We start from the raw sequence: 121,896 nt of genomic DNA on the forward strand, positions 1-121,896 counted from the left end.
GTGGCTGGGCCCGTGATCCATGGCCGCTGAGCCTGAGCATCTGGAGCCTGTGCTCCGCAACGGGAGAGGCCACAACAGTGAGAGGCCCGCGTATGGCAAAAAAAAAAAAAAAAGTTTGCCCCAACTAACTCTCTAGCTCATAGACCATCACTCTCTAAAATTACCATTATTTTATTATATATGTAACTAATAGATACATTTACAATATTTATACCCATCTATTAATGTTTCTGATATTTATATCTATATGTATATGTGATATATGGATATTTGAAAGCACAAAAATGTATCCATGTGGTTCACTGAACACCTAGAGGATCGTCTGTGTGTAATAGGGCTGTATCAATACCTGTTGAATGAACAGATAAACTTTGTGAGTGCAGTAATAGAGCTATGCTCAGATAATCTCTGAACAAAAGCCTTTATTATAAAGCTCTTTCTTCACTGAAGGCCAGGTTATCTCAAATGCAGAATATTTTTCCAATGCTTCATTTAATAAATCTAATTCTTTGAACACTGAACTCAAATTCTGTTCCACTTATTCAAACTCCCAGAGAGATAGAGTGTTATAAAGATATGATTTTGTATCAGTTAAGAGATATGTAATATGTATCAATGTGATTCCTACAGCAAAGGTCTGAATTTGAAACAATAAAAATAATTAATAAAAAATTGAAAAAACAAATTGAATTAAATATATCAAATGTATCAGGTGAGAAAATACAATTAATTTACTTTTAGCTGTCCCCAGCGCTTAAGAACTGAAACAGGAGAGGCCCAAACAACTATGAGTTTTTCCATCACTTGGCAAAAATAAGTTCATTTTTGAATGAGTTTAGGTTTGGCTGCATTGAGTATGGCAGTTCATGCTCTAATTCATCATGTGATCTGCTTAATTTTGTTCTGACATCACTTTCTGTTTCCTAAGTATAAAGCCTTGCAGATGTGTTGAGTATCATAGATGAGTCCTAATGTAGAAAAATCAAGTTTGTTCCAGTGGGCAAAGTTCAGGCTTCAAGACCCAGAACCCTCTGATTTCAATCGCAATGGACCACATAATCACAGGCAAAGAACCCTATTTTCTGAGCATGACATATTGTTTTTCATGGCACTTGTTTTCTTTTAAAGATCATCATCAAAGTAATAGAAGTTTATAACAATGATATAGAAAATACAAAAAAATAGAATACCAAAAATGTAAACCAGTCCCAGTCTTACCAGCCTCAGGTAACAACTATTAATATGTTAGTTTATTTTCCTCCAGTTGGTTTTGTGTGTACATATTTATAAAAAAAATATGCACAGAAATACGGCTGTGTTTCTCACAAAATTAAGGACACATGGTATATAATATACAGCTTTTGTATCCTGCTTTCTTTGAAGTCTATATAAATATTGATTTCTTTAATTCACATTCTATGTGAATTTTTTGTGTTTGTGAATATGACTTAAAAATTTGCCCAACATTTAATGACATAAATATGCTATAAATTAACGAGCAGTTTATTGCTGAAAATTTAACCTATTGCTAATTTATAAATGATGCTTCTGTAAAGATTGCTGTCCATAAACCTTTGTGTCCAGGTCTTTGGAACTCGGTCTTTCCCTGAGTTTTTCACACCACAGCAACTCCTTTCTAAGAGAAAGTATTCCAAATGCTCTAAGAGATCCAGACAGAAACTGCAAGGCTGCTTGTGAGTTAAAATGTCATTTCTCCCGCATTCTCCCAGCTAAGTGAGTCACTAAGATGAGCACAGATTCAAGGGAAGGAGAATTCAAGAAAATGAGAAGCTGAAATAAAGTTGTGTGTCTGTTTTTAAGAAGGATTTTGGAAAAATATAAAGAAGTCAGGTCCTGCTGGATTTGAAACTAAAACTTTCTTATTCCTAGCTTCTCTCCACCTTTCAGTGGAGGAGTGGCAAGGTCACATTCCAGAAGACTGAATGGGATGAGAGAGTCTGTCGTGGCTCTTCTAGGTAACAGTCACATGCAAAATACACTTAGACTTCTTCCAAGACCTCTAAAATTTGATCCACTTACAGTATCATCACGAAGTCCAGGGTCTCTCCATCCAAATGAAGTACAGGTACAGAGGAGTTTTCTTGGACAGTAACTCAAGAACATCCCCTCTAAATCTGTAAACCTATAAATATGTTAGCCAGCCTCCCCACCACCAATGTACGCACTCAACCTACAACAGTGATACAGGGATAGAATAGTGATGGGTTGAATCCTGTCTCCTGTAAATTCTCATGTTGATGTTCTAACCACCAGTGCCTCAGAATGGGTCCCTATTTGGAAACAGGGCCATTGCATATAAAATTAGTTCAGGTGAGGTCATACTGGAGGAGGATGGACCCTTAATCTAATATAACTGGAATTTCTTTTTTTAAAAAGGGGAAATTTGGACACAGGCATGCAGAGAGGGAAGGTAATATGAAGAACATATAGAGAGAGGGCTTCCCTGGTGGCGCAGTGGTTGAGAGTCCGCCTGCCGATGCAGGGGATGCGGGTTCGTGCCCCGGTCCAGGAAGATCCCACATGCCGCAGAGCGGCTGGGCCGGTGAGCCATGGCCGCTGAGCCTGCGCGTCCGGAGCCTGTGCTCTGCAGTGGGAGAGGCCACAACAGCGAGAGGCCCCTGTACCGCAAAAAAAAAAAAACAAAAAAAAACAAAAAAAAACATAGAGAGAAGACAGCCATCTATAAGCCAAGGAGATTGCCCTGCAACAAACCCTTCTCCCAATTCTCAGAAGAAACCAACACTGCTGTCATCTTGATCTTGGACTTCTAGCTTCCAGCACCACGAGACAATAAATTTCTATTGTTTAAGCCACGCATTGTGGGGTACTTTGTTATGACATGCCAGCAAACTAATGCAAGAATGACTGAAATAGACATTCTCATTTAATAAGAACAGAAAGGGGAGGCCTACAACATACATTGGTCCATAGCAATACTGAAACTGATCTGGACACATAGCACCAGTTTCTTAATTAGATTCTCCTTGGGTATGATTTTTTTTTTTTTTTTTTTTTTTGGCCATCTTAGCTCTGCTCTTAGGACTATGAGCTCTTCACTCTGGAACACCCTTCCTTTGCCATAAGATGTGACTCATTTTTTCCACTTTAGTAGCTTTCTCATCCTGCTTCCTGAAGCCCTGTCTCTATTGCTTCTAATCCAAGTATACAATGCTTCGGGTAGTGTAATTATATTACAGCGTTTTCTAGATTTTCTATAAATCTTATTAGGGTTTATTGCATTAGACAAAATCCATGCCCACAATTCCCCAGCTTGGATTCAGAGTCTGGATTCTGTGAGCTAACACCCTTCTGTTGGTTGAAACACTTTTGGTCTAGTTGAGAGAGTTTACAAGACATATCCTTAAATCATTTTGAAGTTTAACAAAGGGTCTTACAGACACACTCCTGGATTTGTTCTTTATGCCAAGGCTATTTCTTTCTTTGAGAGTCTTTTGCCATCTAGAGAAGGTAGAAATCAGAACTGGTTTTATTTTCAAATCCAGCAAGGCCTGACTCTTTTATATTGTTTCAAAATTCTGCTTACAAACAGACCTGCTACTTTATTTTAGCTTATCTCTCTATTGATACCTTATCGTATGTGACTAAAAGAAATTAATTGGCATTTTCAAAGTTCTGCTTAGAAATTCCCTTAGCCAACCACTCTACTTAATTAGGTATACTTTCTATTTTCCACGTTAGTATAGACCATAGTGCTGTCAAAATTTCTGCCATTACATAACACAATTTTTTTTTTCCTTAGCAGCCAATAACAATTTTCTCACTGTCTTTAAGGCTTATAGTCATCAACATCCTAGATTTTGCCCACCATATAGTCTGGAAGAGAATGTCACACGTTTTAGGCTTCCGTTTTGACAGTACCCCAATTCCAGGCATCAAATAGTTAACAGGTAAAGTTTGATCAGGCAAAACAGAACTAAAAATGATATGGACTAAGGGATTTATTATGGGAATTAGACCTTATTTATTTATGGAAGCACGTGAAGAAGTCTACAGAAGACTTTTCTCTGACTCTAGTGGTGGGAATAATGTCCCCATGGGTCAGTAAGACCCACAGTCAGGAAATAAAACCAGAAGTGAACTGGGGAAGGGTGAGGGCACACTGGAACCTGTAGGGACAAATCCAGAACGATAAAGTCCAACCCACCTCTCTTACCACTTCTGACTTTGACGACACCAGTGACCTGTGACTAAAACTATTGTCCTTTGCCACAGAACTACACACACACACTCAAATTAGGACTTGAAGCTGAAACAAGATCCAGCAGAAACCAGAGGAGCTGGAGGAGATGCAGACCCAGCTGCTGCCCCAGCACACAAGGTAAGTCCTCAGACAGAGGTGAGGTGTGTGAGATGCCATCACACTGGCACGCCACACCTTTGGAGAGTAAGGGCCACTGTGTCCCTTCCACCTTCCATTAAAACAGTGCTTGAACGGAAGGTGATTGTGCCCTGCCCATATAGCTGAAGGCAATAGGCGGACACACATGGATTTAAATCTGGTTCCTGTAATGATTCACACGATGCACTTTTTTTTTTAATTGCAGCATAAGTTGAGATACAATGTTGCGCTAATTTCTGTTGTACGACAGAGTGGCTCAGTTATACACATGTATACATTCTTTTTTTATATTCTTTTCCACTATGCTTTATCCCAGGCGATTGGATATAGTTCTCTGTGCTGTACAGTAGGACCTTGTTGTTTATCCATTCTGTATATAATAGTTTGCATCTACTAACCCCAAACTCCCAGTCTGTCCCTCTCCCTCCCCCTCCCCCTTGGCAACCACAAGTCTGTTCTCTATGTCTGTGAGTCTGTTTCTGTTTTATAGATAAATTCATTCACACAATGCACTTTTTATTAGGACATCAAACTCCAAGAGGAAGTAGGATCTCCTAATACAATGTTTTCTTTCCATTAATAAGATAATGAAGGATTTGTTTTTATGTATTTTCAACTTTTGCTTTAGTTGCAGGAAGCTCAGAGTTACATTGTGGTGTTCAGTTTTTGTAATTGTCTTTGCTCAGTGTTTTCTTCATAACTGCTTCCCTTCTTTATTGCTTTTTTTAAAAAAAATTTGATCATTATTTTAATTACTTAATATTTAATTTTGTAGGCCATCTCAATTAACTTCTGAAAGGAGGTTGAGTGTACATGTAATGTATCATTGTGGTAGCTGTACAGCTACTGCCAAGCTTTTTTTTTCTTTTCTCTCTCTCTCTCTCTCTCTCTTTCTGTTTTCTGTCTGTGTGCACATCTCACTTTTTAGAATTGAGAAGGAGATCTTGGGTTAAATTCAGGTTCTGTTATATGATTTTTCAAGGGGATACGGTCTAAGGGCTCATTTTCATTCAACAGGATTTCATATACAATGAGGAAAATAGTAGAAAATCCCAGAAGAAGCATGAGCCTTCCACGGACATCATAAGCCAGAGGCTTTGGATTTGTCAACTAGTCTTCAGCTTTTCTTTATCTTATACAAAGGTAAGTTAATCACGTTATGCAAAAACCAGGAAGAAAGAATATGATAAATGTTACATTCTCTTTGAGACTTAAAAGTCTGATACTTCCCATAAATTCCATGTCATCTCTGGGGTTCCTGACAGCGCAGGACATGACAAGATAAATTGCTAGTGACTTTAAGTAAATTATAGAGTTTCACTAATCTTAAAAATCAAAGCTGAAACTTGTGACATTTTAAAAGTGTTCACAAGGCCACATGAAAGAGCTCCCAATCAAAGCTGAAGAAACGGGCCGTTGTGAACCTACACCCAGCTCTTGCTTCATATTCTTTTGAAAAGATCTCCTTGCCTAGAACGATATTGTACCTGCCACAGAAGTGGGAGGCTGAGGACACATACGCACACAGACACAGATGCAAACACACACACCCTCTCTTTTGTCATTTTGCACGCATTTCTGCTTATAGGCATCTAGCTTTATCTAGCCAAGACTCAATAATGTCAAGGGGGTGGGGAATAAGCACACACCACTGCTCCGCCCTCCTTTGTCTTAATATTTCCCAATCTCTCTTAGTTACTGCTCCACTGGATCCTGAGTTCCCTGAGGACTTCATCTGAATCTTAGCCATCAGTCCATCTCCCACAAAGATTTACATATTCCACCACAGATACTAGATACATGGTCATGAATGATGTTGAATAGAAATTGTCTTAAGCATGCAAGACAATTGTGTGTGTTTCTGTGAGTGCTGCGTGTGTGACTGTGTGTGTGTGCGTGTGCGTTAGAGAGAAAGAGAGGGAGGAGAAAATTTAGCACAGTATCTGCTTCGAGCGAGACCACCAGCTAGAACCACTGGGCATCCTTGGCCGCCGCAGTGCATCTATGCATGCTTTTAGGAAATGAGTTGGTTTTTCTCTGAAAATCAGCTCCATGTAGATAAAGTCTGGAAAACTGAAGCGATTAAATACAGACTCTAAGACTCAATCGTAGAGTACAAAATTACATACTCCCATTTATTTTTCTTATTATTCATAAAAGAGAGATTGGAAAATCTCTTTCTGTTGTTTTTTTTTTTTTTTTTTTCCCTCATCTCTCTGTAGCAGAGAATAATGACTCTGGGTTCAACAACATAGGCAGTTAGACCATGGAGGCAGGATATCAAGAATAATAAAGGCTTAAATACTCTGGTTGGTCTGCCCAGAGAAAGGGCTGATTGGAACAGAATACGATTGATTCTCATTATTCACAGCAGTTATGGTCTATGAAGTCCCCGTGGACACCGAATGAGTCAATACTGAACCGCCGCTTCTAGGGGAAATATCCTGTTAGGTTCCTGAAAGCCTCTGGTCACATTTTCATCAATCAATCAACGTATACCTGATTTTATGGTGCATTTCTGCTTAAAGGCATTTAATATGCATTGTTGATTAATTAACCTTGAACTCACAGCCAACAGCCCTCTAACTCATGTGCCAAAGAAGGTTATTTAGCGTATGTTTTCTCCCTAATGGAGATCGCACTGGACAGCACAGCACTACATCTGGGGACTATTTTAAAACAGCAAAATCACCAATAAAAAGCACAAACATGTGGCACTAAAGGGACCACAAAAAAAAAAGATACCTGTTTACTGTATGAGCATTGCAACAAAAAGGCACAGTATCTCCTTGGTCGACCTCAGCTGGGCACGTGTGTATTGGACTATGCACCTTTTTTTTGCCACTTTCACGTCTGCAAATGACTGTGAAAATGCCACGCATATTGATTTGGGGTTGCAGATACATTTTAGTGAGTCTGTGAACTTAACAATACAGAACCCGTGAACAAGGAGGATTAACTCTATATACATTAGTGGGCAAACTGAGATGACTGAAGTTGAATCCAATTCAGGGCTCCACATTTATAATCATGATTATTTTGCATCAGCCTGGGTTCAGGAGGAAGCAGAAACAGATGGTTCCCAGGACATGTTTCCTAGTAGATGTGTTTTCCTATTAAATGTGAGAGGGGTGAGAAGCTTAACCCCTTGACGTAGCAATGGGAATTCTGGAAAAGAAAAAAAAAAAACCTAAACCGTTTAAACCCAATGGCATAAATGGAGAATATAAAATGCTGAGTTGGCAAGTGAAAAGAGCAATTAAGTCCCTTAAGGGAAGTTGTGCCCCCTGCTATTTCTGTGATGTCTGAGGTATCCCTGGGCTGGTGTGAAGTACTAGACACCATTTCTGAAGGAGAAGTAATGATCCTCTAATTGGGCAAAACTACAAGGAATCTGGATCTTGCTTTTGGGTAAGGCCAAAAAAAAAAAAAATCCAAAGAAATAGAACTGTCTCTAGATTAACCTCTTAAAGAGTCCTAGTAAGTCTCGGTGCAGAACCTTATTTGAAAGAGCTCATCAACGCTTGGCCAAACGGTCTGTAAAGAAACATTGCTAAAATCCTAAGCAAATGCAACAGAAAGCAATGAACATAAAACCTAGAAACGCCCTGCAATGCAGGTCTTTTTACACCCATTGGATACTAAATAGTGATATTTTGTTGTTTTGAGGGCTGTTAAAGGTGTTGTAGAAATGAAGAAGTATTGCAAACATTAAGAAAAGGACACACAAAGTAGTACGTGATGTTTAATCCATGGCAGTTACTCATATTTTCACCCTAGTTGTGAACTAAGCATTAATACATGGGGAGACAGAGGGTCTCTCGAGGCTACTTTGCTTGGCAGACTTCTGACCATGAACAGCCATTGCAGTGGGCTTCTCTGCTGTAGTGGAGACCGTTACCTGCACAATAACTGTTCTTCCTCTTTTCCTTTCTAACAGACCCTGGATAAAATACTACACTCCAAGCTTTGCCAGCAGTAGAATGTGGCCCCATGACTGAGTTCTGGGGAGTGGGGCTCCCCAGAAAGCTCTTTAAAGGGAACTAGCACAGTTGCCATACTGTTTTCCTTCCCCCTTCCCCTACACGATGGCTCTTGTGGACGTTTTGAAAATGTGAGGACAAGGGTTACACCCTAAGGACGGAGAAGGACGGAGAAGCACGGAGGTCAGAGGAGACTGCCTCCCAGTTGGAATTGAGAAGCTCCCATACCAACTCTGGACTGTCTACTTCCAACGGGAAAAATAAATAACCCCTAAGTTGGTTTAAGTCAGTGAGTTTGGAGTTTCTGTTACTAGCAGCCAAATGCGATTCCTAACTGATAGACCCAGGGACAGTCTAGTGGGTCCCAGTGTGGAATATACTCAAGGCTTTAGACCTTTTCTAAGAAATGAAAGTGACAGTTTACAGCACAGAACGTGGGCCTTTACACTGCCCTGGTGTGTGGATTTATGTGATCATTTTGGGGTCGTAATGGATAATGGCATTGAATCAATAAAAGTATGAATTTAAGAAACAATGTTCTTTTTTTCATATCTTGGGTTTAAAATAGAACAATCCTTGCTGAACACTGGGCACACATATTTTTTTTCAGGAGGTGAGTTTCTAGGTTTTAGGGTCATACCTTTGATTCTGGGTAATCCTATCTAAAGTGGCCTTTGTAAATAGATATTAAGCTTCACTTAAACTGAGTTAAAACGTTTTGCTTCTTTGCCTTCATTTTGGTTGACAGCAGACCTCGTCCCCATTCCTGGAAAGAATGTTGCCAATTTCCTGTTTAACAAACGATGGTGAAGAGAGGCAGTGGGTGAGGCGTCAGACGTCCTACCTATGAAAATAGGGCACATGCTTTGCTAAAAAAGGATAAAGATGAAAGGTCTCTAAGTGGCGGTGTCTTCCTCCGTTGTTTAGGGCAGGCGACACTGACTCACTGTCCTGATGGCCAGGGGAAATCCTGTATTTCCCTCTCTGGGGCTTTCAGTTTAATCTTGCTTAAGAGAGGCAGGCATTTTATTGTTCTTCTGGAGCCTTGGTGTCACTCTTCCAGACTTGCTTGTGCCAAGTTTCAGGTGGCCTCTGTAAATCATGTCATTGGAAATTGGGGACATAACTTTTTCTTCTTCTATTGTTTGGACACCGGGTAGCATTGTGTTCCTAGGCACACGTACATCTGTCTACTGACCTGGGACATTTCAGATGGTCTTCATGGGAACCTCCTCCCATGTTCACCTGTCATTCTCAAGTAGATCTGACCCTAGTCTTTTCATCATTTTAGGAAAACTTTATGTCTATTGTCAATTATTTATTTCATCATATAAAGGAAGTACTCTATAAATTGTCAGTCTTTTGCAATATCATGCACACAATGCTATTCTCATTAATTTATTGGAAAGAAACCAAAAAAGTTTCAGACATGATGTGTGCCTTAAATGGATGAAAAGAGTAAGACAACCAACTTGAGAATCATACGGCCTGGCACTTACCTAATTTCTCAGTCATACAACTGCAACTGAAAACTGTGAAGGATTCAGTGTGAAGCTGCATGGATCATAGTCAGGGAAGAATTCACCAAGAAGGTGATGAGTGATTTGAGGGGTTAAAATTTATGTAAGTTCTAAAGTAGGCGGGAAAACAAAAAACAATTCCAGCAAGAAACAGGGTATGCAAAAGCTTGGAATCAAAACTGAATACATGCTGGCAGAAAACAGTAAATAAAAACCCTGCCAAAAAGGAGGATTTGCAAAAGAGAACTAGTAACGTTTTAAATCCTTTGGGTGAGGCTACGTTATGGAAAGCGTTGGACTCAGTCTACTAGGAAACAGAGAAACTTTAGTGATGCTCAGAGACAAGGTGAAACAATGTTTAAGAAGAGAAATTTAGCAAGTGTTCGTTCATTATTAATATGCTTACAAAGCAAATGAATCGTCAAATTAAAATAAAGTAGAGATGTTTGAAATTACTTAAAAGGATAAGCAACTTACTTACATTAAAGAATTTATTTTTGGACTATTAAGCTGCTCTGTCCACATTACAGAATGATGAAACTGGTTGGATACAAAAATAAATTGTTCATTGTAATACTCTAACATTTCTGATGAAGAATTTCCTCTTGGCTATTCACTATAGTTCACTCCCTGTCATCTCCAAAAAAAATGCACCCTGGCAAAAACAGTCTGATGCAGGTCACACAATTTAATTTTTTTTAAAAAATGTTCTGTAATTTAAACTTGGTAACTTCCACTAGTTCTTCTGAATTAGTGAGTCAGTGTAAGCAAACTCTGGTTTATGCTCTAGATTGTAGCTCGTTGACAAAGCTTTACGTACCGGGATGTCATTTAAAGGTCCATATAATAAACTGAGCTTGTTGCTATGTCCACTGCATAATTTGCTTTCCAGTCCAGCTGCTTCACACAACAATTCACACTTGGCAGTCATTTCTGTCCCAAGTTCAGTTATTTGATAACTTTTAATTCATTGTATTTAAGTTGCTGTTTCTCTCTCTCTTCCCAGTTTATTTTTTATATTGCTATTCCTTTCATCTAATTATTTTATTATTATTTTTATTGACGTATAGTTGATTTACAATGTTGTGTTAGTTTCTGCTGTACAGCAAACTTTCTTTTCTTTCTTTCTGACTGCGTTGGGTCTTCACTGCTGCACGCGGGCTTTCTCTAGTTGCAGTGAGCGGGGGCTACTCTTTGTTGTGTTGCACGGGCTTCTCATTGAGGTGGCTTCTCTTTGTTGCGGAGCATGGGTTCTAGGGCATGGGGGCTTCAATAGTTGTGGTGCATAGGCTCAGTAGCTGTGGCTCATGGTCTCTAGAGCACAGGCTCAGTAGTTGTGGCACACGGGCTTAGTTGCTCTGTGGCATGTGGGATCTCCCCGGACCAGGGCTCGAACCTGTGTCCCCTGCATTGGCAGGCAGATTCTTAACCACTGTGCCACCAGGGAAGTCCCAATACATAAGTATACATTCTTTTTTGTATTCTTTTCCATTATGGCTTATCACAGGACATTGAATATAGTTCCCTGTGCTGTTTCTACCCAGTTTATTTTTGTTTACTATAATATTGCTTATTTCTTCAGGTTCAATGAGCTATTCTTTAAATCCTGTAAAATCAATGGAGTTAATCTTGCTTATTTGGTATCTTGGTTATTTCCCACAGTGCTACTCCTGAGTGAAATCTCTCTGTCATTCTGAGAACAATTTAATATTACAAAATTTTCCAATATCTATCTTGTGATTGCTACTCACGGCTGTCAGAATTCCTGGCACGCAAAGCAATGGCCAGTAGGTTCAAGTACAATAATTTTCAATTATATTCCTTATTACTATACAAAATACCTTTACTCAAGGACTTAAAATGTAAAACCCAGTCATCTGAGGAATAACCTGGTCAAATCTTTGGATATACCGTCTCTCAACTGGGAAAAGAAATGGTGATTTCATTCTTAATTTAGAGAATGTTTTGGCTATATGTGACCTTTTAGTTTTGAAATTTTTCAATTTGCATGTTCTCTTTATCATTTGCATACAATTTGTATATTGCAGAGTCTTGTTCTCACATCAAAGTCAGTTTTAATATGAAAAGGTTTTGGCGTCATTAAATGTCTCACTGACATGGTTTGAACTGCCAATGTTAAGACAGAGAAGGTCTCAGCTCAGTAAAAATGGTCTGGGAAACACAGACAAGAATGACCTCTTCACTGATGAAAAAAAATACAGCTTCTTTCAAGCCTTTCAATATACCTTTTTATCCCCTTGAATTAGAAGAGCAATGTCTCTGTTGCAATTCACCCTGTGTTCTGATTTGTTCACCCATCAGGAAAATCCAGGAAGTTTCAGTGTCCAAAGTTTTATTGGGTTTCATCTGGAAATCAAGCAGGACCCTGAGGGGCCTCCCCGGGTACAAAAGTCCCTTTATGTCCCCCACTTCTTGTTTATAGAATAAAAGGCTTTAGCCTCCTGGGCCTTCCCCAAGTTCCAAAGAGCAGGCTCAAGCAGTTAGAGATTAGGACAGTAGAGCCACAGGACCCATAGTTCCCCCTGAAGGGTTATGAATAACAATCTGATACATATCTCTGAGTTGTTCAGTAGAAACTAATCCCCTCCCCCAGGTGGACTACATGAGGGCCACAAGCATGGAGACCCTAGAATGGCTGGGACCAGAAGTTTGAGATTCCTGAAACATCACCTTGTTACCTCACCACCAACCAATGAGAAGAAGGTCCACAAGCTGATCACCCATCCTACAACCCTCTCCCCTAACACTGTCTTTAAAACCCTTGCCTGAAAGCTGTCAGGGAGTTCGGGTCTTTTGAGCATGTGCAACCCCTTCTCCTTGTTTGGTGGCCTGCAAATAAGCCCTGACTTTGCTGCAAACACCTACTGTCGGAGTTTGGCTCTCTGACTTCTTTCGCACAAGCTCTTGCTCTGTAGCAATTACGTAGAGACAATTGACTGAATCACTGGCCATATGTTTCATGGTTCATAATCCAAGGTTGATCTTTCCAGCATGAACAGCCCTCATGCTGGTTAGATCATGAAACTAACCAGGGTCCTCCCACGAGTCACCCATGTCTAATCCCAGGGTTTCTACCAAGAGTAACAAACACACTCTTATCACTTAAAAACTTCCAAGAATTTGGAATCTCCCTCCCAGGAACCAGGGACAAAGACCAGTCAGATTCTTTGTTATACAACAAGGTTCAATAAATGTAACTACTTTTATTAATGTTATTATTCCCTGAGTATCATAATAACTTTGTGAGGTAGGGACAGCTTTTCATATAAATTTTCACACTCTGATTTTTAAAGATGAGAAAAGAGTAGAGATGGGAGGGCGTGTTCTACTCAAGACAAAATTTTAAGACCCTTTGGGAATGCAAACACTTTAAAAACGTAAAGAGAATGCTAGGCACTTTACACATTTTCAGTTTTCAGATTTGTAAGCAAAAGTGTAAACATGTATCACCTTTCTATAAATTAAGTCAAATAAAAAATGTGTAGTTGAATTCTGGGCTAATTATTTATAACAACTATTAAAAAATAACTTCCATGGGAAAGCTGAATAACTCAGTTTTGGAATTAAAAATAGACACAAAAGTAAGCCAGATCCTCCAAATACAAGATACAGATGTTTTCCATATGCTGTTTACAACTATTATCGCTGTTGGCAACCAAGGAGAGTGAACTTCTGTCAAAATGCCTTGGATTTCGCTGTATCACTATAGGTTTGATTTACCTCGTATTACTGCCAGAGAAACAATAACAGACTTACAAAGATTACATTAGCATTTTTATACCTTTGTAACCTTGGGCGAGATCACGGCTTTGCATCCTATTAAGGAAAAATAAAGATACTTTAAAAGCGTTCTGCTACAATTATAAGATGTAAGGCGTCTCCTGGTTCACTTACTTACACCAGCTGGATCCTGACTCAGCACATGAGCCATAGTAGAACCGGGATTTGCTTCATCACAAGAGGACGCAAAGAGAGGGTCACTTTAACAGGCTTTTGAGAAGAGATCTGGCCTCCTTCCTTCAGACGGTTAGACAATTCAACAACATTTTACATTTGAGACAATTGAGGCCAAAAGCTAGGTAATTTGATCACTGCTCTACGGTAGATCTTGTTTAAATCAGAATGCTACAAAAACGACTTAGTTAGGTCCTGCTGTATAGCACAGGAAACTATACTCAATTTCTTGTAATAACCTATAATGGAAAAGAATCAGATGAATCACTTTGATGTACACCTGAAACTAACACAACACTGTAAATCAACTATGTTAATACCTCAATACAAAATTTTTAAAAATCAATTTAAGCCCCAAAGTCCATGAGTTTAAAACATTTCTCAGCAATCCCTCCACTTTACATGAAAGCGTAAGTGATAAAAACTGTTAAGAGACTATTTATTAGGAAGCCATGATTTCTCGGAAAGGAAATCATTGTTTTACACATTTTGAGTTTCCTATTTTGCATCAGATTTAAGTAGACACTTGGCTTGTCAGGTTGCTTGTGTTCGATTAGCATGATTTATTTAGATGATTATCTTCAAGTTTTAAGAGAAACTGGTCCTTCTGTGGTGTTGGAAACTCTTTGTTAATATAATGCTTCAGAATCATAAATCATCAAAGGGGACTGTTTGGTTACTATGGAACTCCAGAAGGAATTATTTTCTTCTGTTTTTTTTTCTGCAAGAAAAGACTGTAGAGAGAGGTTGGATCTAAGGACAGAGACAGATGCAAAGAGCACAAAAGCACCAGAATGTTTCCACTTCTGGGTAAAGGGGAAGATAAGGTGAAGTCCAACCGTGAGCAATGCAATTGGTCATCTTTGTGGTATAGAGTCCCTAAAAAACCCCCTCATTGGTAAGAACTGGTTTCTGCAGAATTCTTCACTAACACTAACTCATTATTTTACCATGAACTCTCTGTTATTTAATCTTCAGACTAGGATTGTGAGGTAGAAAGATTCATCCTTTATTTCAGCTATTCTTAGGAGTGTGGAAAAGTGGTGTATGTTAGCTGGCGCTCTTCTAGGAAACAATTTAACCAGAAAAAAGAATTGGGAAAGATTGCCCAGACTGTGGTACTTCACTTTGCAAAACATCCTTATTTGCCACCTCAAATCAATTTTGGGGCCAGGAGTGTTTTTAATAAGTAATTATTATCTTCTAAATAAAAAGAGTCTTTAATCACTAACAGGAAATTTTATAGTTCAATGAATGCAAACTCAAAACTATTGCCAACTTGTAAAATAACCTTAAGATATCTAACTTGAGAATATTTACCATACCTTCATCTCCCTGGCTTTCAAAAGCAAAGAAAATTTGGAAATCTTCTCAGTTCTCAGAACAATGTAGAATGCTTATAAAAAACCCAAGGTGGATGAAGTTTTGCCTTCTATTTAGTTTCTAAACAGAAAGTACCCCCTACATATGTGTATAAAGACCTCTTGAGATTGGCCTACAATGGAGAATAGTTTCAAGGATAAAAACAGAAATGTGTTTATTATACACATTTCCTACTGAGAATATAAATGAGTAGAGACCTTATTATTAAATCCCTTCGAATTGGATTCTTTTCTCCAACAACTCACATTTACTACTGTTAGTTCCAGTTTAAAGTCAATATGAATTCAGATGTGAGGAAGGAAATGCTCTATTCATATGAAATTTCAGCAGCGATTTATACACGGATGCTTCGGGCAAAAAGTAAGATGAAAGTACTTTATTCCCCATTTAGAATCCTTTTCCACAATTCATAAGTAAAATTCCTTCTCACTGTGGTTATTGAGTTTAAAGCCACTTAAAACCCTGAAAAATATCATGGAAGGGGTGTTCTCTACTTGGACTCAGTCCCATCCGACCATAGAAAATGCTTAGGCAGAAAGTTTGGAGTCTCAGAGGCAAAAGGAGATGTAAGAAATTAGCTAAGATGAATAGACCAAAGACCCAGTAGATAGTCTTACTTGATTTCTGTGGTGGGGTAGTGTGTTAAAAGATGGGAACAATTGGACAGGTTGGATTTTGGAGAGCCTTGAAAACTAGACTGAAAATTTATTGTTTTTCACTTACCAATGGTAAATCATTTTATGTTCTTGAGGAATGAAATAATCCAATACATGCAGTATTTCGAGAGAATTAGCTTGGTAATGGTGTACTGGTTGAATTGTGTACAGAGAGGACAAATTTTGGATTCACCAGAATTGCAACCATAAAGATCTGTGTAATTAGGAGGAGGAATGGACAGGGAGGTAAACTCGAATAGTAATTCAAACTTTCAAAGAAATGAGAAAAGACTTTGGTGAAAATACGGACATGTCAGGAGATGGAAGAATAGAGCATAACTGCAAAGCTTCCAGCCTTCAAAATTGAGATGGTGGACAGAGTAAGACCTTTGTAAATGTTTGTGATTTACATTTAGATTTAGGTTAGGAGGACCAGTTTGATTTGGGCGTGTGGAGTTTGCGACGACCATAGGACATCCAACTGGATGTGTTTAGTAGGCTGTGTGAGTGGTATGGTAGTCAACTATGTAAAAATATCAGTAGTGGCTAATTCTCCAACGGAATTAGAATGAGAGAGAAGGGATAAGAAAGACCTTTAATGAAAGAAAACAAAATATGTGCCATGAAAGCAGGGTGAAGGAAAAGGAAGAGAAGTAGGGGGAGGAATAGAATGGTGTGAATCTATGGAAACAGAGATAGAAGAGAGTGAGGAAGAGATGGATACCAGGTTCAAACCTTTCACCAATGTCAAGGACATGAAATTTGAGAATTGGTCACCTTGGATGGAGCAGTCAATGGAATGGTTAGAGTACAAGTCAGAACATAGCAGTTGAAGGTGGAGTAGGATGTTGTAAATTACAGGAAGAAATGAAGAAACTGGAAGGTGTAAAGGAGATTGCAACTACAGAAACAGCAGGGGCAGCTGAAAGGGTTTATTTTAGGACTTGAGATTCTTGGGGCTCGGGAAAGCTTTTGAACCTGGAGTTGGGAGTCTACTTATTTTGAAATACAGTATTACAAGGTGCCATGAGGAGCCTGGTAATGGGTCCATTTCTGTAACCTGATTTTTGGTTTTATGTTTATGGCTTGAAATGATGAGTTTCAAGGATCAGCTCACATAGATAAGAGGGAGAAAGAAGGGATGGTAAACTACTCTTTGTACTCAACTTCATTGCAAAAGGCAGCCTCACAACCCCCTTCGAACTGGTTGGAAGCCAGCATCTTCAGAGCCTACTTACTTCCTGCTCAAACCATGAGGATAGACTAAAACCAGATGTGTTGTGACCTCCTCAAAACCTATACACAGGCAGGACGCCATAATATACTGTTTAAATACAGCCCATGTGTCACTAATGCAGGCCCTCATTTTCCATGATGTACCAACAGAGCGGGGGCCCAGCCAACTGCAAAAGCTCCAGGCTAGAATTTTACAAAGAACAAGTTCCCCTGTGCGTGAACAGCTAAGTCACAAGTGGTCCCTCTTCAGCACTGAGATGTTTCACCTTAAAGCTTCAGCCACCTAGGAGAAACCCAACATATAATCATGACCCTTTTCAATTTTCTTATAATGAAAAGAAGAAATGAAGCGTCTCTTAAAGGTCAACTTTCAGAAACAGGAAAAGACAAACAAATGAGTGGTTTTTGTTGTTTTGTGTTTTTTTTGTTTTTCAACATGACTCAAGTAATAGAGTCCTACCCTTGTGGTTCTGGTTCACCATCCAGTGCATCTCTCATTAGGAATTCTATTTTTTTTTTAAATTCAACTTTGACATTTTTTCTTTATTTGTTTTCATTGCTTCTTTTAGACCACCCAGAAAGTATTTTTCTTTCATTTTTTGTCTTCACACACACATACCTCTTTCTCTCTCTCTCTCTCTCTGATTTTAAAAGACTTAGGCAGTGTTTCATTTTTTACCTTGAAGTTTCAAATCAGCAAACATGTACTGAATACCAACTATGCACCAATCAGCCATTTATTCTTATTTTATGTTCGAAATATCTATATTGCTTTGGGAGAAAATGATAAAGTGTCCCTGTTGAAAGATCTAAAGAACAAAAATATTAAAAATCTTTCAGATCCTACCATCCAAATACAACCAATATTAAACACTCATTTGCTATATATTCATGCATATTTAGAAATTTATACGTTTATAATTTTGCTAACTGGGATCATATATATTTTCTGTAAGCAGCTTCTTTTACTCAGTATGCCATGGATATCTTTCCTGGTCAAAATGCATAACAAGGTCATCATTGTCAATAGTTATATTACCTGATATACACACACTGTAATTTTCTTAACTAATCTCCCAGTGCCGATAATCCAAGTTATGATTATTTTTCTATTCAAATTTCAAGAAGCAACCTTATACATACATAATTTTTTTCCTCTAAGCCCTTGCTGTTTGTCAGTGGGTCAATAACTCTTTTCCCTTGGGGCTTTCTCTACATGCTCCAGATGGTCCTACAGTTGGCTTGAGAGTGATCTTTAATATTACAAGATTTGGGCTTCCCTGGTGGCGCAGTGGTTGAGAGTCCGCCTGCCCATGCAGGGGATACGGGTTCGTGCCCCGGTCCGGGAAGATCCCACATGCCGCAGAGCGGCTGGGCCCGTGAGCCATGGCCGCTGAGCCTGCGCGTCCGGAGCCTGTGCTCCGCAACGGGAGAGGCCACAGCAGTGAGAAGCCCGCGTACCGCAAAAAAAAAAAAATTACAAGCTGTCATGAAAGCCACATTTTATGTGCTGTTCTGGGCAGATGAGATCAAACGATGGAAGCTTCATGAAGGCAGATTACGGGTCAATACTCAGAAGCATGTCTCAAAATAACTATGTTAAATAAATGAGATAATACAGGCAAGAAGTAGGCTGCAAGTTGTATAGCCCAATACTTGTTAAAACAAATACCGTTATTCTGATGTAATTAAGGAAGGAATTACTTCTTTAAGTGGTGAATTCCTAGGTCTTTGCGACATTTGTATTGAAGCTGGGTGAATAATTTCAGCAATTATAAGACATGTTGTTCTTAAGTGGAAGTTTGAGCAGACTGACCTCTTATATATGTATCACCCTCCCAGAAGTTTCTAAGATTCTAAAGAGGAGCACATATTGAATTGGGCTTTAATCTCACCACCACCTCCTTAAATCTTTCCTCCCCAAAACGTATTTATGCTTCAACAAGGGATTTTTTTGAACACCTTAATATTGGCAGAGTCTTGGCCGGTAGGCAGAGGGAGATATTTGGAGTTAGGTAAGCATTTCAGACTGCCTATTTAAATCACAACTTTTCTATTATCTCTTTGGAAGTTTCCAACTCAGATTTCATGGGTCTCAAATAGGATCAGCTTCCATCCTAAACACACACACAGAGTTTCAGCCTATAAAATTTTCTGGTTTGAAGGTCATTGGGTGAATGAAGAAGAAATAGCAGCAAGAATGTAGGCTGAAAAAACTTGCACAACCTAAAAGTTGAGAATTATGTTTTATTCAGCAGACATTCTGAGGACTTCAAGCCTGGGACACAGCATGTCAGATAACTCTGAGAGGCTGCTCCCAAGAGGCAAGGGGGGCGAGCCAGAACATACAGGAGTTTTTGCAACAAAAAGCAGGAAGTCGGAATATCAAAAGATTACTGTTAATTAAAGAAAACCAGACATCTCAAGTTAATGAAATTAGCACTGTTTTTCTATACATGGGAAGATGCAAAGTCTGGGCTCACTGGAACCATTCCTTTGAAAGGCACCTCAGCTATCTGGGGCCAGTATCCTGTGCTTCTCATCCTAAGACTCTTCAGGTGCACAGTTGGGGCAGCTGTAATGTGATGGCCTGATGGCTGCAACATCCTTTGTTTACTGATATGGCAGCAACATTCTTCATTCACAAGGAGAAACATGCACATTCCAATATCCTATTATATCCACAGTTATGAATCATGAAAAGGTAGCACACACCAGACATCAAGGCACATGTAAATGAAGGTTGTCAGTCACAACCCTGGAGGTGGGGGGCGCCGTGTTTTGGTAGTGAATTCCTCACAACAGCCCCAAGAACAGCTGTCCTTCTAGGAAAGGACAGTCCATCTCTGTCCATCTCTGCCCAACTCCTAAGAACCAGAACCAGACGGCATGCATAGAATCTCAACAACAATGTGCTTAACCTTGTTCATACAAATAAATTAATGGAAAATAGTCTCACCCCACCAAGCAGGAAAGGCCTCATTATTGTGGAGTGAAGATTTGTACTTGGAAATTTAATATTTCTCAATGTGGAAACTTTTTCAGAGTTTCACTTTCTTTTTTTTTAATTAATTAACTATTTAGTTACTTTTGGCTGTGTTGGGTCTTCGCTGCTGTGCAGGCTTTCTCTAATTGCGGTGCGCAGGCTTCTCATTGCAGTGGCTTCTCTTGCTGCGGAGCACAGGCTGTAGGCACGCGGGCTTCAGTAGTTGCGGCACACGGGATCAGTCGTTGTGGCTCGCGGGCTCTAGAACGCAGGCTCAGTAGTTGTGGCCCGCGGGCTTAGGTGCTCCACGGCATGTGGGATCTTCCCGGACCAGGGCTCGAACCCGTGTCCCTTGCATTGGCAGGCGGATTCTTAACCACTGAGCCACCAGGGAAGTCCCCAGAGTTTGACTTTTTAATAAAAGAGTGTCCTCAAATAAAGGGCAAAATCCGTATATTTTGCTAGTGGCTAGCTCTTCGTATCCCGTTACTGGCCTCTGAGCCATTCTTCGAAGAATATGGTGAAATAAAAACGAAATAATGTATGTGCAAGTTCTTTGAAGAGGTAAAGACTACCTGATGTTTAGTAAAGATAGCGATAGTCTTCACTCTCTCTGAAAAGTCCTGCAAAGTGCTCAGGGTGTGAGGAAAAGTCCAGAAAAAGGAAGGGCCTCCTAGAACAGAAGGAGTTTGCATTCGCCTGCAGCTCTTATTTCTTTTTAAATTATGCCACACCCTGAAATAGTGTGTGATTCTCTTTTCAAAATATTTGCGATGGTTTTCCATAGCGTAAAGCTTATGCTTTTTAGTTGGAGTAGTCTTACCTAAAGGGTTATTCGGCTATACGTATGTACAGGGGTATTGAAAGCTGTAAGGTAAAATATTTGCCTACAGGTTGGATTTTCTAGAGGTTTTGGTAAAAGAATGCTAAAATTATTATCATAAAATGAAAATAGATAGAATGGAGTTATTTTATTTTATTTTGAAAATTATCCATACAAATTGTTATCATAAAACTTCGAAACTTTTCCCTTTACAGTCAGAAGAGAATAGCAGTGTGAATGAAAAGTGTTGCCTGTCATATCAGCAAACAAAGATGCTGAGGCCATCAAGCTATCAGCCACTGCTGCCGCCAACAGTGAGCCTGAGGGCACTCAGGACGAGAAACACAGGATACTGGCCCCAGTAGCCGAGGTGCATTTCAAAGGAATGATTTCAGTAAGCCCGGACTCTTGCATCTCCTCATACATAGAAAAACTCTAAATTCCTTAACTTGAGATGTCTGGTTTTCTTTAATTAACAGTAATCTTTTGATGCTCTGACTACCTGCTTTTTGTTGCAAAAACTCCTGTATATCCCGGCTCCCCCCTTGCCTCTTGGGAGCAGCCCCTCAGAGCTATCTGACATGCTGTGTCCCAGGCTTGAAGTCTTCAGAATGTCTGCTGAATAGAACATAATTCTCAACGTTTAGGTTGTGCATTTTTTTTCTTCAGTCAATAGAAGCATTCCTATATTCTCACCAGCCTTGGGCATACTTCTGTGGAAAATTTCGAGAGGCATGAACCTAAGAGTAGAGGACAGACTCTCAGCCTGGTATTCAAGCCCCTTCATAATGCGTTCTCAATATTCCTTTTTGAACTTTTTCCACTACCTTTCTCTCTGAAATCTGAACAGCAGTTGGCAAGTTCACCCCTGGACTGGATAATGAGCCATGCCAAGCTCTACACATGCCTCACCCAGTTTCCCTCCCAGGAAACTTCCCTTCTGTCACGTCTGATTCTCCAAATTCAGCTCCAGTAAACTCTTCTGTAACCCCCAATCCCTTGGTGGTTATTCCCTCCTCTGCACCACATCTTTACTTTTTTTCACCTTGTTTGTCATTAGTGGCAAAATACATTACCTGGTTACAAAGCATATAGCTTCTCATTTTCATTGTATGTACTGTCTACCCAATTTAGACTGAATATTCCCAGAGGGGAGGACTTTTATTATTCTTCCTAACTCTTGATACAGTGTCAAGCACTTTGGAAAATCGATGACAATACATGGACAGCATTTTAGAAACCATTGAATCCGAGTTCCTCCTTTTATAGATAGAAAATAGAGACCAAAAGTAGAGAAAAATGAGAAAACCTGGAGGATAATACAGAAGAGGGATGTTCATTTACTCTTTCGCCTTTACTTCTGTTAGAGATTAGTTTTACATGAAGCCGCGTAGCAACTGAGAGAGAGAGGCTGTTACTATAGCCTGTGGCACATAGGTTAAGTCAGAAATATGGAATTTTGTCCAATAGAAAAGATTGTTTCCTTCTGGCCTCTGAGGATCTTTCATGTAGATCTGAAATAAGTCTGGTATTTCCTGAAAGCAGGAGGCATGCATTCTTGTAATTTTGCTCATCTCTCCCCAGCATTAGTGTGGCCTTCATTTTTGGCATGGATTTGTGCTTGGAGTTTTACCCATCCCTATACAAAACCATAAATCTCACACCAGTCCTCTGAAAATTTCTCTACAGTCTTTTCTGAGATTCTTACATCACCACTAAATGTGTTTGTTTAGGTGTGTCAAGTCTCCTAACTTAGGGTGATGTCGTTTGAGAAGTTGGTGGAGGGTGAAAGTTGAGAGAAGTGAAGATGTTGGAGATTGGAAATGAGACTTGTGGATACTGGTGCACAACTTGAGAGAGAGGGCAGGCAAAGTAAGAGGAAATCAGTCATTTCTTATTTTCTTTAGAAGAATAACATTGGTATATGCACCCTGTATTTATTAGCTCATTGAATCCTCATAACTAACCTATGAGGCAGGTACCATTAGAGTGAGAAACTGGGTTCCAGAAAGCTTAGAACCCAAGTAGGCCAGCTGAATAGGTGTCAGCACCCATATTTGAGCCCAGGAAGTCCAGGTCCAGAGCTACATATGCTTCTATCTATGATACTACAGTGCCTCTCAAAGGAGATAAGGTATACACACACACACACACACACACACACACACACACACACACACACGCAGGAATATTACTCAGCCATAAAAAAGAATGAAATGCTAATTCTTAATCAACTATACTCCGATATAAAATAAAAATGAAATAAAGAATGAAATCATGCCAGTTGCAGCAACATGGATGGACCCAGAGATGATCATACCAAGAGATGTAAGTCAGACAGAGAAAGACAAATACCATATGATATCACTTATATGTGGAATCCAAAAAAAAGGATACACATGCACTTACTTACAAAACAGAAATAGACTCACAGACATAGAAAACAAACTTATGGTTACCAAAGGGGAAAGGGGGGTGGAAAGAGATAAATTGGGAATTGGGGATTAACAGATACACACTACCATATATAAAATAGATAAAAAAACAAGGACCTACTGTATAGCACAGGGAATTATATTTGATATCTCTAATAACCAAGTGAGATGGATAGGAGGTGAGTGAGGCAAAGAACTGGAAAAGGAGAAGCCCACTAGAAGATGATGCCTGTAATCCAGGGATTAATTGGCACTCAGATTAAATGGGAAAAAACACGGCCATGAAAGACTGGAAATCTAGGACTGACCAGAATGAAAGTTAAAAAAAGGAAAATGACTCAAAGTTTGCAATCAGAGAGTTGAAATAATGGAAGTGTTAGCGACAGGAATGAGCCTGTGTGGGATGTATGGAATGTGAGAGCTCTGAGCGGGAACTGTGACCGAGTCACATTTGTACCCCAACTCCCATCACTTGTGACTTCTCAGTAAACAATGAATGTGAGAATGAAAGAATGAGCTTGAAATTTTCTTTTCTGAGAAAGAGGAATCACTTTTAGAGGAAAGGGATGTGCTCAGTTTTGTAAAATGACTTTGCTTGGGCTGCCATAACGTAGTACCACAGACTAGCTGGCTTAAACAATAGACCTCTATTTTCTTGTAATTCTGGAGAGCAGAAGTCCACGAGCAAGGTGTCACAGGTTTGGTTTCTTCTGACGCCTCTCCTTGGCTTACAGATGGTCGTCCTCTCCCTGTGTCCTCACAAGATCTTCCCTCTGTGTTAGTCTGTGTCCTAATTTCCTCTTGTTTCGTTTGGTTGTTTGTTTGTTTTGCAGTACGCGGGCCTTTCACTGCTGTGGCCTCTCCCGTCGCGGAGCGCAGGCTCCGGACGCGCAGGCTCAGCATCCATGGCTTATGGGCCCAGCCGCTCCACGGCATGTGGGATCTTCCCAGACCGGGGCACGAACCCGTGTCCCCTGCATCGGCAGGCAGACTCTCAACCACTGCGCCACCAGGGAAGTCCCCTAATTTCCTCTTTTTGCAAGAACACACTCATATATGGTAGTAGAACACCAGTCATATTTTTAACACCAGCCATAGGACTTCCTTTTACCTTAATTACCACTTTAAATGCCCATCTCTAAATGCAGTCACATTCTGAAGGTACTGGAGGTTAAGACTTTAACATATAAATTTAGAGGGAGACACAATTCTGCCTATAACAGATGGTTACCCAAATGCATATTCCACAAGAAGCAGGATATTCAAGATTATAACCTGGGGAAGAGTACCACACTGAAGAGAGTGATTTGAAGAACTTAAAAGTGGATGAATATGTACAATGGAATATTACTCAGCCATAAAAAAGAATGAAACCATGCCATTTGCAGCAACATGGATGGATCTAGAGATGATCCTACTAAGTGAAGTAAGACAGAAAGAGAAAGACAAATACCATATGACATCACTTATGTGTAGAATCTTAAAAAAGATACAAATGATTCCATTACATGATTAAAAGTGTTTTACAGTATTAATAAAAATTAATAAAGTTTATTTTACCTTTTAAAAAACTGCCTATGATATGTGGACTTTAAAAGCATCTTTAAACTGATTTCTAGCTGCATTTTACTGTAACCAGAAAAAAGATTCCGCATGGTATTCTTTGAAATTTGTTGAGATTTGTCTTATGGATAAGAACATAATCTTATTTTGCAAATAATCGATGTACTCTATAATGATATACCCTATAGTTTTGGCTTATAGGATTATAACCACAACAATTTCATCAGGTTTGCTAGTCATGTTATTCAAATCTTCCATATGCTTACTGATTTTTTTTTGTATACTAGTTTAATCAATTACTGATAAATTTGTGTTGAACTTTCTCACTATATAAAAAAAAGGGATAATGAAGCCATGAGACTTATAGTCTTGCATGCCAAATTGCTTCTAATAGAAAAAATATATATATATATTTATGCATACATATATAAACAAACATGGGAGTTTCTCAGATAAGATTTGGGATTGACTGAAGCTAGGCGGGTCCAGGAAATAATGCAGAGAATGGAGCTAAGTCATTAGTACACTCACAGTCCAAACAGTGCCTATCAGAGGAGTTCCCAACCTCTGCCCCAGCTGTGTGGGTTTCAGGACCATCACTCAGCTGAGCTGCACCATTGTCCCTAGGCAAAGACTCATGTGGCAAACAGATTTGGTGAGTTCCCCGTCTACAAGAGAAATGTTAGGTGTGTGACTGTCACCCTAACTATTACTGAAACAAGATTAACACTGTTTTCTCAAAAGAAAAATTTGTGGGTTTGCTGCATCTTAAAATCAAAGGCACTGTCTCTTCCATCCTGGTATCTTTCACTGTCCTCTCTGTTCTAATACTGCGTTTGTATGGTTGGGTCCACCTGGTAGAATTGCGCCAGTAGCGTTCTCCCAGCAACTAGCTCTCAGATTTGTGCCAAATCATGGCTATTATGATGTCAGTGTTACAAAGGTAAGTCCAGTGGTCTCTAAATTGGCTTAGTGAAGAGGAAGAAAGGAAAAAAAATAGTTGCACTTTGCTACCAGGAAAAGCCATAATGTTGATTTTCCTGTTTGAAGCAGTGCTGTTCATTGGTAAGGGTCTCAGGAAGGTGCAGGAATTAAATATAAAATCAATACCTTGTAAAGGCTTCGCCTTACACAGGAGATCTTAAACGAAGACCTACAAACATGGCTTTTTTTTAACATAATCTGGCCCATGTTGACCTCTCCTGGACGTCCCTAGCTTGTCAGCACTCAACAGGGTTTCTCCTATCACCTGTCAGCACTCAACAGGGTTTCTCCTATCATCATCTGTCAGCCCCAACCCAGCCCATCCCATCTCACCGACGGCTGCCACTCTGGAGACTTCTGTTCCAATAGATTCCATCATTGAATTTCATACAAAGTTGGGTCCTTCTGCTTATATCCTTTTAGAACCCCGTGTTACTTTTCCTCCATAGCTCTTGTTAAATACGACTATTTGATTAATATCTAGCAACTTCATAGGACTGGAAGCTCCACAAGGGGCAGACATCATACCTACTTTATTGGCCAGTCGATGCGCAGTGTCTAGATCAGTGAAGAATCTACCAGCTGTGGGATCAACATATAATTAGTGCATATATTTCTATGCCTATAGGTATTTGACTTGTCTTTTCAGGACCTCGGGTTTCTTTGTACGTTTGTTTGACTTTAATAACAAGTAGCAGGGAACGGTGGAAAGATCACAGATTGTGGAATTAGACACACCTAGTTTAAATTGAGCTGTTACATTTTATTTGTCTAGACTCAGATGAGAGAGATACCAGTAACTGATGTTCAATTCTCACCCTCTTTGATCTTTCAATCGAATGTTCACTTTTACTTGAAAGTGTCCCCTTGGCTTTGTGGTCTCACTGTCTTATATTCTCCTCCTAAATCTCTGAACACTTCCTAGGTTTTCTTTCCTTCTCCCCAGAGTTGCATTCTGTGTCTCCTTCACATTGGGCACCCTTTATACAGAGCACTCATTTTTCTCTTGTAGCTTTAGCAGTCCCCATCTGAATTTTTCAGCTGCCTCACTGATACCTTCATGAGAACACAATAGGAAAGTATTGTAGTTAACCCCAGAACCATGCTGTAGTGATGTTTGCCCATCACTTGCAATTCTGTATAGTTTGAAGCTTTAGGTAATATTTTAGTGAATCACTTATAGTTTATTCTTAATTGCTGTGGAAAATGTATTTTGCACAGTACTAGTTCAGGTTCACTTACTTTGTAATAAGGACAATTCCTGTGTGTGTAATATATAATATACAGCTGCATCTATCATCTATTACAAAAAGAATCATCTAATATTTCACTGAATTACCTCAGAGACCACAGATCTCTTCTAATCCATCCATAGGACTCTCTGAGTGTAAATACTCTTCAATCAGATATTTAGACAACTTTTCAGGGCACTCAAACCTATAGCGAGGGAGATATGTATTCTAAAAATAATTCCAATAGAAGCAGGTATTAGGATAAGAAATATATCTTGGACATATTTCTGTGTTATGGAAGACATCCCCAAACTTACTAAAACTATCTGAAATGGAATAGCCTTCCTTGATGAGGAGAATAAAGATTTGACTGATAATGATCCAGCAAAAATCAAACCTGCCATTCAGCAAGAGAAATGATTTTTTTGTGTGTTTGAATAACTTCTCATAAGTCAAGGCATTTTCTTTTGATAAAAAATGTATTAGTTACATTTTGAGCTTCACATTACGAGCTTCGGAGTGAGCCACATATGCTTTTAAGTTACTCTGCAGCCCTAGAGAGCAAGAAAGACAAAAAATAATCAGGTCCTGGCTGTGGAAGGTACAATTGGACACCTTAGACATTGAGGCTTACTCTCCAAGGTACTTTTGCCCAACTACTTTCTCATGTCATCTCTAAAATCAGTTGCTGCTTGGAGACACGTGGAGACCAGGTAAGTAAGAAGATAAAAATTTTGCTATGAGGGCTTCCCTGGTGGCGCAGTGGTTGAGAGTCCGCCTGCCGATGCAGGGGACGCAGGTTCGTGCCCCGGTCCGGGAAGATCCCACATGCCGCGGAGCGGCTGGGCCCGTGAGCCATGGCCGCTGAGCCTGCGCGTCCGGAGCCTGTGCTCCGCAGTGGGAGAGGCCACAACAGCGAGAGGCCCGCGTACCGGAAAAAAAAAAAAATGCTATGGCTCTTCTAAATACCTACCCACCTAAAGTAATAAGACAACCATACACTAGAAAAACAGCTGTCTTCAAAGTTAAAGCCAAACTTCTTTTCCTAAACAGAAAAAAGAAGGAATAGAGGAGAAAAGAGAGAAATACTGAAAACATTCTATACTTAATACTACCCGAAATCAGAAATCAGGTGTTCAACAGGCTTACATATCCAGAACTTAGAAGCAAAGCCTCTAGGTAACTATAAAGGATGATGGTGCCTCCAATGAGATTTAGCCATTTGACTTGTACACAAACCTTTCGGGAATTTATTCAAGCCCATTTATGGTTATTTTATGCCATACTAAATACATTTTCACATTTGAGAGCTAAGTCAGTATCAGTTTAAAATAAAGACATTAGAATAAAGAAATAGGCAGGCTTCAGTTTCTGCAATGATGTAATTCGTTTGAACCTATTCAACAGACAGAAGAAAAAAACTAAACAATCAGTAGTATCTCAAAGAATACAGAACATGTGATATTGGGGGAGGGACATGGAATCTTATCCAGCAAAATAGGTCCTGAGGAAACAATATATGATAAACAGCAAAAAACCCTGCTGATCATAAGACACCAAGAAAAATTAAGTTTAGACTCTTCTGTGAAAAAGAGTGCAATTTTTAATTTTTATTTAAAATGGATACAATTCGGGACTTCCCTGGTGGTGCAGTGGTTAAGAATCCACCTGCCAATGCAAGGGACATGGGTTCCATCCCTGATCCGGGAAGATCACACATACCATGGAGCGACTAAGCCCACGAGCCACAACTACCGAGCCCACACGCCACAACTACTGAAGCTGGTGCGGCTAGAGCCCGTGTCCGCAACAAGAGTAGCTCCCTCTCACTGCAACTAGAGAAAGCCCGTGCGCAGCAACAAAGACCCAACGCAGCCAAAAAATTAATTTAAAAAAAATGGATACAATTCAAGGTTTGGTGTTCAAATAAGTCTTCAGCAATTCATAATTTTTCCTGTGCTATTTACTTACTCTCATTCCCAAGCCCATTCTTTGTCCTCTGCATGTGATGCTGGGGCTTGCCATTTTGCTTCTGATGAGCATCTGACAATGAGGGGCAGTGGGAGACAGAACGGAAGAAGGAAGGAAGAAGGCACTTCCTCCTGCTTTCCAGCACCCTTTAGCTCTTCTCAAGCAGCAACAGACAGTTGGTGCCAGCCTATCAACGCTCTTGGCACTCCCGACACCTGCCTCTGCTGAGTTCTTCCTCAATAACCAATTCGCAAAAGAGTGAGCACAATTAGAAGGCTGCTGTTTTGTACCACTACATTTTGGGATAACTTCCTGTGCAGCAATAGTAACCAGAACATCAGACTTTTAAAATTTGTCCTCCACAGGAGGTGCTCAAGTAATATTTTATTGAGTAAAAGAATAAATGCTGAGAAACTAGATGGCAGAAGGTGGTGGCAGTATACCAATGGTATTCTCCATTTAGTCCCTAAGTTGGCATTACATTGGTCCTAGAATGAACAAACTATCCCAGAAACAGTTCAGAAAGCAAATTCCACTATACAAAGTGAGTAGGCTGTTTTCCTTTTCTTTTTAATGAAGAGGAAGGTATTTTTCTTACCTTACAATTGAGGAGGCCTACTTGTGAAATATTGAACAGGAATTCCCACATTTCCCATACTACCACCTCAAATTCCCTTTTATTCTCATCCTTTCCTGAGACTGGACTCGATTTTCATGGTATTTGAAGAATTTCTAGGATTTGGTGTTAATGAAGTGCTTATACTACCTCATCATCCTAGAATTTAATTGATTAGCATCAACATTCCAGATGAAACTCAGATTTTAAATATTTACATGAATGACAGTAGCAAGGGGCACACCTAGCACCCAGATCTTGGTTTCTAATATCATTCTCCAGTCAAATAAACCAAGGCTCCCTGGAGAAATGGCTGATTGTTGGATTAGGACCGGAAATGTACAAGATGAGCCTGGGTCTCTTATAGTTCCAGAAAGTAAAAAACTGCTCAAAATTTAAAAAGCCCAAACTGATGGGGGTATGTAGAAGGAACATGGGCACCAAAGAAAAGAAGTCCCAATAGTCAAAGCTAGAAAAATTTGAGCAACAGAATAAATAAAGTAGTATTGGATTATAAGCCAAAGTATAAAATTAGTATCCATTAATCCATACTTATACAAATAAATGATTGAATAAATAAATAAGTGGAGAGAATAGATAAATTCCTCAGGCAGAAAAATTCCAAATAATTTATACACACACTCCACTTTTAAGGAAATGTACTATAACTTCCCACTCCTTAAGTGTGGGCTCCACAGAGCAATTTCTTTCCAAGGAGTACAGTATAGAAAAAGACAGGGGAAAAAGAGTAACTTGACATTGGTGAAAGATATCAAGGAAGAAACAAATAAATGGAAAAATAGCCTATGCTCTTGGATTGGAAGAATTAATACCATTAAAATGTCAATACTACCAGAAGCCATCTGTAGATTCAGTGCAATCACTATCAATATTCCAATGGCATTATTTAACAGAAATAGAAAAAAGTACTCCTAAGATATATATGGGACCCCAAAAGACCCTGAGCAGCTAAAGAAATCCTGAGAAAGAAGAACAAATGAGGAGGCATCACATTTCCTGATTTCAAGCTATACTATAAAGCTAACTTAATTAAAACAGTGTGGTACTGGCATAAAAACAGACAAATAGACCAATAGAACAGAACTGAGAGCCTGTAAATAAACCCAAGTATATACAGTCAACTAATATTTGATGAGAGAGCCAAGAATACTCAGTGGAGAAATGACAGTCCCTTTAATAAATGGTGCTGGTAAAATTGGATATCCACATGTAAAAGAATGAAACTTAAAATCTATCTTACACCACTCACAAAAATTAACTTAAATGAACTGAAGGAAAAAACCTACTTACTTTGTATAGTGGAACTTGCTTTCTGAACTGTTTCTGGATTGTTTATTCATTCTAGGGCCAATGTAATGTAAACTTTCTTTCCAAGTTAGTGTTTTTGGATATATTCCCAGAAGTGAAATTGCTGGATCATATGGTAGTTCTATTTTTAATTTGTTGAGGAACATCCATGCTGTTTTCCATAGTAGCTGCACCAATTTACATTCCCAACAGTGCGCAAGTGTTCCCTTTTCTCCACATCCACTCCAGCATTTGTTATCTCTTGTCTTTTTGATGACAGCTGTGCTAATAGTCATGAGGTGATATCTTATTGTGGTTTTAATTTGTATTTTCCTAATAACTAGTGATGTTGAGCATCCTTTCATCTACCTATTAGTCTTTTATATATCTTCTTTGGAAAAAATGTCTATTGAAGTCCTTCGCTTATTTTTTAATTAGGTTATTTGGGTTTTTGTTTTTGCTATTGAGTTGTATGAGATCTTTATATGTTATGGGTATTAACCCCTTATCAGATATACGGTTTGCAAATATTTTTTCCCATTCTGTAATTTGTCTTTTCACATTGTCAGTGTCTTCTTTTGCTGTGCAGGTGCTTTTCTTAGTTTGATACAGTACCCCTTGTTTATTTTTTATTTGTTGCTTGTGCTTCAGGTGTAATTTCCAAAAAATTGTTACTAAGGCCCACGTCAAGGAGCTTTTTCCCTTTAATTAATAATAATGTATTAATATTGGTTCATTAATTGTGACAAATGTACCATACTAATAAAATATTATAATCAAAATGGAAAACAGGTTGGAGTATATGGGATCTGTCTGTACTACCACCACAATAATTTTGTACCTCTAAAACCATTCTAAAATAAAAAGTTTATTTAAAAAAATGTTCACATGTGCTGAGTTTTGTCAGCATAAAAAAATATTCACAAAACTCAATAAAGTAACTTCACCATGTGTACAACTGCCCTGTTGACTGTCGTCTCAATGACCAGGCTTACAAGTTAAAAGCCTATACAAGTGTCCACTCATAAAGGGCAACATTAAAATTCTGCCAAGTTTGCTGATTGATAGTCTGGGTGCTGCCATAGCCAGGCTGTTCCAAGTACTTAGAAAAAGGAGCTTAGTCATCTGCCTACTCTCTCCTTTATTAAGTTTAATTTATGGACTGTGAGTTTCACTGGAGCGGAATCTTGAGCGCAACAGCAAACTGTTGAACAGAAAAGGGAAGGCATGGAGGCTGAGGCCCACGCTTCTCAGAAACAAAGGGGAGATACAATTGTTGAAAGACATTAAGGGCTCCACATTGTTGAGATGGTCCCAGAACAGAATAACTACACCGAACTTTGTCCCCACCCCTTTCCACTTAGCCCGGCCCGAAGAGTCACTTTGAAGGTCCTAGATTTTCACTGTTGCCTTAAATTTTGTGAAACAAATAAAATAGCACTTAAAAAAAAAGGTTAACGCAGCAACATATCTTAATTGTATTCATACATTTGCAAGAATTTAAATAATTTTTCATCTGTAATATTTAAAATAAACTCCTAAAAATATGTGGTACTAACAGGAAAAGTCTAGGCACCCTTCCAGAAGTGACCTTGAAGACCATCTTTGTACCACCTGGGCCACATGTCTCTATTAGAGGACAGGAAAAATAAATCAAGACCTAATAACTGAGGAGGGGTGAAAGCCATCATTCAGGGTGTTGCATTCATCGTGGAGCTTTGTGGCTTTCCACTGGCTTCAGGTCAATTTGCTTTAAGAGCAGGGTCCTGTGAATCCAATTGAATGATCAATTTATTCAACTATTGTATTTCATAAATTTAATAAATTATTTAATTGTCGAAGTGTCTTTCAAAGTTTTCTTTTCAGTTTCAACCCTTACCCCTGCTCCTCCTACCTTTTCCAGCAACCCTGCCCCTGCATTTTCTTCTACTCCAGCCTGTTAATTTTTTACGAATGTAGTTGGCCATTCCTTTAATCACTGGCACAGAAAGAGTCATGGCATAGTGCCAGACCCTGTAGAAGTGTAAAATTTCTCATAACGTCTCGGGCTAAAGTAAGTACAGAATCAAGACCCAAATCTACAAAAATAAAGAGACTAAAAATCGTAAAAGGAAAGGCTCTCCATCGACATATAAGATGGCAAGAATAGGAACAAGAAAAGATGTAGGTGCAAGGGCTGAATAGGGGCTGAAACAATATCAAAACTTTGAAATATCCTCACTACTTGGCAAATAGGATTTTAAAAAAACCTGATCTATTGGCAAAATGGCTTTCTGCAAATTGACCAATTCTCTTTTGACAGTACTATACAGCCTCATCATCAAACCAAATTGGACTCCTCTTGGCTTTACCAAGGACACATAAGAAATTAATTGAGAAACAAATGTTCAAACAGCCATGCACATAATCCCATTTCTGGTTTTCCTTTCCACCTTACTGTGTGCCTTGAGTAAAAGCCCAGAGCTGGCTGAATTTCAACATTTCTATTGATTTAAGAAAAGGGAGAAGAAGGAGAGAGAAACTTCTTTCATTTTCCTAACTTCTAAACAAAATCACCTGACATATAATTTGTGCCTGCTTTTGTTGCTTGAAATGAACCCACTGTGACGCCAGAAACCTCTTGAAAAGAATAATAGGACTTATTAGTTGTCTGTTTTATATGCAGTAGTGTGTATATGTCAATCCCAATCTCCCAATTTCTCCCACCCCTCTAAACCCCAGTAACCATAAGTTTGGTTTTCTTCATCTGTAACTCTACTTCTGTTTTGTAGATAAGTTCATTTGTACTCTTTTTTTTATATTCCACATATAAGCAATATCATATGGTATTTGTCTTTCTCTGTCTGACTTACTTCACTCAGTATGACAATCTCTAGGTCCATCCATGTTGCTGCAAATTATTTTGTTCTTTTTTATGGCTGAGGAATATTCCATTGTATATATGTACCACATCTTCTTTATCCATTCCTCTGCTGATGGGCATTTAGGTTGTTTCCATGTCCTGGCTATTTTCCATGTAAATAGTGCTGCAATGAACATTGGGGTACATGTATCTTTTCGAATTATGGAGAAAACTAATAAGGACCTACTGTAGGGCACAGGGAACTCTACTACTCAATAATGGCCTATATGGGAAAAGAATCTAAAAAAAGAGTGGGTATATGTGTATGTATAACTGATTCACTTTACTGTACGCCTGAAACTAACACGACATTGTAAATCAACTATACTCCAATAAAAATTAAAAAGAAAAAAAGGAATAATGGGATTCTCCAGTTATAAAATCATTTAGGAACTGGTAAAGACAGTGGAAGAGGGGACTTCCCTGGCGGTCCAGTGGTTAAGACCCCTCACTGCTTTCACTGCAGGGGGTATGAGTTCGATTCCTGGTCAGGGAACTAAGATCCCATATGCCACGTGGCCAAAAAAAAAAAAAAAAAAAAAAGACAGTGGAGGAGGGTACGCTAGGAATTTAAGGCAGCACAACCCCCAACGTTTCATAGGCTAAATTCCCACATCCTTAGAATAATAATATGAAGTCATGAATAATAGAGTCTTGTTCTACCCAGCAATCTGTTGGAAGGAAGAAAAGACTGGAAGGAGGAAGAGAGAGGAAAAAAGAGGACATGGAAGGACGTTGTGTTACATTCTTGATACGGCCACCAGGGAGCCCAGCGTTGTGGCCACGACAAGATAAACATTTTCCCACTTTTTTCACACTAGTCACCCCCAGGAACAACCTCGTCACTGTTCCCTGAGCACACTGTCATTAATCAGACCTCTCACCCGTGATTACCTTTTCATTCTGACTTTCTGAATCCCACCTATTTTCAGGGTCCAGTGGAATGGTCCCTTTTCCAAGCCTTTCCCAGCCATCCTGCTATCTTACCTTACCACCCTGGTATCTTCACCCCTGCCATAAATTGGCAGTGAGTTTAGGAAAGAAACTCATCTGAATTTTGACCCCTTTTAGTTTGTATAACTTACTTAGAAATGAAGGAGCAACAAATGCCCTGGACATGATTATTTCCTGTGTGTATTGTCTAAGAGGTCACTAAAGTACAAGACTTTTTTCTTTCAGCAGTGCTGGACCCATTGCAGGGGCTCTGTGAACACCTGCTGGGTGAACATACAGATTAATGAATAAATGAACAAGTGAATGGGTGCCCTGAGCTAACAGTTGCAGACAAATGGAAGAAGCATGAGGACGTAGAGCAAAGAGTCAGGTCAGGGCCCTTTCACTGGCTCAGCGGGCTCTTTCCCACAGAACTCTCAGCTTTCTTTAGAGATCAAAACTCAGTTGTTTTGAAATAGTCATGGCAAAGAAAGTGAGAAGACTTCAAAAGAAATATGAATGATTTCAGAAACATGGATCCCTACATTAACAGCCCTTTATGGGCAATAAAAAGTCATAGGAGGCAAATTTAAAATAAGTCTCCTTTCCAGAGCCCAATGGAAAAATAACCCTTGAACATCTTTCTTCTATTAAGTCTACATTTCCAGTAATGAGGAAGCTCAAACAACTCCATTTCCTGTTTATGTAAAATTTTTTACCACTGGATGCAGGGAAAAATATTCATTTTGTTGGCCTTCTCATGAAGGTATCACCCACTTACCAACGCCCTATTCTTTCAAAGTACAACTCATTAATGTCACCACCGGTCACCCAAAGACCAGATTGCGGCAAGCCTCGTGTTTTCTTTGTGTCCTGCAGTTTCACAAGGGAAGAGATTGCACTTGCCTAATATTTCATCTTCTTCCATGTCTAGGGGTTTTGGAAAGCATACTGTAAAGTTCCACCTGGGGTCTGTGTGCGTGATTCCTAGATTTGGACTGGTTTCATTTTCTAAAGCAAGTCGGCCTGCCTTGGTGCCCTTTTAGTGATGGTCTTTGCTGTAAACTGAGCCAAGATTGATAACTATTTATGTGGCATTCACTCATCGCCTGCTTTCAGCAGGCAAATGCCAAAACTCTGCATTTGTTCAAACTATATTCTTGTTCTGCCAACACACTGTAGAGATAGCATCGTCTAGAGCTGGCCGCGGTTCCTGCTAACTCCCTCATTCAAGAGGGCAGGGAAGCATGTGATTCTGGTAATTTGCCTGTGATGGAACTTTCATAGCCTGCATCCTTTTGCCTGTTGTGCCCAGATGTTACATGATACTTTACCAATAATGCATATTTGAAGGAATTTGTCTTATGTGTTTGTTTTGAAAAAATTTTATGCTTACTCCATGTTTTATCATTCCCTCTCTCTTTCTCTCTCTGTCTCTCTCTCTCTCTCTCTTAATGTATGTATGTAAATTCTTTTCTCAACCATTTGAGAGTAATTTGCAAAGACAATGCCCCTTTCCCTCCGTGTGTATTTCCTAAAAAACAAGAACATTCTCTTACAAATCCAGAGTGTGTACAGTTTTCCAAATCAGGAAATTTGCATCCGTACAGCACTGTTATGTAATCTACAGGCCTTAGTCAAGTTTTGTCATTTGTCCTACTAACTACTTTATAGCACAGGGATTTTATACTTTTTTCTGGTCCAGGATCCAAGCCAGGATTAATGTTGCATTTGGTTTACTTGTGTCTTTATTCTCTAATAATTCAAAATAGTTCTTCAGCCTTTCTTGGTCTTTCATGGTCTTCTAATATTTTTGAAGAGTAGTGGCCATTTATTTTGTAGAATAACCCTCAGTTGGGAATTTTCTGAAGCCTCTTTATGGTTAGATTGACGGAACTGCCATCAGGAGGTATCTGTTTTTCTCATTAATGGTGATGCTAACTTCGTTCACTTTGTTAAGGTTTCTCATCAAATTTTCACCCACCTGTTTTCATATCTGTTGATGATTCTTGACTAAAACAATTATTACTACGGTGGGTTTCAAATTGTGGTTTTCTGAATATATTATGCCATCTGCACTTGTTATTTGCCTTTCTACTGTAAAAAAGGACTTTTCCCTCTTGTGTATTTATTACTAATGTGCTTATTAATATTAATATGCATATTCAATATGGATTCATGAATTCACATTTTATATGTCAAAACCCAATTATTGTTTATTTTGATGCCCAAATTACCTCAAATTTGGCCGGAGGGGGTCTGTTCAAGCTGGCTCCTGTGTGTTTTGATGCATCCCATTATTCTGTGAGCACTTCCTTACTTTTTGGTATAAAAATATATTCCAAAATTATCTTGAACTTTTCCAGCCCCAGCTTTAGAATTGGTGATTTCTATAAGGGACCTTTTTTTTTTTTTTTTAATTGGAAAACGGTACTTAAAATCCAAGATCTGGGGCTAGGTATGCTAATTGGCAGTGTCACTGTTCTAAGAAACTCCCAGTGGGCAGAGTTCAGAAAAGTATGCATGTATGTGTGTGCGCGCGTGTGTGTGTATGTATACACAAACTTACATTTACATTTATTTAAAAATCTATGTATTTTATATCAAAAACTGAGTTCTAACTGATAACCTCATTTCCAATCTAAGATATAAGTTCTCAAAATGAAAGGTCTAAAGAATCCCAAGCAAGATAAATGAAACAAACATTTTTTTAAAAATCCCATTCAGGGCTTCCCTGGTGGCGCAGTGGTTGAGAGTCCGCCTGCCGATGCAGGGGACACGGGTCTGGGAAGATCCCACATGCCGCGGAGCGGCTGGGCCCGTGAGCCATGGCCGCTGAACCTGCGCGTCCGGAGCCTGTGCTCCGCAATGGGAGAGGCCACAGCAGTGAGAGGCCCACGTACCAAAAAAAAAAAAAAAAAAAAATCCCATTCAATTCATATCAATTAGAATGTTTCAGCACATCAATTAGAAAGAGAAACTCAAAATGGGATTTGATAGAATACCTGGAAAAAATGAGAATCTAATTAGATTTAAAAAAAGAAAAAAAGAAGCTATTTGGGTTTGTAGTTCTCTACCCAGAAAAATCTGTATTTTTTAAGGTTAATAATATGAATAAATCTTTGGCAACTGTGGTCAAAAGAGAGAGGAAAAAATCATGAACAAAGGGGGGATTTTCATGGAACTTGGTAAGCTATTTCTAATATTCAAGCAAAAGAGAAATGTGTAAGAATAACTAAGACAGCTTTAAAAAAAAAAAAAGAGGGAAGTCTTGTCCTAACAAATACCATGACATACTATAAACTTTTCAATAGCAAAGCGGTGTGCTAATAGAAAAAATAAATACAAACAAGCCAATAGAAAAAATCAGGGAATCCAGAAGCAGAAATTATGTATACAAGGGAATTTCTTACATGATAAATGTTGTCTTCATATTGAAGAGAAATTCTAATACATTAAATGGTATTAGAAAAACTAGCTACACATTTGGGAAAATATTAAATTAATCCATAGTTTTCAACATTCACAGAAATACATTTTATTTTTTATTTTTTTTAACATCTTTATTGGAGTATAATTGCTTTACAATGTTGTGTTAGTTTCTGCTGTATAACAAAGTGAATCAGCTATATGTATACATATATCCCCATGAAATACATTTTACATGGGTTTTAGACCTACAGGTAAAAAAGTATACAAAATACAAGAAGAAATATGAGATAATATATTTATCAACATAGGGCATGGTGTACATAAAGCAATTGATATAATGAAAAATATTGAGGTCAATAAACTTTCAAATTTTGTAAGGTGAAACAAAAGCCAAAAAAACTGTAAATCATAGACTGTAGGAAATATTGATTGTAGTACTGTAACAAAAATTATTTTCTCATGAATTAATAAAAAAATCAAATAAACAATGAGCAGTTCATAAGAAAACTGGCAATATATATTAAGAAGAAATTCAAGAGGAAAAAATATAAATGACCATTAAACATATAAAAACTAAAAGAAAAAAATGTTAACCTCTCTAGTGATCAAGAAAAATGCAAATGAAAATAGAAATGAACCTTTTCTACCCAACAGTCTAACAACACATGAAGTTTGATAATAGAAAATACTGGCAGATCCATGGAAACTGGTTGCCATAGATGGGACATTGGTATGGCCCTTTTTTGTTGAAAATTTAACAGTATCTATTAAAAGAAAAATTGCATATCTTAAGTCTCGACAATTCCACTTTCAAGACCTACTCTGGAGAATTATTTCAATGTTCAAGACAATGTATACAATGATATTAATTGCAGATTTATTTGTTGTAAGGAAATATTGGAAAAATCCTGTGTCTATCAATGTGGGAATTACTATCAAATACTATAAAAACAGTTAACATGTATCTGTAAGGTATATTGTTTAGTAAAAAAAAAAACAAATTTCAGAGTGAAATACACAATATTCTGTGTCAAGAAAAAAATCCAACCAATACAAATTCAGTGGAACAAACAGATGCATTGTGAACATACAAAACATTATTTAGAATACATCTCACACAATGGTAAAACCTGGGAATGGATTAAGGTATCTCAGAGTAAAAGTTCATTTATGGTTGTAGCAGATCTTAGTAAAGATCTGCATTCAAGAAGAAATGAGGGATGAAGTTACCAGTAAGAAGCTGAGCGACCATCATACCTCAGTGCTAATGTATCAGTTTTACAGGCTCTCTTGTAGCTATGATCACGTCCAACATTAAGATTCACCTCCACCCCTACCAACTTTCCAGGAATTGTTTTGGAATCCATAAGGTTTTTAAAAAGTAAAAACAACAACAAACAATATAAATTTGCATATGATTTATTTTCCTTCTCTAGAGGTTGACTGCTTGCCTTCTCCCATCAGAGCATAAACTCCAAATGAAGACAGAGGCTTTTTGTTCTCACCAATCTATTCCCGAAGCCTAGAACGGAGACGTACTCTCATAGAAGTTTGACTCCCATTTATGAATTTAAAGAGAGGGAAACTTGATGATTGATGATTATATTATTGTGATGTTCCACATTATTAGTGACATTACATTTCTGAGGGATGACAAAATTTCTTTTGTACCCATGTTTCAGATCATCTGGCTTCCCAAGAACACTAGGAAATGCCGCTTCTCTCAAGAAATCAATGATAAATCTGTGTCATGGGAAAAAAAGTCCCTTCACCTGTGTTTCAGCCACTGTTACTGCCCCATGGTGGTGGTGGTGAGGTGTTTGCAGAAGGACCAGATAAGGCCTATCAGGGGTTATTGGTGGAACAGGAAGGACAGATAATATATATTTGAAACCAATTCAAGCACACATTTTGAAAAAGGGAAGTGATAATAAAGGAAACCAGATATACAATTTGAAAGCAAGGGGAGTCAGAGTGAATAAGGTAAAAAATATACATAAAGATGAATTTAGATAAACGTTTGAAAAAGAAAATGGTCCCATTATAATATTCATTCAGAAAGACATACAAGAGTATGGTATTTAATGTAGGTAAAAGCATCATGACAGTTGTTCGAGGGATAAAAGTTGCATTTTCTTATTAGTGTCTTATCTATCGATTCCAATCAGGTCCACGTGGCGGCAGGCACACTTAAAGGCAACCAGACACTCCGTATTTAATGGAGCTTTGCACCAAATATTCTGAAAGTTAAAAGCTCAATTAACAAAACTCTAAAAGAATTTTTGTTTGAATTTTATTGTCAAAAGTCTCACCTGCTTGCACTAAAGGAGACTGTCTGTCGTGTTTTATAAATTTTTATTTTATATTGGAGTAGAGTTGATTTACAATGTTGTGTTAGTTTCAGGTGTACTGCAAAGTGATTCAGTTATACATACATCCATCCTTTTTCAGATTCTTTTCCCATATAGGTTATTACAGAATATTGAGTGTAGTTCCCTGTGCTATGCAGGAGGTCCTTGTTGATTATCTATTTTACATATAGTAGTGTGTATATGTGAATCTCAAACTGTCTGTTTCTTTGAAATTAACCCTTGTACCAGCCCGCAGTTTCTGGGCAAGAAGTGGAATGAAGAAAAGCCTCTTAGTTCCTAAGGAGGGCAATATTCCCCAATGCACTTTCCATCATTAGTGAAGGAGGATAATCAAAAAAGTACTTTCAGAGGACCACGGAGAACAAAGGACAAGTGAGCCCAAGCTACTCCCAGGGCACTGACTGAGGACCTCATCAGGGAACATTCCAAACATTCCACACTCCCCAGATAGGGGGCCTCTGAATATATTCTCCCCGTGGAATTTAGGAATTGCTGCAGACCTTTGCCAACTGTGTGTCTCCCATTCTTCTTTCGGAAAAGCAGGGCTTGGTGTGTTGGGAGGAGCCAGGTAGGTTTGCTATCTATCTCCTAAGTCTCAAGAGGTCCCAGATTTCGACCAGAGCTGGAGACGACCGCACACTCTCCCTGGTGATGAGATGATTCAGCATCCTCCAGAGATGCTGGACCTTGAGCTCGATGTGACTTCAGGACTTCAGCTGGTTACCTGTGGAAGAGGTACGAGTATTTGCACGTGGAAAGGAGAAGGGACAGAAAGTTTGGTTTTCAGGAGAGAAAACCTCGATTCCTCATTAAAGTTGTTGAGAAATATTCAATTTCTCCACCTTCCAGGCGTATGGTAGGAACGAATTCTATATTTTATTCCCACCCTTGTAGTGAAATGTGGCCACGTGCCCTGTGCTGACCAATGGAATGTAAAGCAGGAGTCTATGTCCCTCAACGTGTAAACTTTCAGGGCAGTTGTGCTTATCACTAAATACTTCTCTCTGCCCTGGCACTGCCTGTGCTCTGGATCCTCCAGATGGTGGATCGTGGCTGCTCCAGTAGCCTGTGTCCTGAAGTGAAGGACAGGGCAAAATAGAACCCAAGATGGCCCTCAGGGCCTGTATCAGGAGGAAGAAATCAACCTCACAGCTCTGCCACTGAGATTTTAATATTTTTTATTAATGCAGCATTTCCTAATCGATGCTGACTAGTTCACTGATGATCATTTTTTTACATAAAAATGCAATTAAATATTACCTATATAGTTATCTTTTTTTTAAAGGAAGATCAGAGCAATGTCTAGAAGAAGTGAATTAGGAGAAAAGGCAGGTGATTTCTGTCTGTGAGGGGCTTGTCTAGGAAGGAAACTGGCAATACAGGGTTGAGCCCAAGCAGCTTTGTGATTACCCTCGTGGTCATCCAAAAATAACTAATTTAGCCCTCAGTACAGGAGGTCATGTGCAAGGGGACTTCCTACAACCCACTGAGCTGGGAAGATGGGAAAGCAAAACACCAGTCAAATCTCAAAATAACAAGGGTTAACTTCTTGGACTTTTTCTGACTTTAAAAGCTGTCTGTGGTTAAACATTAGAACAAAGAAAAATGGAATTTCTCTCTTTTCTCATTATCAGCAAAAACTTCTGGGAGATAGGCGTGAGCAAGTCTTGTTTACCTTTACATTCCTCTGTCAGGCAATAAATTATTAGTAAATCGATAAATAATCAATAAATTATTATTAAATGGGAAAGTAAATGTGAAAGAAAGGATAATTGAATGAAATGTATATCAATGGTTTGGGCTAAAGGCGTAACATTTGGGGTATGTATAACTCATTTTTTGGTAACCAGGTGGAGGATATAATGTAACAGCTCATTGTATACACACTTAACACGTACGCATTTAGCTCTTTTTGAAGGCTATGGATTCCATCGCTTAAATACGCCATACCTACCTGTTCTCCAACTCCAGTGGCTTAATTTGGAAACTCATTATCTCTTGCTTAGACTACGGCCATTGCTTGCTAATTGGACTACAAATCTTTACCCTGCGATGCATCTCTCGCAGTCCTCTGAATGTAAAGCAGGCTAAGCTTCTTTCCTAATAAAAAATATTTTAAGTTTCAGCTACAACAGAATCAACTTCAACTCCTTAGCAGGCTAAAGGAAGCTTCATCTGGGTCTACTTACATTCTTCAGTAAAATTTTGACTCATTCTGGGTCGAGCACTAAATTTACTGCATCACTTAGTTTATTGCTTTTTCTTCAACATGCTGTAAGTGTGCATGAACTGTGCCACAGGGCATACTATTCCTTTAGCAAAGACCTATCCTGAAGGTGCCCTCCATATAACAAAACATAACATCCGCTGACTACTGCTGTTTATTGAGTGCCTACAGTGTCCCGGGCAGTGTGCTATACATTATATGCATCCTATTATTTAATTCCCACAACCTTCTGAGACGAGTGTCATTAGGGGCGTTGCACAGTGAGGAAACTGATGCTTAGAGATAAAGAATAACCTCACCTAACTTCACACAGCTAATAGATTTGAGAGGTCGAGTAGACCCTGGGCTGACTCCAAGTCCATTAACTGCTATGTGATACTGCTTCAGACCAAGCTCAGACGTTAACTCCTACCTCTATACTGCCTTTCCTGGCACCTTGAGGCAAAGTTAGCCATAAATTTTGCCCAGAATTACCTTACGGAACATAATATATTATAGTTATTTGTTACACATCTCTCTCTTTAAGTAGACTATGAGTCCTTGAAAATAGGTAATATATCTTATTCGACTTTGAATTTTCTTTTTGGACATCACTGTTGAGCATAGTGGTTGGGCAAGAGAACGTAACGAGTGTTTGGGAAAAGAAAAGTGGAGAAAGTATGAGAGCAGAAGTTTGTTTACGGTGCAGAGAAAGAGAGAGGGATATGTACAATTTCAAAAAAAAATGGTATAAACACTGGAACCCTCTATGGGTGTGAAGATACTGTTTTATAGAGAGGCTCTGCATTCTCAAAGGAAGGAAGGAGATGTAACAGAGATTAGAAATGACAATATAAGACATTATAGAGTTAATGGATTTGGGCATTTTTTGACTTGGACTTTTTTTTATAAATACAGCTTTAGAAATATCACAGCCTTTACGGTTGCCATTGTAATGGGTGGTCAAAGTGGCAAGTAGATTCAAAATAGGTATAAATGGAAGAGATTTCCAATGCAGCAAGCCAAAAAGAAGAACATAAGATTAAGATTGAGAATTAAGGGTGCCAAAGACTTGCAGAGGGAAATAATAATAACATATTGACTTTGAGCAAAGATAATTTGGATAAATCACTAATCAAGAGAACAATTCAAAGAACTTAAGGATGACATTAGACACTTCAGGAATGTCAACCAAGGAATATTATCACAACTGGAAAAGTCTTCCAAACATCGAGGATTGAATTAATTAATTCAATTAATTAATTGAATCGAGGATTGAATTAATTAATTCAATTAATTAATTGAATATTAATTAATATTAATGGACATCCTAACAGTGCAAATATGGACCAAAGCACACCTGATTTGGAAAGCTAGGGCAGAGGTATTCTCTACACAATTTGCTGAAAAACAAACCAACATCAACAACAGGCTAGAATCATCTGACACATCCACAAGATCTGGTTCTAGGACATTAACTAAACGTGATAGAAACAGTTAAAATCAGGAAGCATCTCCAATCCAAGTATTTTCAACCCAGGTCAATTGCAGATAAGCATGAATAAAAAGTAAAAGAAGGCAAGTAGGAAGAAGACGTATTTGTTCTGTGCAGACTGGATTCAGGGGCCGTGGAATACCCCCGAGGAAGGCAAGTGGAATCACCGTGAGGACCAGGTAACTACTGTAAGTGGTGGGAACCGTTTCGGAAGCCCTAGGCTGTACTTGAAATGCAAATTTCACTTTGTGCCATTCTCAGCATGGGGGAAGGGTGTCCAAGGTTAGCCAGAGCCGGAGCCGGCTGAAGAGAGATATCAGATGAGTGTGTGAGCGGAGAGTGAAACGCTTAGAGTCAGCAAACATCCCAGACTTTTCAAAGGAATCTTTTTTTAAAAAATTTATTTATTTATTTTGTATATTTTTTATTTTTGGCTGTGTTGGGTCTTCTTTTCTGTGCGAGGGCTTTCTCCAGTTGCGGTGCGCGGGCCTCTCACTGTTGTGGCCTCTCCCGTTGCGGAGCACAGCCTCCAGACGCGCAGCCTCAGTAGTTGTGGCTCACGGGCCTAGCCGCTCCGCGGCACGTGGGATCCTCCCGGACCGGGGCATGAACCCGTGTCCCCTGCACTGGCAGGCGGACTCCCAACCACTGCGCCACCAGGGAAGCCCGAAAGGGATCTTTTTAAAAACACAATTTGTGCAAACTTTCTCATCTGTTTTGCTACCGAGTGGTGGAGTAAAATCGAGGCCCCCAGCTTTCTTTTCCTAATGCAATGCCCAGGAGATCAATCTTGCAACCAAAGGAACACCTGTTTGGCATTTTCTGAATCAATACAGTTTAATTTGGTTGATTATGGTTTAATACCAATAGTAAATGGCTCGATAAATAAGTATTTACTGAGGACCCACAATGCACAAAGCAGTAGGTGCGGCAGGTGAGAACCAGAGTTTGACATGCATGTTTAAGGATGGATTGTGGTGGGTAATTTTATCACGTTACTGGGCACATTAGTGTTTATTCAAAAGAAAAATGAGAAAGTAAGCTGTAAAGGACCTGATCTAGCTCTCAGCCTCCCGCAGCCTCATTAAAAAATACACAGACTTACTTCTCAAGCATGTTCTTTTCTTTTGACTTTACTTCCTCGTCTCCAACTTATTTTTTTTTTAACTTTTCTTTTTTTTTTAATTTTTATTTTATATTGGAGTAGAGTTGATTTACAATGTTGTGTTAGTTTCAGGTGTACAGCAAAATGATTTAGTTATACATATACATATATCCATTCTTTTCCAGATTCTTTTCCCATATAGATAATTACGGAGTACTGAGTAGAGTTCCCTGGGCTATGCAGTAGGTCCTTGTTGTTAATCTATTTTATATATAGTAGTGTGTATATGTTAATCCCAACCTCCTAATTTGTCCCTCCCCCACCTTTCCCTTTTATTCTTTTTTTTTTTAAAAGTACTTTGCGTCTATTTTTTAAAATGCGAATATATAGGAAATGCTAAATATAGAAAAAGCAGGCATATGCTATCCACCAGATTTAACAAATATCATTTTTTCATATCTGTCATAGATCATTGTTGAAATAAACCAAAATATCACAGAAACGCTTAAAAAGTCCTCCCCTATCCCATCTTTCCTCCCCCCATCTAATACATAACCACTATTTGCCAGCTGTTAAATGACATTCCATGTTCTGTTTATAAATTTATTACATATGAATGTAGAACATTTTTCCTAAGCTAGATCATTTGTCCTAAAATTGCTTCTTGGAGTTTTAAGGTTGGTTTTTCACCCTTAGGACTTTGACCCAGGAGACAGTTCATTTTCATCACAGAGCAATAGTGTGTGGTAGTTAAAAGCTAGCGCTCCGGAGCCAGACTGCTGTGTTCAAAGCAGGGTCTGCTTCTGCCACCCACTCGCTGTGTGACTGTCAGCAAGTTCTGTCTCTCTCTGAGACTCAGTTTGTTCATCTGTAAAATATCTCATTGGCAGGTAGAAAGGATTAAATGAGTTAACACATATACGGCGTTAGTACAGTGCCCGGCATTTAATGAGCACTCAACGAATGTTCATCATCGTTGTTATTGTTGCAGTTATTATTATCATGTGATCTTGAAATGTAATTTAATTTATTATGAATGGTTAATTACTCCAACAGTATTTATCGTACAGTCCTTTTTTTTTTTTTTTTCTGCACTACTGATTTCTAAAGCCACCTTATAACAAGCTTGTGTATATCCACCAGTCTGTTCTGGTTTCTCCCTTATTCATTTGTTTTGTTTTGTTTTTATTACAAATATTCCCAACTCACTAGCTTTTCTCTTCCTTTTTTTTTTTTAATAGATCTTTATTGGAGTATAATTGCTTCACGATACTGTGTTAGTTTCTGTTGTACAACAAAGCAAATGAGTCATATGTATACATATATCCCCATATCTCCTCCTTCTTTTTTTTTTTTTTTTTTTTTTTGCGGTACGCGGGCCTCTCCCTGTTGTGGCCTCTCCCGTTGCGGAGCACAGGCTCCGGACGCGCAGGCTCAGCGGCCATGGTTCACGGGCCCAGCCGCTCTGCGGCATGTGGGATCTTCCCAGACCAGGGCACGAACCCGTGTCCCCTGCATCGGCAGGCGGACTCTCAACCACTGCGCCACCAGGGAAGCCCTATCTCCTCCCTCTTGAGCTTCCCTGCCACCCCTCTAGGTGGACACAAAGCACCGAGCTGATCTCCCTGTGCTATGCAGCTGCTTCCCACTAGTTATCTATTCTACATTAGGTAGTGCATATATGTCGATGCTGCTCTCACTTCATCCCAGCTTACCCTTCCCCCGCCCCGTGTCTTCAAGTCCATTCTCTATGTCTACGTCTTTATTCCTGCCCTGCCACTAGGTTCATCAGTACCATTTTTTTTTTTTTTTAGATTCCATATATATGTGTTAGCATACGGTATCTGTCTTTCTCTTTCTGGCTTACTTGACTCTGTATGACAGACTCTAGGTCCATCCACCTCACTACAAATAACTCAATTTCGTTTCTTTTTATGGCTGAGTAATATTCCATTGTATATATGTGCCACATCTTCTTTATCTATTCCTCTGTTGATGGACATTTAGGTTGCTTCCATGTCCTGGCTATTTTAAATAGTGCTGCAATGAATACTTTGGTACATGTCTCTTTTTGAATTATGGTTTTCTCAGGATATAGGTCCAGTAGTGGGATTGCTGGGTCATATGGTAGTTCTATTTTTAGCTTTTTAAGGAACCTCCATACTGTTCTCCATAGTGTTCATTTGTTTTTATTGCTCATTCCTGCATCTAACCACACTCTCCTGACTAGTAGCCTTATGGTAAATTTCACCTCTTCTCTCTCTTTTGTGTAGTTTGGCAATTCTTGGCCCTTTATTCTTCCATGTTAATTTTAGTATCCATTAGTTAAATTTGTTTGTAAACAACAAACAAAAATCCACTGTGAGAGTGCTGGTCACTATTACAGATATTTAATGCTTCCATTCATAAATATGACTGATATCACCAATTATTTTGATCCTTTGAGAATATCCTTCAATAACATTTTATAACTTTTCCATAAAGTTTATTCTCTACATTTCTAAAATATATCCCTATGTACTCTTGCTGCTATCATGGATTTGTTAAATTATATTTTCTGAATTTTTGCTGTCAACCTTAGACATTATGGTTTTTCGAGTAATGCTGATGCACTTTTATTAATTTTAGTAGTTTGTATTTTCTTATCTTTTCTGTGTAGATAACCATATGGCCTTTGAATTATGTTCATTCTGTTTCTTATAAATTGCACACCTTTTACGTTTTCCTATCTTATTGGTCTGGCTAAGACTGAGGGTTTAATTCTGAAAGGAATTGCTGATAGCAGGCAGCCTTATATTTTTCTTTACTTTGGAGGGAATGTGTTCATGTTTTAACATGAAATACAATATTTGGTTTTGGATATTGATTGACAAGCTTTGTAAAGTTAATGCCATTTTATGCCTTGTTTGTTAAGAGATTTTTAAAAATCATGAATATTGAATTTTAACACATGCTTTTTTGCAGGTGTTAAGATAACCATAGTTTATCTCCTTTAATCATTAATTTGTTAAAGTAGTGAGTGAATTATAGTTGTACGTTTTATAATGTTAAACTGTCTATGAATTACTGGGATGCACCCTGCTCGTTCACTGAAAAAATGGCTGAATTCAGAATCATTTGCTAATATTTTATTTAGGAGTAATGCATCTGTGCTCCTGTATAAGAAAAGACTGTCCTACAATTTTTCCTTTTGATATTTACTTGGTCCAATTTAAGAACTGAGATTATATTAGCTTTATAGAGTGGTTTGGAGAGCTTCTTCTCTTTGCTTGTTTCCTGGAATATATCGTGTACTGTTGCTTCATGTTACTTTCTAGGTAGGATTTTTTGGAGGGGTTTGGGAAAAAGGAGGGATGGGTAGATTTTTGACCATCAATTGAATAACTTTAATGACAATTTCTAACAAGGTCTCTCTCTCTCAGGGTTGTGCCTATATTATTAATCTTTTCAAAGAACTGGCTTTGATTCTTGTTCATCCTCTTTGTTTTTCTTGCTATTGTCTTTCTCCTCTTTATTATTTCCCCTTCCTTTCCTCATGTTCACTCTCTTAGTCTTTGCATGCTTCATGAATTGAACAGAGAGCTCACTAAATTTTTAATTCTGTGTTCATTCTTCATTTGTGCATTTAAAGCTCCAATCTTCTATATTACTTCAGTTGCTACTCATGAGCTTTGATATATGGCTTTTCAGTTCTCTATTTTAATATCCATTCTGAATTCCTCTTTGACTTGTGAAATACTCAAATGTTCAAATTTTTAAAATTTTTCAATGAGTTGTTTGGGTATTTGTGGTCATATTTTTGGTACTTGGATTTTACAAAGTAAAATGTCCATTCCTATCAAATTCTGGCACATTGTGAAACATGGTCAATTTTTATCAGTATTCTATATCTGTTAGGAAACAACAAATATTTTAATTGTTGGGTATAACAATTAAAATTTAATTGTTTAAATTTAATTTAAATTTAATTGTTTTGTACAACAATTTAGGCAAATTTGTTATTGTGCTTTTCTGATGCTTTTTTACTTTTTCCATTTTTCCTGGTTGTACTGTTTGTGACAAGCGAAATCTTCTATGATTTTATTTCATCAATTTTTCTTGTAATTTTGTCTACATTTTGCTTGATATATTTTGAGGTTAGACAATAGTTTTAGAGATGGATGGGTTTAGTATTATTTTATTTTCCTGGGAAATTGCTTATTTTATAATTAAGCTCTATGGTTATCTTTATTGCAAATATTCATTTATATCTTTAAGTCTAATTGGCTGACATTAATATTGTCATACAATTCAACATCTTTATTTAGATTTGTATTTGCCTAATGTATCTTTTCCCATTTTTCATTAGTATCTTTTCTCTGATGCCTGTAAATTGCATATAACTTAATTTTTCTTTATCAACTAGAGGATCTTTATCTTTTAACTGATGAGCATGCTCTATATTTATTGGAATTATGGATATGTTTGGAATTATTTGTATTTTTTGTGTGTTTTCATGCTATTTCTTGATACTTTTTCTTTTTTGAAATCATCCTTCTTTTGGGTTATTAGAATTTCTTTCTGCTTCTTCCCTCTCTACCAACTTAAAAGATATGCTTTGTATTTTTTCTGATATAATGATGTCATGTTAAAATGTTAACAGGCTCTTCTCATGAACAATAAAGGACTTTCATATTATAGTTGTGTAGCACTTTAGCGACATCCTGTGTTACCCCTCCTCCACAAATAGGTGTTATTTTAATTATAATCATTAGTTTTTACAATAAAGTTTATTTAGATGTACTCACGTTTTCCTGATTTATTTTCTAACCATACATTTTTGCTTCCTTTTCCTTTCTTAGGTTCAATTTCCATCTTTATGAGATAAACCCTTTAGTGGTTCTTTCAGCAGGATATCTGAGTGGTAAGGTTAGCATTTGTGTGAAAATATTTCTATTTTACATTTGCTTTTGAAAGAGAAATTTAACTGGGCATAGAAGTCCAAGTTCACATTATATTCCTTAGCAACTTTAAGATATTATTCAATAATCTCTACTTTCCATTTTAGTTGATGGAACATCTAACTGACAACCTAATTATTCCCTATTTTGCAGGTAAAATGTCATTTCTATCTGATTATTTCTGAGTTATTTTGCTTTTCCTTTCCTCTGCAATTCCACTATGAGGCATCTCATTAAATGTTTATTTTTATTTACCCAGTTCAGGAATTCATATCATTTTTATAATGAAGATTCATAGTTTTTAAAATCAAGTCTGAAAATTCTTAGCTGTTTATCATTTTTTTTTCCGCAGCTGTTCCCCTGTTCTTTTCTTCTGGAGCTCTTACTAGACACACGTCAGTTACCTTTATTCTACTTCCCATGACACTCAGTCTTTACTCTTTCCATTCCTCTGTCTCACTGGGTTATTATTTCCTGCAGTAATTGCTATAGACTATTCTTTCAGTTCACTAATTTTTTTGTGTTCAAATTCTTTATTCAATTGTGTTCAGCATGATATTTAAACCTTTGAACATCTAATTTTGATGACTACATTTTCTTTTTCCTTAAAGTTCATTTTGTTTTTCTTTCAAAAACATTATTTCAAAAATGTTGCCTTTTTTGGGCTTCCCTGGTGGCGCAGTGGTTGAGAGTCTGCCTGCCGATTCAGGGGACACGGGTTCGTGCCCCGGTGCAGGAAGATCCCACATGCCGCGGAGTGGCTGGGCCCGTGAGCCATGGCCACTGAGCCTGCGCGTCCAGAGCCTGTGCTCCGCAACGGGAGAAGCCACAACAGTGAGAGGCCCGTGTACCGCAAAAAAAAAAAAAAAAAAAAGTTGCCTTTTATTATAATTTTATTACATCTTTAAATCTTTAATTATAATTTTATTACATCTTTAAATCTTTAACAATTTTAAGCACATTTTATGATTTTTCTATTACTTCTAATTCTTGAAACCTTATTCCTAGTGTTTGCTTTTAACCAGATTCTCCCTCAGGATAGATTATTTTCTTGTGTGGTTTGTAATTTGTGTGTGTGCCTATTTAGCTGAGATGGGTGTGTGTGTGTATTTGAGTGTGTGTGTGTGTGTGTGTATGCTAGGAGAAAAATCCTCCTAAATAATGTTTTGTTTTGTTCTGTTTTGTTTTCCTTAAGGATCCTGTTTCCTTAAATCAGGATCTCAGCACATCTTTATGGGACCAGTATTTATGCCAGCTTTTTCTCCTGCTTTGTCTAGAGCATAGACTGGGGCTTCCATTTCCCACAGAGTATTTTTTCCCAGTTATATTTCCAGGAAGTAATCAGGATTACTTTAGCTAGTGATAGATACAATAGATAGATACATACAATACAATACAATAGATAGATACAATTTAGCTTTCCTTTCAGTCCGTGAGCAACCCTCCCCTGTTCTGGACTTCATGCAGGGGTCTGGATTACATATTGCTTTTTCAAATGTGCCTGAAAAATGCACATTTTTCGGAACCCCTCGGCTACTCAGACACCATTGCCCCAGCCCCCGAGATTGACTCATATCGGGATTCAATTCCCTCCTGGCTACCAGGACATCACTCATGAGCTTTGACTTGGTTGACCTCCCCCAGCTTCATCTCTTCTTCTCTGCCCGGATTTTCTGTGATGCTGCAGTACTCACATCACCCCAACCTTCTTTCAGCTTTCTCCTTCCTGCAGGTCTTCAGTGTATGGGTTCTTGTGTCTGGAATGCTTTTTCCTCTTTCCTTTGCCCAGCTGACTCCCACTTGGTCCTCCGATATCCACTTCACCAGACCTTCCTCAGAGATGCCATCTCGGACATGATGAACTAACTATAAAACCCGTATCTTAACTGCATGTCACACAATGGGCAACTGTGTGTACGTTTTATTTTTAAAATGTCTATCCCGTTCACTAGGGGGAAAGTCTACTTTATGCATCATTATATATGCAGAGCCCGACTTACATTAGGTACTTCATAATTTCATATGGCCAGATGAATGTCAAAATAATGTAATACACAAAGATGCTGACTTCAAAAGTCAATGACTGCATGCCTCAACTAGTAAGTCCTCGAGCTGCAACTAAGACCCGGCACAGGCAAAATAAATAAATATTTGAAAGTCAAGTTGAGCCTCAAACTACTGATTATCTAACTCTCCTTTCCTGGAAAGCATGCTTCCTCATGGTTACTTTCGAATCTGCCACCTTGACCTTTAATGATGGTCTGGGATGTGTACACCAGAAATAATTCTTCATCTTGTGTAATCCTGCCACATTTTATCCTAGAGACAGCCCCCAGAGGAGCCTGTTAGATAACTTCCTGATTCTGGGACTCTACTGCTGACAAGGTGTAAATCACATTCCAAAACGGAGAACAATCTCTTTATGGCAAGATCACAATGAACTATGCTTTAGATCAGCAAGCCAGGTAGACTGTGTTGCTACCACTACTACGAATAATAACGTTGTCATGTATTGAGTAATGCCTGCGTATCAGTCATTTTACATATAATTTCATTCATTTATTTCATTCGTTCACTTATTTCAGCGAACTGTGAGTTAAATACTGTGGTGGATGTTACTGTTTTCAGTGTTCATACCTGAAAAATGAGGAAAATAATACCATACTATTTGCTTCCAGATGAGTCGACTGAGCGACAGAACAGTTGATTGCACGGCGGGCTTTGAAGCCAGAGGGGTCTGACTCAAAACTTCCTAACTCTTGACTTTAGGACGCTCTCTATTATTCTAAGGCAGGTTCTGTCCGAACTGCCTACACATTCATACAATGTATACATACAACAAACGTCTAAAAGGGCTTGTGAAGTAAAATTCGTATTTTATGGCAAGACAAGAGAAACTTAAACATACAAATTTTTCTCTGCCCTTTGGCCTCCTCTCTCCCCGCACTGTGCACTGTGTATCTGCATTAGGCATCGACCAAACCTCCCCCATCGGCAGAAATACCTGCTCAACCATGAAGAGCAGCATTCTCCTAGCATCAGTAAGACAACTCCTTAAAAGGTAACATTCCTTCCTGATCTTGTAAGGGGTCACATGACCCACCACGATGATACTTAGATCTGGATTATGTGAACTGTCAATCATACAGCATTTGATGTACAGCTCTCTGTCTCAAAAAACTTATATAATGAACGGAACAGTTCTCAGAGCTTTCTGAGAAGCTCTTTCTGGGTCATAATCTTCAAATTTGGCTGGAATAAAATTTTCCATTTCTTTCTTAGATAGACTGATTAATTTTTCATCGACAGGCTAAAACACAAGGAGAAATCATAAGCCCTCTAACGTATGATTTGCCGCATCTGTTGCTAAAAGAAGCCTCTTCCGGAATTGTGTGTGTCGGGGGGAGGATCTTTTCTAAATCTCATCACCCTTTACACTTCCTCACCTGGCCCTTTCTCAGAGTAGGGAACTACATGCCTCACTGCAGCTACATCTCCATCCTGGGCTCAAAAGAGGGAACCTTGAGGGAACGGGGCATTTGCCTGTTTCAGACGCTTGGGGAAGATCTCTGACATTCATTTTCCCTTTCTAAGTGCTTCTACTGAGGTCTGGGAGTGAAAAGCCCCAGGCTTCCCTGAAGTGTCACAGAGTTAGCCCTTCCTGAAAGCAAAAGGTACTCCCATTGACGAGTCACCAGGCTGAATCACCTGCTATTAGCACTTTCTAAAAGGAAGTGCCTGCAGACAAGTGCCTTCATTTGCAGAAACCACTGGTGTTTGTTTTGGAGACTGCTTGCTCCAGAAACTCTGAGGAAACTAGCCTTGGACTAAACATTCTCTAACAACCTGTTACAATTTCTGGTACACTGACTTCCGGACTTGGGCGCTGTGCTTTTAATGTCTTTTTTTACATTGAAATCGGAGTGACAAAGTGGTCACATGTTTCCATCTTGCAAAGTTATTTCCCATGAGTGGAACAATGCTCCCCTTTACTTGCTTCTTACCTTAGAGACTAAGATTTGATAACCTTACGAGAAAGTTCATCACCCATAAATTTTGGACGTGTGATGGTGATTTCTGGTTTCATTAGACATTGACAGAAATTAGAATAATGTTTTTGTTAGAACCTGGAAGTATTTTTTAACTATAACAGTATCGGCTTTGTAGGATGTCCATCTCCAATTAAAATCATATACTTTACATTCTGACATCCAAGTACTAGGGTTAAGTACCAAAGTTGGTATTGTGTCTCATTCTGTGAAAGACTTGAGTCAGCTTGCAAAATTGCAAGGGAAATTTTTGATTGGAATATAAGATTGAGCTTGTGGGGAGAGTAAGAAAACAGTCTCGTGACTGATTGGGGTGGGAAATGTGTCTTGACTGAAAAAAAAAAAAAACCTGTACAGAAATGAGGCAACATACCTGAGGAAAAGCCCGCCCCAGGCTCTGCTGGACTGTGGCAGAACAATGGGAAGGTTTTACCTTTCGTGTCTCTTCCTCTCTACCCCAGTTACATGTCCAAAGTTAATGAGTTGACTTTGGGAGCCTGTGTGGAAAGGTGCCACGTGGGTCCTGCGTCACCCAGACCAGGGTGGGCCTGCAGCATGGTGGATGGAGACCGCATCTCAGCCACGTTTTCTCTGCCTCAGGTCAGGGGGGCACAGGAGTCAGGATGCCCCCAGCTGGTCAGTCCTAACATTCCAGCAACCTTGCTTGTTCCCTTTCTGACTTGCCCTCTTGTAAATTCAAAATATCTCACTAAGCGCCTACAAGATTAATAATCACTATTTTTTAAATATCAGTTTTTAGGTGTTAAGTTCCTAAACTACATTGGTTATATAACGCATTATATAATTACTATTGTGTATACTCATCTGTAGGATTAGTTATAGTCTCCTGATTTTAAAGAACAGTAAGCTGAGCCTGAAAGAGTAAGATGATTTGCTTAACTTTACACAGTTAATAGGTGGAAGTATTACCAGTGAAACCTAGGTTTAGTCTACACCCTCCATTATTCTACATTGCCTGCTGGGAAGATGGTATTGACAGGGGCTTTGATGAATACCTCCAAAAGGAAGAGAACTCTATCTACTGCAAGATTCTCCATATTCCCCTATAATGAAGAAAAGATGGACATATGGGAAACTGGTCAAAAATGACCTATGGAAGTAAATAAAAGTTTCAGAATTGAAAGCAGGGACTTGAAGAGGTATTTGTACCTCCATGTTCATAGTGGCATTGTCCTCAGCAGCCAAAAGGTGAGAGCAACTCGAGTGTCCCTGAATAGATAAATGGATGAATGGATTATCAAAATGTGGTCTTTGCACACAATGAGGTATTACTCAGCCTTTCAAAGGAGGGAAATTTTGACAAATGCTACAACATGAGCAAACCTTGACATGCTAAGTGCAATAAGTCAGTCATGAAAGAACAAATACTCTATGATTTCACATATATGAGTAATTAAATTCATAGAGACAGAAAGTAGAATGGCGGTTGCTAGGGCCTGGGGGGAGGGGAGATGGGGAGTTACTGTTTAATAGGGACGGAGTTTCAGTTTTGCAAAATGGAAAGAGATCTGTGGATGGGTAATTAAGATGGATTACGCAGCCATAAAAAGGAATGAAATAATGCCATTTGCAGCAATATAGATGGACCTAGACATTATCATACTAAGTGAAGTAAGTCAGACAAAGATAAATATCTTATGACATCACTTATATGTAAAATCTAAAAAAATGATACAGGTGAACTTATTTACAAAACAGACTCACAGACATAGAAAACAAACTTATGGTTACCAAAGGGGAAAGGGGAGGGGAGGGATAAACTAGGAGTTTGGGATTAGCAGATACAAACCACGATATATAAAATGAAAAGCAAGGACCTACTGTATAGCATAGGGAACTAGAATCAATATCTTGTAATAATTTATAATGGAAAACAATCTGGAAACGTATATATATATATACGTTTTTAAGAATACTCATATGTGCATATGAATCACTTTACTGTACACCAGAAACTAACACAACGTGGTAAATCTACTGTGTGAAGCAAGGATAAAGATCTTGGTTGGTGTGAGGTCTGCAGGAGCTGTGGGGAAGGCAGCCCTGTGTCAGAAGAGATGCTCTGCGGGAGGTAGTTCTGGTTATCCAGCTCCAGTGGTGGCCTCGCTGCAAAGCCATGGGACCAGGACGGCCACATCCATAGTCAGCTTTTCCTCTGTCAGCAGCCAAGGTGATTCTTCTGTGCTACAAAACAGAATTACGTCTCCTCTTTCTAAAAAAATGTCCTTGAGTCCCTATTGCCCTCCAGATAAAGTCACACCCCCGATACGGCTCCAAGGTCTTTTGTCATCAGAACGCTGGAGACCTCTAGGTCCCACCCTCTCCTGCCTTTCCCACCCCTCACTCCCTAACTGCTCACTCCAGCCCTCCTGGACCGTGTTCAGATACTTAGTTATATTATATTCCTTTAGATCTAGGCTGGGCCTTCGCATGCTTCAGGTCCCCTCTGTCCCCACGCCTCTCCATCCGCCCTTGCTGAAACACTCCTTTCCCTGTTCACCAGGCTAACTCTTCATCTTCCTGTAGGACTCCGCCTAGACATTGCGTCTTCCAGGAAGCTTTTCTTGAGCCTCCTCGAGCTTGAATAATGTGCTCCTATTTGCATGCCTCTAGTACCTTGTACTTATTCCATCATGGCTACACTTCTGCTGTTACCACACTTCATTAAACTTCCTTTCTTTTCTTGATTTATATCCTCCAACAGACTACAAGCTCCATGAGAACGAGAACTATAGTGGTCTTATTTACTGTCCTATCTTTAATGTTTAGCACAGATTCTGACATGTAGTAGGCAGGCATTCAATAATATTGGTGGAATAAATAAATTCAGTGTATAATACTGTTTGGTTTTATGCAAATATCTACACAAGCACTTTCTCATTTTGTTCTCTTAAAACTTCTGCCAGCGAGACCGAACAGATCTTACGGATTTCATTTCACAGACATGGAAATTGAGATCTAAAAAAACTCAGGCAACAGTGTAGAGCCACAAAGAAAGAAAGTGGTGGAGTGACTACCCGTTACATCGTTCCATTGCAAGCGCCTTGTTTATATCACAACACTTCTTGCCCTGGCTTCCTCTTTCATATAACGGAAATTCCTCCTCTCTAGGCATCTCTTCAGATGCAAATTTTGTGTGCATCTGCTGACTGCAGCGGACACTGCTGATGCCCCAATTCCCTGTCCCCATGGCCCCCCTCTGAGTCCACCTGTGGTGGCGGTAGACAGCTTCCAGAATGTCGAGAACTTTCCACCTCAAGCCCCGCCATGTCTCTTCCCCTCTCCCCCGGGATTTCTTCGGCGCCCGCTGTGCTCACTGTCTTAATACCAGTGCAACCCAGCAGTGTGTGGAAGGTGTTTCAGTGACCTTGGGAGCAATCCCCAATTAATGCGGACGGAAGCTGCTGGGTACATCTTGCAAGCTTCCGCACTCTCTGGTGGCACAGGTCTGAGGTGAGTTCCCTTCTCATGGTTCCTTACAGGGTCTCCATCGGGGTGGAGCTCAGCTGCCTGCAGAGCCGAATCCCCACAATGGCGCACTTCTTAATGGTCATCACTCTCTCATTTGTGCTTCTAGAGATTACTTCACAGATAAACTACTGGCACCTGAGCCTTTGCCTCAGGGACTTCTTTTGGAGAAAACCAATCCAAGATATTGATAAATCCATAACAAGTAGGAAGGACATGGGGAAAGGACACTCTCCCGCCATGTTCCCCTCCTGCCTCCTTACCAGATGATCTTTCAGGACCCCTCTCATCTCTGACAGGTCACCCATTCTACCCTGGGCCCTTCTTGTCCATCAAATGTCAAGCTTGGAGATAATTGTCCTTCCCAATGCAGTGTTCCTATAGATGCCCAGGCCCCCTCAGGGCACTGGCCTGTGGCAGCCTGGTAACTGGCACAGAGCAAGCAATTTCCTACCTCTGTGCCAGTTCTCTCCGTCCTTTGTTTATCAGAACTGGCTGGAATTACTGCCTAGATTCCCTGGGGGAGGATAGACATTGCAAACAACCATGGCCATCACCACTTCAAGAGCTGAAGCAGACAGAGCCAGCAGCACAAGAGGGCATTAACTTCCAGACACACACATTTAATTGCAAAGAGTCTATGAACAAGGGTGGAGGGTGCACAGGAGAAAACATCCCCACGCAGCAAAACGCCAAGGAGCGGCACACCAACCGTCCTGGGTCAACTCTTGCACAACGGGTTCCTGAAACCAGTGTTCCCAGAGTTGCTGAAATGTTTGTTTGTTCAAGGGGCCTTTCTCTAAATTCCAAAGGTCAATTTCGTTGATGCATGTCAATGCCATCTCCACCAAGAGATATGTGCTTCTAATTCACGTCCTTCTCTCCCCTCTCCCCAGGGATAAGGGTGGCTACCTGTTTAGCGCCACTGGGCACCAGCTTACTCTCTTCTTCACCCCCAACTACCTTAACTGACTCTCTGAACCCTGCTCCACCACGCACTCGGCCCCAGCAGGAAGAACTCGCAGGCACAAGGAGGCAAATGAGTTTCACAGGCAGTGCGTTACATTGGGTCAAACTTTGGGCATCTTAGCAAATTTGTCTGATTTATCTTCATATCCCTTTCCTAAGTAGAGGCTCTGGCACTTAGCAGTTGCTCATTAAATATGTGTTGAGTCTCATTAAATATGTGTGGATGCACGCAGGAGTGGATTCATGAATATATGCATAATTCTTTCAGTTTGAAGGATTGGGGCTAATGCTATGAATATATTTCCTGAATAATTAGCTTTGTGCATAGTGGGTGCTCCATAAATGTGAATTAATGGATCAATAATGTGCCTAGAGAAGAACAAATCACTACGGAAGCCTGTGGATGTACTCCCACCTTGCTGTTGGAGGGCTTCACGCTGTACCCCCTGAGTGATTATAGTCTCGTGTAAGTGATTTTCATGGTAGTTTGCACTTCTGAGACTGGGAAAGCATCATTTGAGTTGGGCTTTCAATTTTGGCGTATACCCTTTTTCCATATCCTGTTCTATATTAGTCTTTTGAGGCATCTAGGAAGAATTAGATAGTGGGGGAAGATCAGGGCTATAATTAGGTTCCAGACAAATTCCCTAATTGAATAAGAGTTTGTCTGTGATCTTAAGTGTAGCCAGTTAGTCCCCATGGGCAAGTACCAGCTATGTTATCTATAGTACACTGTGGGCACGCAATACATTTTATAAAACCATAATAGAGTAATGAGTACAATCATTCATTGTTATCTTTATCCATTTAAAGCTGTTTCAAAGTGTCATATCAAATACAGCTTCTTTTTTTCTCTTTATAATAATATTGTAGAATTGAGATAAATTTTTCTTCTCTCATATAGCATTGAATATTTCCAGAAAGTTGTATAGCTTGAGTCAACCTCTCTTATGTAATAATAATAATAAGAGTGCTAGCACCTGCCATTTTTGAGCCTTTACTATGTGTTAGACTCTGTACTAAATGTTTTATATATGCATCATCTTATTTATTCCTTGAATTAAGCTTTTGAAGCATTTATCGTAATTTTCAGTTTACATATGAGGAAATGGAAATTTAGAGCAGTAAGTAATTTGATCAGTATCTTATAGTTGGTAAATAGAAGTCTGTTTGATTCGAAATCCTTTGCTGTTAATTACCTTACTAGCATGCATGCAGGAATACTTTACAGAAGGCTGAAATTAGGGCCATCATTTTAAAAACTGGGACTTAGACTAACAACAGCTGTCATAAGATGCTGTGCTACTATGTAAGTTGTCTCAGTTAAAATTTAGGCTGTGTGCCTTGTAAATTAGGTACTATAGCCCCTTTATACAGATGAGAAAACTGGAGCTCCTAAAGGTCATGTGATTTGCTATAGACAATCAGAAACTAGGTAGTAGAACTGTGACCTACACCAACTCTGTCTGACCTTGCAGCTGTATCAGCACCCTGATAACACTCTACTGCATCTAATTGCCAAAGCGTCTATCTAATAGACATTTGTCATTTTTTTGTCTGTATAGCATCTGTTCCCCCTTCTTATCAACACCTTGATTTTGCATTTTACTTTTTTGTGGGAGATTACCTCTTCTCGTGTATCTGGAGCTGTTGGGATAATGAACCCATGTTTCCACCTTTTACTAAAGAAGCTGAAAGGACCAGATTTTACCTTCAATCAACTCATGTTGACAAAATGTGGACAGAAGATCTAACTTGACAATTGGAATACGTTTTGTTTGTTTGTTTGTTTTTTCAGGAACTTGAATCTTGACAGTCTGATGCAGGTAGTGGAACATTGTTGGAATGTGTTAATCTCATTTCTTTTCCATCAAGTTTCCCTGCTATGAGATTACTCTTGTGATTCACACATCACTTTAACTTCACTCTGGCATAGCCCTGAAGCATAATGAAAAAAGAAAATACTTCCATGAGCCGAATTCTAAAGAGCTCATTTCATCAGCTTTGATTAGGAGAGATGGTCAGAGACGAGACCCTGCCTTAAACATGGGCAGTGGCTAATAGTCTCCTCAGACAATGAGGATCTTGGAAGGATCCTGGTTAGGGAATTGATGACGAGGACCTTTTGAGAAGTATGTCGATGGATCTTGATGAATAGATCCTATATTACATACTTAGGATTAGTTGCAGCTTACTACAACAGAAAACCCTACAAAACAGTAACCAAACAACATGGAAAGTCATTGTTTGGTTTGCTTTGTTTTCTGTTCACATAAAAAAGAAGTTGTAGGTGGGTGTCCAGGACGGATATAACTGCTCCACAGTCATCATGGTTACTTCCTGGTCCAAGATGTCTGCTGGAACTCCAGCCATCATGATGGAAAGAAAGAAGAGGAGAAAAGCAAAAAGGGAAGCATGTCTCAGCTGAGTCAGCTTCTGTTAAGCAATCTTCCTGGATATTCCATATGGTATTTCCGTTTCCATCTCATTGGCCAGAATTTAGTTACATGGCTACACCTTGGTACAATGGCAGCTAGGAAGTATAGTTTTGTCAGGTAGATGGTTTGACACTCTAAATAAAATCAACATTCTATTTCACATAAATTATCACCAGCAATTCACCACTGCAAAAGGGAATCTTAATAATCAGGTGGACAAACTTGTTTTGTACAACGCTAAGTTCCTTTGCTGGTCACCCCAATTTGCTCAGTACATGCCTGAGCAAAGACCAATTCCTTGAAAAGCATAAACCATCCAGTGGTTTGAGTTGAAAAGCACAACTCATCCAATAGAAAATATATTTTAAGGATAATTGAATACCCCTATAACTATTGAGGGGATCAGTTACCAAAAACAAAACAAACCACTCTCAAATAGAAATCTCTAGGCCCAGATGGTTTTTCCAGAGAATTCTATCAAATATTTTAAAATTTATTTTCTACACAGTCTGCTCCAGAAAATAAAATAATCACTATGCAATTATTTTATGAAACCAGGATTTACCTAAAACCGAACTCAGACAAAGCCTGTACCAAAAAACAAAGCAAACAAAAAAGACCCTCAAATTATAGAACCTGTATGAAGATTGTTCCTAGCAGCTTTATTTGTAATAGCCAAGAACCGGAAACAGTTAACATCACCCGCAATGAGTGGATGATAAAGCAAACTGCTCCATCAGTATAATGGAATACTGCACAGCAATCCAAAGAAACTAGCTTTTGACAAGCAACAACTTTGATGAATCTCAAGGGCATTATGCTGAGTGAAAAAAGCCAATCTTAAAGGGTCACATACAGTGTGATTCCATTTACATAACAATTTTGAAAAGACAAAATTATAGAAATGGAAGACAGGTAAGTGACGTTGGGGAGTTAGGGATGTTGAGGGGGGGATGAGTGTGACCATAAAAAGAAATAAAAGGAATCCCTTGGTGGCGACTGAATAGTTCTGTATCTTAAGTGCAGTGGTGGTTGCATGAATTTAGGTAGTACCATACCAATATGCCAATTTCAATTTTCTGTTTCAGTATGTTGCGCTATTAATTACATAAGATGTAAACTTTGAGGGAAACTGGGTGTAGGTTACATAGAACCCTTCTGTACTACCTTTGCAACGTTTTGTGACTCTGTGAGTATATACAGTTTTGACAGAGCTGGTTATCTAGCCTTCCTTCAGTTCCATTAATTCCTAATATCTTTTCAATAAATCCCTCTTTTGCTTAATATAGCATGTCTTGCTTTCATCTGAATTATCCTGGTATGCAACGTTTATGTAAGTGATTCATCTTATCCTGGGAAGGGTGAGTAGGAAAAAAACTTCTAGAAGATACGCATTGGAAAAAGGGATCAGAAATCACCTGTCTCTTTCTTCTAAGTCAGGTTGTGTTAAATTTGCCTCGTGTTTTCCTTTCTGCTGAACACAATTACACATTTCACACACACACCCTCACCGCCAGATCCCACCCCGTGCCACTGTGTCTTTGTCTGTCGGGACAATCACAGTCATCTTTATCTTTGGTAAAGAAGACACTACATTTTTATAACACTTACTGGACTTTTATGGTTGGTTGCAAGGGGCAGAGAGTCACTGCGCTAGGTAAGCACCAGGAGCTCAGTTGGAGAATATTAATTTCTTTCGTGTAGAGTAGTTTGGGAAATGGGCTTTCCATAGATATCCAAAATCAGGATCTTCAAACTGTATTTTTTGAGTCAAAGTGATCATTCACGGACTTTCTTTGAAATTGTCTAGTGTTCCTTCTTTGGCATGAATCAAATATTCAAAATGTAGGTGCTTCTCTCTGTCTTTTCTACTGTCACCTGTTTGACTCCAGATCCCAAGAGGACAGAGTAACACAATACAAAACATGACCCGTTAGTTATCAGGAACCATAGGTGGAGCAGATTTCCTTAGAAGGGAATGTGAACAGAGCAGGAAATGACCAACATCACGAACGTGGCTTTGCTTGGAGAAGCCTGGGAAAGCTTCCAACCCCGCTGACCTGTCGCACTGCTTGAAATCTCATCTGTACTCCTTTTCAGTTGAACACATCTTGGGTTTCAGAATGCAGACGTACCACTAGAGTACTAATGTGGACATACGCCTTCAATCAGGGTATTTTCTTTTCCAGGGTTACCTGATATTCTGAATGGGGATTCAGTATCATCTGTCCATGCATAGACACAATCTGGGTGCTTTCAGGACAAGTGAGAAAAGTAAAGAAAACCGGGAATGGGATGAGATAGAATGTGAGCTTAAATGGACTGGTGGGCTTAAATGGGCTGGGGTCATGGGGGCAAGTGAGGCTCTCAAACATACTTATGAAGAAAAAACAGAGCCAAGGGTGTGGTCAGCATGAGAAATCTGCTTATCACCAGGGAGGATATAAAACCTTATCCTGGAATCTGTGAGTGTGAAATTCTCTTGATAGCTTTGAGGTCACATCTAGCAGAGTTTAAGAAAGAAGCCAGGTACAAATTCCAGGACAGGTACATAGTGAGGAGAAATAGCTGTAGACAGCAGTTCATTGTGTCTAGACTTTGTTTTTTTTTTTTAAGTGTAATGGAATTTATTGGCTTATGTAACCGGGAAGTCCAAGGGCAGAGCTGGCTTAAGTTGCTATGGCTTGGAAGGTGTTTTCTAGGTTCACTCTCTCTCCCTCCCACTTCTTCAGGCCCTGCCCCTCCCCCTCTTGACTCCCTTCTCTTTTTCTGTTGGTTTTGTTCTCAGACAGGCTCTGTCCACAGCCATCCCCAAAGTGACTTTTCCATTAATTTCTCTCAGCACCCAGATATCTAAAGTAAGAAAAGTGTCCATTGACCCTGTGGGTCTGGCCTGGGTAACAGAACACTCTGTTCAAATGTGATCACGTCACCTATCCATCTCTGTGGGCAGGAGAATTGCAATTGGCTCCACTGTAATACGTGAAATGGAAAAAAGCCACTCTCACCTTGACCTTAAACGACTCATGGGACTGGAAGGTGCTCTTACAGGTAAGATAGAGCCAGTCTGGGGAATCAGGACTTGGGCATAAAAGCGTTAAAATGCTTGAGGGATGACATAAAAGTAAACATAGATGGGGGAGGGCACTGCAGGCCAAAAACATTTCCTTCAGCATTTTGTCAGAAAAGATGTGTCTGGGAGTGAAACCGTGCAAATCAGACTGGGACTCAAACCCACATTCTTTTAACTGAGATCACACACCTGGTCTCAGGACTTAATGAAGCTCAGGTTCTTGATGTCTCAACGCAGAAAGAATTCAGTGAGAGACAAAGTGTTAGGTAAGGAGTGGATTTATTTCGAGAGAAACACACTCCACAGACAGAGTGTGGGCCATCTAGAAGGCCCCATGGTATGGGGTTGTCAATTTTTATAGGAGTGGGTAAATTCATAGGCTAATTAGTGGGAAGAGTATTCCAGCTATTTTGGGGAAAGGGTGGGGATTTCCAGAAATTGGGCCACAGCCCACTTTTTGACCTTTATGGGCGGCCTTGGAACTGTCATGGCTCCTGTGGGTGTGTCGTTTAGCTTGCTGATGTGCTGCACTGAGCAGATACTAAGGCTCAAGGTCTAGTGGAAGTGGATTCATCCTCCATATTGGACTTATTTGGCCCTAATCAGTTTATATCGTGTCCTCAGGCTATGTCATTCTTTTAAAGGTTGTGCCCTGCCCCCTCCCCTCCTGTTTCAGGAGGAGGCCACACATGGAACAATTTTGACATACAGATGCCACATTGGGATAGTGACACAGAAGATCAAAGGAGGAAACATGGGAGCTCTGTTTCCCTGTGTCCACACCAGGCTGTCTCTGCACTTAACAGTTACCCCTAGGGAGTGCTGACATGGAGTAAAAGTCATCCAACTCAGGAAGAAATGGAAGACAGATGTGCTAGGCCAGCCTGGAATACTCCTCAGCACTTAAGTGAAGAAACTGAAAATCTGGACCCTGGAATAGCTTTTAGCTACGCTTAAAACATGTGTGAAATAGCAAAGGAACAGGTCAGGAGTACAGCTCATAGAGCAAGTCCTATTAAAATACTTAGTACTCCCGGAGTGATGGATGTTTTGGAGCTTTTCACCTGATAACACAACCAAAAGCTAAAGCATCATTTCATGCCTGAATCTCATGGTTTTTAGATACAAGACAAGGCACAGAGTTAGTTCTGGTGTTTTGAAAGTTGCCCCATAACACTAGCAGTTGATCCATACTCTTCTTTTTTTCTTTTAAACACCTTTATTGGAGTATAATTGCTTCAGATCCACACTCTTTATCTGACTTTCTGTGTAGGGTCACAGCTCTTTGAGGACATGCCTTGAGACGATGCTATATGTATAGAGTATGGAATGTATAAAATCTAGTGCCTGACATGTAAAAGGTGCTTTAAAATTTAACATAAGATGATACAGAAATGAATGCTCTAAAGACAGGCATCTGAAGTATGTCTTTGGTTTGGAAGCATAAAATCTAGTGTCTATTGTTTGTTTTTTTTTTTGCGGTACGCGGGCCTCTCACTGTTGTGGCCTCTCCCATTGCGGAGCACGGGCTCCGGACGCGCAGGCTCAGCGGCCATGGCTCACGGGCCCAGCCGCTCCGCGGCATGTGGGATCTTCCTGGACCGGGACACGAACCCGTGTCCCCTGCATCGGCAGGCGGACTCTCAACCACTGCGCCACCAGGGAAGCCCGTGTCTATCGTTTTTAACCCTTTCTAAAATCACAAAATGATTTTAGTGGGCTCTATATGAAAGATTATATGCTGACACTGATTCAGCCCCTTAGCCGTAAGCAGCACCCACATGAGGCGGCTCTTTGACAGTGTGGCTGAGAATTTCAGTCTAGGATCTACCCCTCTGTGCTTGGGACAGGAAATCAAGCCTTCCTTTCCTCTTTGGACAGAATAATTGAGGTATATAGCTTTTTGATAATACCATTAGGGTTTCAGAAATGGGCACTAAACGAAACCATGCAGAACACTGTGGGGCTCCTGGGCAAGGGGGCCGTTCAAACAGCTGCTAATCAGGGAAGGGAGAGGATGTGGAGACAAGGGAGGAGCAGCCACGAAACAATAGTGCCGCCTTGGGGCAGGTCCTGGTTCCGCCTCAAGGGATACAGTGACAACGTCTTTGAGCTTCTACAGCACAAAACCCCCCACCAGATGGAAGATGTTCCAGAGAGAAGGTCACAGTTTGATAAACACAAGAAGCTCATCAGGAGACCACCTGAGGCCAGACTAAAGGAGTGCAGGTCCTGCACACACCCTGATCCTTATCAGCAACCCCGCCCTTGAACTATTGCTATGAAACTCCTCACCAAATCCCCCCGAGTTGGACACGGAGTTTTGAAAGGCATGAGCCTGCTGTGTCCCCACTTTGCCTGGCAAAGCAATAAAGCTATCCTTTTCTACTTCATCCAAAACTCGTGTCTCCAAGATTCAATTCAGCTCTGCTGCACAGAGGCAGAGTTTTTGGTATCGTAAAGAAGCACCAAACCAAATTTTGTTCTGTTTTCTCCACCCAGGGCAGCCCTGTTGAAAGCTGGGGAACATATTTCAAAGCCACATCTGTGGAATTCCTCTGTCACTGCTGCAATAAAGGGTGATTTATGGTGATGCCTGTCCTCGGTTTATCCCAGAGCTAGGAGGACAGATTACGATGGCACTCTGTATTACTGCCTCTCTCACCATCGAGGAGTCCTGGAGGTGACCACAAGGATGGGCATGGTGGAGAAGATGCTATATTAATGGTGATTTTTACTGAGAACAAAAGGGGACCTCTGCTTTCCTCTTCTGTTCTCTTTTCTCTCTGTAAGGGGACTTCTGGCAATGGGCATTGCCATTGCTCCTGACTTTTAAATGAAAGACTTCTGAAGTAACTGGCACTGTTTATGGAGTATGAATTAAAGATGGAGTTAAGTGGGCTGACTCACTGGTGATTGGTGGGTGATTCACTGCAGGGGAATCGTTCCCCAAAACCCTTAGTGTAGAGTCACCAATTAGGGCCATCACGTTGGGACCCTGTGTCTCTGTGTTTCGGCGGCCAGAGCAGCACAGAAGCTCAGAAATGGACACTGGGACAGGAGAAAAAGCTACAGAAAGCTGAGGCTAATGGACTGGGTCTGTTTAAAATAAAGAATGTTGCAAAAGACAAGGAAGGACACTACATAATGATCAAGGGATCAATCCAAGAAGATATAACAATTATAAATATATAATGCACCCAACATAAGAGCACCTCAATACATAAGGCAACTGCTAACAGCTATACAAGAGGAAATCGACAATAACACAATAATAATGGGGGACATTAACACCTCACTTACACCAATGGACAGATCATCCAGACAGAAAATTAATAAGGAAACACAAGCTTTAAATGACACAATAGACCAGATAGATTTAATTGATATCTATAGGACATTCCATCCAAAACAGAAGATTACACTTTCTTCTCAAGTGCACATGGAACATTCTCCAGGATAGATCACATCTTGGGTCACAAATCAAGCCTCGGTAAATTTAAGAAAATTGAAATCATATCAAGCATCTTTTCCTACCACAACGCTATGAGATTAGAAATCAATTACAGGGGAAAAAACGTAAAAACACAAACACATGGAGGCTAAACAATACATTACTAAATAACCAAGAGATCACTGAAGAAATCAAAGAGGATGTCAAAAAATACCTAGAGACAAATTGCAATGAAAACACAATGATCCAAAACCTACGGGGTGCAGGAAAAGCACTTCTAAGAGGAAAGTTTATAACAATAGAAGCCCACCTTAAGAAACAAGAAAAATCTCAAATAAACAATCTAACCTTACACTAAAGGAACTAGAGAAAGAAGAATAAACAAAATCCAAAGTTAGTAGAAGGAAAGAAGTCATAAAGATCAGAGCAGAAATAAATGAAATAGAAACAAAGAAAAGAATAGCAAAGATCAATAAAACTAAAAGCTGGTTCTTTGAGAAGATAAACAAAATTGATAAAATTTTAGCCAGACTCATCAAGAAAAAGAGGGAGAGGACTCAAATCAATACAATTAGAAATGAAAAAGGAGAAGTTACAACAGACACCACAGAAATAAAAAGCATCATAAGAGATTACTACAAGCAGCTATATGCCAATAAAATGGACAACCTGGAGGAAACTGACAAATTCTTAGAAAGGTATAACCTTCCAAGACTGAACCAGGAAGAAATAGAAAAGATGAACAGATCAATCACAAGTAATGAAATTGAAACTGTGATTTAAAATCTTCCAACAAACAAAAGTCCAGGACCAGATGGCTTCACAGGTGAATTCTACCAAACATTTACAGAAGAGCTATCACCCATCCTTCTCAAACTCCTCCAAAATATTACAGAGGAAGGAACACTCCCAAACTCATTCTATGAGACCACCATTACCCTGATACCAAAACCAGACAAAGATACTACAAAAAAAGAAAATTACAGACCAATATCACTCATGAATATAGATGCAAAAATCCTCAATAAAATACTAGCACACAGAATCCAACAACACATTAAAAGGATCACACACCGTGATCAAGTGGGATTTATCCCAGGGATGCAAGGATTCTCCAATATACGCAAATCAATCAATGTGATACACCATATTAACAAATTAAAGAATAAAACCATATGATCACCTCAATAGATGCAGAAAAAGCTTTTGACAAAATTCAACACAATTTATGATAAAAACTCTCCAGAAAGTGGGCATAGAGGGAACCTACCTCAACATAGTAAAGGCCATATATGACAAACCCACAGCAAACATCGTTCTCAACAGTGAAAAACTGAAAGCACTTCCTCTAAGATCAATAACAAGACAAGGATGTCCACTCTCACCACTATTATTCAACAAAGTTTTGGAAGTCCTAGCCACGGCGATCAGAGAAGAAAAAGAAATAAAAGGAATACCAGTCGGTAAAGAAGTAAAACTGTCACTGTTTGCAGAGGACATGATACTATACATAGAGCATCCTAAAGTTGCTACCAGAAAGCTACTACAGCTAATCAATGAATTTGGTAAAGTTGCAGGATACAAAATTAATGCACAGAAATCTCTTGCATTCTTATACAGTAACAAGGAAAGATCAGAAAGAGAAATTAAGGAAACAATCCCATTCACAACTGCAACAAAAAGAATAAAATACCTAGGAATAAACCTACCTAAGGAGGTAAAAGACCTGTACTCAGAAAACTATAAGACACTGATGGAAGAAATCAAAGATGGCACAAACAGATAGAGAGATATACCATGTTCTTGGATTGGAAGAGTCAGTATTGTGAAAATGATTAACTACCCAAAGCAATCTACAGAACCTTGCAGATCCTCCAGCCCAGCTCACTCTCTTCACAATTGAGGACCCTGAGTCTCAGTGAGGAGGGGTGACTGGTCTACGATGGGCCAGCAGAGGGAAGTAATATGACCATCCCACCAGGCAGTTTATATTTATTCGCAGAAGAATCCTGATTTATACGGAACATTTTTCCAGTGCTGTCCTTTCTCACTAACATTTTCTTTTTTAATTTTTACTTTATATTGGAGTATGGTCAATTTACAATGTTGTATTAGTTTCAGGTGTACAGCAAAGTGATTCAGTTTTATATATATGTGTGTATATATATATATGCACACATCCATTCTTTTTCAGAATATTTTTCCATATAGGTTAATATAGAGTATTGAGCAGAGTTCCCTGTGCTATACAGTAGGTCCTTGTTGTTTATTTTATATATAGTGTGAATCCCAAACTCCTAATTTATCCCTCTCCCCCCTACCCCCCCTTCCTCTTTTGGTAATGATAAGCTTGTTTTCTGTCTGTGAGTCTGTTTCTGTTTTGTAAATAAGTTCATTTGTATCATTTTTTAGATTCCACATATAAGTGATATCATATGATATTTGTCTTTCTCTGTCTGAACTTTTGAAGGCGTATTTTATCCATTAATTTTAGCACCACTTAAGAAATATGCCAAACTTGTTTCAACTCAAGTACAAGAATCAGTCTCCCCTCAGATAAAATCATGGTTAGTCAGCAGTTGATTTGGAATTTTACCATTTTGAGGAAACTCTTCATCTCCTTTCCTGTGTCTTTTGGCCCAAGCTGTCTTGCATTTTTTTACTATGTCCTTCGTTTAACAGTAGTATTGTTTTTTCTTTTTTTTCCTGAAACTTGAATTTGTGTTCTATTTCAGTTGAGACTTAATGGTGCAAGAGAATGATCAGAAAGAATTGCCTTTTATATAATAAAGACAAACACTTTTATGCAAGTTTTTGGAGAGGGATGGGTAGCCAGGCTATCAGAAGAGACGTAGGCATTTTTTGCTTCTTATTCGGATGGTGATAAAGAATTTATGTTTTCTGCTTCAGAAAACAAAACCCTTTTTCATTAAATGTGAATTATAGGTAATGGTTCATGGTATCCTTGCCAACAAGGGAAAGAGGAGAACGCCATTAATCAGTGGGTCTCAAACTTTAGCTTATAATGCCGTCATCTGGAAACTTGTTAGAAAAGCAAATAATCAGGTTGAACTCCAGATCTACAGATCAGAAACCCTGGGAGTGCTCCAACCCCATGTTTTATCAAATTTCAGGCAATTCTGATGTAAGCCTAAAGTTTGAGACATACTGGGTCAGCCAAAAAGTTTGTTCAGTTTTAAGTAAAAATAAAAGATGTGGGCTTCCCTGGTGGCGCAGTGGTTGAGAGTCCGCCTGCCGATGCAGGGGACACGGGCTCATGCCCCGGTCAGGGAAGATCCCACATGCCGCGGAGCGGCTGGGCCTGTGAGCCATGGCCACTGAGCCTGCGCGTCCAGAGCCTGTGCTCTGCAATGGGAGAGGCCACAACAGTCAGAGGCCCGTGTACCGCAAAAAAAAAAAGAAATTGTCCATATTTCCCTTTTTCTTCCCATCACTTGGAAGGCAGATATAAAGGCTGGAGCTCCAGTAGCCATCTTAAACCATGAGGCAGCAGAAATGTCCTGAGATGTCTGAGTGGAGAGAGAGCAACTTGAATTATTAATGACTGAATGGAACCAGCATTCCATTCCAAGATATGTTAAAACATGAGAGAGAAACAAACTTCTATTCTTGGGATTTTTTTTTTATTGTATAAAATACAACATGGTATAAGAGATGGCACCAAGATGCGGGTGGACAGCACAGAAAGGGGAGATTAGGAGTGTGGAAGCTAAACTTTCCTACTTACAGCTTAGCCAATCCTGTCAAGCAGTAGGGTATTAAATTCCTTCTCCCAGAAAATTAGCTCCCCCTTGCCAACAGGCTTATGAGTCTTTAACTCTGTAAGTACTAGTTCTAGTTTTTCAAAATCTATAGTATCTCCACTTCCCTCAAAGAGTGCTGTAAGGTCTCACAACAACACTGACATGATTTCAGTTATATGTTTTAAATATATACATCATTTAGAATCTAGGAGTGGGATTGGAGAAGGTCTTTTATAGTGAACATGACAGTAATCAAACAGAGTCAGAAAAATATTTCTTTGAAAAGATGACAATGTAATACCATAGAAATTTCTCAGTTTTCCCCACGGCCTTCCTCTGGGGTTCTTAGGGCAAAAATTCCCTTCCAGGTGAACAGAAATGAGAGAACAGAAATGAGCAGAGCTCTTCTATGACTCTATGCCTCGGGTTTAAGAAAGCACGTTTCCTTCCACACTATTCAACTGTGTGTCTAACAGTCCCTGGAAATTCCTAATAGCACCAATCATAGCAGCAAACAGTTACATGGTGTTTGCTCTTTGTAGACACTGGTCCAAATGTTTTGTATACAGTATAGTAACTCATATAATCATCATACCCCATAATGTATGAATCATCATTACCCTGAAATTGACTCACAAAGATGTCACAAATACATTGCATGGAGGAACTGGAATTTGTACCCAGGCAAGTGACATAGAAAGGAGGATGTTATGAGGAGATTTCTGTGGGCTTCGTGCTCTGTATCGAAATCTCTAATCCCAAATTAGTTTACTACGTGGCTACGGGGCATTTTGCAGCATAGAGTCTACATTGGCTCTTTTCCATTAGCTTCTCATCAGAATTAATTCTCTGTTTTAATTTCTGTATTGGAAATTAATGGACAAGGGAGATGATAAATACAGACTCTTTAAGTTTGTTTTCTTTTTATGCTTGTTTTGTATTTTAGAAGAAGGGTGAACGTGGTGACAAGGAGCAGATCGGTTAGATGTCACATTGTCTGTTGCTTCTCCTGTCTCTGTCCACCCGAAAGTTCCCCTCCAGAGTCTGAATACAATTTCAGAGATTGCCCTGATAGGACACGTTTAAGTGGAGCGTCTATTTGCCTGTGCAGATTTCATCCCTGTGTTCTTACCCCAGTAGGAATTCCACAGGAGTCACACATGGCTCCGCATGCCGTGGGTCGGGATGGGGGGTGAAGGAGGCAAAGAGGAGAGAAATATGTAATCAGTGATGACATTTTTCTTTTCTTGTAGGCAAAGCCCCAACTAGTCTCTTTCTAAGCCCAAGGCAGTTATTTGGCTTTTCCTGTCTGTAGTATTTATGTGATCTTCCTTTTCAATCCTTAGTTGTGTTATTAATCTTCTTTTCCCAATCCGCCAGCATTTAAGCTTCCCTGATAGTAAAGAAGATTCTCATATAACAGTGGTCACTGAGGTAGGAAGAAGAATTCCTCTCCAACTTTCAAAACAACAGGGATTAGAGTTTTCTTTTTGATAAAGGAAACTCTTAAGAAGAGGAATCCAAGTTATCCGCAGTTCTACCACCCAGAATATCCCTATTAAAAAATTTACAAATAAATAAAATAAGATTTGCTTTTATTTATTATTTTTGGCTGTGTTCGGTCTTCATTGTTGTGCACGGGCTTTCTCTACTTGCGGCGAGCAGGAGCTACTCTTCGTTGCGGTGCGCGGGCTTCTCATTGCGGGGCTTCTCTTGTTGCGGAGCACGGGCTCTAGTTGCGCGGGCTTCAGTAGTTGTGGCTCGTGGGCTCAGTAGTTGTGGCTCGTGGGCTCTAGAGCGCAGGCTCAGTAGTTGTGGCGCCCGGGCTTAGTTGCTCCGCGGCATGTGGTATCTTCCCGGACCAGGGCTCGAAACCGTGCCCCTGCATTGGCAGGCAGATTCTTAACCACTGAGCCACCAGGGAAGCCCTGATTTGCTTTTGGACACACAGAGAGCTGTCTGGATGGATTACTGTGGCTCTGTCTGGAGCCATGGCCCTGGGGGATAACCTCTCAAAATTCCCCAAGTCCTACTGTGGAGAAAGAGATAATTCTAAAACACAGGAAAAGCTTTTGTGAGATAGTTGGGAAACCACCCTTGCTCGGGCTGGTGCTGTCTTGCAGGTCGCTGTTACCCTCTGGTGGTGACAGAGCAGACTTGCAAGCAAAGTTTAAACTTTTCAAGCCTGGGACAGAGCGAGGCAATCCCCACCCCTGATGTCTGCCAGGGCCTTTGGGGTAAATGGACATCCACATGCCATGTCTACACATATGTAAAAGTGATAAATCAAGATAGCAAATTATTAAAAAAGGTTTCTATCATCCCACCTCGAAAAAGATACTTTCGTAATAAGCCGGGGGCCCATCTTCAAGTTAAAATTCCCAGACCCCTGGGAATCCCATATGAAACCTGGAGGCCTGGAGACAGTGGGTGTCAGGCGTGGCTCACTCTTCCCAGCCCCGCTCTGTTGCACATCTCCAGGAAACGCACCATCGCACCATGACACCCCAGCCTCCTGGCCAAGCACCATCCCCATCCCTGCTCTGCAAAGAGCCCCTCCTTCCCACGCACTCGCTGTGCGTCCACGGAACCAACAGCACTGACCCCATCAGGACCAAACCCAGGAGAGGACTATGCAGGTTTCAGAGGCAGTCTTGGGACCCCTTGTGCAAGGATTCTGTGTTTCTCGTACCCAGAGCATGATCTAGAAGGTGGCAGTGGTGGAAGTGGTGTGGACTCTTGGGGGCAATTAGGGTGACCTGGCTGGGTTGCCTGCATCTGTCCTGCTCTCAACACTGAAGTTCCATGTCCTGGGAAACCCTTCATCGGGATGTGAAAAGTCCCACTTTTCAATCTTGTGTCCAAAGATTAAAGGAGAAGGGTAAAATGCACATGACAGTCGCCTAAAGAGGAGCTGAAAGTAACACTGTTTTCAACGTCAAACCGATGTGTTGTAGATTATCCCTCTTCTACAGTCGTGGTCACTGATGTTGGCAACTGTGGTCTGTGGTTCACAGCCATAGGTCCCCCACAGATGCTCACTCCGAGGGATGTGCCTTATAATTCCAAGTGTTCACAATCTGTCCAACTTTGCCTGTGGACTGACTATGGTGTCTTCTTTGTATTGAGACAGTAAGAGAGTTTGATTCTTCAGTGTTTGCAGTCATGTTTACTGAACCCTATTGAAAAGTTTAGATAATTAAAGTGAGAATAATTACATATTATCGGTTTAATCAGCCCTACTCTTAACCACTACTATTGCCACAGTTAAGTATATTTTTGACGATGCTTATGTTCAAGAACTCGGTTTTTTAATGTTGCAGGCAAGCAGACGCTAAGCTGCAAAAATTACAGATGGCATTTCAGAAAGCGATGATATCCGACTTCTTTATTAAGTTTACTGTTAAGCGAACAAAGAGAAAAACATTTCTTCCATTAACAAAGCAAATAGGACATCTGTGCACAAGGAAATGCAACACACAATTTGGTGGGTGAAATTCATTGTCGTGGAAGGAATAATTGGCTTGTGGGTACAGAGAGTTTTCTATCCCAGATCTTAAATTGGATAAGATCTCACAGGCTTTAAACATTTCTTTGTTGTCATAGTTTAGTTTCATTTTGATTTTAACCCTGGTTCGGAAACAACGGAGAGCAAATTACAGATTAACAGTGAGGAAAGGGAAACTCAGTCTGTGAACCTCTCTGTCTTGATATGCTATAAGTTGAGAGACCTTTGCAGATCTTTGCATCCAAGATTGACCCAAAGGCAGGCCGGGGATCAGGCTGGCGTGGGGCTTGTGAGCCCACAGAGAGAGCATGACATGTTAGCTGTGTTTGTTTTCTTGTAAAATCATTCCGGAGTCTTCAAGTCCTCCCTTTCTTTCAGGCATTGTTGTCGCTCTTTCTTCCGAAAAAGACAAATAAAATTAAGTCTTGCCCCGAATAAACGCATCATTTTGAATGAAACAGTGGCTAATCCCTCATGTCCCTGAGGCCCCGTCTAAATAAAGACACTCATTTTTCAAAAATAAAAATAAAATTGTCCTGACAAAAATAAATAAATAACCAACTTTTGGGGGGGGTTACGAAACTTCCTGTAGTCTGAAAGCCTGAATCTTTAAAGTCTCTTAAAAAATGACCACACCCATCCTAGCCAGACAAGGGCACAGGATGGAAAGGACTCAGTGCTTCCTTGTCACCAGCAGTGGTGGGTGGTGGCAGCTGCCAAAGGGAAGTTGAGTCTCGTGTACAAGGCTTAGCACTTGAAGGCCTCGTTCCTCCTCAAGTGAAGATTTGTCCTACATTCTATTGTTATTAAGAGAAGCAATGGTGACTTCCCTGGTGGTCCAATGGCTAAGACACTGGGCTCCCAAGGCAGGGGGCCCCGGGTTCGATCCCTGGTCAGGGAACGAGATCCCACATGCTGCAACTAAGACCTGGTGCTGCCGAATAAACAAACAAACTAACAAATAAATAAATAAGTGAGGCAATGGTTCCATTCCACGCAGATCGCCCAGCGTGGTGGAGCCTTTAGTTTTGACCTAAGTCAGCTTCTTCCAGGTGGTGTTCCTTGCTTCTCCCTAGTGGCTTCTACCCAGTCCACTGCTGCATCCCTCCCTGGCATGTCTTAGAGAACAGCTCTACTTGGTACCATTTTTTACCTCCTTGCCATCGTTACAAAGGAAGATTCTTCTGCTAATACAGAGTGTGGGGAGAGTGTGGCGTTAGACACCATAACTTCTCAAGGAAGCTGGAGATGGCTAAGTTTATACAACCGCTTGGCTGGGCCATGATGCCCAGATATTTGGTCAAACACTATTCTGGATGTTTCGGAGGGGGTTTGGGGATGAAATTAACATTTAATTCTGCGGACTTTGAGTAAAGCAGATTGCCCTAACCCTAGGAGGGTAGGCCTCACCCAATCAGACGAAGGCCTGAATAGAACAAAAAGGCTGCTCTTCCCCATGAGGGAGAAGAAATTCTCCAACAGTGACCTTCAGACTTGAACCACAGCATTGGCTCTTCCCTGGTCTTCAGCCTGGGATAGATATAGATGTGGATATAGGTACAGATACAGATATATATGTAGATGTAGGTATAGGTATAGATACAGATACAGATGTAGAAAGAGTTTCTAAGCCTACACTTTTGCCTTTTCTTCGAGCTTGCGTTAACATCCTCACCTCATCATGGTCATGATCAAATCATTTCTACCGTTAGTTATTTTTCCCACTGATACGGATTCCCTTTATCTCTAGAAATCTTGGGTAAAGCTGCACATGGAACTCACTGGCCCTAGAAATCAAAGCTTGAACGTGAATTAGGAGTTGGTTCTTTGGCAAAGGAGCTCTTTGGTTTGCATTGATTTCATTCTTGCGTAAAGACAACAAACAAACAAACAAACAAAACATTCTGAAAGCTTTGAAAGACTACACTTTGTTCACTCCCGTTTCAGCCCCCTTTAATCTATCTGGTTTTCTAATTATTCAACATTTACTGAAAACCTGCTCAGAGCCAGGCCCTGTGGTCTCTTTGTGTGGACTTGGATCTGTTGAAAGGATACCAGGGAAGAGGAATCTCTGTTAATCCTGTCACTCTCAGGGAATTTTTTTTTTTTTTATTCATACAAACCTAGATTTAAAACCTAGACTGAACTGGCATGCTTTTTTTTTTTTTTTTTTTTTTTTTTGCGGTACGCGGGCTTCTCACTGCTGTGGCCTCTCCCGTTGCGGAGCACAGGCTCCGGACGCGCAGGCTCAGCAGCCATGGCTCACGGGCCCAGCCGCTCCGCGGCATGTGGGATCCTCACGGACCGGGGCACAAACCCGTGTCCCCTACATCGGCAGGCGGACTCTCCACCACTGCACCACCAGGGAAGCCCGAAAAGGCTTTTTGAGTGATGAGAGTCTCGGTCTTCTGAGCTGCAACTCTGACTTAAACGGTAGGCAGAGAGGACCTCATCAGACCCAGAGTTTCCCTTGGTCCACTCAGACCACATGCTCTTGGCCCCTTCATGCCCACCTCCCCATTTTTTTGGCAAGGCCACGCCCTGGGAGGACATGGGGCAGTAGGAGCCTTCCTGGCACCCCAAGAAATATACTGGTTCGTGACTTCTCACCAAGGGCCCTGGGCATTGAGGAGAGTCCAGAAACCCCTGCCCCACCCCCCATTGCACTGAAGAGTGGAGATTGTGCCTGCACCTCTGGGCAGATGCTCTGAGCCGGTCTGGTAGTCGCTCAACATTCCTGGGGGCTGTGGGAATAAGTCAGTGCTTCTCCAGGTGGCGCGATAGGACCTTGAGGGCTGAGCATCTTTTCTGGCTTAGACAGGATGAGGCATGCTGCGGGCTCCATTGGACCACTACCCACGTAGGGCGGGGGCCTGCTTAGCAGATGCTAACTTGCCCACCAGCCCGATGATCAGGTACCTCTCCCTGATGCTGTGATATAGATCAGCCCTCCGGAATTTAGAACTAGCCCAGGGACGTGTGTGTGCACAGTGAGGGCAACCCTAAATTAATGGAATTCATCCTAAGATTAACGTTTTCTAGTTTTCTACTGCCAGGCAGAGTGAGATCTTGAGATATAAACCAAGTCAATAAGAAGTGACATTTATTTGCACACGACACATGTGGATTTCCCATGTATTCCCATTTCACTCATTTACTTCCAAAGGGTTCATTCATTTTACAGATACAAACTTTCAGCGTAAGGAGAAAGAATCATTCTTCTAAAAAGAAAGAAAGAAACCAAAATAGAAAGTACAAATTTCTGAACTTTGTGGCTAAGCCTCACCCGTTCCCATATCATTAACTTCTCGTTTCCACACTGGTGATTTCAGAGTCTTACCATCAGCTGCCCCTTCCCTTCACATCTCCACTGGAGCATCTCCAAACTTCTGCCCCCAAATTCTGCACACGTGGGGAGAGAGGACTGTAAAATCCCTGCTGTAACCCCTAAGCCAGGACTCAGTGTGGGGTGAATAAGTCAGTAAGTGAACCAACGAATGCAGGAATTTAAAAAAAAATTTTTTTTTTGAGAAATCAGCAAGGTGATCTGTCCACAAGCAATTTTCTTTGATTTGTGAAATTATGTTGGTTTTCTAGAATAGGGGTACACTCACTCCTCTGTGGGGTTCTGAATGAGGGGCTCTCCAGACCTGTTTGCTATTACCCAGTGATCAGGGAGGGAAAGACAAGTTCCTGGCCATGAAACTTCTCTCAACATAGGAGAAGATGGTGCTCTGTGCAGCGAGAACATGAACAGGTCTGAGGTCCCTGTCAGATTATTCCAGACAGAACCCTCGTCCTCATTCTCCAGGCCCACCTGCTGTCCAATGAAAGGAGGATAAGGAAAGACCTGTTTGCATTGCTGGGGAGAAGGGCAGTCTCTTAGCCACTTTGGTGGAGAATCGCCTCTATGGTCTTATCCCTGACACTCTTCAGGAATCTCACGACTGCTGTTCCGCCTGTGCCCCTCTCTTCTAAGGCCTGAGGTGGCTCCGGGAGATGGCTCGTCTTCCTGCCTTTTGCTTTGGGTGCGGCCGTGATGAGGTACTTGGTCACCATGGCGAGGTGGTAGCTGCGCAGGGCTGCCAGGGCCTCCACGCACTGGTTATAGGCTGTCAGAAGCTGGCTGTTTCCAGAGGACAGGATGTGGTCCCTCAGGGAAGGAGCGGAGTGAATTTCTTCTATGAAGGCCCTATGGGAAGGAGGCATGTAATCCCTCATTCTGTGCAGAAAATCAGCTGAAAGAAACAAGGCAGAGCAATGTCATGAAACAAGGCAGAACGATGCTGTAGCTCCACGTGGAAAGGTAAGAGAGCCTGTCTGCCTTCCCAGACATCAACACAGCAAATGCTGCTGCTGCTCTCCTAACTGCTCATCCTAATAGTGTCTAATCAACTTGGCTGGCTCTTTTGCATACAGACATCAGATCCTCCAAATGTAGATTGGAGATGAGGCAGGAAAAGAAGCAAGCCCATCACAAATAACTAAGATGGAACTAGCTCTACCAGCCAAGATATAAATATTTATCATCTACCAAATGTGGGCAACATATCTTGCTAGTTACACATGAGGTATATCTACAAATGTAAGGCATGGACCCTTAAACCGATGAGCTAAATACTCTGCTGAATTTTGTTTCCTGAGTGCTTCGTTGTGGAGGGAGTGCTAAGGAAGAGGAAAGTAATAGAGTTTCTGAGGACAGGAAGATAAAGAACGATCAACTGTTTTAGTAACAGCCTCTTGAAGTCAAATTGTTTAAAAATCAAATCAATAGATATTTATGGGAAATACAGGTAGACGAGAGATCATTTACAGGAAACTCATTATGGGATTTATATTAGGCATGGTACGTCAACTACTAACCTCATCAAACCAAAATTCCGTGAAAAGTGATCATGGTTCTATAGAACAGACTTTTGTGGATGAGACTGGACCCTATGACACCGAATTCTAGTCATTTGTTTTTTCTTAATCCAACTTGAAAACTCTGTACCAGGAAGTGCCTTTTTGCAGCTGTTGAACATTAGGCTTGATGCCGGCAGGTAAGGAAAAGAGCCATTTCAAGCTTGTAAAATGGCAGAACCCCTCTTCTGGTCTACGTAGCCTTGGCTTGCGGCCGCACCATTTTTACGGAATGGGCTTCACGGGAGGAGCCCATCCCCATCCCCAGCTGCATCCAGACCTGGCGACATAGTATCACAGCCCTGGATCTGCAGATCTCTCCCCCACTCTACAGAAGCAAGCTACTGCCTAAGGACCCAAACAAAGTTACAGGGAACAGCTGGAAATATAGGAATGTTTTAAGATTTGGAAATAAAACCCAATATTCAGCTGAGCTCTGATACTGATTGGCTTGACAGTCCCAGATGGCAGGTGCACAGTCTCCTGGTTGATCTGGAGAAGTATAGACTTCCTGAGAGTTTCATTTACTTACTTGGACATATCAGTTGATAAAAACACCACTGTTCTTCCTCCCTGTTAAGGAAAAAGCAAGAAAAAGAAAAACGTCCGACTTACTGCTTTCCTTGCTGTGACGAACACCCAAGAATTCATCAAAGGCATGCAGCACTGTGCTCTGAGCAGCGCTCGCACCGGAGTAATGCAGGGGCTCTTTGGAGACGCCTTCATATAACAACCCCGCAGGCATTGCTGGGTTATCCTTCCAGCTAGGCAAGAGTAAAAGTCAGAGAGAAGAAGTGGGTGCTAGGAGTTAAGAGTATATTTTCTGATATGGAAACAGAGATTGAGTGAGAAAGTGAACACAATTTCAATGGCAAATTTAGGGCAAGAGGCTGGGTATCTTTGTAGGATGTGTACTTAAGCATTATCTTGACCCGACTTCCTAACAGGCCAGCCCTTCTCTTTGCTCATATAAAGGACTGTTCCAGAGAAGTAAAAGATATTTAGAGAGAAATCACTGGCATTGGTCCTATGACATGTTTTTGGAAAAATTCAATTATAAAGATGACGTCAGTGCTGATCAACAGGAACCATTAACATAGGGGATCTGGAACAATCTTCACTCCCTCTGCTAATCTCAACCTTGATGACCTTGATGCCCGTAACTCCACAAGTAGAGTTTTGAAAATACATGCGCATGCACACACACACACACACACACACACACACACACACACCCCAAACACCGACACAGCCACACAAATATACATACAAATATACACACACATCTTTTCCCTTCCCTAAAAGTTATAGCTATAACAGTTTTCACATTAAACTTCAGTTCTAAATACTACCTAACTTCATGGGAATGCCTTTATCAGATAGTTTGTTGATGGCGGGTGTTAATAATAAGGGTAGCAGCAAAGAGAACACAATACAGCCATGCAGATTACCAGAATCTACAGTCAAGGACAGGAGGAAGGACCGGAATTAAGGCTCAGATTAAATGGTTTTTCCTTCCTTCTCTCTCCTCTCTTCTCTTCTTTTCTCTCCTCTTCTGTCGCCCTGATTCCACGTCTTCATCTTTTTGTCCTTGAGTCCCCCTCTTCCTGAGGACCCAAGCCACTTTACTCAGTTCGCTGTCTGACTTTTTATAGGGTCTTGAACCGTCACAGAGTGTATGTGGGTGACTCCACAATGAGACAGTCGGCAGCGCCAAGAACACACCACATCTGCCCTTACGATGCTTTACAGTTTACGTATCACATTCACATCCATTTTCTCGTTTGTCCTCTTTGGAGTAGATCAAGGCAGGCATTTTAAAATCCATTTTACAGATAAAGAAATAAAGACTCAAGGCACTAAGTCTCTAGGACCACGTTGTTAGAGAGAGAGGGAACCAGAACTTGACCCCCAAACTTGTCATTTTCTAGTTTCACTTCCCAAGACCACCCACGGGTAAATTTCTACTTTTACTAAAGAACAGAATCGTTTCCTTTTATTGCCGGGAACCCTGTTGTTAAGGGTTTTAAATAACAGGCTTATGTTGATGTCTCTCCTTCTTCCTGTAATTCTACAAGTCATTCTGCTGGAGAGAAGGGAAACACACACATCTCGCACACACAAAAGCCGCAGACAGACTGCTCAACTCGCATCCATGACCTTTTCCAAATACTTTCCTGAGGTAGGAAATGCTATTGTTTTCTTTGGGAGCTGTTTTGCGTTGCCTGTTCTGTGGTTTCACTGGATGAATATCGTAGTGGCCTTTGCAGTTGTAGCAATATCACTATGGAAAGAGATGACACATGCACAGCAGGGCAGGCAACAAGTTGGAGGAAACCAGGGAGGATTCTGAGTCTAAGGTCACAACCTGCTGTATCTCTTAGGAGAGAGCGCTCTATCTTAAGCAGATATGGAATGGAATCTCAGCTTTGATACTTAGTAACTCAGAGCCTTGGGTGAGTTAATTAACTTCCTGGAGCGTCAGTTTCCTCATCCCAGTAATATTAGTATCTACCTTACTGGGTTGTGAGAACTAATTAAAATAATACCTGGTCCTATTGTATAGGACCTGTGCCTGAAAACTATCAAGCATTTGATAAATATTAGCCGTTTTATCATATTATTCACAGTGAATTTTAACCTCTGCTCCCTCCTTTTGTAACTTTGTACAAACCCTTCTGAGTCTCAGTTCTCCTGACTTGTACCTACTTCCTGAAGCTGCTGGAAGAAACAAGTGGATTCCACAAAGGTCTACTGACTCCGCAGAGTTCAGGACACTGGTCCAATAAAATTTCTAAGCAACATTTTTTGGGGCAGAAATATTGAAGACCAGACCACTATTGTGTGGTAAGTGGACCAAACACGATGGCTGTACTGGTTCAGATTTTTTCTCTGTAATCCTGTTGATGGTCTCATATAGTCACTTTGGTCTCCTTCTCTAGTTCCTTCCCTTCACGACCACTTCTAAGTGCTGGACACTCTCAGGACTCATTCCTTGGGCTTCTCACTACTCTCACTTCCCAAGTGATCTCACCTAAGTCTCCTGGATTTCAAAGCCAACTATATTAGGATTACTGACGAATGTGCACCTGGACCTGGATCTCTGCCCTATATTCCAGAGACGTGTATTCAACTGCCTACTAGACATCTCCATGGGAGGGGACACATCCCAAACTGACCTCTCGATTCCCCCTTCCTTTGGCCAGACCTGCCCCTCCCATGTCTCCACCTTCAGAGAAAGGAAAATGGCAGCTCCATTCTTTCCATGGATCCGGCCACACACCTCGAGTCCTCTCTGAAGGACCTCATTCTCTTCCATTCTACGTGCAATCCAAGAGCAGATAACTTCAGTCCACATCCAGAACTGCCTGTTTCTCAAGGCCTCTTCTGCTCCTGCCTAGTCCAGGCCACCACCCTGGACTGTAGTCAGAGTTTCTTAGGTGCGTTCCTCGGTCCATTCTATTCCCCACTCAGAAGACAGCGTGGCGATTTGCGACTTCACACAGCTCGTGTCATTCTTCTCAAAACTTGCCTGTGGTGCTCACCCCACTCAGAAAAGGAGCCAACGAGCCTCTACGTGATCTGGTCCCCCCACCGCTTGTATTTCTCATTCTCCCCACGTTTACTCCATGCGAGCACTGCTGGGCTCGGTGCAGCTCTTCCTCCAAAAGTGCTTCCACCCCAGGGTCATTATGATGCTTGTTCCTTTCAGGCAGAGCAGGTACCTGGGTGGTTTGCTACTCTTCCTCACCTCCTTCGCATATCTGCTTAAGCATCCTTTAGAAATGTGGCATTCGCAGATCACAATAAATAAATAAGGACTTCGGCTACCACCCCTAACACTCCATAATGCTCTGTTATCCTACTTTAAAGTTTCCTGTATCTCTTCTTGTTGTAACACATCGAGCATGGTATTGCCTTTGTTATATTTATTTATTCATTATCTGTCTCCCGTGATTAAGCTGTAAGCTCCACAGAAATGAAGTTGCTCTTTTTACTGCTCCATCCCCAGCACCTAGAACTGTGCCTGGCATTTTGTCAGCCCTCGCTAAATATTTGGTCAATGAGTGAATGAAAACATAGCACTCTATAATTAGGTATTATCTACGTAGAATATGTGAATCCAAGTGCATTTGTTGAAAGGACCTGGTCAGCTTGAAAGAAGATGATAGAGAAAAAGAGAGCATGAAAGTCAAAAAAAAAAAAAATAAAAGGAAGGCATCTACTTTCAAAACCCATATTCTCCAACTATGATGAGATTAATATGAGGAAGAAAAATTGGGTTTCTCTGAATAGCCCAAGGATTGCTCCCATGCGTTCTCAGGCCCAAACTGCTGTTTGTGAAGAAAAGGAATTCGTTTCCTTACAAATCTCTGTAGGCAAGTTTATTTTTAACATTTCTTGTAGCATATTTCTAGCAAACCCCAGAAAAGGGGAAGTTTAAACAGAAAAAAAAAAGAAAGGAAAAGAGATGACTTTTATCCATAGGGGCTAACTTCCCTGAGAAATTTGACGTGAGTGAGAAATAAAGGGACTATGTTTCATCTACAGATGGAATTTCTTAATGCTCCTAAATAAAAATGTTTTTTTAAAATGTCAACAAAAATAATGAGTCAAGCATAAGACAAATCAAGAACACAGGAGCAGATTTAGACTTTTCAAGACAACCCTACTGGGAACTCTCAACAATCCAGATGCTTTTGGCCACCAACACATTTAGGATTGGCTACTGGCCACTTAGTTTAGCTACGTGGGAAATAATTTTGAGGATCAGAAATAGAAAAGAGGCTTTTATGTAGATCACAGATAAAATGCATCATTGACTCAGAACTTATCTTAGTGAAAATGAAGTCACCCTTTGGTATCCATTTAACTATGATAGATGGGATTCTAAAAATGTTGTCCCAAGATTCCCATTCTAACTCCTAGAACTATTAATATGATAAGACAGCATGCCTGTCGATATGATATATCATAAGGCAAGGCAAAAGGGACCTTGAAGGTGTAATTAAGGTCACTAATGAGAGACCTTAACATAGGCAGTTATCCTGGATTATCTAGGGGAGCTTAATCTAATCACACAAGACCTTAAAAGCAGGGAGTTTTCTCTGGCTGATGACAGGAGATCTCTGAGAGATCTGAATTACCAGAAGGATTGGAAATATCATTGCTGACTTGGAAAGGATACTGGAGGCTTCTAGAAGCTGACAGCAGATTCTGCCAGGAAAGAATGAGAGACCTCAGTTCCCAACCCACAAAGAGCTGATTCTACCAAAGACCTGAATGAGTTTGGAAGTGAATTCTCCCCCAGATTCTCCAGATAAGAGCTCAAGCCCAGCAGATCCCGACTTCAGCCTTTTGAGACCCTAAACAGAGAACCAAGCCAAGCTCACCCAGACTTGTGACCTACAGGAATGTGAGGTAATAAATGAGCCTTGCTAAGTTGTGGTAATTTGTTATGGAACAGTGACAACTAACCCCAACTCAGAGAGCAAACTGAAGCACAAGGAGATTTTCCAGAATTAGGTCTTCCGAAAACGCAGTCTATTTAAAACGTTTTGGAAAAATGGCCCTTTTGTTCTCCCCTCTAATCCTACCAAAGCCTAGCTGCATGCTTTGCTTAATATTTGTTGCTAGAATCTCTATTTTACGATCAGATCTTTGTACTGACCCTGACTACATGCAAAAGATACAGAGAGCAAAAAGAGTTCTACAGGATGAATAATCCCTTTGTCGGGGTTTCAGGAGTGAAGGGTACATAGGAAGGTGTAAATTGTGAGATATGCTCTCAATTCCATTCCTTTGCTCTTCCCCTTTCCTTCTCTTTTCCCCATAAACCAGGTACCTGTTACTCTCAAGTTATTCTCTAGAAACTTTGCTTCCACTCACTACCCCTACAACGAGGGGTCCCCACCCAGGCTGGCCTCCCCTGAGAATGTGTCACACTACAGACCTACCCAATCTAGAGAAAATACTTAATACACATGGTCACTCCCTTCGTGCACCCATGGAATATACCACTAAATCTACGGATGAATCAGTACATCTATTGATGTTGGAATTCAGCATGACTCTTGCTACATCCAGACACAGCTTCATATTCTTCCTACCAACAGCGTTTCAGGCACCTCCTAGTTATCAAGATGGTGCTCTAGATGATGTCTATTTTCACCTCTTCCATCCATCACCTCCACCTTTCACTCTTCACCATTAAAACAAAAACAAAAACTTAGTTTCTCTCAGTTAATGTGAATAGGAAGGCAATCTCATTAAAACATGTCACGTTATGACAAATGTATTTAAAATAAGACATGTATCTAAGAGTAGAGTTCTCTATCTGGAGGAATTGCAGGCCAGGTGACCAAAGAAGAACACCAGAAATATGAAAAACTGTCTTTGTTGTAGCTATTCCAAGAATGTTAGAAGGAAGCTTTTAAGCTACTGCCTATGCCTCCACCTGCCTGCATAACAGGCAGGAGAAAAGATACACATAATCGAGCTTTGTGGGTGGCACACTGGGCTGTGTTCCCCTCTGTCACCCAGTGGTTTTCTAAGGTGAGTACATTGAATCGAAAGTGATGGCCTCAGGACAATTACTCTAAACTTAAATATTCAATCCTTCAGTGTCATTTGTCATGCAAATGGTACCCCACTTCTTTTATCCAGGAATGGATCCAGGTGATTCCTTTGTTAGCAAGGGTTACTTGGTGTGTTTCTTCCTCTGGGAAGCTTCTGTCTGTTTCTCCCCTCATAAATCTGGGAAAGGCTACAGATGCCTCACGCAGGAAAAGAGTTGAACTGTACTTACCCAGAGAAGAAGATCCGGATGACTGCGTAAAATATGTCTGGATCTACATAATCTAGAGGAGCAATCAAAATGTGAACTTTACTACAGGCAAAAAAAAGCAATTGGTTCCATATGCACGGGCTCTGCTGCCCTCCCAGGACACCCCCTCTATCTGATCTGCACAGAAACCTGGAGGGAACACAGCGGCAGGAGGGGGAGGAACGTTCCCTTCTGTCGCCCCCCTCGCTGGCGCTGACAGGAGGGTTAAACGGTTCCAAATGCTGCCTTTTTCTATTTGTGGTCACGTCCCTCTTCTGCACTTAACAACAATCACCAAAAAGAGAGGTCAAGACCATCTTTAAAAAATTAGTATTTTAAACAGACGGAGAGAATGAAAGAATGTGGGAAGCAGAAAGGAGAAAAGCAGAGAGAAAGAATCTGCTCTCTTCAAGGCTTTCAGAAGAGAGGACCACTGAACCCCTGCGTGCATTTCTGTGTAGTCAACAAAGGGCAGAGAGTGGAGGATCCTCTGCTCAGGCTCTGCCACACTTGGTCGGACACAGGCTCACTCATTAGTCCGTGCAGCTCGTTGTGTGTGTGTGTGTTGTTGTTGTTTCTGTTTTGGGGGTGTTTTCTTTTGATGGTGCCACATGTGGGACCTTAGTTCCCCAACCAGGGATCCAACCCATGGCCTCTGCATTAGAAGCACCTAGTCTTAACCACAGGGAAGTCCCTATGCTGCTCATTTTGAATCTAAGCCAATGCGTGGGGATAACTGATCCCACTAGCTTATTAACTTGTGTGTGTAAAGAAGCACGTCCTCACATTTGCACCGAATTTCTTTTCATCCACTTTTGAACGTTATTCTCTCTTCTTCTCACAATGGGGCCCCTCTGGGAGCTGACATGTTTCTCTCATCCAGATTCCTGTCTATGTCTCTTTGTTTCGGAGAAAAAAAGAAACATCTTTTTGATGAGACCTAAATAATGGCATCTCTATACCATCAATTTACCTTTTCCACCATCACACCTGATCTCTGGTCTTCCATCTCTGTCTTCTCTGAAGCCCCCTGGGCTCAGGTAACTCACATCTCCCATCAGCCTCAGGGCTTCCCAGGGCCTCTGAGGGCTGTCACATCCTCCATGCTCATTTGCGACACCATCCCATGTGCTGGACTTTTCCCTGGGCCCTATTTCTGGGTCTTTCCCATTTGGTGCTCTGTTCCCACAAATATGCTAAGTACTATGTACAAATTTTTGCTGAAGCAGTAATGACTGGAGATAATTTAATGTTTTACCCAACTTATCATATTTAAGGAGGAAAATCCAAATGATTACTTCAGTAAATGTGAGATAATTTTTTCTTTTTTTTTGTGGCTGTACCACATGGCTTGCAGAATCTTAGTTCCCTGATCAGGAACTGAATCCAAGCCCTCGGCAGTGAAAGCGCAGAGTCCTAACCACTGGACTGCCAGGGAATTCCCAAATGTGAGATAAGTTTGATGTAAAATTTTCAATAGATATAAAAAAATCCATTCATGATTAAGACAAACAAAAAATTTTAGCTAATTAGGAATAAGAGGGAACATCCTTAAACTGATAAAAGGAATCCACAGAAAGCCTCCAGTGCATATTATACTTAACGTTGAAATATTAAAAATGTCGGACAAAACCAAGTATCAGCACGTCCATTCAACACTGTGTTAGGCATCCCCTCGCCTGAAGAATAAGAATAAAAATTGAAAGAAAAAAGTTATGAGTATTTAAATGAAAAAGCAAAACAATGTTATTCTCAAATAATATGATTTCTACATAGAAAACCTAATCAACAGATCATCATTAGAATTAATAAGAGTGTTTATCAAAGTGCTAGATTCAAGGTTCACACTAAATAACAATTTCATTCTATAAACCAAGAACAAACAGGAATTAGTTCAGTCAAAAGATGCCATAGTGGCTAGAAACAAAAATATAAAGTAACTATGAATAAAGCAGAATATATCTAAATCTCTTATGTTGAAATAAGTCAAAGTAATTTAAGAAAATGTGTCTTTGTTCATGGACAAGAAAACTCAGTATCAATATCCAGGAAAATAAATGTATCTAAAGAAGAGTTTTTTGTTTTGTTTTGTTTATTTTGTTTTTATTGTATATTCAAATATTTAATGTAATTACTGATATATTTGGGTTATATATACACTTTTATTTATTTTGTCTTTGTCTCCTATTCTCTGTTCCCTTTTTTCTTCTTTTTTGACTTTCATGAAAAAAATGTTTTAAATTATTTTATTTCCCCCCTTATTATCATTAGTTTCCCCCTCTTAATGCTATTCTTTTAGTAGTCATTCTTGAGATTACAACAGATATCTTTGATTCAATAGATCTACGAAATTTAGTACTTTTACCACTTCCCAATCAATACAAGGTCTGTAGAATACTTTATCTTATTTAACCCCTTTGCCTTTTGTGCTATTGTTATCATTTATTTTATTTCTACGTACCTTTTAAACCTACATTATTATTGTTGTATAAATTCAATAATCATTTGAATTTAACCACATAGTTACCATCTCTTGCTCTTCATTCTGTCCTGTATTTCTGTGCTTACATCTGGAATCTTTGTACTTTTGCCCGAAGAACTCAATTGAATATTTATTTTAGTGTGGGTCCTTTGGCAATAAGTTTTCAGAGTTTTTATTTGCCTGAAAATATCTTTGTTTTAATTTCAAATTTGAAAGATATTTTGGCTAGGTGTGTAATGCCAAATTGAAAGTTATTTTCTTTCTGCACTTCAGTGGTATCATTCCATTTTCTTGGTTTCTTTTTTTCTGTTGACAAGTCTTCTTATTTCTTTAAAGAAGAGTTTTCTATCTGGATAAATTTCAGGCCATGTGGGAAGAGAAGAACACCCAGCAATATGAAGACATGATTCCGAGAGCACGTTAATGTCTTTACATTAGTCTCCACCTGTCCATCTGCCCTGATCAGAGGACAGAAGGACCAGATAGAATATCAAAATCAGGTCATTTTTCTCCAAATTAATATACAGATTTAATGCCATTTGAGCAAAATTCTTAACAGGATTTTTTTATTGGGATTTGACAAGCTGATTCTAAGTTTATATGAAAAGCAAAGGGTCAAAGACAGGACGCGTGCCCCTGGAGAAGAGAAAAGTGAGGGGGATTTTCTCTACCTGAAAATGAGAAATACTATGAAGCTATGGTTCATTTAAGACAGATGGTTTTTGTGTGGGGAAAGACAAACAGACGATGAAACGGAATAGGGAGCCTGGAAAGAGATCCAATCATTTAAGAAAATCTGATGTAAGACAGTGTTAATATTGTAGGTTAGTGATTATTCACAGAAGGGAAATTGAATTTATTTCCTATGTCATACTGTATAGAGATAATAATTATATGTGTGTTAAGGGGTGAAAGGTGAAAGACAAACAACATCAACTACAGAAAAAAATGTAGAAAAATATATCTATGACCTCTGATTATGAAATTATATCTTATGCCACACTTCCTGAAAATAAACTGTTACAAAAGAAACTATAAATACTTTGACTATATTTAAATTAAGAACTTCTGCTTTCACAAGGCAGAATGAGACAAACCACAACACTTGCAATCCATAACTAACAAAGATCACCCTCCAGAGTGTACCCAAAAACTTACTAAAGGCAATGAGTAAAAGATAAAAGACATTTCCAAAAATAAGGAAAGCCATGCATTTCACAAATCAGGGACACACGCGATGAGCACGCAGGAGCACAGGCCCTTCCACCCCCATCCCAGACACACAGACAGTTAACTCATTAGAAAACAGGGAGATGCAAGAGTGACAACATCAGCATGGCAGAATAAGAGTTTTCGACTGTCTTCCCCCCAAAGAGCATTGTTTTAGACAGTCACCCGTGGATAAGACAGCCTTTGTGGAAGTCCAGGAGTCCAGCGAAAGGTTCCAGAACACCACTGGAGCAAAAAAAAAAAAAAAATCTAAGAGTGGATGCACTGAAGAGGGTAAGAAGAATATTTCACTTTACCCACATCACCCCTTCCCCAGGGCAGCACAGCACAGGGCCAAGAGGGACCTTCTTGGCACACTCCTGAGGGTGGCAAGAGTGAGCCTTTGCAGATAGGCAGCGAGCAAGTACAGCGGGACTCTGTGGGATTGGGAGAAAGCAAACACACTTGAGAGTTTAGCACTGCCCTAGGGGAAGCAAAGGAAGAATGTCAGCTCCTGGCCTGGCTTTACAGGATCAAAAGAAGGCATGCACGACGATGAGTACTAGAAATTCTGCCACAAGAGGGAGCAAAAAGACTGGAGCAGGTGTATCCATAGACAGTGTGAAAAAGCCTCAGAATCCCTACCGGGGCTGATGGAAGGTATTTCTCTCCCTAAACCAGGTAGAGAACATCTATTAACGTGGGGCTGGTGAGGGACAAGAGCCACATAAAAACTCTTGCTTCTGGATCTGATGTGTGTACACTTGGGCTGAGAAGGGCAGTTCCTGAAAGCCAGTGCCATTATCCTCCAGGGAGTATAGAAGACCCAAGAAGACACCTGAGTTACGTCTCCCCCCTTTCCTTCCCTGTGTCTTCCTAGAGGAGTGGAAAAATGGCCCCATGGACTGCAGCTTCTGCCCCGATGGCCAAGCCCAGGTGCACTTAGTGGATGGGGCTAGATGTCTTCCAAAGTTGCTGTTGTTATTGTTCAGAAAAACACAAAACACTTTGGTCAAGTATCTTGTTCTTTTAAATCTAAGTGACTCTCAAGAAAAATACAATGTCTGCTTTTGATTAATTCACTCTCATCTCATTCTATCATAAGCATTATTTTTGTTTTGCTTGGAAAACCTAAGGAAACTTGCTTTTTCAAATTTTCAGGGGTAGGGATTTAGGTTTTATACTGAGAAGTGGCCTTTAAACAAAACAAAACTCAGCAAATCCTTGCTTTGGGTCAGTACTAAAGCCACAGACCCAGAATCACTGCAGTATTTTCATATGACATCATTAATGTTCATTATGGTCATCCTACCCAGAAAGGTAAGGCAGTCAATGCTCCATTACTGACACCCAAAACAAAGCACTGTAGGTGCATAACTGAAATATACATCTGATGGACCTGACCACCAAACTGTGTTTTTTGGGTAATTCCCACTTTTTTTTTTTTTTTTTTTTTTTTTTTTGCGGTACGCGGGCCTCTCACCGCTGTGGCCTCTCCCGTTGCGGAGCACAGGCTCCGGACGCACAGGCTCAGCAGCCATGGCTCACGGGCCCAGCCGCTCCGCGGCATGTGGGATCTTCCCGGACCGGGGCACGAACCCACGTCCCCTGCATCAGCAGGCGGACTCTCAACCGCTGCGCCACCAGGGAAGCCCGTAATTCCCACTTTTAAAGCCACATATTTCCACTGAATGTCTCACCATCACCTTAAATGTGACATGTTTCAAAGCAAGTGTTGTTTCCTTTCCCTGTGTTCCCTATTTACTTTGAAAATCAATCTGCCAACCAAGCAGAACTTGATTCAGTCTTCCAAATAACAGATCTTTGCCAGAGGCCTCATGACTTTTTTCAACCAGCTTTGAAATCATACGTATGTATATACCCTTGACCCCTCCTCCTGCCTCGGCTCACACCTAAGCTCTGCCAATCCTCAGCCCTTCTCCTTGGGGACTCTTGTTTATTTCTCCTGTTGCTCCATCCCTTGCCCCATTCGTGGGTTTGGCAGCATTACTGAGAGGGTTTAAGCAGCTATATATGCCTGGATGAGACCAGGGCTTAAATCTGAGTGTAAACAGGAGTTAAGTAGGCAGAGGGTGAGTTAGGAAGAATGTCTGAAGCAGAAGGAATAGTCCGTACACAAGCCTTGAAGTGGAAGAAGTTCTTTTCAGGAGCTAAAAGCTAGTGTCAGAAAGAATAAGTGAAGGGAAAGATGATGTGAAATAAACTAAAATTAAAATAGCCTGGGGTCAGTTCATCTTGGGTCTTGCAGAATAGGTTAAGGATTTTGGCCTTATCCTTAGAATAATGGATAAACTAGTGCTTTCGGTTGAAATCTAATGTGATAGACACGTGTAGTTTTAAATTTTCTAGTAGCCATATTTCAAAAGGTAAAAAAGAAAGGAAAAATTAATATCAATACTATATTTTAGTTAACTCCAAATATCGAAAATACTATCATGTCGGTATGTAATCAATATAAAAATTATTAACGTGGTTTATTTGAAATCCTGGGTATATTCTTATAGATTTAAAATTTATTTTATACTTGAGTGCATTTTAATTCGATGCTGAATTTTCAACAGTTAAGTGAAAGGTAATCTTTCTAACAAAGAAGCTGCGTCTAACAGAAAAGTATGTGACACTGATTCAGTTTTTCGACTTCAATTTCAATTAGCTAAATTTAAATACAATTAAAAATTTAGGGCTTCCCTGGTGGCGCAGCGGTTGAGAGTCCGTCTGCCGATGCAGGGGACGCGGGTTTGTGCCCCGGTCCGGGGGGATCCCACATGTCGCGGAGCGGCTGGGCCCATGAGCCATGGCCACTGAGCCTGTGCGTCCGGAGCCTGTGCTCCGCAACGGGAGAGGCCACAGCGGTGAGAGGCCCGCGTACCAAAAAAAAAAAAAAAAAAAAATTCAGTTCCTCAATCACACCGTCCATATAGCAAGTGTTCGGTGGCCGCGTGTGGCTGGAGGTTACAATATTGGACTGTGCCAGGAGGGCAACGGGAGGGTTTTAAGAGTCAAAGTGGTGCAACCGATCTGCACTCCTAAAAGTTGATTCAGGCTTCTGTGAAGAGCATGGATTCGACTAGGTAAAGGACAGATGAGAGAAAGGATTGAGAAGGCCACTGCGGGAGTGCTGGCGGGAGATAAGATAGCCAGGTGCAGAGGAAGTGATGGTGGAAACACAGGGAAAGGAAAAGATGCCAACAGTACTCCAGAAAGAGACTTCCCTTTGTTGTAATGGAATGTTGTTTTACTTGGACCTATCCTTCCCCTGACAAAAACAACAAAAAGCTGGGTAAATGTGAAAACATCCTAAAGGCCATCAAAGAGCTCAAAAGACAGCAAGGAACCACCGAGCATACATTGCAAGGGAAAGCAGAAACCCAGGGAGGTAGAAAACAAGACCAGCAGAGATAGTTTTCCCTGAAATCACTTGCCCATCCGGGTTCGCCAGGGCTCGGGTTTAGTGGCTTCTCTGTACGATGGGAGCCCTGGTCCCAGCTTTGGTGAGGAATTTTACACCAGACCCTCCTCATATTATCCGCAGAGTCCCAAATGCCTATACTCACAACCTCCGAGTGAATCAGGGCCCCACTGTACCCCCGTTTGCCACAGGAGATAGAATTAGAACTAACTTTGGCACCAAGCCAAAGAGGATTAAAAAAAAATCTGTCCCTGAAAAGTCGTGACCTTTTCTTTTGCACATTTTTAGCCCAAGTTCAGTTGTTGGGTCCTTACTTGTTCAACATGATTTAAGATGATCCAGAATTTTAGAGTTCCAAAGAACCAGGAAGAACCAAATACAAATATTTCTCTTTCCTAGTCCCAAAAGCCTGCCTACAGATGATGTTTCAAAGACAATGAACATTACAAGGTGAAAACAAAATCAAGCATAGAAAAAAACATGGCAACCACTGTGAGGACTGACAAAGAAAGAGAAGGTTAAAAAACAAGAAGGAAACAGAAACCAGTTTCAAATATTAGAACGACCACATCTTTAGGCGTGACTTTGAAAATTCCTGGAAAGGAGGGTTTGTACAGGAAGGGAGTACGCAATTCGTGCTAAAGTTTGGCTCCGAAAGAAGAATGGTTGGGTAAGCTCCATTTGGGGGAGGACAGCAGTGCAGCTGGGCTCTATTTATCAGGCAGAAGAAATTCAACAACCATAAACCACAATCAATCACTAACAGATCCGTGTGATTCCTTACACCTTGCAGTTTTTATTGTTCATTACCTTTTTTTTTTTTTAATTGCTGTACGCAGGCCTCTCACTGTTGTGGCCTCTCCCGCTGCGGAGCACGGGCTCCTGACGCGCAAGCTCAGCGGCCATGGCTCACGGGCCCAGCCGCTCCGCGGCACGTGGGATCTTCCCGGACCGGAGCACGAACCCGTGTCCCCTGCATCAGCAGGCGGACTCTCAACCACTGCGCCACCAGGGAAGACTGTTATCATTTTTATAATTTTACTTTTCTGGTTACTGTGGCTGCATAACAAACCACTCCAAACTCAGTGGCACAGAATAACCATTGTATTACACTCATGGACTCAGGGCAGGAATCAGGGCGAGACGCAGTAGAGATGGCCTGTCTCTGCTCCTCAGTGGTTGAGTCCTCCGCTGAGGAAATGGAAGAGAGAGGATGCCTGGAAAGTGGGAACTTAGACTCATCTGAGGGCTTATTCGCCCCTGTGCTAGGTGCTAACTGGAGCGCCTACAGTTGGCCTCCCTGTGTGGTTTGACATCTTCATTCACAGCCATGGTGGCCACAGAGTAGATGGAATTTTTACATGGTGGCTCAGTATACAGGGTGGCAGCTGCAACACTTTTTCTAGCCTTGTCTGGGAAGTCACACTGTGTCACTTCCGCTGAGTTCTACTGATCGCGAGCATGTCACAAGCCCGCCTACGTCACGAGCCAGGACACGGGCTTTGATGAGAGAAATACCCGGGCCACATTGTGAAGGAGCCCTGAGGATGGATGGTGGTGTTGTGGCCATTTTTGAAAACTGCAGGCTGATACATTCATCTATTTCACTGCAGTGACTAGTAGTGAAACCTTTAAAATACATGATGTTGGGCTTCCCTGGTGGCGCAGTGGTTAAGAGTCCGCCTGCCGATGCAGGGGACGCGGGTTCGTGCCCCGCTCCGGGAAGATCCCACGTGCCGCGAGGCGGCTGGGCCCCTGAGCCATGGCCGCTGAGCCTGCGCGTCCGGAGCCTGTGCTCCGCAGTGAGAGAGGCCACAGCAGTGAGAGGCCCGCGTACTGCAAATAAATAAAATAAAATAAAATAAAATACATGATGTCTGTGTGGGAAAATTTGCCTTTGGGGGACACAAGGGAAATCACCCCATCGCCTGCCCAGGCCATCAGACCTCCTGTAGAGGATGATCAAGAAAGCATCAGGGTTGGCCTGGGCTAAATACGTGACTTTGAAAATGAGTGCTAGGGAAGCATGTGAGAGCCAGACAGGGCTGTGCCACCTTACTGGGACACGCCCCGGGACAAGGTGGAGGGCCTCCTGTGACCTTCCAAACCACTCACTGCTGCTTATTCCTACGATCTGAAGACCCTGCGACGCCCCTCTAGTGGTCTTCATATCCTGAGTAATAAACGCAGGGCATCTTGCAAAACTAAAACGCATCTCACTGAGCTGGGAGAGCTTGTTTGGCAGGAGACCTACTGATGTGATCGGGAGGAATTTACAATTAAAAATCAGGGAAATGGGGAGATGTGAGTCAAACGTGTAAAACAGGGGCCTTGAATGGAAAGAATACATAACCCTGTGACTTCAGATGGGCTTCCCAGAGAGTCTGGGATGACAAAGAAATCTATCCTTTGAATGAAAAGTCATAAAGCTGAGTACCATCCGGTCTCCGGCTCCCTCCCTCCTGCCCTGCTTCCTACAAACACTCTCTTTTTCCAGAATCTGTTTTGTTTTCCAGTGAAGAAGGACTTAGGGAAACTGATACTTAGCTGCTTTTCCCTTGCTAAACAGATCACACCCATTTTCCCCCTTAAATTTTTGAGATTCTTCTGCTAGGGGAAGTTGAAGAGCTGCCCAGACATTGGAGAGGAAGGCAGTTGCCAGAATAATATGTAACCAGTTGCAGCAAGGGTGGGTCCCTTAAGTGGCCACACCTGTGGTAACCCATCCCTGCACTGGTCACAGAGGAGGGCTGAAGAAGCCAAGGTCAGTCATGTCCTCCGGTACCCAGGTCACTGCTGGATAAAGCAGGTACAAGCCATGTTGTGTGCCCTTCCCCTCCTCCCAAGCTTCGTGCAAGACCTCAACACACAAAGAAATACATGACAGCCGAAGAGAGGAAATTAGCCTAATCACATGAAAATAGAAAGACTATACCAGGAGAATATCCCTGCCAACTGAGAGATCATTTTCCAATAGTATGAGCGCAGTTACCTAAAACAAAGCTAGCACAGCAGTGCCATCTCATGGACGTTGCCAACCTCCAGGCCCTTTCTCCCCCCGCAAGCGATCCCTCAGCCTTCAGGAGCCCCTTACCATGCATTTGTCCCAAGGATCTGGTGATGTCCTGAATGGAGAGCCTCAGTTGCTGCAGGGCTTGGAGCAGGGAGTCTGGGCTGGGCAGCAAGACGGCATTCACCGCCTGAACAAGGGCCTGGGGATGAGATTCAGTCTCACAATGCATTAGCATTCACTGAAGGCCCATTGAGATGCAGTGAGCCTCAGAGATGGGGGAATCCAGGAAGGGCAGCCTTCTGCCTGCTGGACTGTGTGACAGGGCTCCCCAGGGAGTGCTTCTAAACTACATTTGGCCAGGAGGTCCTTCTCGAAGGAGAATCCTCCTGGTCACCTCCCAGATGGACCTGGTTAGGTCTTTCTGGATCTTTCCACTGGCTGATACTTCGTGTGCCTCTCAGGGGCCTCACTCTGTCATTTTCCTCCTTTCTGCTTCTTGAGTTATTACACATAATACTCCTGCGTCTTGACTCCCGCGTCTTGACTCAGGACGGCCTCACCCCTGAGCTCTGTCTTACAGAAAATCAGAATTGTGGAGCCCTCAGCTCAGACCCCCCTTCATTAGCAGCCTCGACCTTATCTGAGCTATACTTGGAAGGCCAGTATTTTATTCTGTATCTTTCTATGGAATAAACACCCGGCTGAGAAGTAAAGTGACCACATAGTTTCACTTCTGAGAGTGCAAGAGGGAGCTATAATAATTGTAGCCCAATCTGGTCACCTGCAGTAGGTACAGTAGGCACCCAAAATATGCTTACCAGGGAAGGCGGTGAGGAAGGACAGAAATCTAACTTCAATATCTTCAGGCGGGGCATGGATCCTCTGGCAGACACCTGACCTTTCTGGGACCCGCCTGACCCCTAAAGGAATTCAAGTTTACAACCCCCAGGGCTAGGTAATCTCAAGGATGGTCCATTTTAACTCAGAGCCCTTGCGTGGTCGTTCCAGGCATCAGCATCTCTCTCTCTGTCTCTGTCTCTCTGTCTCTCTCTCTGCTTAATTCCTTTACATTACTCAGGTGTTAACTTTCAGACCTGTCATTTCCCTTGGAAAGCTTTGCCCGACCCTTCAAGTCTGAATTAGGTTTTAGATGTCTTTTCATGAAACACGGCACTTTTTTTCATGTTACTCCCTACATCAATGCACCCTCCTCCACTGGATCCTGAGCCTCTGTGGAAGCCAGAGCAATGTCTGTCTTACTCCCCCAGATCTCCCATTGCCTAGAACAATGCTTGTTTGTTGATGGGCAAACGGTCAACTGCATGTTTTACAGTAGTTGAGGAAAGGTAGATACCTCTGTGGTCCAGAACTTAAATCTCTTTGCTCAACTAACCAAGTAAGATGAGGCCTGTATTCATGAATTCACTGCAGGGAAAGGGCCTGGGTGGGAAGCAAAGCTCAGACTGACTTTTCATGTAGAAAAAAAAGTTCTGTGAGTGGGAAGATACCTTAATCCCGGGTACAGCTGCTTTCTCCACCAAAACAGTCACCAGTATAAAACCACGCAGGCTTTCTCCCCCTGGGAATAAGACAATGGGGTCCAAGTTCCTTGGAAGGGACATGACCACGTGGTTAGAAAGGTCTGGACACAGTGAGTACGCACGGCCCAGCGGTGGCCTCGAGTCAGGTAACTGCTATAGTCCAAGGCGGAACCAGAGGTTGATGCTCTCCTCTCCACAGGGCAGCCCGAGGATGGGCCTCTTCCCTCCAGCAACATTCAGGTAGGAAAGAGACAGATCTGCTCCAGCCCAAGTTCACCTGAGGACTCCCAAGCTACCATGGCCCGGATGGTCCCAGACCATCCCCCCCACTCCCCACGCCCGCCCCTGCTGTAGAACTGCTAAAGCACGAGGGGACAAGTAGGGCTGATTCTTCACAGGGCCAGTCCGGGCCCCATCACACCCTTCCCGTTAGGAGCACAGTGTCTTAATGCTGCAGTGACCACAGGCAACAGCTAATTCCATGCTCCTTTCTTACGGACAGAAAACTATGGCCCAAAGAAGCAAAATCGCTTCCCCAGTTGCATCCAGCTGCTTAGTCACTGGACCTGGTCCAGAGCAGTTTCATAGCTCAGGCTAGTGCTCTCTCTCATTAGTCATTTCCCCCCCCAAATTCTGTATTATAATAGTGAAAGCTGAAGACTGTTATAGAGGAATCTTTCTTAAATGATCTGTTATCACACGGATTCAAATAGCCCAGAGGCGGATCCAGTCTACAAAACATAAAACTTCATTCCATAAGTCACTTCTGCCTCTAAAACATGAGAAGACATGAAAAACAAACACAAAAGATAACTCAGTCAGGGACCCCCATAGTTTCCGCAGAGTCACGTTAGTGTGGGAAATGGGGTCTTCAGGCTTCATCTCTCCATCTTCTGAGCTACAGCTTTTATACTGAGCCCCTTTATCGAGCTGAGGTTTGGTGACCGGAGAGGCAGTGTCAACTTAGAGGTTAACTGTGCTCCCTGGGGAAACAGGAGCCTAAGAACATCTGGGCCAGACTTGCCCCACGAGCTCCAGTCTATGTAATATTTCAAAGGGATTCTGTAGCTGTAGCAGCCACAGCCAGCAATTTGGCCTTTCAGAGAAGTTACAGTGAGACCAGAGATCTTCCTCAGATCATTAGACTTCAAAAAATCACAGAGAATTGGAGAACTCGTGAAGTTTTGGTGTTTTGGGGGGTTTTGGTTTGTTTTTTTGCTCTTCTTACATTGCATTGTACTTGTTTCATTACGTACAAATTGGAAAATGTAGTAAAGAAAATTAATCCCTTAATCTCTACAAAGCAGAGACAACTACTGCTAACTTTGGGGCTGTTGATTTGGGGTACATTTCCTTCTACTATTTTTTCATGCATTTTTATATGTTTTATGTACTATACATACAATGTGGTATGCTTTCTCTTTTTTTGCTTGTTGGTTTTATTGTAAGCTTTTACAGTTAGCAAGGATCCTAAAGTGAGTAAAGGATTTCTGAGAACTTACCTGATTTCCAGGGGTCTAGTCCAATTTCAGTTATTGACAAAAGGAAAGAAAAAGAAGAGAACAAATCAGTTTGCAAACCTGATATGCCTTCTAGGGTCACGTGGACACACGCATGCATACTTGTGTGCAAATGCACGCGGAGACACACACACATCGTGCCCAGTTTGGATGTCACGTGTTGTGACTAGACCGTGGGCCTGAGGGGAGCAGAATAGACCTCCCCAAATATGCCACTTAGGTGGATTGATTATTTTGAATTAAAGGTACTTGAGAAACAGCAGGTGCCAAAAGGACACTCAGACCTCTTTGTGCCCCTGAAAGTAGGAAATAAATCTCCCATGTGAAGGCCCCCTCTCTGTACCAGGAAGTAGAGAGAGACAGCCTTATCACCAGAGACAGGAATTCAGGGCTGAGAAGCCTGTATAAACAAACCTTGTTAACTTCTTCCCTAGTTAGCTAACCCAAGCCCAAAAGCCTGTGTCTTGTCAATTCTTCATAAATGCATTGCTGCCTCATCTAGAAGATATACAAGCTTCTGGCTTTAGTCGCATATTCGAGTCTCATCTTTTTATGGGGATCTAATACGTACAAAATTAAATTTGTTTTTCTCCTGTTCCCCTATCTGATGTCAGTTTGATTATTAGACCAGCTAAGCAGCCTAAATGGGAAGAAGGGCAAGGTTTTCCTCCCCTACGGTCCTCGGAGCAACAAAGAGGCAGATAGGTCTCAATTTACATATCAGCCCCAGAGCATTTAGCCTGTGGCCATCCTGACAATTGAAATTGCTCCTTTTATGTACTTGCAATTACCTGCCCCAATGTTTTCAGAGTGGGTTGAGAGGAAGCTCCTGGGAACTGTGATTTTTGAACTCGTGTTCAAGTTCACCCCTTCTTTGGCACCATAAATCGGGTAATAAATATGAACATCTCTAATCACAAAATAGCTGACAAAGCCTGGATTTTTCCTGCAGAGAGAAGGAAAAGTCAAGACTCTCCCTTACCCGGTTTTAATCTGTGCAAATCCCAAGCGCCTTCTCCCGCTCTTACCTTCCTGGGTTCCTAGTAGCCCAGTTGGCCAGAACCACGTCCGAGTGAAGCAGGATAGGAGGGAGCCCCAAGTTCCTGGAGACCTCGACCAAGGGAAGGGCAAGGGTTCTCGGCAGAACCTTGCAGATATAAATCCAGACAATTAGCACATTCTAGAAAGAATGCAGCAGAGGAAGCAATCTGTCTTTTATTCTGGCAATCTTGTGGTAGAACAACGAGCCGGGGATAAAACTGGAATTATGTGAGTGATCCATATACACACACCTCATTCTCATATTTATTCTGTTAACAACCTAGTGGATATATTGTTTATGAGTACGGTCTGAAATATATATGAAAATTACAAAACTGGAACACACGCACACACACAGAGTATACAATAATCTCTGAATATTGTGCAGAGAAGGGCCTGAGCAAACATTTAAGCATAAATGGGGGCTGAGCTGATGAGCAGTGGGAAGAAATCTCTCTCTATATACGTATCTCCAGATAAATAGATAGATCAGACAGATATGTAGCTATCTAGATATATGTGTGTTTTTGTGTATAGTCTTAGTTTTAGGAACATATGCGTATGTGTTTGTATGCACGCGCGCGCGCGTGTGTGTGTGTGTGTGTGTGTATCCTCTCCTCAGGGAGAGGGATGGGAAGGATAGAACGCTTCATCAAATCCAATAACAACTTCGAGTAAGTCACCTCAAGACAGTCCCCATTCAACCCCTGAGTTATCCTAGGACACTCTAAAGAACCCTATATGCCCCCAAATCCAGAAAAACTATCCGGACCCATACAGGTACCAGTGGGGGACTCCAACCACGAACAAGGCTAAATTAGTCTAGATCCAAAAGAACATTCTTATGCTTCTTGTCTCCCACTTCCATTTTCCTTCCCGTTAATCTACTCAAAGAAGTCCAGCTTCTGCCTTAGTTTTCCCTTAGATTTTTAGAGAGAGTTGGGACAGAACTGTTTCTCAGGTAGGAAACAATAAAGAGCTTTAAAGAGTTGTCAGATTCAAACCTAAGGCCAGCTTCCCTTGGGGGGCAGTGGATGAGTAGGGCAGCGCAGAAGTGAGGTGTCTCCATAGTGAGGAAGCGAAAGGAGGAGATACAAAGAAGGTAAGAGATGGCCCGAGGCGGGGTGGGGTGTGACAGGGGGCTCCCACCCCTTTCCCTGATTGAGGATTGTGGTTTGGAGAACGGAAGGAGGGAAGCCCATTGGATGTCTTGTCCTATGTGCCTAGATCACAGACTTTCCAACATCAGACACATGACTCTTTTTAAAGAGTCTGAAGCAGCTCTATGCTTTCCTCTTCTCTCCTTTCTTACTTTCCTTTCTTTTTCTCACTGGGAGTCTCCTGTATTTACTTGGGAGAGAAAAGGTAGAATCAACCAAGCAAACAAGATAAGCACGGGCTGCTGACTCAAGAAGCAGGAAGTACTAGAACAAGGGTAACACCCTCATTTCTGGAGAATGTCTATTTATAAAAAAAAATGACACTAATAGGAATTTATCCTGCAGTTAGGGAAACAAAGATTTCACGTTCCAAGTTTCAGATTGAAACTGTAAAAAGTTATGAAAAGATTCAGAAGAGATTTACATGAACTATTAAGAGACACAGACCAATATTTGGTAGATAGCAAGCAACATTCAAGAAAGGAAGATTGGTGTTATAAATGGCAATGTGTGCTCTTCCCCGCTGGGGAAAGAAGGTTACATTAGTGAAATCAGAAGGTCTGAGCTGTGGCCCCGGATTTTCCATGAACTTGCTATGTGACCTTGGGCAAGGAATTTAACTCCTGTAGTCCTCAGCCATCTGTAAAATGGGCACAGCATTGCTGTACTTACCTTATGGGATTGTGAACATTGACTGTGATTACGGATGTGTACAAGAGCACAAACTGCTGTAAAATGGAAATCATTAAGTTTTCCATGACACCTCAGAACTTGCCTTCAAATGCAGCTTTTCACAATTCTTGGAAGAGGGTGGGTGCCAGAAAAAACAAAATTCAAAAACTAATGAGAGGGCTACCAGTTCTAAGGAAAGTTAACCTCCTGGCCAGGGGAAAAAGGTGTTTTCATTTAGATGGGCCCTTTGTCCTTCCTTCACCTCATACCCAAAGGAAAGAACAAGAAAGGACCCATTTTCCAGGCAAACAGAGAGCGTTTGCCAGGTGCAGCAGACCTTTGTAGAAAGCGTCCTCCAGGTGCAGCAGACCTGCCAGATGACAGGACAGGTGTCCCTTTGTCCCTACCTCTTTGGGCTGTGCCTCTCCATCCTGCCAGACATATCCCATGGTAATAAAGGATAGGACCAGGTGTGCCAGCCGCTGTTCCCGGTAACCCGTGAGGAACTGGCAGTTCAAGAGGGGCATCTGTTCAAGAGAATTTCCAGAGATTACCAGCTGCAGGGGTGTGAAGGGTGCAGGGGTTCTGTGGCTTGAAGGGGTTATGTTTCAGTGACGGGGATCCACACACCCCCCTTTCTACCCTGATCTTAGGACACTGCGGTAGAGGAGGTATCCCAGATGATATTGTTCACGAAGTACTTACACCAAATTTTCCCCATGGTTGTGCCGGACACTGGTCACCATCACTGACAGCTTGGTTAGAGTGTTCTAGAATAACTCAGTCCCAAGACTGACATCATTTATTAAACGGGAGTCTCCCGGGGCAACTTTTACAATCCTGCCTTATCAAAGCACCTCCGCGTAACGGGTACCATTTAACCCTAATAACAGCCCTGCTGCTGTGGACGTTACTGTCTCTGTTTACTCTGTTTAATTCGTAGGTAAACGAGTACACGGAGGCCAGTGGAGTTAGGAATCCGATCAAATCCCTTAAGGGAGGTTGCTGAGCGGGGAATAAGAGGTTGTTCAGTTCTTGTCCGAACACTCCCCGTGACCCTGTGACCTCTCCACGCCCGCTCCCTCCCTGTCAAGATGCGTCATAGAGAGGTGTAAAGGTGATGTCGTTGAAAGCAACACCCTGTACACAAGTTAGTTATTACTGACAGCCCTGCCTAAGCAAATATTACCAGTTTCTCAGTTTTCCCCCGGCCAACCCTGCCTGTCTCGGTTGCCGTCAACAGCCTCTGAGCTCCAGCTTCCCTGTACCTCCCCCTCGGCTTTCCTCTGTCCCCTATCCCTTCCCCAGCTCTAGACACAGTCTGATCTAGTTCTTCCCAGGTGCCCCTCTCCAGGATCCGAAGCGCCAGAAGGGGCGGCGGTGGATGTGTGTATCTCTTTAAGCTCCGGGCTCTTAAACGATGAGTGACAAGTGGGCTGGGACCGCGGTTCCCCATGCCCAGGGCCCGGCAGCCGGAGCCGCAGCCTCCCCGATGGTAATCCTTCCTCCGCTGGCCCCTAGGGGGCAGCCTTTCTGAGTCTGTCCTCACTGTGCCAGACTGTTTATTTCACCCTTAAAGTTGGCTCTGAGATAGAATCGCGAAAGTTCTGTGCAGAATCGCGAAAGTTCTGTGCCTTAGGGTGTGTGTGTGTCTATTGGAGGGATTGCTGAGATGTTGCATTTTAACAGGAACCAGCCTGAGAATTATAACCACAGTTATAATGTATTCAGTTATTTCTTCAGTACTTATTCTAAGGCAATTACTAAAGTGTCCAAGGCATGGTGCGAAAAGCGTCCCAAGCAGGTTGATACTCCATTTTCCCCCAAACCCACAGGCCAAAACTGAGGGTCAGAGAGGGTAAGATATTTGCCCAGAGCCACAGAGCCAGGAGGGACTGAGCCAGGGTGCTAGTTCAGTTCTGCTGACCACAGCCCTGCCCTCTGAAGTCAGCACTGCCCGAAAAAAATATGATAGCCATACGTGTAATTTTACATTTTCTATCAGCCACATTTTAAAAATAGCAAAATCCAAAAAAGCCCCAGGTGGAATTAGTTTTAATAACATTTTATCTAGGTCAATGTATGCAAAATGTTTACACGTAATCAATATTAAAAATATCGAGATTTTTACACTCTTTTTCTAGTAAGTCTTCAAAATCCAGCGAGTGTCTCACATGCCAACTTGTCCTGGCCACATTTCCACTGCTCAGTAGCCATGAGTGGCTACTGGCTACCTACAGTGCAGCCTCAAGGTAAAGGAATAAGGTCCCAAGATGTTCTGGGGTCACCTTCTATTTTTCCCTGCTCCGGATTTATAATCAGCTCTTTCTCCGAGAAGCCCCAGTTCCATTTATTGGAAAAGAGTTCCAATAAATGGACACTGGGTTTGCTCTTTGCTAGTGGGATGCCACTGTTTCTAGATCCCTCACAGTGGACAAAGCTAGGAAATGTGTGTGTGTGTTCTGTGTGTGTGTATACACGTATTATGTACACATACAATGTTTGTTTACCCATCTATATATCCACAAAATGTGTGTGTGTGTGTGTGTGTATATAGACATTTTAGTATCATATGTACATATGATGCTAAAATGCTAAACATGTCAGCCGTCTCCAACTCTTACCTGGTGTCACAGGTTGGTCTTATCTTTCCCCCCTTGCTAATTTATAACTTTCATCTCTGATGGTGAAATATTATCCACTATTCATTTACTTATTTATTCATCCTAACATTGGGTTGACCAAAAAGTTCGTTTGGTTTTAAGTACAAATAAAAGACATTTTTCATTTTCACGAAGAACTTGATCGAACAACATATTCACTAACCGAACGAACTTTTTGGCCAACCATATATATATATGTCACATGAATGGAATCATACAATATGTAGCCTTTTGGTTCTGACATGTTTCATTTAGCAAAATGTACTTGAGGTTCATCCACATGGTTGAATAAATCAGTAGCTTATTCATTTTTGTCACTGTATAGCGTTCCAATGTATGAATACGGGAGTCTTCGTTCAGACTGCTGTAACAAAGTACCATAGACTAGGTGGCTTATAAACAATGGAAATTTGATTCTTACAGTTTTGGAAGCTGAAAGTCCAAGATCAGGGTGCCAGCATGATTGGGTTCTGGTGAGAACCGTTCTGCTGTCTTCTTGCTTCATCCTCACGTGACAGCAGAAGAGGGCCAGAGAGTCCTGGGGTCACTTTTACAAGGGCATTCATCCCATTTATGAATATCCCATTCTACTTTCATGACCTAATTACCTTCTGTGTTGGTCAATTTGATGTGTCAACTTGACTGGGCTAAGGGATGCCCAGATACATTATTTTTGGGTGTGTCTTTGAGGATGTTTCCAGAAGAGATTCTGGAAGAGATTGGGAGACTGAGTAAAGCCCATCACCCTCACCAATTCGGGTGGCATCATCCACCCTGTTTAGGGCCTGAATAGAGCAGAAAAGTGGAAAAAGGGTGAATTTGCTCTCTGGTTGAGCTGGGACGGCCATCTTCCCCCATCAGCGCTCTTAGTCCTTGGATTTTCAGACTCGGACTGGCGATGACACCGCTGGCTCCTCTGGTTCTTGGCTTTCCTGGGCCTCCAACTTGCAGGTAGAAGGAAGACTGTGGGACTTCTCAGACTCCATAATCATGATCGTGCGAGTCAGTCGCTCCTCATAAATCTCCTTCTATATATCTCTGTATCTCCCATTGCTTCTGTTTCTTGGGAGAACCCTGACTAATACACCTCTCAAAGGCCCCAGCCCTGACAACATCATGTTGGGGATTAGGATTTCAACATATGAATTTGGGGACCACACACACATTCAGGCCGTTGTACTCAGTTTAACCATTCCCCTGTTGAGGGACATCTTGGTGGTTTCCGGTTTACGGGATCATTTACCCACAAGCTTTTCCAGGCACATAAATTTTCAGGTTATTTGGGTAAATACTCAGGAATGTGATTGCTGGGTCATAATGGTAAGTCGATGTTTGCCTTTAAAAGATTCTGCCAGACTATTCTGCATTCCCATCAGCAAGGTGAAGTAGAGTCTCTTTTGGTTTATAGCCTCACCAGGGTTTGATGTTGCCAGAGTTTTAAAAAAACGTTAGCTATTCAAATAGGTTTTAAATTGCCTCTTAGTACTTATTAACATAGATACATAGTCCTGTGTTTCTCTGTAAGTCACCTAGTTTCATTTTTCTTCCTTCCTGATTAAGACTTGCAAAACCTTCCTCTTATTCTACAAACTCTGAAGTTTCACCAGGATATCTATGGGTGGTCCCCCGCCCCCATTGTCCTTCTGATAGAAATACTCCAATCTTTCATAAGAGCTGAAAAATTCTGTTTTTATGCATTTAAAGCTTTGCTTTTTCTTCGCCCACACTAGTCTACTTGTGGGACTTCTGTTTTGTGGAATTTAGATCATCCATTTCTCTTTTTCATATACTTTTATTTTTCTGATGCTGGCATTTAATTTTTGCTTTCTGCTTTATAAAACCGTTTCAAGGAAGTCCCTAAATCACCATTATTTTTCTATAATCAATGTTTCCCTCATTTATTCGGGTCGCTATTGAGCTTTTTGTTTATTTCTTTGCTTTCCAATAGTTCCTTTTACCGAGCAACTTTATTGATTTTTATGGAGTACATATACTGAAGACATTAATGCAATTTTTAAAAGCACTGATCTCATCTTTTGGCTTCTGTCGGAGACCAAATGTCCTGTGTCTCCCTCATCCTTCTTGACTTGCTTATTCTCTTCATATCGTTTGGTCATTTGGGGTTATCCATTCGTGTTCAGGAATGGAGGCCAGGGTTATCAGAATTAGTAACTAATAGAGCTTCCCTTATCATGTTTCCAGAATACTCCTGAGCTTCCTCTCGTGAGTTTCCCGTGAGTCCACCAGCTGTCTGTAGTGTTTTGTCCCAGAGGGCTGGAGAAGGGGGACCCTTCCTGGAAGAAGGTGGTTGAGTCTAAGCCAGTTAACAAGTTTTTGTCTGTCTTGTTTTGTTTTTTACTAACCTACGGATAGGGGCCTTGGGGGCTTTCTAAGAGTAAGGTGGTTGGCCTGGAGGTACTGTGAGATTAGAAGTGCAAATTCACTTTCTGTCTTGTCTGTGCCAAGTAAAGGCCGCAAGAGGACAAATGTCTTAGTCTGTAGCTCTATGTGTGGTCCTGGAAGCCACAGTATTTGCTTCTCATGACGGTTTTCCAATGGATTCAGTCTCCATCTGTGGTGGTGAAGTCTAAAGAGTGGTTTTATCCAGTTAGTTGTTTAGAACTAATTAGAAGCATAGGGAATGGCCACGGATGTTATATTAGTTTCCTAGGGCTGCCCCAAAGAAGGAACACAACAGAAGTTTATGCTCTCACAATTCTGGGAGATGCAAGTCTGAAATTAAGGTGTTTGTTCTTTCTGGAGGCTCTCGGGGGAGAATCTGTTCCCTGTTTCAGTCCAAGTTTCAGGTGGTTGCCAGCAACTCTTGGGATACTTTAAGGGCCTGTAGATGCATCACTCCAGTCTCTGCCTCTATCTCCACATGATGTTCTAACCTGTGTATCTGTGTGTCTGTGTCCAAATTCCCTTCTTGCTCTAAGCATGCCAGTCCTAGCGAAGTTAGAGTGCACCCTAATACAACACACATGACCTAATTTAACTTGATGACATCTGAGATGGGAGAGGGAGCCCCGGGGGTCTTCTTTTTGCTTTGGTTGAATGCTTGGCATGGGTACAATAGACTCATTTCTGGATCTGATATAATTTGATTAATATGGTACGAAAGTCCTTAAGGGTTTTATTCCATCATTTCTCTTGTTTTCCCTCACTCAGATATCTCCCTTTTTCTTCTTTTTGTATTTCTTTGGTCATTTTAATGAGACTTTAGGCAGCAGGAAAATAAATTCTTAGGCTTAGTTTCCCATCTTCATGGACACTGAAGACAGTGTCTTACATCTCTTACAAGGTTTTAAACCTTGTGCTTGCACTTAGCAGGCATTCCATAAGTATTTTTAAATGAATTTGTAATTATAGACATGAAATATGCATAAGTCAGTGAAGGAGAATTTTGGAGGGGAAAACCTCTTATATGTCTAAAATCACATGGCACGCCAATTGGTGAGATTAAAACAGATGGAGAAGAGACGAGAGGGAAGTGTAAATATAAATATCGAACACTGTTGTGTGGCAGGAAATACAAAAGCACTATTGCAAAAGTCATTTAGTTTTCACAACAATTCTAGGGGCCCCGAATTTCTCCCATTTTATAAATATGGAAACAGAATAAGTAACTCGTTAAGTCAAAGTTTATAGCGACTAAGTGATAAAACCAAGAGTCCAACTCAGGTCCTCCTGAGTCAAATCTGTGTTCTTCCTATAACACCTTCTTCTTATTCCTGTGGGGTCATGTCAGTTCTCCCACCGTTCCTTACATAATTTGGGGAAACATTGCTCATCTTGTCTCATATGTGGCATTTACAGACTTATCAATGATTTCTGAAGAATCTGCCAACCCTGACTTTATAACTGGGAAAGTCTCTTGACTCAACTATTCTGTGAAACGCCAACAGTAAATCAATGTGGCTTCACTCATGGGGAGGGGAGCCCTGACCATGTGGCTTGGCATGAGGGCACTGAGAATTTTCACACCTGTCCTTCCCCAGCTAGGTCTTATTTATCAGTTTCCTGACACTTCTCAACCAGACTGTCTTTCTTTTTTAAACACATGCTTGTTGAGTGCCCAGGAGCTGTTCTGTGCAGGCTCTGGAAATTTTAGGGAAACACACTTGTCATACCAGAAGCAAGTGTCATTCTGCTCATCATGAAGGGTGAGATAGTTTTAGTTTTGTGGATAAACTCAACAGCAGTGATTGGTCAGCTGACCCACTTCCACAATGCTGAAAAAGGAAAATGGTGTGAGGATGAAAATAGGGTAGTGAGAAGGGGTTAAGGAGAAGAATACAAAACGTTTGGGGCTTCCCTGGTGGCGCAGTGGTTGAGAGTCCGCCTGAGGATGGCGGGGACACAGGTTCGTGCCCCCGGTCCGGGAAGATCCCACATACCGCGAAGCGGCTGGGCCCGTGAGCCATGGCCGCTGAGCCTGCGCGTCCGGAGCCTGTGCTCCGCAACGGGAGAGGCCACAACAGTGAGAGGCCCGCGTAGCGCAAAAAAAAAAAGAATACAAAACGTTTTACCTCGTTCACTTGAGCTCGAAGCTGGTGACTCCCAATCAAGTGAGGCAGTCGGTTGGCAATTTCCATCCAAGGTCTATAGTGATCAGGGAGCTCTTTCTGCATTGAAAAAATAAAAATGTCTCCGTATTTTAGACCTCTCTGGGAAGCAGCTTCGTGTAGTAGCTGTTTTCAGATTTCAGTCTTAAGGCAGAATTCAGGTCAATTCCATTCAACAAATACTGAGAATTCACCATCTGCTGTACCCTATGCTAGGCACTGCAGATACACAGGTGACTAAAATACAGTCCTTGTGGTGAGGGAGCATATGGTCTAGTAAGGATAAATAAAATGTAATCAGACATACCCAATGCGGTATAATATGTTCAATTAAGGATATGTGTAAGCGTAACAACCAGCTGAAGAGGAAGTCGTTAATTCCATAAACTGTGCTAGGGAATTAAAGGGAAGTGTTCATAGAAATATGATAGTTGGGGCCAGTAGTAGGGTCTGAAAGTGACTTTTCTAGGTGGAACTTTTAAGATGGGAAGCCAGTGAAACAGAGGAGATAGTGGATAAATAGAGATAACTGTGCTTCTTGGGATTACAGATGATTCAGTGTCACTAGAATATAAAGTTCAAGAGAAAGGATGATGGAAGATTTGACCAGAAAATCAGATCAAATATGCTTTTTATTGACTATATAAGAACTTTATTTTTTATGTATGTTGGTGACATGATTCAATCTGAATTTTAGGAAGATAACTTTGCTTTGGGATTTTAAGGTATAAAGTCAGATTAGGAAACCTTTGAAATACTGTCTGAAAATTAAGCTTAGGCAATGGCAGTGAATTTGGAAAGGAGAAGGTATGTATTCCAAAATATTTGGAAAATAAAATTGAAATAATTAAATTTAGGGGCAGGGATGGGGCTAAAGGTGAGGTGATCCCTAGCCCAATAGCACAGTTTATTTGCCCACTCTGGGTCGTTGGTTTAGCCAAGAAGAACACAGGTTGGATTTCAGCAGCCCTGACTCTATCCCAAGAAATGGCAAACTGCAGCAAACTACACTCGTAAATAAGCTTTTATTAGGACACAGCCAAGTTCATTTGTTTCCACATTGTCTACAGTGGCTGTCACTTTACAATGGCAGAGTTGCATAATGGCAACGGAGATCATATGGTCTGCAAAGCTTAAAATATTTACTATTTGACCCTTTACAGGAAAAGTTTGCCAACTCGTGACCTGTCCCCAGGGTCTGGGCCTCCTTTTACAGAGTACAGTCTGCAAGACTGAAATGTTGTGTCTCTGGGTTAAGAAGGAGAGGCGGTGAGGATGATTTCCATGTTTCTGAATCAGATGACTGAATGAATTGTTGAGAAGACAGACTGAAACAGAAATCCAGGTGGAAGTCAAAGAGAGGACATACAATAGTGAATTTGTTTTTACATATGTCCAACCTAAAATATCTGTGGAATGTCAAGATATGGCTATGTACTCGGCAGCTGGATGTACAGTTGGAAGCTCAGGAGAGAATTAATATTAGAAATATACAATCGGGAGGCATCACGGTAGTGCAAATTCTGCATTGTGGTAAAAACCACAAGTGGGTACAAGACCATTCGGGAGAAGTTGCCAAGTGGAAGGAGAAGGCTTAGATCAGCGCCCTGGGGGGATACTTACAAGGCAGGCAGAGGAACCGAATCCAGCACAAAAAGACATGTATAGAGGCTAAATGAGCCAGAAGAGAATCACCCTATGGAAGCCAAGACATTAGAGGATCTCTCGGAAGCAGGGATTCATCAGATGGCCAAATGCATCATTTAAGTGAGGATACCCCTTTGGAAGACAAAACTAAAGAGTCGCTAATATATCAATATATACACCAGTCTTTCCATGTATATGGCATAGAAATTCAGGTCAGGGTCATGGAAACAGGGTTCAAATTTTAGTGTGCTGAGGAGGGAAGAAAACAGAGATTGGAAATGTGAATTACTTTTTTGGGAGAGCCATAAGCCGTCACAAGGCGACAGTTTGTGTTTGAGAGCTGTTCCCACTTTCGAATGGTAAACTTGAGCGGTTTACAGCCTGCTAGTGTAAGAGGCGGAGATTGAAGAGAAAGGAGAGAGGGAATAATTAAAAGTAAAGGGTCGTGAGGAAGAGGAGGAGGAGAGGAAGAGCCCAAATGCAGCGCCTGGCTGCGAAGAGCTGGAAGGAGAAAGTCTGGAGTTTGAGGGATTCATTTCTTATGAACTCAATTTCTCCACAAATGGTGAAGATTCAGGTTACATGACTTGGGGAGAGGGGTGGGTGTTCAATTAATTATCGGAGGGAAGGGAAGAGGAAATTAAACATAAACATGCAAACAACATAATATATTGCAATATAGAATATGTGTATTATAATACACTATAATGACTTTCAAAACCCAGGGAAGTTTGAAAACTATAAGTTTGGAGTGCTGTAGATCTGTAAGTTACCAATAAGTCACTTGCTGGAGATCCTCTGTCTCTCAGACTCTAAAATAAAACTGGGTGAATCTAACATCCAATACACAATCTTTGAAAATTATAGACTTTATTTAATCCTCTGCTTCCTATCTTTGCCCCTGAATCAATTTACGACAAATTGGGCACCCTTTACTAGCTTTCCCAACAAATCAAATTACACCAAACATCATAATTTAACATTTTTAATATAGATATTGTGCAGGAGGGGGAGATTTTACCCTCTACTCCTCTTGAGTTCTTGTGTCAGGAGTCAATAAAATTGACACAAAACAGATTAACAGGAGAAAAAGAAAGAAATTTTAGTTTGTGCGTACAGAGGTCTCATAGAAATGGGACCTAAGAAGTGGCCAAAGCAGGCTTTTATACTTTGTAGACACAGAGACAATAAATCTGTGAGGAGTGGACAAGACAAAGAGACTTAGGCTTCAGGTGCTTATCTAAACAGAGTTTGGTCTTGGGGTCGTCAATTAAAGAAGTAACAGGGTTTTATTTATTCAGGCTTCTCGGCTTGAATTCCCTACCTCTGGTGGTAAGGGTGTCCTATCTCCAGATGCGTGGAGGGTACCTTTCATAGGAGAGATTTATTTCCTGCTTTTAGGGAGTCAGAGAAGAGGGTCAAATTTCCTCTTAAATTGACTGTTTCTTAAGTAACTTTCACCCAAAATAATCAATATGCATTGAGGCATATTCATGGGTGACTTGCCCCGGGCCCCAACAATACAGATATTCACAAAGAGGAAATCACACCGTTCTCCTCATGCATTCCGCATCCAGTACCTCAGCTTCTGAAGGTAGAGTCCACTATGCTCCCCTACTCTTCTCCCAGAGAGAACATTTATAAGCATAATGGTATAATTTTCCCTAGCAGTGCTCAGCGGTAGTGCAGAATTGAAGAAAGCCGCTAATTGACCCGAGTTTGGGGATGTACAGAGCAGTGGCCCAGCTGAGAATGCTCGCGCACATAAAGGCAGAGAGATTTATGGTAAACTGACTCTGAACTGGCAACTTGTTTTTCTTCTCATCTATATGATGCGTACGTTTTATGAACAAAAACTGAATGCAGCTACAGAGACAAAGGAATATAATATTTATAAAAGAAAATCACAGAAGCAGACTCATAGTATTCAGAACCCCTTTTAAAGTGGGTTTGAAGAAAAGCTGTAACTAAATCTGTCCTTCCTTCTTTGATGCCTAGAGAGGGGATCATATTCTGAGAATTAAATTAGAGCATCCTGGAGAATTCCCTGGCAATCTAGTGGTTATGACTTGGCACTTTCACTGCGGTGGCCCAGTTTCCATCCCTGTTTGGGGAACTACGGTCCTGCAAGCCATGATGAATAGCCAAAAAAAAAAAAAAAAAAAAATTAAAGCATCTTGGATTTCTGCTTCCTGGCTTGCATGGGAATCCTTAAATACTACATTTTGCCTCAATCTAAGCAGCGCTCTATTCTTGAATATCTCTTTTTCTTTCCCCTTAGATTCCTAGAGGCTTCTTTTCCTTCCTTCTTCTCTTCATCCTCTCCCTTCTTTCAACAGTTCTAGTCTTTGGACTCTGGTATCACCCCACAAATGTAAGAAAACCATGAGCTTTGAGAACCTCTGGGCTCTCCGAGTGTGGTTCCCATCCAGCAGCATCAGCATGATGTGGAAACTTGTTAGACATGCAAATTCTCGGGCTCTACCCCAGACGTACTGAACCTGAAACCAGCTGCCTGTGCTTTAGCAAGTCCTGTAGGTGAAGCTAATGTACCCCAAAGTTTGAAAACCACTGATGTGGGGACCTCAAAGGAAAGGGAGAAAGGATTTTAAAGCTAGGTCATAATCCATTAAAAATGTATTCACCCTAAGTGTCCATCGACAGATGAATGGATAAAGAAGATGTGGCACATATATACAATGGAATATTACGCAGCCATAAAAAGGAATGAAATTGAGTTATTTGTAGTGAGGTGGACGGACCTAGAGTCTGTCATACAGAGTGAAGTAAGTCAGAAAGAGAAAAACAAATGCCATATGCTAACAAACATATATGGAATCTAAAAAATGGTTCTGATGAACCTAGGGGCAGGACAGGAATAAAGATGCAGACGTAGAGAATGGACTTGAGGACACGGGGAGGGGAAGGGTAAGCTAGAACGAAGTGAGAGAGTGGCATGGACATATATACACTACCAAGTGTAAAATAGATAGCTAGTGGGAAGCAGCCGCATAGCACGGGGAGTTCAACTCGGTGTTTTGTGACCACCTAGAGGGGTGGGATAGGGAGGGTGGGAGGGAGACACAAGAGGGAGGGGATATGGGAATATATGTATATGTATAGCTGATTCACTTTGTTATACAGCAGAAACTAACACACCATTGTAAAGCAATTATACTCCAATAAAGATGTTAAAAAATAAAATGTACCCACCCTTTCAATGGGATTTTCCTCTAGAGACTGAATAAAATATTGAATTATGTTACTTACTTTTTGATTGCCAGATTTTGTTTTAAGTTACAGTATGGGGGGACAGGATCAGCTGACGAGTTTTTCACTAAATAGCACCCCTTTTGGTATTAGTTAATACTTATCTATCACATCTATTTCAAAACCTATATACAATTTCAATATTCTGTTAATGAATATTGGTAATTGCTTACAATTTTCCACTATCATTAACAAGTTTGAAAGAGTCATCCTTATACATGTGTTTTTAGATGTTTTCTCATTATTAGGACAAATTTATAAATGTGGATTTACTGGATTAAAGATTTTGCACATGGAAAGGTTAAGAGCTACTTCTTGGTTTTCTTACAGAAAAGTTACGTGAATTTATAATCACATTTATAGTATGTAATATATAATGGGAGTGCCAGTTTATTTATGATTCTAACAACAGAGCATCACCAAACTTTTTTGTTATTTTTAAAGATATAATATGTATTATCTGCACTAAAATTCTATAATTATTTCAATATTTAATAACAATAAAATAACCACCCAAAAATATACCTTTCATAGAAATGATTAAAATAATGTAATCAATAATTATGGCAAGACAGTCAAAAAGCACAAAATTTATAAAGTGGAAAGTAAAATTATTCTTATTCTCATCTAGCAATGATGACCCTTGGAAGTTTGAGTGGTTTTCCAGAAATTTTGTATGCTATCATTTTATTGTTTACATTTACATTTCTGTGATTATTAATGAGTTTGAATATCTTGTCATGCTTTGGTCATTGCGTTTTGTGTGCGGGTGTGCAATGCCATTCACACCAGGGTAGTCAAATGAACCAACATTTTCATTTATGCCATTGGGTTTTCGATGATGCTTAGAAATTTCTTCCCATCCCAATATCGTTTCTGTTAGAGAATTTCTAGTTTAATTGTTGGTGCTTACACCTTTCATCTGCCTACGCTTGTGCTGTGAGTTAGGAGAGATTATCTCATTATTTCCATTTCAAAATAGAGGAGGTTCAAGCCAGAGAAGTTTTATAACTTTCCCGAGTTTACACATCTGGTCAGTGGTCAGGTCAAACCTCTTCTGACTCAGAGTTCAGTGTACTTTCCAGTACCTCCTGAGAGTAAACACATGGAGAATGGTGACTGCGGAGGTGGTTAGTACAAGGGGACAAGAAATCGAAAGAAACTTTACATGTTTTTCTTCCCCTCATTCCAATAATCAGAAGACCCAGAAGTGGGATGGACACAAATAATAAAATCTATGACCTTCTTTTCTATTTTTTCAGTTTCCTATTTTATGTTATTCTTTTTCTGCACTTTTGTATCTGTCAAGGTACAATTTTCAAAAAGTTAAAAAAAAATGACTCGTGCAAATATGGAACGTGTGTCCAAAATATATTTAGTTTATTCATGAGGAACTCAGCAGGATGGTCCAGTTGATTCAAAAGCACTTGATAAACTGAAGTGTTTAGAGTTTTGAAAAGAAGAATGTTAAAATTAAATTGCTAAGGTAAAGACACGGTAATTGGTTAATGTCCTATATGGCAGAACAATCACAAGCTTTAGGGTTTTATTTTCTACTCGGCGGAAATCACTGGCAGCTCTTTTGAACAAAAGTCTGCAAGGTAACGTGCAGCTTCAGAGATTCGGTCCGAATCAACAGTAAGCGGCATGTCGAGAAAGGAGCATCCCTTAGGTAATTCAGTAATCTTAAGGTGAGACTGTTTAGTTAGACAGGGCTCCGGATGGTACTAAATAAAACTCAGCCCTCCTTTTGCTCTGTTTTGGATTATTCTTCTCAACACATTTATAATCTAGAAAAGAACACACTTTAAAAAAAATAATGTATTTTATAGAAACAATAAACTGTATTAGCACGGATTAAGTTAATGAAACCAGCTTCTGGTTAAGAAAATAGCACAGAAAGTTTAAAAAATGAAAGTTTAAGTGAAATTAAAGCCGGCGAACATCAACAAAGGAAGTTGGGTGACAATATTATGATCATAAAAATTAGAATGTAAACTATGGGACAGAGTAGAATGTGAAGGAGAGGGTTTTAAGTGAAATAAAAGACAAGTTTCAATGGAAGGAGGCTGGTGTGTCATTGCTGCAAACTAAAGAGGAGAAAGATATTAGATGACTTTGAAGAGACGGGTAAGCAGCATGAGAGGGCCTTGGAGGCTACACTAAAACCTAGGATTTTGTTCCAAAGAGCGGAGTGATGTGATTTGATTTTTGTTTTAAAGGGTCACTCTGACTGCCATGCGGAGACTGTACTATGGCAAGAGGGGAAATAAGAAGACGGGTTACAAGGCAATAGTCCAGGGAGAAATAGTGGTGGACTGGACTAGGGTGGAAAAGAGAAAGGTGGGCAGCTAAAAGACAGTTTTCAGAGACAGGGCTGAACTCCTTAATTATCACATGAGTCATTTGAGAATAGTGAAGATCACTGTGAGACTCAAATGGGAAATGTGCAGTTAACACAAGGCCTAGTACAAAGTGAGCACCTATTAAATAATAAGTACTACTCTTATTATATATTATAAGAAGGTTACCATAGGAAATAAGAAAAACTCCATTCTTAATGAAATACAGGAGAATGCTATCAATAAATTTTGCTAATACCTTGAAAATCTGAATTAAAACCATTGCTTCTCTCAAGTGCTTTGAATTACTACAGGAGATTATATATGACTTTATTTTTCCTAAATCGTTGCTTGGCCGCTATACAGAACAAGGTTCCCAGCATCCCGATTCCTTTTCTTCTGCTCCATGGCACCCTTACAATTTGTTTTTGTTTTGTTTTTCCCTTTCCCTTGTTTTTGTAGTTAAACTACTTCCAAGCTCTTCTCACTGTTTCTCATAGTTATGACACCTTTCTTTCCACAAACAACCTCCTACGTGTAGCCCCTCAGCCCTCACCTGGACCTTCACTGTCCTTTACGTATTCTGTCGTTTTCAAGTACCAAGCTAGTTAGGCTAGAGGTTCTGAATTAACTCCTGGCTGGGGTTCTGGCATCAGTAATTTTTAAGCTTCCCAGCCAATTTTGATATGTAGTTCAGGAACCATTGCTGGAACCCACCCTGCCCTTAACCTTCTGCTAGGAATATATTCACACACCAGGGCATTGTTGCTTACCAGACGCATGAAATCCAAATTCCTGAGCCTAACGTTTGAGTTCCCTTGGTCTCACTCCAATCTAATCTCCTGCTATAAACTCTCTTGGTTCCTCCCTTCCTGCCAAGCAAATTTCCTCACATTCTTTATGTCTAAAGAAAAATTACTCCTCACCCACGCACCAACCCAAACACACGTACACAACAGACACACGATCTGGCAAGGGATTTCTGTGGCTTCCTTATGGACATAGGTCTGAAAGGTATACATTTTCCTCACTGAAACATTAGACCCTGGAGGTGTTTGAGAGTTTATAGAAACAGTGGGATGGAGTACTTGAAACCAAGTCAGACCCTTCCCCCAAAGCCAGAATGATTGCTTATTCATTAGTTTGACTGTGTTTTCTTTTCTTTTTTGTTATTATTAAAAATCAGAACCGTTTCCGATATTTGTTAGCTTTAGTCATAAAAATGCTATTAGAAATAGCATACAGATTGGTCCAATATCCATAAAATCATTGAAATATAACAAAATATTTACTACCTGTGGTACATGATGACACTCACATGCTTTAAGTATTTATGGTAAACAACCAATCTTGCTAAAAGAGTATGTTTGGGCTCATTGACATGAAGGAATAGCCGGCCCATCACTTACCTAAAGGCAAACAAATCCTACTCATGCCCTTAGCAAAGTCAGCGGCTCATATTTCACAATTTGTGATCTATTGCGACACCACTGTTATCCGATGACGGGTGATAGATTCTCTCCTGATCAGTTGAGTAAGCTGAGGCAGATTCTGGTGTAAACTCTCTTCCCTTTCCTCTTCCCAGAAAGGGAGATGTTTAAAATTCTTCCACAAGTGAGAGAAAATTAAAACTGAAACAAAGAATCGCATTCTTTAGAACTCTGACACCTGACTGTGAGAGTAGGCCCAGTTTGCCAGGAAATTCTGAGCTCCAGAATGGAAATTTCTTCTAAGGAGTATCCATCAACCAAACTACAGGGCAGATAGAGTCCTGTGTTTTCTCAGAAAGTCACAAACACTTGATGTTCCTCTTGTTTCCCGTCTGGTTTTCTTATGTATAAGAAAGGAAACAGCAAAGAAAGGAACACAATCATGGTGGCCCTATCCAATGTTTACAGACTTTTAAATATTATTTTTCTCAGCTCAGTGTATATATTTAATCCCAATAAGAGAGTGTTGGCCTGTTGACAGACTCTTCCTTGTGAACTAGGGATGATGGAAATATTCCTGAATCAAGTTATACACACAGAATGGAATTTTGAATAAGCACTGGACTGAGGGTTGTGCAAACTAGCTTCTATCCTTCCACTGGATTTATGGAAGTGCTTTCATACTCCATAGCAATCCAGTGGCGGGGGGGGGGGCACTAAATCTCTCCAAGTACATGTGAAAACTGAGGGTCAGGCAATGCTGGTGGTTCATTCTAGGTCACAAGAGTTAGTAAGTGAAACTTAGGGTGACTAAATAATTCTGTTTTGCCCAGGACTTCCCTGGTTTACCATGGAAAGTCCTGCATCTTGGAATCCCCTTCGGCCTGTAGCAAATGGACATTCTTGATCACCCTAGTGGCAGGGTCAGAGAACACAGCCCAGTGTTCTGGGCCACAGCCCTCCTCTGCATAGCACCCTAGAGTCATTACTTTTAATGCTCAAGTTACTTGCAGATCTGTGACTTGGTCTCACAACTAGCAGCTCTACAGAGGGCTTTGGGGATCAGCAGATAGATCCTATCTTCGTTTAATTCTTCTATTCACACTCAGAAGAAGGTATTCCACAAAAGCTCCTTAAATGCCAGATCACTCATCACAGTTAAACCCCCTATTAGACCCCTAGAAGGAAAAACTGGATCTAATAAACGGTTGCAGTGATTGTAACTTTGGATCCCTAGATTCTTAGCTGAGTAGGCTTGGCCCTTATTTAGAATGTAGTAGAAAAAAGACGTCAAGGGTCCTGAGTACTACTTCTGCTTTTTCCAGTAATATAACTTTGGGCAAGAACCTTTGGCCTTCAGCTATGGTTTCTAAGGACTCTTGCAGTTTTGACGTTCTAGACCTGACCATTAAAGTGTTGAAAAGGAATTGCATTACAGGTTGAGCTTTAAGAACAATGAAGAAAGAGGTACTGGGGCTTCCCTGGTGGCGCAATGGTTAAGAAGCCGCCTGCCAACACAGGGGACACGGGTTCGAGCCCTGGTCCAGGAAGATCCCACATGCCATGGAGCAACAAAGCCCATGCACCACAACTACTGAGCCTGTGCGCCACAACTACTGAAGCCCACACACCTAGAGCCTGTGCTCCGCAACAAGAGGAGCCACCGCAATGAGAAGCCCGCGCACCTAAACGAAGACCCAAGGCAGCCAAAAATAAATTAATAAATTAAAAAATAAAAAGAAATAGGTACTGTTTGTCCTTGAAGGTTCTTTCCTCTTCTCAGCAATTTCTGTGAATATCTAATCCCTCCTACGAAACTCGAACACAGCCAGGGTCCCTTGTGTTCTCTTTTCTCTCCCACTAGCAAGTCAAGATAAACTGATTTACTCATTTAATTGATCTTTATCTAAATTCTCTCTCTTTATCTCTCTCTCTCTCTTTTTTTTTTTTTTTTTGATAACTTCACATTTGCTCATGAATTTGCTGGAATGATTGACAATCCATTAAAAAAAAAACTGACATTAAAACATTCCATTTGCTCTATCCCCTGCTGTAGCGGTCACTTCTCCTTTGTTAGTAATCACACTGTACCTTATTTGAATTATCTGTCCCAAATCAATGGCTTGGCATTTATATTGCATCTCTCTTAATGACCACATCAATTAAACAAACAAACACCCAAGTCAGCATCTCAAGAAACCTATACTGACCTGCTTTAAGACCCTATCCTTACCAGAGGATTTGGAAGAAGAAAGCCATAATCTTCAGAAATATGAAATCTTCCTAAAGTCAAAGATGGTGCTGTCTTCAAATTCTGACTCTGAGGCTCCATAATTTTGTTTGAAGTATCTGCGCAGAGGCTGCTGCTAAAGAGACAACTGCTCCAAATACATCAAAGACCCGGGGTAAGGGAGCTTCAAAACAGCATCTCTTCCTCGCAGTAAGCTGTACAGTTGTCTCGGGAACAGGGGAGAACCTTGCTCTCAGGTTGAATTCCACACTGCCATAGACTTTCTCTGACATAAGGCTGAGTAAATTATTAAAGACTGCTGATTAAAACAAACAGGCAAACAAGATCACCTCGGGAGGGGGAGAAACTCCTTTCTTTTCATATATGTGAATATAAGAAGATTGATTTTAAACCCAGAGACAAATCTGTTCTATTTTAGGAAATGGGAAATGTTTTGGCTGTGGATGATCCCAAACACCCCGACGGGAACCTGGTCCATGATAAACTTTGACAACTGGATCTTTATTTCAAAGGTGTAAACTATTTAAACTAGAAGTTAGTTACATTCAGATATTTCGGTGGATTGGCCATGGGTAGAGTGGGAATGAGGACTCTAAACGCACATCAGACCCTCAGAAGTGTTCTGCACGTATTTGAACAGTGTATTGTAAAGATTATTATTGCTTTTAATTTTAATTAAATTAATATTTAAATTAATTAATTAAGAAATATTATTGTTTTTGAAACCTTCCATGACATTAAAGGAGAA

The 121,896-nt window shown here is 40.8% G+C and overlaps 1 protein-coding gene across 5 annotated transcripts; it reads right to left on the bottom strand.

The window, feature by feature from the left end:
* Positions 1-78,267: 78,267 nt before the first annotated feature.
* IDO2 (indoleamine 2,3-dioxygenase 2) lies at positions 78,268-121,384 on the bottom strand. Of its 5 annotated transcripts, none has more exons than XM_029226216.1 (12): positions 121,131-121,384; positions 110,173-110,268; positions 103,385-103,504; positions 101,133-101,251; positions 100,896-101,050; positions 100,087-100,101; positions 98,552-98,622; positions 97,125-97,242; positions 90,787-90,846; positions 86,892-86,943; positions 80,699-80,847; positions 78,268-79,419 (listed from the first exon to the last, which is right to left on the bottom strand). In XM_029226216.1, exons 1-12 carry the CDS (start codon positions 121,227-121,229, stop codon positions 79,064-79,066), a joined length of 1,410 nt encoding a protein of 469 aa, XP_029082049.1. In that variant the 5' UTR covers positions 121,230-121,384; the 3' UTR covers positions 78,268-79,063. The 5 variants fall into 5 exon arrangements, with proteins under 5 accessions (XP_029082049.1, XP_029082051.1, XP_029082050.1 ...); XM_029226220.1 differs by having other exon boundaries at positions 79,087-79,373; XM_029226218.1 differs by lacking the exon at positions 100,896-101,050 and having other exon boundaries at positions 98,552-98,651.
* Positions 121,385-121,896: the final 512 nt, after the last annotated feature.

Source organism: Monodon monoceros, unplaced genomic scaffold, assembly GCF_005190385.1.
Source record: "Monodon monoceros isolate NGI ecotype Baffin Bay Population unplaced genomic scaffold, NGI_Narwhal_1 Super_Scaffold_17, whole genome shotgun sequence".
NCBI classification, from domain to species: Eukaryota; Metazoa; Chordata; class Mammalia; order Artiodactyla; family Monodontidae; genus Monodon; species Monodon monoceros.

Excerpts from the sequence above, each read along its gene's own strand:
- IDO2 (XM_029226216.1), bottom strand. The coding sequence starts at position 121,229 with ATGGAGCCTCAGAGTCAGAATTTGAAGACAGCACCATCTTTGACTTTA. Across the intron at positions 103,505-110,172 it reads TTCGAGCTCAAGTGAACGAG|ATGCCCCTCTTGAACTGCCA; the intron begins GTAAAACGTTTT and ends TCTCTTGAACAG. Across the intron at positions 86,944-90,786 it reads AAAGGCTGTCTTATCCACGG|ATTATGTAGATCCAGACATA; the intron begins GTGACTGTCTAA and ends TTGCTCCTCTAG.